This window comes from Mastacembelus armatus, chromosome 4 (assembly GCF_900324485.2).
Source record: "Mastacembelus armatus chromosome 4, fMasArm1.2, whole genome shotgun sequence".
Taxonomy (NCBI): Eukaryota; Metazoa; Chordata; class Actinopteri; order Synbranchiformes; family Mastacembelidae; genus Mastacembelus; species Mastacembelus armatus.
This window is the reverse complement of record NC_046636.1, coordinates 18,683,421-18,806,929: the sequence shown is the minus strand read 5'-3', so window position 1 is coordinate 18,806,929 and position 123,509 is coordinate 18,683,421. Positions and strand designations below refer to the sequence as shown.

The 123,509-nt window shown below is 39.3% G+C and overlaps 7 protein-coding genes and 1 long non-coding RNA gene across 14 annotated transcripts; 4 read left to right on the top strand and 4 right to left on the bottom strand.

Moving 5' to 3' along the window:
• The first annotated feature begins 5,896 nt into the window (after window positions 1-5,896).
• Window positions 5,897-10,311, top strand: LOC113129133 (allantoinase, mitochondrial). Of its 2 annotated transcripts, none has more exons than XM_026304939.2 (11): window positions 5,897-6,088; window positions 6,520-6,671; window positions 6,908-7,022; window positions 7,121-7,267; window positions 7,356-7,398; window positions 7,871-7,964; window positions 8,053-8,239; window positions 8,336-8,474; window positions 9,459-9,631; window positions 9,706-9,738; window positions 9,827-10,311. In XM_026304939.2, the coding sequence occupies exons 1-11, from the start codon at window positions 5,942-5,944 to the stop codon at window positions 9,974-9,976; spliced, it is 1,380 nt and encodes a 459-aa protein (XP_026160724.1). In that variant the 5' UTR covers window positions 5,897-5,941; the 3' UTR covers window positions 9,977-10,311. The 2 variants fall into 2 exon arrangements, with proteins under 2 accessions (XP_026160724.1, XP_026160723.1); XM_026304938.2 differs by having other exon boundaries at window positions 5,899-6,088; window positions 7,356-7,401.
• Window positions 10,312-10,949: 638 nt separating this feature from the next.
• Window positions 10,950-14,062, top strand: agxta (alanine--glyoxylate and serine--pyruvate aminotransferase a). 2 transcript variants are annotated; one of them, XM_026304942.1, is made up of 11 exons: window positions 10,950-11,390; window positions 11,955-12,117; window positions 12,351-12,415; window positions 12,500-12,600; window positions 12,683-12,753; window positions 12,893-12,977; window positions 13,068-13,166; window positions 13,253-13,322; window positions 13,414-13,509; window positions 13,625-13,753; window positions 13,861-14,062. In XM_026304942.1, exons 1-11 carry the CDS (start codon window positions 11,232-11,234, stop codon window positions 13,966-13,968), a joined length of 1,146 nt encoding a protein of 381 aa, XP_026160727.1. In that variant the 5' UTR covers window positions 10,950-11,231; the 3' UTR covers window positions 13,969-14,062. The 2 variants fall into 2 exon arrangements, with proteins under 2 accessions (XP_026160727.1, XP_026160726.1); XM_026304941.1 differs by having other exon boundaries at window positions 10,957-11,390; window positions 11,925-12,117.
• On the bottom strand, window positions 12,117-15,099 carry LOC113129138 (uncharacterized). The gene is made up of 3 exons (XR_003295580.2): window positions 14,964-15,099; window positions 13,787-13,983; window positions 12,117-12,631 (listed from the first exon to the last, which is right to left on the bottom strand). It is a non-coding gene; the product is annotated as an uncharacterized LOC113129138 (long non-coding RNA).
• dtymk (deoxythymidylate kinase (thymidylate kinase)) lies at window positions 14,903-16,869 on the top strand. Of its 2 annotated transcripts, none has more exons than XM_026304943.2 (6): window positions 14,903-15,109; window positions 15,186-15,294; window positions 15,718-15,808; window positions 15,897-16,094; window positions 16,177-16,293; window positions 16,736-16,869. In XM_026304943.2, exons 1-5 carry the CDS (start codon window positions 14,980-14,982, stop codon window positions 16,291-16,293), a joined length of 645 nt encoding a protein of 214 aa, XP_026160728.1. In that variant the 5' UTR covers window positions 14,903-14,979; the 3' UTR covers window positions 16,736-16,869. The 2 variants fall into 2 exon arrangements, with proteins under 2 accessions (XP_026160728.1, XP_026160730.1); XM_026304945.2 differs by lacking the exon at window positions 16,736-16,869 and adding an exon at window positions 16,513-16,635.
• Window positions 16,333-24,011, bottom strand: atg4b (autophagy related 4B, cysteine peptidase). Its single transcript, XM_026304940.1, has 13 exons — window positions 23,952-24,011; window positions 22,059-22,160; window positions 21,856-21,927; window positions 21,657-21,755; window positions 21,415-21,516; window positions 21,225-21,297; window positions 20,478-20,557; window positions 19,911-20,107; window positions 17,808-17,886; window positions 17,530-17,675; window positions 17,328-17,384; window positions 17,125-17,218; window positions 16,333-17,012 (listed from the first exon to the last, which is right to left on the bottom strand). Exons 1-13 carry the CDS (start codon window positions 23,959-23,961, stop codon window positions 16,939-16,941), a joined length of 1,185 nt encoding a protein of 394 aa, XP_026160725.1. The 5' UTR covers window positions 23,962-24,011; the 3' UTR covers window positions 16,333-16,938.
• A 403-nt stretch (window positions 24,012-24,414) lies between these two features.
• On the bottom strand, window positions 24,415-30,837 carry boka (BCL2 family apoptosis regulator BOK a). 2 transcript variants are annotated; one of them, XM_026305203.1, is made up of 5 exons: window positions 30,680-30,837; window positions 30,213-30,555; window positions 28,814-28,942; window positions 26,874-27,037; window positions 24,415-25,664 (listed from the first exon to the last, which is right to left on the bottom strand). In XM_026305203.1, exons 2-5 carry the CDS (start codon window positions 30,424-30,426, stop codon window positions 25,539-25,541), a joined length of 633 nt encoding a protein of 210 aa, XP_026160988.1. In that variant the 5' UTR covers window positions 30,427-30,555; window positions 30,680-30,837; the 3' UTR covers window positions 24,415-25,538. The 2 variants fall into 2 exon arrangements, with proteins under 2 accessions (XP_026160988.1, XP_026160987.1); XM_026305202.1 differs by having other exon boundaries at window positions 30,213-30,503.
• Window positions 30,838-32,716: 1,879 nt separating this feature from the next.
• On the bottom strand, window positions 32,717-61,698 carry farp2 (FERM, RhoGEF and pleckstrin domain protein 2). 2 transcript variants are annotated; one of them, XM_026304965.1, is made up of 27 exons: window positions 61,453-61,698; window positions 60,504-60,740; window positions 54,291-54,395; window positions 52,492-52,534; window positions 52,332-52,410; window positions 51,790-51,887; window positions 51,508-51,622; window positions 46,546-46,693; window positions 46,363-46,458; window positions 46,094-46,257; window positions 45,891-45,959; window positions 45,696-45,753; window positions 45,251-45,527; window positions 39,994-40,178; window positions 39,695-39,784; window positions 39,009-39,142; window positions 38,833-38,914; window positions 38,505-38,742; window positions 37,394-37,524; window positions 37,234-37,302; window positions 37,059-37,148; window positions 36,318-36,400; window positions 35,990-36,108; window positions 35,632-35,795; window positions 34,645-34,752; window positions 34,398-34,549; window positions 32,717-34,304 (listed from the first exon to the last, which is right to left on the bottom strand). In XM_026304965.1, the coding sequence occupies exons 2-27, from the start codon at window positions 60,702-60,704 to the stop codon at window positions 34,211-34,213; spliced, it is 3,192 nt and encodes a 1,063-aa protein (XP_026160750.1). In that variant the 5' UTR covers window positions 60,705-60,740; window positions 61,453-61,698; the 3' UTR covers window positions 32,717-34,210. The 2 variants fall into 2 exon arrangements, with proteins under 2 accessions (XP_026160750.1, XP_026160751.1); XM_026304966.1 differs by having other exon boundaries at window positions 40,042-40,178.
• Window positions 61,699-65,300: 3,602 nt separating this feature from the next.
• On the top strand, window positions 65,301-80,093 carry hdlbpa (high density lipoprotein binding protein a). 2 transcript variants are annotated; one of them, XM_026304993.1, is made up of 28 exons: window positions 65,301-65,395; window positions 67,476-67,547; window positions 69,664-69,778; window positions 69,872-70,038; window positions 71,315-71,530; window positions 71,639-71,845; window positions 71,929-72,144; window positions 72,250-72,456; window positions 72,544-72,651; window positions 72,757-72,861; window positions 72,998-73,076; window positions 73,180-73,319; window positions 73,393-73,497; window positions 73,574-73,687; window positions 73,774-73,860; window positions 73,940-74,071; window positions 74,163-74,381; window positions 74,557-74,778; window positions 74,880-75,098; window positions 75,221-75,359; window positions 75,441-75,589; window positions 75,660-75,764; window positions 75,847-75,981; window positions 76,190-76,333; window positions 76,843-77,022; window positions 78,239-78,355; window positions 78,451-78,591; window positions 78,672-80,093. In XM_026304993.1, the coding sequence occupies exons 3-28, from the start codon at window positions 69,703-69,705 to the stop codon at window positions 78,759-78,761; spliced, it is 3,819 nt and encodes a 1,272-aa protein (XP_026160778.1). In that variant the 5' UTR covers window positions 65,301-65,395; window positions 67,476-67,547; window positions 69,664-69,702; the 3' UTR covers window positions 78,762-80,093. The 2 variants fall into 2 exon arrangements, with proteins under 2 accessions (XP_026160778.1, XP_026160777.1); XM_026304992.1 differs by having other exon boundaries at window positions 75,438-75,589.
• Window positions 80,094-123,509: the final 43,416 nt, after the last annotated feature.

The window sequence follows — 123,509 nt, the reverse complement described above, 5'->3', positions numbered from 1 at the left end:
AAACATTGTCCCCACTGTATGAAGAAGCAATCAGATGTGAGGGGGAGTCTAACACATACACTTACACACACACCTACACTTACACTCACACATATACTTACACATACATTTATATACACACAAGTAGTTTAGGAGAATGACTAACTGAGAAAATACTATGCAATGCTATAGAATGCATGAAAATTAATGTAAACGACTTGATGCTGGGTTAACCATTTAACTTTGTAACCACTAACATATGTGTTGTGCAGGAAAGGTCACAGGGAGAGAAAGGTCACAAGAGTAGTTTCTACAGTGTGTAGGCATGATACTACAGATAAGATCAGCCTGCAGAAAGAGCAGGCCCCATATGATACACTGTTACTAAGGGGAGGCGAGGTGAAGTTTCCAGGCTGAGAGAGGCCCTGTATGATACATTGTTGCTGAGGGAGAGGCAAGGTGAAGCTAGGGATGAGAGAATTACAGACTTCAAGGATGAGTTACCATATAAGGAGTTGTTGTGTAGAAGGATTCAGAGGTACTAGGTACTGTGTCACTGAGTGTGTTTTAGGATGGGGAGCAACTCTACACATGAAGATAAGAAGAGGAGGATGGTAAAGTGCCGAGGGGTTGGGACCAACCCAGGGCACCAACAAGGGAAGGTTAAAGTCTAAACCAAAGCCCTCCCCACCTGTAGTCAACCAATAAGATGTGATTTTTGGCAACCTTATAATGTCATGTATGTCCTTTGTTCATCATCTCTCTTCAATTCAATTCAATTCAATTTTATTTGTATAGCGCCAAATCACAATACAAATCATCTCAAGGCACTTTACAAAAACTAAAACTAAAAACCCAACAATTCCCTTATGAGCAAGCACTTGGCGACAGTGGAGAGGAAAAAACTCCCTTTAACGGAAGAAAAAAACCTCCAGCAGAACCGGGCTCAGTTTGGGCAGCCATCTGCCTCGACCGGTTGGGGTGAGTGGATAGAGCAGAGAGAAAAGAACAGCAACAATAAACAACAAATAGACACTGCAAGTTGGTGGGGCCAGTAACTGCACATCAGCGATAAACAGCTCCAGGACCAGGGACACCTGCAGAAGGTACAGAGAGAGAGAGAGAGAGAGGGAGGGAGAGAGCACAAACTAGGGGAGAGAGAGAGCACAAGGTTAGTAACATTCAATGGTGGAATATACATGAGGTGGGAGAGAAGGGGGGGGGGTGGTAGGGTAGGGGAGCTCAGTGCACCGATGGTCCTTGGGCAGTCTAGGCCTATAGCAGCATAACTAACTAAGGGATGGTTCAGGGTTGCCTGAAGCCAGCCCTATCTATATGCTTTGTCAAAGAGGAAGGTTTTAAGTCTAGCCTTAAAAGTACAGAGAGTGTCTGCCTCCTGAACCCAGGCTGAGAGCTGGTTCCACAGGAGAGGAGCTTGATAGCTAAAGGCTCTGCCTCCCATTCTGCTTTTGAGAACTCTGGGAACCACAAGTAGGCCTGAAGTGAGAGCCACCGAGCGAAGTGGTCTATTGGGATAATATGGTACTATGAGGTCTTTAAGGTATGAAGGAGCTTGATTATGAAGGGATTTGTATGTGAGAAGAAGGATTTTAAATTCTATTCTATATTTTACAGGGAGCCAATGAAGAGAAGCCAATATAGGAGAAATATGATCTCTCTTGCTAGTTCCTGTCAGGACTCTGGCTGCGGCATTCTGGATTAATTGGAGGCTTTTTATTAAGATATTAGGACATCCAGATAGTAATGAGTTACAGTAATCTAGCCTTGAGGAAACAAACGCATGGACTAGTTTTTCTGCATCATTTTGAGACAGGATGTTCCTAATTTTGGAAATGTTGCGCAGGTGAAAGAATGCAGTTCTAGAAATTTGTTTTATGTGTGAGTTAAAGGACATGTCCTGGTCAAAAATAACTCCAAGGTTTTTTACAGTAGTGCTGGAGGCCAGGGCTATGCCATCTAGAGTAGCTATAATTTTAGAAAAGTTATTTCTGAGATTTTTAGGCCCAAATATAATGACTTCTGTTTTCTCCGAGTTTAAAAGTAAAAAGTTACTGGTCATCCAAGCCTTTATGTCAGTTAGACAGGCTTGAAGTCTGGTTAACTGGTTTGTGTTAACAGGTTTAATAGATAGATATAACTGAGTGTCATCCGCATAGCAGTGGTAATTAATAGAGTGCTTCCTAATGATATATCCTAAAGGAAGCATGTACAGGGTGAACAGAATCGGTCCTAGCACAGAACCTTGTGGAACTCCATAACTAACTTTTGTTCTTGTGGAAGGTTCATCATGGACATGACAAAACTGGAATCTGTCCGATAAATAGGATTGGAACCACTTTAACGCTGTTCCTCTGATACCAATCACATGCTCCAGTCTCTGTAATAAGATGTTGTGGTCAATGGTGTCGAATGCTGCACTAAGGTCTAGGAGGACAAGTATCGAAACAAGTCCATTATCTGAGGCTAAGAGAAGATCGTTGGTAACTTTCAACAGTGCTGTTTCTGTACTATGATGTGCTCTAAATCCTGATTGGAAATCTTCAAATAGTTCATTCCTATGTAAGTGGTCTGATAGCTGCTTAGCAACAGCTTTTTCAAGGATTTTAGAAATAAATGGCAGGTTGGATATTGGTCTATAATTAGCCAAGACACCTGGATCAAGACTAGGCTTTTTGAGTAAAGGTTTGATTACTGCAGTCTTAAAGGCCTGTGGTACGTAGCCTGATACTAGAGATAAATTTACCAAGTCCAATAAAGATGAGTTCATTAATGGCAGGATGCCTTTAAGCAGTCTAGTCGGGATGGGGTCCAAGAGACACGTTGATGATTTCGATGAAGCAACTACTGATGTAAATTCAGAGAGATCTATAGGAGAGAAGCAGTCTAAACATAACTGAGGTCCTACAGATGATTCAAGAGCTACTGTAGTAAAAGATTCATTTATTGCAGGTATAGGAAGCATCTGCTGAATTTTATCTCTAATAGTTGTGATTTTATTTGTAAAGAAACTCATAAATTCATCACTGCTGAGAGCTAAGGGAACACTGGGCTCAACGGAGCTGTGACTTTTTGTCAGCCTGGCTACAGTGCTGAAAAGAAACCTGGGATTGTTCTTATTTTCCTCTATTAGTGATGAATAGTATGCAGTTCTGGCTTTACGGAGAGCTTTTTTATATGTTAGTAGACTGTTTTTCCAGGCTAGAAAAATTTCCTCTAAGTTTGTGGAACGCCACTTCCTTTCCAGCCTTCGTGATGCCTGCTTTAAGGTACGAACATGTAAATTATACCATGGGGCTAGTCTTCTCTGAATCACTAACTTCTTTTTCAGAGGGGCTACAGAATCAAGCGTTTCACGCAGTGAGGTTACAGCGCTGTCAACAACATGATCAATTTGGTAGGGAGTAGGATTAAGGCAGCTGCCCTCCACTATGTTTATACTTGGCATAGATGCAAATAGAGATGGAATCATTTTCTTAAATTTATTAACAGCGTTGTCGGATAAACATCTGCTGTAGTGGAATTTTCTTCCAGACGCTGCATGATCCATCATTTTAAATTCGAAAGTTATTAAAGAATGATCTGACAAAACAGGATTTGGGGGGAAAATTATTAGATGTTCAATTTCGATGCCATAGGTCAGAACAAGATCAAGGGTGTGATTAAAACAGTGGGTGGGTTTATTAACGTTTTGAATGAAACCAATTGAATCTAATATAGAATTAAATGCAATGCTGAGGCTGTTATTTTCAACATCTACATGAATGTTAAAATCTCCCACTATATTGACTTTATCTGATCTAAGCACTAAATCAGACAGGAAGTCAGGGAATTCAGTTAAAAACTCTGAGTAAGGAACAGGTGGACGGTACAAAATGACAAGTAGAACTGGTTTTTGTGTTTTCCAGTTTGTATGTGAGAGACTAAGAGTGAGGCTCTCAAATGAGTTATAACTGTTCTGAGGATGAAAGTTTAATAATAAGTTTGACTGGAAGATTGCAGCTACTCCTCCACCTCGACCTGTGCTTCGAGGAACATGATAATTTTTATGACTGAGGGGGGTTGATTCATTCAGCATATTCATCCTGCTGTAACCAGGTTTCAGTAAGATAAAGTAGGTCAATTTGGTGATCAGTTATCAAATCATTTACTAACAGAGATTTAGAAGAAAGGGACCTAATATTTAATAATCCACATTTGACAGTTCTGTTTTTCTGTTCAATAAGAGGAGTGGTCTTAATTTTTATTAAGTTTTTATGAATAACTCCTCTTCTGTTAACTTCTGATTTGTTTGATTTATATGTTCGAGGGGCAGACACAGTCTCTATGTGGTTTGAAGGGGGCGGCGGCTCTAAGGAAACTGCAGAGAAGCGTTTTAGACTGAGTCTCTGCATCCCGGTCCCCACCCTGGATTGTCAGGCTTTAGGTCGGCTAAGAAACTCGGCCAAATTCCTAGAGATGAGAGCTGCACCATTCAAAGTGGGATGGATGCCATCTCTCGCTATCAGACCGGGTTTTCCCCAGAAAGTGGCCCAATTGTCTATGAAGCCCACATCGTTTGCTGGACACCACCTAGACAGCCAGCGACGGAACGACGACATGCGGCTAAACATGTCATCGCTGGTCAGATTGGGGAGGGGTCCAGAGAAAACTACGGAGTCCGACATTAATTTAGCAAAGTTACACACTGACTCAACATTAATTTTAGTGACCTCCGATTGGCGTAATCGGGTGTCATTGCTGCCGACGTGAATAACAATTTTCCCATATTTCCGATTAGCCTTAGCCAGCAGCTTCAGATTTGACTCGATGTCGCCCGCTCTGGCCCCAGGAATACATTTGACTATGGTCGCTGGTGTCTCTATTTTCACGTTCCTGACTATGGAATCGCCAATTACCAGAGTCGGTTTCTCAGCGGGTGTGTCGCTGAGCGGGGAAAATCTATTAGAAACGTGAACAGGCAGGTGATGAGCCGTGGGCTTCTGCTTAGGAGTATATTTCCTTCGGACCGTCACCCAGGCTAATTCTCCGGGCTGCTCCGGAGCTGCCCTTGGACCGCTAACAGACCCTGAGCTCGGTGGCTCCACACCAGCTAACGGGGCTAGGCTAGCTGGCTTTTGTTCGAAGGTGCGGAGCCGCGCTTCCAAATCAGTGATCCTCGCCTCCAAGGCTAACAGAACCTTACACTTAATACAGGTATCATTATCGCTAAAGGAGGCAGAGGAATAACTAAACATGTGGCACACCGAGCAAGAAAGAGAGGGAGAGGCCATGTTAGCAAGCTAACTAGCTAGCTAAGCTAACCGGTAGGCCAACGAGCGCTAAGTCAGGAAATAGCAACAAACACCGGTCAAAACAGAAAGGTACCCGACCAGCACCGGAATGCAGCAGCCAGTGAACCGTTCAAAGTCTAGCCGGTTCCCAGGTGTGCCAAACCACAGCTAGTCTGCCGCCAGTCTGCAGACGAACCACACAACACACACAACACGACACGCCTGCAAGACAAAAGTGATTCGCTTACCCGGATGTTCAGCTCTTCCTGTGAAGTTGGTTATAGCTAACTGCTTGCAGACTGTGACCAGGAAGTGGGTCCTTGTACAAGCTTTGGAATTTCAATTAAATACTTTTGAGACCAACCAAACTCTCCTCTACTAATTCCAATAAACGAACATGCTGACAAATGCGAATTAATTTTTCTGTCATTTGGTGGATTTCAGCTCTGCCTGTAGGTTATTTAATGTTTGGTAGTTTTAATTTAGAACTTGGGGTAAGATAAACAATATAAAAAATTTTTAAGCTATATGTAGTAGATGTGCTGAACTAAACTTCAGCATGTCACACAGATAAGAAAAGTCAACAAATGCTTATCCTTTGCACTATTTAGTAGGAGGTGGTGCCTAAGTAGTAGTCCAACTAGTGTGGAGAGTCCATTGTACTCATTAACATGGAGCTGGGCACAACAGTTTGTGCTGTGAGGAGTAAGAGGGTACTGATTGGCAACGAGGTCTGTCCTGCTGTCATCATAATAAAGGATGAGAAAATCCACCAAATACTCTCAGACAGCAAGTCCTCTGGGGATGTTGGCTGTGAGGTAAGCTGGCTCAGCTGTAGAGAGGTTGGTGTGTCGCCAGGTGCTGTGTGTGTTTCAGGTATCGCCCCCTCGTTGCCAGTGACGTCTGCGTGAGCACCTGTTACCCATCTACCACCAGAAGGAGGCTATAAATACCTGGAGAAGGGAGTCAGTAGTGGTAGGGGTTGGTGGTTCGGTGTCTCTTAGATTGTCCGTGTCTTCTACCTAGTGTGGTAACCACACTGTCTTACCATAACCCCTTCCTGGTTACCCATGTGTGACGTAACAACCGCAGTCTGTGGACATGCAGTCTGTGGACATCACGTTTTAGTATCAGCTCAGCTCGGAACCTCGGCTGATGGCAATGTTTTAACTCTCCTATTATTATATTTGGACTTAAATGCACCATAGACCGTGTCATTGTGAGTGACATGACCCACCTGTGATTGCAGGTGTTGGATGTGGGTGAAAGTGTGGTGATGCCAGGCATCGTCGATTCTCATGTTCATGTGAATGAACCAGGCCGCAGCTCCTGGGAGGGATTCTGGACTGCCACCAGGGCCGCTGCAGCTGGAGGGGTGACGACGATCGTAGACATGCCACTGTAAGTTGAACGTTAGTTAACATGTTATTTGAGCAGCTCATACAAGTAAGAGGATGTGAGGCTTCCATTACATTTTGTTCTGACAACATTTTCTGTCTTATGTATTATGTATAGAAATTCATTTTATATCTGTGTAAATTTAGTTTCATCACTGTAAAAACAAATTACTACAGAATTGCTCCAGAAGGCAATAACATTTTGAGAACTGTTGATGGTATTTTCTTTCCCCCCCACAGAAATAGCATCCCTCCAACAACTACACTTGATCATTTTCGTGAGAAGCAGCAGGAGGCAACAGGAAAGTGTTTCGTGGACACAGCCTTCTGGGGAGGGGTGATTCCTGGCAATCAGGTCCAGTGGAACAGCTTAAGACAACATGAACACATTTATAGCAAGACTGTACTGAAATAGGTCTAATGCAGACACGACCAACGGATGTCTCCCTACAGCATGAACTTCAGCCCATGATCCAGGCTGGAGTGGCTGGGTTCAAGTGTTTCCTCATCCACAGCGGAGTGGAGGAGTTCCCCCATGTGACCGACTGTGATCTCCACACAGCCATGAAGCATCTGCGTGGCACAGGAAGTGTCCTGCTGGTAACTTACAAACTGCAGCATCCATAACATTGAGCACAAATAAAATACAGTAATGTAACTGAAACACCTTTTGCTTCGCCTCTTCCAGTTTCATGCAGAGGTGGATGTTCAGCATACAACACACGATCCTGGTGGTAACAAGAATTTTACACTACAGCATAATTAATCAGTGTTTATGGCACATTGTGTGGTTGTAGTCACTTATAAGTCTTAATAATGTTTATTATAAGCCTTAACATTTTTTATGTTAATTCATCAAATCACAAAAACAATACTTTTACTTACCCCTAGTAGTATTTATTTTCCACTGTTTTCATTTTTCACAATAAAAGATGTTTGGAAATGTGCGTTTTGTAATTTGGGCAACCCTTTAAAGAAAATTAACCACAAATTTGTCACGTATCCTCTTTGTATTTTACTTTGCTAGGATATCCTAAAAATTTAGAAAATTAAGCCATTTTACCTTTAAGATCATTAACTAGCAAAATTATTTCTATCTACTAATATTATCCACAATCAAGGTTTATAATAACAATAATTGGTTTTTAGTAATAAATGCTGATACCAATAACTACTGATGTTCCAAATGTCTGTCCATGTTAGACCCTTGCCAGTACTTCACTTTTCTGGAGTCCAGGCCAGATGTCATGGAGGTAGAGGCTATTCGCACTGTTGCAGAGTTGTGCCTGCAGTACCAGTAAGAACATCAGTATAGTAACAACTAGAATATGATTCTGGGTAGGTGTGCTTCAGAGTAGCACTGATGCCAAATGTCACTACTTCAGGGTGCGGTGTCATATAGTTCACTTGTCCTCTGCAAAGCCACTAAAACTGATCCAGAAAGCACGACAGGCTGGAGCTCCCTTAACGGTGGAGACCACTCATCACTACCTCAGCCTGTGTGCAGAGAACATACCTGCAGGTGCCACACAGTTCAAGTGCTGCCCCCCGATCAGAGGATCTATTAATCAGGTAAACGGAATAAAACGCAACACAGATGAAATCTTGACTTTCTTTAACAAACATAAAACCAGGCTGCACTTAAGAGAGTTGATTGTGCCCCACCAGGAGCAGCTTTGGGCAGCACTGAAAGATGGACAGATTGACATGGTAGTGTCTGATCATTCACCCTGTACCCCTGATCTGAAGAAACTGGACAGTGGAGATTTTACTCAGGCCTGGGGAGGAATTTCTTCACTACAGTTTGGTAACTATATAGATTTTTTTTTTTTTTTTTGTATTTTTTTGTATGTTGTATTCCAATGATCTTTGACAGTACATTTTTACATTCCTGCACAAAAGGTTCCACACACCCAAATCAATGGATACATCAACTACACAATTTCCCTAAATACTCTGCTGTGGATTACCTGCAGAGAATCCAACTGCAATTGAAATCAATGCTATACATGTTCAGTATTAGGGCCTGCAGACAAAGTCAATATTTAACTGGCGAGAGACAGAGACAAATATTTCCCATAGAAACTAATGCACACGAAAAGAAAGCTAAGAAAAAAAATTAAAATTGGTTGTATATTTGCAGGTGCCTGTCAAACATAAACCCATATACATGTTGGTTAATGTCTGATGGATCAAGTGTGAAAAAGCAAACTGTTGCTAATATGCAAACTATATTAATTCAGTAAGGTAATAATATGTCAAAGCTGCAGCTAGAACTTTAACAATGCATGCTAATTGGCTACATTATGTCATGCTTAATCACAGACAAAAGTACTATACTATATATGTAGTATCTGAATTGAGTAGATTGAGTGTCACTGCACATCCATTTGTTTACCTAAATCAAACATAGCCATGAATTTATTATTTTGTCTCTATGTGACAAATCCTTTGCTTTTTAGCTAAAGGAGACGGGAGTATATGTTAATTTTATTTGAGGTTTGATTAGTTTCCCGCTTCCCTCCTCCACCTCATAATCCTTTCACACACTGGGCAAAGGTTCCGGGGAGGTAAACAAGTTTTGAGGACAGAGCAATCATTTACCGTTCTGGCACTATGGTCAAAGTCTGACACCAGAAAGAAAATGATCCACAGTGTTTGAGTAGAAGTTTTTTACTGTATCATTGTGAAAAACTGGGGAAAAACTCCATAGAGCTTTTCATATTTGATTTGGTTCCCACTCAAATAACTATTTGTATTTTTTTTATTTTTTTTTTTTTACAATTTGCAGGTTTGCCTCTGTTCTGGAGCTCAGCTAGTAAGAGAGGCTTTCAGCTGCTTGATGTGGTACGGCTTCTCAGCCGGAAACCGGCCCAGCTGTGTAGTCTTGACAACAAGAAGGGCCGCCTTGCCCCCGGCTATGATGCTGACTTGGTCATATGGGATCCAGAGAGAGAATTTAAGGTTAATATAAGGACTTCATCCCATTAATAATCCTTAAGCACTGAATCCACTTGATTTCATCTTCTATTTCACAGATTGAAGAGGGAAGCATACACCATAAGAACAAGGTAGTTAAAATCCTTAAGAAATACTTGATGAAACAGTGGTATGATGGCCTCAGCCCAGAATTTTGACTTCATGATTGTGTTTGTGCAGCTAACGCCTTACCTCGGCATCACACTGCAAGGAGTGGTGTGTGCCACCATCCTCAGGGGCCGGCTGATATACAGAGAAGGTTCCTTCTGCCCTGAGCCTCTGGGGAAACATCTCCTCATCCCTCAGAGGAAAAAAGAAGGCCAGCTGTGAAGCATAACAACACACTGTAATCATAAACCTCAACACGTCTGACTTCTAGTCTTAGCTGATTCTGCTGATAAGAGTGAACCATGTTGTTTTCCTCATTTCTCTCACACCTACTAAATGGTTCTCATTATATTTTATGAACTAATCAATATTATATTACAATTTCCATTTATGGGAGACAGCATGTACCTTTTCATAAAGTCCCAAACATATCTAGAAATGAACATAAAGGCCAATTAACGAACAAAATATCGGAACTAATAGCTCATAAAAAAGCCTTTTTCAGTTGAATACAGCTATTTAAAGTGTTTATGGACACAATAAATGAATGCTTTTAATTACTGTGTCATACATAACTATGCCCAGCACGCATGCAAATGAATATACCCAAGATCTGGAATGTTGCCTTTACACTTTTGAACAATATTCCAATTCATCCAATTACACAGCTCACTCATTCTGGTTTCTGAACATATTTGAATCTGCCAATTATCTCAATATCCTGAGGAACAATATGATTCCATCTGAAGCAAGTTGTTATATATTATTCTGGGTCATACCTTTATTTATTATACACATATGTATTTATTCCAGTAAATATAAAACATCCTCTTATGTAAAGAGTAAAGCTCTTCAGAGACCTGAGAGTGAATGTGCAACATTTAAAAAGATCAGTTCTACATATTATGGAGAAACTACACATTTGCCTCTTATTACATACAGTGTCAGAAGTAATAGACCACTGTTTAGTGTGACAGAAGAACCAAAACCATTAGACTTTCCCACCCCTTCTGACACTGTTTGAACTTTTAAATATTTAAGTGAAACCTGCTGTATCAATATAATGGGTTCCTACCGATCAGAATCTACAGTTAATAGACTTACAATACAGTAAAGTTCATTTACACTTGTATGTTGCAGTAAACACCTGTTAAAATTCAGCCGTAGATCATTGGGGCAGTGCCACAGTTAAGGCTGAGACTCTGGAGAGACAGCAGTCAATGATTAACATTTAAGGGCATGTTATGTCACTTCCTTATCTTTAAAAAATCGGAATGCATCAAGCTACTCAAGCTCATTTGAACTCAAAAAGCAAAGGAGTGTTGAAAGACCAGACGACCAGAAAGAGATAAAAAAAAATGTGACGCACTCCTGATCTAAGGACCTCACTGGTCAGACAGAGTGGAGAGTTCAGCTGAAGCTTTACTTCACCTCATTCTTGTTGTGGTTTTACTGCAATTGCCACTCTGCTGGAAACATGCCATCTCTCTCTGTACTGCCACCAAAATGCCTGCAGAAACCTCTGCTGGTTCCACATCGTCACATGTTTGGACCAGGACCTTCCAACGTTCCTTCTCGCATCTTGGAGGCCGGGGCCAATCCTGTCATTGGACACATGCATCCAGAGATATTTGAGGTAAAACACAAATTACGTATTTCCAGGATGAGGAAATTTGACAGATTTTTTTTTTTTTGCTGACAGTTATTTTACAGATTAAGATTTTATGACCAAAACATTTTACAGAGGAAGCTACACAACAAGATATACTGTGCAATAAATAAAGTTAGCACTTTTACAAATACATTTTGAAAGTAGGACTTTCACTTAAAACAGAGGATTTTTACAGAGGTAAAGGAGGCAGAGCTCACCACTGGAACTGACTAAACTGCAACTGCCGCATGTCATTTTTGAAAAAAAAAAAAAGACTTTCTTCAACTTTATTCACCATCCTTGAACCTGTGTCCCTGTAGCATGTTTGGGTTTATGCAAGAGTGATCGAACTGAAGCTCAGGTTTACATATTTAAATGCACTGTTCCTCACAACCAACAAATCAGTGGTGTGATTCCAAGCTTGGTTGCATAGATTTAGAAGTTTGCAGCCCTTTGCTTACTGAATAACACAGCGTAGCACAGTAAAAAAAAAAAAAAAGTATTCATTTTACGTTTTAGATAATGAATGACATTAAGAGTGGAGTCCAGTATATGTTCCAGACTCAGAACAACATGACGTTAGCTGTGAGCGGCACTGGCCACACTGCTATGGAGTGTGCCATCTTCAACACAGTGGAGTCTGGGGACAGCGTGCTGACTGCTGTAAATGGCATCTGGGGAGAGCGAGCAGCAGAAATGGCTGAGAGGATAGGTAAAGTGGGGTGGTATTGTCAACAAACTGTATGAAAGCCTTTTGGTTAATGAGCTCCTCAATAATTTCTGACTTCCCATCTGTAGCTCTACGACCATTTACTCATTCTGAGGGTGTAAAAGTTCACACACAGACCATACTTATTAGATAGGACTTGTTGACAGTAATAAAATAGATGAAATAACAATTTTCAGCTGATCCACACACACAATAATTTCACATCTTTGCAACAGGTGCCAGAGTAAACACCATTGTGGCACCTCCCGGTGGCTTCTTCACTAATGCAGAAATAGAGCAGGTACTGTATCCTAACACTTCAGTTATCAATTACTAATTTCTGTGTAAGTTACAGTTGGATTTATAATACTGTTATCTCATCTAGGCCTTATCAAAATACAGGCCCGTCCTGTTCTTCCTTGCGCATGGGGAGTCTTCAACAGGAGTTCTGCATCCTTTAGATGGCATCGGACAGCTGTGTCAGAGGTAAAACTCAAGACATCTGGCACGATCACATCTGTAATAAAGGACAAGCAGGCGATAGCTGTGTTATGATTTGTGCCTTTAGGTATAACTGCCTGTTTCTTGTCGACGCTGTGGCTTCAATAGGAGGAGCACCTCTACACATGGACCAGCAAGGTTTGTGTTAAATCCTGACAAGTGTTTCCAGTCTACCTGGTCCAGCCGATAGAAACATTCATTGTGCCTGTGCTGTGTTACGTGATCTGTTTTGATTACACCAAACATAGATGTCTTTTGTGAATATCTGCATTGACAGGGATTGACATCCTGTACACAGGCTCTCAAAAGGTTCTGAATGCTCCTCCAGGTACAGCGCCCATATCCTTCAGTGAGCGAGCATGGTGAGAAAAAAATGTATATATAGGCCCTATAGGTATGTATATTTAGCTTTTCATAACGTACATGTGTGTAAAGAAAAACTATGTCCACAGCCAGAAAATATTCAGCCGAAAGTCAAAGCCTGTGTCATTCTTCTTGGATTTGAATTGGCTTGCGAACTACTGGGGTTGTGATGGCAAGCCATCCAGAGTGTAAGGCACTGTTTCACATTTCAAACTGCTGTCTCATTTTTAGCCACACCTGCACATTTGCTGTATCACCCACTTGCTCTCTGTAGATACCACCACACAGGTCCAGTCACTGCCTTTTTCTCTCTGAGGGAGAGTCTGGCTGTCCTTGTTGAAGAGGTGGGATATTCGTTCTGTATAGATAGCCATTAAGCCAATAGTATGGTGACAGAATATAGGCTGGCATTGTGCTTGCTCTTGTTCAATGCAGGGTCTGGAGAATTCATGGGAAAGACATCAAAAAGTGGCAGAGTATTTCCATACTGGCCTGGAGAGTATGGGACTCAAGCTTTTTGTTAAGGAAAAAGTGAGTTTCAGGTTTTACTACAATCATGTCATTTTTATAATAACCTGTAGAACATTTAAAAATAAAACATAAATAAGGCAAACATACTAATTCTGATTTAAACTGTCTTTAACAGAAAGCAAGACTGCCTACTGTTACCACTATTGTTGCTCCTCATGGATATGACTGGAAAGAGATCACATCCTACATCATGAAAACACATAATATAGAGATTTCTGGGGGGCTTGGACCATCGGTTGGATTGGTAAGAGAATATCTGTTTATATTAGTTATTTACCAGTAGCATATGCCCATCAAGAAGTTGTTTAAGGTGTGCATAGACTAAATCCCAGATGTTTGTGGTCTGTCCAGGTACTGCGTGTGGGACTGATGGGATGTAACAGCAGCAAGGCCAACGTTGACATGGTGCTGGGAGCACTGAAAGATGCTCTGAAGCATTGTCACAAGAGCAAAGTGTGACGTTGCTGCTGCATGCTGTAAAGACAAAGCTGAATCAATGTTGCTGACCTAAGGGAGAGACCATGTGTAACAAATAAATGATTATTTTCACTAATGGGTTTGTCCGGCTGAGTCAGTACCTGAATCTTTATAATGCTGCTGTTTCTTTTGTCAACAGCAGGTGCCAGTCTGTGACCAAAACCTTTACGAACTAGTTTGGCTCTTAATAATCAGTCAAATATAAACTGACATGATAGTATTTCACTCCTAACAGCATATTTCACATGTTCATCAAAGAGCCCCCTTTCCCAGCTCCTTACAATTTTAAATCAGTAAGATTCCTTCCTTTTTTGTCAGTCATATTAAGAATAAGATAATAAGGTATAGCTAACTGACCATTTAAAAAAGAAGCGTAAATTCAGCACTGTGCATTTATTTATGTGTACTCCTTTAATTTAGTTTATCTACTTTTTAAAAAACATTTTCTTTATTCATCCACATAAGTTAAAATTTGGCAAATTCCAAATATTTTCAAACATGAAATGAAATGTAATTGTGTTTTTTTTTTAGGCTTGTCCTTGAAATCTTACCAATCCCATGAATAAAATTAGTTTCATTTTATCTTTATAGTGTTCATTACATTTGATTTTCATAATCATTCTGATGTCCTTCATTCCCAATGACTGCATCCTGGGATAAAACAGCTGGACAGAAAATGTATGATTAGCAGGTGTGAGGTTTATGTTGTAAACAAAAGCAGAGCATGTATTTATGGATTGTCTTTTTAGAGAGATGAACACTGAAAGAAAAGCTGGACAAGGAAAAGTTAATTTTAATGAAAATAATAGAAATGAAATAGAAATGAAAGTCGTGTTAAGGTCTGGGCTATACTCCACTTCAGATGGTGGCGCTAATGCACCATAAATTGTTTATCTACGACAATAAATCAGAAAAAGAAGAGCCAAACAGGAACTATTGCTGTCTGAGTTAAGTAAAAGGCGGGTAAAAGAAGTTACCTACTGGTCGCCAATAATGGCGTGTAGAAGAGGGGCGCTCATTGTGCTGGAGGGAGTGGACAGGGCCGGGAAAACGACGCAGTGCAAGAAACTGGTCCAGGCGCTGCAGCAGAGCGGCCGAGCCGCGGAGCTGATGACATTCCCCGGTGAGACCCCAAACTCTGACACTAGTCCGGCTGCAGCGTTAACGTTAATATAACCGGCTCTGCTGTGTTGGTGCAGATAGGACCACAACAATTGGACAGCTGATCAGCGCTTACCTGGAGAAGAAAAGTGATTTGGAGGACCACACCGTGCATCTGTTGTTCTCTGCAAACCGATGGGAAATGGTGTAAGACTTAGCGTCACTGTTATTAAAGCATGGGTTAAAAAAGTCTGGCCTTCCTTTTTAATTTCATGGAGACCTTAGAAGTACTTTGGTTTCTACGTATTATATATTTTCTTATTGCCATAAGCAGGAAAAGACCAAAATGAACTGATTTATCGTAGTAACAAACAAGTTATAGCCAACGCCTGATACATTCCACATCTGTGCCTCAGACCTCCTTTTCTGTAGAGAAACACAAGCCCCACCCAGCCACACACTGTTGACTAAAGCAGCAAAACTGTTTGAGTAACACTTGTCAAAACTAGTGCTCATTTGTTCAAGGAATTTAGTCAAATGGACACAACTTTGAGTAATAAACTTATTGTAAACATCTGTCAGTAACAGCCTGTGCCTGTATTTTATAATGAAAGTAGTCTTGACTCACAGACCTTTGATGAAGAAGAAGCTGGAGCAAGGTACCACACTGGTTGTGGACAGATACGCCTTCTCTGGAGCTGCTTTCACCAGCGCCAAGCCAGTAAGTTTTTTTTTTTCTTAGCCTTTGAAATGCTCCATCCATGGGACAGAGGAGCAGCAGATAACTTGACATGTCCTGTTTTCACCAGGGTTTCTCTCTGGACTGGTGCATGAAACCTGATGTGGGACTGCCAAAGCCAGACCTTGTTTTGTTTCTGCAGCTCAGCCCCACGGAGGCTGCCCTTAGAGGTCAGTTTGGTGAAGAAAGGTATGAGACCAGTGCTTTCCAAAAGGCAGTTCAGCAGAAATTTGAGCAGCTGATTAAGGATCCTTCAGTCAACTGGCAGGTATGAGCCGGGTCTGGAATGTAGATTTATTCCCATAAATCAATTATATGCAAAGTGTCATGATCTAAATGGTCTGTTCTAGGTAATTGATGCTTCACAGAACGTTGAGGATGTGCACAGGGACATCACAACCCACAGCCTTAATACCGTCAACAAAGCTCAGAATCTTCCAATTGGAGAGCTATGGAAGGAAACTTAAAAGAAATGTGGGTGAAAGCTGTTAATAAATTGTCACCTCTTGAAACATCTGATTTTATTTAGTTTTAGTCCTCTTACATGTCTTTTTTTCACCTATATATTGTTGATTAAATAAATAATCTTCAAATTAACTAGTTTATATGTTTAAACTTGGCAAGGATACTTTGCATGAACAATTAATACAACTTGTCTGTAGATTTGACTGAATTTGGTTTCATTGCAGGCTGTTACAGACTTCAGTTAGTGACAAACTGCTTAAGCCATGGGCATCATGAACCATTGTTTCTATACAACATAAAATTGTTATGGCAATTTTACTCATGGAATCAGGGAAAGGCACCATATCACTTCAGAATAAACATTTAAAGTGTTAAGACTCAAATGGAAACGTATGTGAAGATGTGCATACAGAATTTATCCTGAGCTCCTGCTACGATTTCCACCAGGCAGTCTCAATGTTGGATACAGAGCAATCAGAGGCTGTTGAGAAGAACGCTGTGTGACACACACTGACTACACCATTGGAGCTGGACTGGCTCAAGAGGTCTCCAAATAATGTTGATCCCCTCAGGGTTCCCTTCTGATACAGAGAAGAGACAGCGAATTGCCTACTGTTGAGAACAGTAAATCATTGTTCGTAAGTTCCTCACAGGGATAGAATCTCAAACTCTTCGTCTTCTGAATCAAAGAAGCGCTCCAACCGATCAGAGTCTGAGAAATCTGTGACAGGATTGTCAACACATGAAAGATAAAACAAAAAATAGAAAATAAAAAATGTATTAAACAAACTTTTTGAATGGGATTTTGAAAACAAAACATGCAGTCTGTTTACCAGGAGTAAGGTTAAGGGCATCCACGCTGACAAAGTGAGAGGGCTGACTGTCGACGAGTTCAAACATGGGCAGGCCCCCTCTGTTGCAGGATAGCTAGAAGAGAAATGCCATCACTTCATTATCCAGCAATTTCTCTAAGGTGATGCTTTATTTAACTCGAATAAACAGGGAAGCAACAAAACAGTACTGCTGAGAGACCTACCCTTCTTATACGCATACACCAGTCATCAAACTCATCCTCTGTTCTGCAGAAGAATCCCTGGCAGACACCAGAAAAAAAAAAATCAGCTATGGACCATCTGAGCTGGCGTAAAGGTTTTCAGCCTGCTCACATACAGGTGTCGCAGCAGGCCTTTGTATAAGAAGCAAAGCTGAGTGCTATAATCCCTCTCTGCCATTCCTACCACTGCAATGGATGGGTCCAGTTCACAGATGTGCATGCGACAGGGTGGGTGCAGACAATGGTATGTTTCATCATTAACTTGGCCGTCTTCACACGGCTCCACTGCAGGCTGTGTGGTGTGTGGATCTAAATAGATGAGTTCCTCTCCTGAGAGAAAAAAAAGAAGAGAAAAACATCTTCAGAAACAGGACTGGTAAAAATAAAAATAATATGGTAAACATGAATTTGCTTGGAATGACAGTTGGGTGTTTATTTCACAAACACAGAGACTAGACATACCAACATAACCAATGAAGTAATGGGCACTGTTGGGTTTGCCCCCAATAACGCCCAGGGATTGAGGCAGCATGAAGCATTGCTGTGAAGAGAGACAAGAGGGTTTATCTCACCCCGGCTGCAGCGGCATTTGTCTCAGTGTTCTTTAAGTATAAATTTTATCCAACGTACTACAAACTAAATATACCTGACATTACTGCCAAGCAACAGATTTTCAGTGTATGTTTGATTTTCTTTAACTTGCAGTAAGACTTCGTGAACACACTGTGATTACCATAGTTACCACATATCATGTCAATAAGGGTGAACTTATTAGCGGTTTCTGAACTGAACATCCAGCAGACACATTGCAATATTAGCATTTACCTGGAGTCACATTTCTGGCCAACTGATAAATGCACAGCAAGTCCAATATTACTGAACTTTGGTGGGGACCCCTGAAGAAAACATTTGGCTATTTAGTTGCTAAATGTTGACTTCGTAATGATGAATTTTGTTTGGTCCTGACCAGGTAGTGTAGTGGGTTTTTACAGAATTTTTGACTCAACACATCTCAGCAGATTTTTATTTGAGTAAGAAAAATTGAATACTATACAAATATTTCATCCATTTTAGAAGCTCACAGATTGTTAGCGCTAATGCTGTCTTTACCAAATCGTTGCATGTACAGCACGTAGTGTCTTGTGCCAGACTCACGTGTGTCTATACTGGGCATGCGCTCACTCACGCACTGGAAGTGCTTTGTTTACAAAAAGCAGACAGAGGAGGCCACAGGAACACCTGGGACATGGCGTAAAAACTATGGCGTAAAAATCACACAGAACATGCCTTGTTCGTGCCTTATGGCATGTAACCCATGGATGAAGGGATGGGTGTTAAGTAGGACTTTCAAATGAGTGAAAACACAACAGCTTTCTGCCCTATGCAGAATTGCATCATAAAATCCATGGTAAAACACACTTTAAAAGAACTGTAAGGTCAGTTGGATTAATATAACAAATGACAGGTTGCATTTTAACGGTATTTACTTGATGTATTTCTCTATTGGTGGAATTCTGTAGAATATTGTGTTCCAAGATAATATAACAGCTGCATTGATGCTAAAAACGTGTAGGTCTGGTGTATTTTTTCTTCAAACACAGAAAACTGATCAAGAATTGATAAAGAATTCAAGTGATAAGCAGAATCGATAATAGTATCAATAAAATCTTATCAATTCCCATCCCTACATATACACTATCAGGTCGGCATTATCACAATATATCCAGCATATATTTAGATTTTTTTAACCTATAATAGAAAAGAAGTGAAATTGTCATATAGTGGGAAGAAGATAAAGCTGTCCATTCAGTATCCACATGGTTGTTTATGTAAATATCAAGATAACATACTGTACTTTGCCTAAGGATTTAGCTTCCCCCTTTAAAGGTGCTTAAAGTTTTAAAGTTTTCTGTATAAGAAATAGTTGTCAGTCCATCCTTCTGCAGCCACACAATAATTTGCAAAGGGAGGCAAATGGTCTGGTAAGACTGGTAAGACTTAAAGCAAGTGTGTGAAACTTTGGGGACAACTTGCATTTGGGTAAATATTTTCCTACTGATTTGCGGTGCAAGCAGAAGTTATGTCTGTACTAGTTTCAACTTTAGGCCATGAGCTTTGTTTCATACACTGTTTAATGTGCTAGTTTTTCTTTTACCTTCAGTTTTTTCCAAAAATGTCCAAGAAGGCTAGATATAATTGGCACCTTCCTCCTGCTTCCTCAAAATACAATCAAAGATCTGCTTTTAAAGACGGACATGCTGCTAAAATCTTCAACATTTCACTCATTCACTCACGCTGCTTGTGGTGTGAAAAGACAAAGACACATTTTACGAGAAGGACTGGCCCCATCTACTGCATTGGCCGGATATTGATATTAGGGGCTAGAATATCAATATTGTATTGTTTTAAAAAATACTGTTATATATCCAAATATCATTTTCTTGCACAGCCCTAGTTGATTTACTTTCAATTTTTGTGAATGTCAAAGTTGAGTAGTTTATTAGTGTGACATTTGCCATCATCCCTAAAAACTATTAAACTAAGTACAAGAATATACACACTGACCTTGAGCGTTTCAATGTAGGCCTCATTTATATCGCTCAGGCCCAACCTTAGGGGGATGAGAAGTACCAGAGGTTTCCAGAGAGCCATCTCCTCCTCAGCCAGGGCACATGCTCCTTCCAGGCAGCCATTGAGCTCCCCGACACCCTCTGGTTCTGCACAGGCTCCTGCAGCATCTAGCCATGGCATACAGAGACGCTCTGCAGTAAAAAAAAAACAAAACAAAATTACAAAAGTACTGTAGTCTCTATAATAGTGAAACATGTATTAGGTTCAATTTGCTTTTTATGTTAAGAAAAACTACACTATACCAGATAAACATTCAGTGGGGAGTAGACAGAACTGACTGAGAGGCATGTTTTGACAGACATGCACTCAGCTACTTGCTGTTTTAGTCAGACAGACCCAACAATCTATCTGATGGAAGTTTTGCACTTAGAAAAAGTTGCAATTTTTGTATGGTCCATACTTTAACCCAGTGTGCTGGAGTGACATTTGAACTTGTTATGCTTTTGAATGACAACAGGAGAAAAACACTCAAATACAAAGTTGCAACACAGCCGCACTCACTGATTTCCTCAATAACCACAGTGTTGTCCATCGCCACATGTACAACCAATCGGCTCCATGTATCAAACACTGCCAGCTTCCTGCAATAAAGACAGCACATTGAACCAGACATTTCCTTCTTCCTCTGAATATAGAATGTTATCTTTGCTTTAACTGTTTAGAGACAATTACAAGAAAAAGACAGGACAGTATTTTATGAACTGAACTGAAGGCCTCATATTGTCTTGATCACACTGACTAAATGACTGTTGTAGAAAACTTTTACTAATTTGGCAGACTCTATTGTGCAAAGCTTTTACCCGGCAGATTCTTGTTTATAGTGCAAAATCAACACATTCAGCATTCCTATTTATAACAACTGCTGCAATATTTGTGCAAAAATCAAAATAGAACCAAAGATATAAAATTACATAAACCAGCACTGAGGTGATCGGTCAACTGGTTGACAGAAATTCTGTACTTCTGGTGTTGTTTGTATCATGATCAAGCACAAGGATGTACATGAAAGTGTTTTTGTTTGCAGGAAATCTCTCCAGGGTACCTTTAATGTAGACTAGGTTATAAGGGAAAATGCTAATATTCACAGATTCCATCTGTACAAATGTAAACATTCACTACTTATGGCAAATACAGGTTTTTAAATTACCTCAAAAAATCATCACTACAGTTAATTAATAATAATACTAATCACTATATGAAGTCTGAAAATATGAAATCTGGAACCAAACAGAACTTCAACTTTCTTACTTTAGAACCTGGGCAACTGTGTTTGGTCCATACCACTGGCCAATAGGCTTTCCCTCTCCAACTCCCATCTGGGCTGCAGCATTTAGGAACAATTAATATAAAAAAATAAAAATGATTTTATTCATACAGTTTCAGGAGTGACCTAATTAGTCCATGATATAACTGTAAGGGTTTGAGGGTCACTACTTACCAATTTGATGTATGGAATAATAGCTGTCTTTTTTGTCAATGAAAGCGTTGAGAATACTGACGTACTCTTCTCTTTGTTTCTGGCCTCTGACCCATCTCCAGTCTGAGAACAAAAAAACAGTTATATAGCCTGCATAAAACAAACTCTGTTTTGTTGTATTCTACTCACAAGAGAAGATCTGTTAGTGTCAAAATAGACATCTAGATATTTGTGTTTTCTATGTATTTTTAAAGTGATCTTACCTCTGCCTAAATGTCTACACATCAAGGCCTCTCCCAGGATCATCTGGCCACATCGTAGCATACACCCCCATCCTGTATCAGATGTTGGTCCTGTACCACCTGTAACATGATCAGGAAATATCTTTGAGATGGCATTGTAACTACAAGTGAAAACCCAAGTGACTCAAATCTCATCAATTCATATTCGGTCTCCACTTACCAATCGGTGGGAAGTTTTTTCTGTATGTGAACCACAGTCGTGAAGTGACATCTGATAAAATCTCATCCTTCTCTATATTAAGAAGAGAAACCCAATATAACAATCTGTCCAAGCAGTAAAATGTTTAATTGCTGACACCGTACTTTGTATCAGAATTTTCATTTCTCTCTGTCTCGCATACACTATTGATTCCAATGTCCTACCTGTGAGTGCATTGTATTCTTTCCCCAAGATCCACACAGGCTCTGAGGTCTCAGGAAAATCTTCAAACTCTCCGAAACGAAGTGTGTCGTATGTCAAGGTAGCTGCAAAAGAAGTCATGAGTAAGCTGCTGGGCAAACTGCTCATAATCATCATGTTATTGATCACTAGCCATTTGTTGCACTTGATGAAAGCGAAGCACTATGTACAGAGAGTAAAGATGGTGTATCCATTAGATGCCTGAGAAGAATGTGAGCCACAGCCAGATGTGCATGTTGCATATTATGCCAGCTTTAAAAAGCACCTGGTACAGCTGGTAAACCCATGCCTGTATAGATGAACCTAGAACTCATTTATTTTGGAAGGAATCAGATCTAGAAGTGATTTTCCTGTGGGATAATTGAAGTACCAAGTTTGAATTTTGAAAATAAGCCTGACAAAGTTAAGAAAGAAAGTGAGACTTGTGAGAGACAGATTATAAAAACAGTGATTAAATTTGTTGAAGCAGAGACAAAGATGGGTATAGCTTAAAAAAAAAAGGCCAAATCCTACATTTCCCAAAATATTGCTAGATAGTGTCATTTCCTGAACCCTGGCCTTTCCTGTCATATAAATCCTCACATATTTCCAACTTCACAACCCCTTTGTTGTAATTCAGACTCTTGTTATAAATTTGTAGTCTTCAAGCCCAAATCAAGATTATCCAGGTGACATTGCTGTGAGATCTATAGGGTTATTTTCCCCAGGCTTCAATAATCACACCCAGACAAACAGCAGACATTTTAAAGCAGTTTTCACCAGCTGAGTAGCACTTTCCCCAACAATGTGAACTTTATGTGTAATATCAGTGGAGCACACCTTTAATAACGAAGGACACACACATGACAACACACAGCCAAACTCAAACAAACTTACAGCTGTCTGAATCTGAAAAACAAAAAAACTTCCTTGAGCAATGAGCTGCTGGTAATAAATAAATAAATAAGCATGAGCTTTTAGGAAAGAGTGATGGTACAAGCCAACCACACACACTAATAGTCTGCATATGCTACTAAGGTAGGAAGTACTGGGCTGAAAGCCAGGTATAAATTTGGGCATAACAGTAATGGACACCATTAGATTGCACAGTTCCTCTTGAGAAAAAAAAAGTAGTTTTAAGGTTAGACAGCTGCGCCTTTTATTAACACAGGAAAGTGTGTTTTAAGCTCATATACGGATCTTCCGAGGTTTATGGCAACATATATGACCACGACTTACATTGTTAGCTGCACTCAGAAAAAAGTTGACGAGCTAACGACAGTCAGTTACTCAGCTTGACAAAGAGAAGTGTTATTACAGTTATTGTTAAATAACGAGGGGGCACATTTTCCGTGGAAAGATAATCAAACACGATATTATTAGTGCTATTACTTATTAGTACGTGATTCTTGCCTCATAACTGACAGGTAAAACCTGTTAGCATCCCCGGTGCGACAGATGTGATGGTGACAGTGCATTGGCTGGGCGTAACATAACGTTAGCATAAACAGGCGAACCAAGGGTAGAAGGCGAATTATTGAGAGTGAATTTTAATAGTAACACACGACTGTAAGACAGACGACACCTGCACGCCGTCTCTGAAGTCTTACGGCCCTACAGCGAGCTGTCACATTTAGCGACAACAGCAAGCTAACGTTAGTTAGCAGTTAGCTTTAGTCATCACTTTAGCAAGCTAACGTCACCGAAGCTACAAAAGCGATACGGTCTGAGTTTGGTTTCTGGGACTGGCAATCCTGTCAGGACACAGCAGGAGATGTCTTGCCAGGTACGAACAGTGATGTTATGATCATTCTATAGCTACTTTAGCTTGATGAGGGGAAGGAAGAAATGTTATTTTACTCTAAAATCTCGTTTACCTGCATCCATCCCGACGGTGGTCAGCCTATGTTGTTTGTTGTTCTCTGCACTCCGATCTGCTGGACCAATAGGAAGAGAGTCCTGCTGAGGAATTCGCAAAGGGGCGGGACTTTTAAAACAATATCCAATGAGATCTGGAAGAGGGGGCGCTTTATTCCCTCATCTGGCCAAGCACTTACAATAAACGTTTTTTGGGGTTTTTTTGCAAAACAAGTACACAAGGAAAACATAAAATAGAAGTCATAACAATTCTCAAATCACGATCTTCATTTATTATATTATCCAAATATTCAATACCGCACAGTGCTCTTCTTAAAGGTAGGCCTACTGAGTATTATCTTCACCTTTACTATCCAAATACTTTACCAATTTTGTTGACTACTGTACATTTATCAGTGCAGAACAGCTCAACACCTCTGTGAGGTATACACAATATACAAAAACACCCAGAGCACATAACAATTTGGTATGAAAACACCAGGTTTTAATTTGTGCATAAATGTGCCATATGGTACCAACAAGGTGCCATATGAAGAAGGTAATATTAATTCTATTAATCCTTTAATTCATCAGGAAAATCCCTGCAGTGGACTGTTGGACCACTTACTTTCTGATGAACCACACCACTGCAAAGCCAAATCGCCATGAATTCTTGCAAGAAACATTTATTGTTCATATTTACAGTTGCAGTCAACTCACAAATGTTTACTTAAATTCTAGGTCACCTAGTACTACATGGCATATACCCGTGAAATTATTCATGGAATAAATTCTACCTCTAAACTCAAATGTTATCAAAGTGCTCTAACTCAGAGAAAAATATACTGTAACTTGCATTTCTGTAATTACAGTACAGCAATACAATACACTGGCTCACAGTGAATGAGGAATACAGAAAGAGACTAGTCCATTGGCTGTATAGTGTAGTAGTATACGTGGTATAGTATGGTTGTAGACTCATTTCTTATGATTCATTAGGTAGGTGGTGGGGTTGAATTTTATATTTGTCTTTTTAAAAAAGAAAGCATATTTCAAATGTGTTATTTCATATTTTGAGTTACCAGTATACACGATGGAATGTGGGTGAGCACTGGACACTTTCTATTTAGTTTCAAAGAGGCCCAGAGGGGGGATTATAACATCATTCTGTCATACATTTTCTTAAATATAAATCTGAAGTGAAAAAATCTAAGCCCCCTCCTCACAAAAAAACAAAAAACAAAAAAATCTAAATAGCTTACAGGCCAATATACTGCAGTTGCCATATTTGATCACTAGGTGAAGCCAAACATCTGCCAAAAAAGCAGCAAGATGGGCAGTTCTGCAGTTAGAGGAAAAAAGTAGAGCTAAAAGGATAAAAGGAACACTGGGTGATTTTACACATCACATCAAAATTGTGGAACCATACTATAGAACCATTAACAGCAAACAGTGGACATAGAAGAAGCAAAGAAAGTCCATAGGTGTTCATCGGTGAAGGCTCAGTGCAAGAGTGTAAACATAATCCAAAGCAGTGGATCCTCCATTGGAGTGGTGTTGATGGTGTACAGTGCTGATCAGTCTGTGACAGTGTGTCACTTTGTCTTTCACTTCTCCCTGAGGAGGTATAACATGATGGCCTTCACATAGTGTCCAAAGGCACAGGCAGCAGACACCAGCCAATGAGAGTGAAAGCTGGGATCAGTGTTCACCACGCATTTGGTTAAATCCACCTGTAACAGCAGAGGACACAGAGTCATGCATGTGCCATGTTGCTCACTAATTGCTGAAGCAAACATGGCCATTACACAGTGATAAAAATCCATTTTGATTTGTCAGTAACCTGAGAATCTCCAGTGAGAAGTTACATGTGCTACCTGCACATGTAATTTCATAGCCATTGCCCACACTGTCAGCCTCCATAAACCAACTTGTAAAACAAGAAAACGTTCACACTCATTTAGCTATCACAAACAGTACAGTGTAGAGGCAGTCCTGATACTACAGATCCATCTGATCCTTCACACCACAAAATATTATTTATTAAGGCTTCATGCTGACAGCATTTCCCAGGGTCGAAAGCTTACAATTTGAATTCAGACTGCAGCTGTGAAAAATAGGCCATTCATTTGTGAGTATGAGGTCAGTTATACAATGAATTGCTCTTTATTTTGTCACACTCTACTTATTTTCAAAACAAACGCTCACTTGGGTGCCGCGTTTCTGAGTACGTGGTCGTTAATTCGTTCACTTGTACTTTTTCCAGCAGAGCAGAACACAGATGGAGCCACTTAGCCAGGCCCTGTTACTAATTATGCTAAGTTTCTCAGACAGCCGTTTTTACATTAACAGGGCTCCAGAGTGGACATATCTCTATAGACTCCTGTATCCCATGCACTGGCTTCAGTTTATGTGTAGTAGTTCTTTTTTGTAAAACAAGAGATTTGGGTAGCTCAGGAGGTCTGGGTATTCATCCATTATCTATACCCACTTATTCCTAATTAGGGTCAGAGGGATATGCTGGAGCCTACTCCTTCAGGTAAAAGGCTGGGGTACACCCTGGACAGGTCGGGTCTGGGTATCTCACTTCACTACACAGCAAAATTAGTTCTAAGACAGCTTTAAAAAATCTGTGCATTGGCTCACTTTATCAGTTCAAGCCTTGTAATACTGTTGTACTATCAATGCTGGGTCTTACAACAGATGTAATAGGGTTTAATGATTTTACAATGAGCTTAACATACTTCACCACACCCACTACAGAAGCTTATGCCAACACAAACAAGAGCACACACACTGCCACAGCGTTGTCAAATGTCATTACCACCAGTTCACCTCTGCGAAAGTAAAGGCTTTGGAGTTGTAGCATTACCAGTAGTCACAAGCACTCAAGCATCTACACAAACAAATAATTGGGTTAGAAAATAGACTGTTTCCCTTACCCAGCCCCCTCTCCGTTTTAGCCAGGATGTCAGACCCTTGCGGACAAACTCTCCCATGCAGTCGACAATGGTATGGACCATAGCTGGATGACCATGGCGGACACAGTCGACTGCCAAGGCCCCTGCGACCGCGTACAAAGAAACAACTTTTCCCCATGTCACACCTGTCGAGGTCACACAAGTAACAAAGCTGTAAAATATATCTAATGTTATTTTAATACGAAAAATCTAGAAAACATTGCTTTAAGAGAGACTGCTTTTTAAAAAATTGCTGAAATAGCACACCAGATGTCTCTGTCAGTAGTTTTCAGTATTTTTATTTAATGATGGCTGGACATATCATATCTCAGCAGCCAGGAATTAGGCCTGCATGCTTGTCTGTTCCACACAGAAGAAAACCCAAACACAAGACTTGCAGCTGCACAGAAGCAATACGCCTCACTAGATCATTTTTCCAACTTCATTCACCAGTTGAATACAGCTTTCTGCCACCATACCATCTACAGCCTCAGACTGTTTTTGTGCTGTTTATGTGACCAACACACACAAACTGAGACTCACCTCCATCCATCTCTGTAACTGTTTGATTGAGTCCTATGAACAGAAATAGTGTTTCTCTTTAATGGCTGAAGAATTTTGTGCACTTCTTTCCCCTTAGTCTCACATTCCAAGCTGACAAAACACTTCTGATGCCATCAGAGTACTTTTGCATACTTGTCAAATGTCATTTAAAGTCCCATGATGTCACAGATCATCAGCAAACTGTTTTCACAAGTTCCATGACAAGTAAACTGACTTTTATGTGCAAAACCAATGTAATACCCCTGTAGGGTATTATGCTGTACCCAGACTAACATGGCCCACTTTGTCCTTTTGGTCACACCATGCAGCAGTGTCCCCTATGGTAGGATACCTCTTGAGTAAAAGGAGTACTCCCAGTGGCTTAATATTTTTACTTATAGTTGGTACTCCACATTTGTGAGATCAAGGAACTGAAACAGTAAAGTTGCTGGTTCTAAAACCAAAAGAACGTGCTAAAAGATCATAAAATAGAGCTGAGGGGAACTGGGAGTTGGGTGAAAGTTCTCTTTCTCATTACACACAGTACTTTTATCCATAAAGAATATTAAAATAGGCATCTTTAAAAAAATGCTGCTGATGATATAAATAAGGAAGATTATTTTTAAGCTCTAATTTCTCTGTGCATCATAAGGACAATGACATGTGTGACTGAGCTCATATGTTAAACAAGTCTGTGGTTGTAATCTACTTCTGCCCATGACTTCCTCTTCGTACAGTGACAATTCCAGTCTGTCAGCTTTACTGTATGTCCAGTGTTACACTGTAATCAAACCAGGCAGTTACTAAAACCTGTAAACTTGTACCTAAAACTACAATTCTTTTTGTTCAGATCAGTATGGACATTAATAAAATGTTTGAAGTAATCAGTGATTTTTTTTTTTAAGTAACTCCTGCTCCTATTGAAAACCACACTAACCTGATTTTCTGCTGCTGCTTTGTCAAATTCCCTGAGGAATAGGCCAGCTGAGATTCATGACTGAACTAACAGGGTGGGGTCCAAACTCTCTGCAATAATCACTCACTCTAGCACAATGTTAACCTAATATGGACTGAGTGTAAAGACAGCAGCAAAATGTTTCTGACTGTCTGGAGTATCCTGTGGTCAGCGTGTTGGGGGATTAGGAGGTACTTAGAAGGCAATTCTGTGAAAGAAAAAACATTAATAGAATATCATTACTGTATTTGCCTCATGCTCTGAAGTTCCTACTTGCCAAACTACACTTCCCCAAAAGGAACGTCTTTCGTTATTTTCATATTCTAGTTTGTGTATGTCAGAACTTGATAACAAACCACAATAGCTGTTTCCTATGAGCAAACTAAATTTACAATACCAGAAGATTTTGAAGGGGGGGGCCCACCTGTGGAGAAAACGTCTGCAGCCACAGCCAGGAAGGCATCAGACACCACGCTCTCTGATGCCACTGTGATGTTGAGCTGCCGCGCTACATTACGGTAAACGTTAGGTCGAAGATACTCCAACTCATCACCTGGCCAGAACAAAAGAAAAGAAACTGAGTGTCAGTTTAAAATTCACTCCCTGTATGTAGGGCCACTGACTTGCATTTAGCCCATAACCACAGTTAAGGAGAAACCACAGTACCTTCTTAAAGAGACAAAACCACATTCTTAATGCTATGAATAACTGACTTCATTAGACAAAACAAAGTAAAGAAATCACACATTTCTCAGTTCATGACTCATTGCTTGTGATCAATACTGGCTAATGTTACCAAACACTGGGTGAATATTTCTGTAGGCCTATAATAGACAAAACAGAGCCTGTTACCTGCCTTTTTTTTGTCTCCTCCTCTCCTGCTACTGTAACAACAGCTCAGCATTTAACCTGAAGGCTAAACCCAAACAAGAGTACAGCATTTATCCCATAATTGCCATTTGTTATTGTTGCAGTGGCTGCTTTTCAGCTTCAGAGACATAGTCTTAAACTGTGTCTCCTACACCTGATGTGTTTTATTTGAAGATATGAATAGGCGAACTTGAAGAATACAGTGATGGCATTGTTAACACACTTTAGAACAGAGTTATAGTCACCTATGTTAACACTATTACACTATTAACATCTTAAAATACTAGCACTCTGTTTTGACACACATTTTAGAATGACTTCTCACTGCCAAGCCAATTTTCTTTTAGACCTTAGATTCCAGTGAATTGTATAATTCAACAGGAGGTGGGATAACAACCACTAACAAACTTTTCATACTGGAAGGGTTGGCTGTGTTTTTCATAGAAGACAAACATCCCAGCAGGGAAATGGGACTGAAATGAAACTATGTCCTTTATTTTTGTGGGGATTCCCTGGAATGGCTCCAAGATCCTCCAGTGAAAATCAAAGGTAATCCCACTTCCTCTTATATCTAATGTCATATCCATAGGATATTTAGAAACACAAAGTCATGAATCCAAACAGCCCTGAAGGCCAATCTGAAGAGACCTGTGAAATTCTTTAAAAGTGTATGTAAGTATGGATATTTTCCCATGTTTAGATGATTCATTAATGTTTTTATTCATTAAAAAAATGAGAGTTTGAAAGTTGCTTCTTAAGGCTTCTGCAAAAGCTTCTATAATTTAAGGGCCTAGGTTATAAGTGTTTTTTTAAGAACTTAAACCACCTTTGCGCCCTCACTATAGCAAAATTATAAACTCAGTCTAACTGTCTGTGGGAACATCACTAAAAACCTTTAGATTCTGTAATCTTGGAATCATTAAACTCACTTTTGCAGCGCCTCGAAAACTTACCCAGCCACAGCAGAACCGACGATATTTCTCCCAGCGCCCCACCTGATGCGGCCAGTCCGTGTTCGGGCTTAGACCAGCCCATCCCGGCACGGTTCAGCCTGGAGTGGATGTAGTCCCTGCACAGAGCTTTGCCCTGGGACACAAGCTCCTTATCGGTGGGAGAGCGGTCAAACACTTCGGCCGCAAACACAGAGGAGCGGCGCAACATCTCCATGCCCGGCTCATGCGCCTCAGAGTGCGCTGCTCAGCTCCTAAGCGGCCCTCCTCTACAACATAGGAACACCTCTTATCCTACGATAGAAAAGACGCTGATCGGTCATCACAGCCTGGATAAAGCTGCCCCCTACATAACGCAATCAAAAAAACACACATGGGCTATATAAACCAAGGCTGAAGGGAATGTATTAACTGTCAGTGCGCTCAAACTCGCTTACAGTGAAAGAGAGGACAGTTAAATTACACCTTACCCCGAATCAAAAAGTTAGTAAGTCCATAGAGGAGGCCTGTCACCCTACAACGGGCTGCATCTGGTCACTGGGCAGAAAGGTGGCGTTGATCACTGGCTATGATGTGAAGATTTACTGCCACTGCAGACACACAAGCGCTTCTCTCCAGTCTGCTGTCTGACAGGCTTTCCTTCTAAGGGCACTTATTGTCCAAAGGCGGAGATAAGCAGAGCCACTCAAGCACCGCCCCTCTCGCCCCCCATCCCAACAATCTCACACGCACACACACACACAGCTGTAACGCAATACCTGGATTTATTAAAGGTTGGTTGCACAATAAAATCATCCAACTCAGGTTTGTTATTTTATGTTCAACTGTAAACACAAAGCGAAAGCTTGTCTGACTAAGTCTATTAGGTTCTTTCTGTCTAAGTAAAGTATGAACTCTAATATGATCAAGTGCAGACTGTAAAACAAAATCTAAGGCTTTCTATTAGTCTATTAGTATTTTATCCTTTTACAGTGTATTATTATGTCAGTATTGTGCAGTTACATTGGGTTATTCTTCTGAGTGTTGGGGGAGAGCTACAATGGAAGACACAGAAAGCATGCTCTAAATCTACAATTCTACCATCTAAAAATATTATTTTATGTTATATTTTATATGCTGGTTACAGTATTTTGTTATAATCTATATACTCAAGTTGGACTAAATATACTGACCAAAATATAAATCCACTTTCGTGAATTGATTAGGGTACATTTAGGTCCACAGAAACAGAAATGAATTCCTCACCAGTTTCAAAAACAGTATTTAGATGTTGGGAGATTAAATACAATACAATTAAAGGTGCATTTGTAAAAATATATGTATTTGGCTTTGATGAAAAAGACTCTGCCGTAAATATACTGTAAACCCAGTTAGCTGCACTTTTCAAAAAGACTAGAAAGAGGGAAACAGCCCAGTTGAAACAGCTGAGATAATGAATTAATAGTGAGTATTATATTTGATATGTATACTAAATGTAGTTATCTTGGACAGAGCCAACCTGTTTCCTCTTCTTTTTAGTCTATAAGTTAAGCTAGGCTGCTAGCCGTGATGTCTAACTTTAGGAATAAATAAGAAGAGAACCTTAATTTAAAAAAAAAAAAGTATTCTCATTCTCTCATTTCTCATTCTGTGAATGTAAAACTGTAATCTGCGAACTAAGACCCATTAGATGCAGATGCATCAGAACAAATTTGCCACATTTCTATCAGTGTTGTTTTGAAAAGAAAACACCTTGACAGCAGACAACAATGAGATACACACCTTTCTCACACACCCACGAAATAACTGTTAAAAGATTTCCTTGGCAGATGAGCGATAACGGCATTTCAGGGGAAGCCACCCCACCCAGTGTTCACGCTGTTTGGACATGCCTGAGGAATGCCCCGCTTTCTTTGTGACTGTTCGATAGATTTGCAGATCTCACACTACAGGCAAGGAGACTCTCTCTAAACTGTAACTGACAATTACTAAAAAGGCTTACTAAAAAAAAAATAGTAATAGTATAACAGACATTGAGCACATTATTTCAGTGATAATTTTATTTTTAAATGCAAACGATTCAAATAGGTAATTGATTATCAGAATATTTTGGTGCCGATATTTGATATGGAGATTTCATTTCATACTTTGTGTGATTTTGATGCAAAAAAACTATTACTAAAAAACTATACTAAAAATTATTTTGTGTTTTGAGTTGTAAATTATAGTAAATGACCTAAAGACTTCCAATCAGCAGCAGAGCCTGAAACATTTTTTGTTTGATCACTTGTCACTTGATGTACTAAGTCTAAGATAAAATGTCTTTAGATATCACTTTCTGACAATAAATTAGTAGAAAATGTCTCTAGAGACTTGATGGATTAGAGACTGCTGTTGAGTGTGCCTAGAGGTAAATATCTAAAATGTTAAGGTCTCCCACTAAACACTGAGCAGGTACTTTCAGATACATTTGATAAATCTGCAACACAAAGTTGTCAAACAGCTGTAAATTACCAGCAGACATCAGCTGATTGAAATGATCTTTTATTTGTTAAGTTTTTCAATGGAATAACATGAAGACTACATGAGGGCAGTCAGGAGCAGGGCCCTGATGACATGCTAAACAATAAATAGGGGTAACATGCTGAATGTTAACTGTGCAACAGTCAGTCTTGTATACACACAGGCGCGTACGCATACACACACACATGCACGCATGCAGACGCCCTCACACACACACACACACACACACACACAATGTCAGGAGGTCTGGGGACAACCTCTATCATCACCTGCAGCTACAGCTCCAGAGGAAGTCAGACACACAGAGTATAGATTCCAGTCTTCATAAAAATATATATACCAAATAATCGCAGTTTCATGATGTGCTCTACATAGTTAAACTGACAATAGCGTCACTGATGTCTCCCAAGGCAGCTCCCATTTGTCTAAAACGGTCTGTCACACAACAAGACGACATCACACAGTATAGCTACTTCAAAGTTTGTTCTTTAAAGAAAAATCTGGAACTTTTACTCAGAGTAAAAAACCAGAGTAACCACTGCACAGCATTTCCTCAAGTTGTTATCCCTAAGCAAAAAGTAATGGGATAAAAGATTACATTTGAAATTAGAGAGACATGTAGCACCAAACTGGCTGTAATGCTGCCTAACTAACCCAGAGTATTTACAAAAGCTCTCCTTTAAGCATTTGAAACAAACCATTGCATCCTTTCTTTACCAGGCAAATAAAGTCTCAGAAATAAATACAGCTTATGCTAACAGTTCCTACCGGTAAATGCATTAAATGTGAGCTTTACCAGATGCCTGCAGCCAAATCAGTGGTGTTTCTTTGTCTTAAAAGCATAGTAAATCCCTCAAAACTTGCCATGCATCTCCCAAAATTAAATGACTTCTCTTCAGCTCGTTTCAACTTTCAAGGAACCTTCTTCTGCGCCTAAATCTCACACACACACACACGCACCTTTAGCTCTTTCAAAGTACAATGATGAGAGCACATACTATTTTGCACCTTCATTCTACATGCTGTAAATCCTCTGTGTCCTAGTCATAGTCCATAGCTGTACTCGGCAAAGTTTCAGATGTCCTGCACTAAAGAGAAAAGTTCCTTAAAAAGCCTGAATTTAAGCCCTTTGCATTGGATTTGGTCCCTATAGAACAGTATTTCCTGTAGTATCAGTACGTACCAACAACCACTCTGAATGCTACACGTAAAAAAAAAACCAAAAAAACACAAAAAACAAACAAAAGAAAATCATAATGTACATGTCTCCTTTTCATTATATCCAGTATACTAGAACAAATGTTATCATTTACATCATTAATCAAGAAAAATACACAGAACATTACAATTAAGCTGAAAAATGTTAACACTTAAACTGGCAGTATCTTCCAGTCATCAGGTGTTCTTGTCCAAATCTTCCAATTTGCTGAAGAAATGACAAGACTGAAAAAGAGTCCTAACATCACTGAGGCCCAGCCTCTAGATATACAATGTTTGATTTAGTTTCCATTTATCTCCATGGGCCCTCCTTTAGGTATGAGCAGGCTCATCCGGCCTGTAGTGCTGGCTGCACTCTTGATCACCTCCATCCATCTGTGAAGAGAAGACAGGCAGACGCGGTTTTAAAACTATTATGACAGGATCTCAAAGGGGCCCACAATGCTCTGGAAGTTGTTGTGCTTGTACCTTTCAAAGGTGTACTCGCTCTCTGCTCTGAAAAAGTAAACATGGGACTTGAACTGCAGCTTGAAGACGTACTCCTTGTGAATGCTGTCCGACTCCTCAGGAGTGCTGACTGTGTAGCCGAGCAGGGGGAGACTGGCCAGTGGGAAGTCATCCTGCAAACAACAGCGGCCCCGCTGGCATCAGTTACAAGGTTTTACTGGGCTTTTACTCTGGCAGAATAAATCACTCACAGCATGTGAAAGCTAACCTGATGAGTCTTGTAGAAGAACAAGCAGAAGTTGGTGAAAACAACCCAGAGTTTCTGCCACCCGTTACTGTTCTTGAACTTCCTGAGGAGGTAACCTGACAGCTGATTCTGCAGAAGTGGACAGAACAGAAAATATAAAGGTTAGACAGTGATAAAGAAATGACTAGCTGGTGTGTAAACATTCAAAACAGCAGCCAGTCATGTGTAACAGTGTGCGAGTGACCGGTTGTGATATATCTCACCCATTAGATGGAAGGTATGTTGTGTTTAATTGGGGCTTTTTAACTTTAGAATTAACAAAGAAATATTGCATATCTATAACAAAAATAAGGGTTAAATAAATATGTTTTTCAGTATATCATTAAGTACGTGATGACCCAGGTTATCTACTGTGGCTCATGGCTCTGGTACCTGGTTCATGCGCAGGTAATCAGTAAGAGAGAGGTTCTGGTTTCGGTACCAGCAAACATGTGTGATGGTGTTCGGTCTTTGACCCTGACCAAGGAGGTAGCGAGGAGGAAGCTCTGGTGAGACGGCTGGAGAGCCAAAGACTGAGAGGGCGAAAACACAAAAAGAAAGAACAGGGGCAAAGGAAGTGTTAGAATGTTAGCTTTGAGAAAAAGAGCAGGGAGAGAAGACATAGGAAATCCTCCAGGTCTGTGGAGTGAAAATGTTAGTGTCAGACAAATTATGATAGAACCTTTCCTGCATGCACAAAATGAAAATGCCTTCACGGAACACAGTTTAGTAAAACAGAAGAAACAGAAGAAACACAGGATATTAATGGTCACCAGGGAAAAAAAGACATTGGAAGAAACTGAGGGTTTAAAAAGAGAAGATGAACTCTGAAGTGATGATGGCCCTTTGGCTCAAATCCACCAGTGCAATGATGAATGGTACATGTGGTACATGTGGTCATGTGGTCTGCGAGTGTGTGACTGTGTAAACTGGTGTATAGATGTGTGACTGTGGGCAAAGGAGGAGTACCTCCACAGCCAGGCTGTGATCAGACATAGACACACTGGTGTTGCGGTGCCAGCACACATGCATGGTTGTGTTGGCACGGTGATGTGTCTGCTTTTCCAGTGAAGTACGGGAGGAGTTCATGTCATCCTCTGACTCCTGCTCCAGAGAAACCTCGTCAGACGATCCTGAGGGGGGGTGGGGGGTGGGACAGGAATTTGTGTGGAGGAAATGGAATAACTGTACATTGGATGGATAACACTCAAACACTCAAATATGATGAAAATACAAAAACAGCCACATGAAGCACACATTGCACTCAACAGGTGGTTCGGTTATTGTGCATCTAAAACATCCTGCTGAGGTCAACAGAAGCACTTACTGTTGGAGTGATCACCAAGTTCAGCATCAAGGAAGATGCTGGATTTCTCCTGAGACTTCTTGGCCAGGTCAATAGCCATGTTCAGGTCCTCAATCCACTTCCCCATTTCTACCTTAGAGCTGAAAAAAACCAAAATAGGACGCACCATAAGTGTAGTGAATTACATGTTGATACAAACTAATGCAAGCATTTATAAAAAAGTTAGCGTTGAATTAAAAACGCCTCATGTTTCTTCACTCTTCTAACCAAATAGTCTGTGCACAACTACAGTAATCAAAGAAGACTCCTAGACCAACACAGAACTTTTACTTTTCTGTCCACCTCTCACCTTGCAGCCACTACAATGGTTCTCTGAGCAGAGTAGATGGTGAAGCAGTGTGGGACTGACCACTCATTTTCGCTTTCCTCAATCTGCAAACAAAATAGAAAATCAGTGAGATTCAACCAGGCCAAACAACAATTGCAGCCTTATAAAAGCAGTGGGGGAAATGGGGAAAAAAAACCCCGCAGAAAATCTGAATGAAGCCGGAGAGAGATGTGGAGGTAAAACATGTGCAATGTTCTTCTTTTCATTAATCCTCCTGTTGTTATTTACGTCAAAACACACCTATCAGTTTTGAAAAGAAAACTGTGTCCTGTCTGTATTAACCACTTTAGTGGCATTTCATGAATGCCCATTGTTTATTTGGGCCTGTTAAGTAGTATAACCATAGACAGTTGTAACATTGAATATTGTGCAGTCTGCTAGGTGTGCTTTTTTGGTGATTTCTCTACACAAGCATGGGAGAAGAAGGATTTGGTTTGGGTGTCCAAGCTGGCAGAGCTGAAATGACTTACCGGTGCATCCAGCACTATGAGCTGCAGCCAGGAGTAAAGCAGAAACATGCAATGTTAGGAGACCCAGGCCCTCCCTTCAACACACTGCCACACTGATGAGTTCACACTGAAAACCCAAGGTGTTAACATCCCGACCTACAGATTCCTCTCATAGTGAACCTCAAGTCCTAGTGGGAACTTTCCAGGACGCATGCAGAGGTGAAAAGAAGTGAACTAGAGTCTGTATACTCACTATCATGCCATAAAGGGGCAGCTGTCCATGCACTTTGAACTGATTCGTTGCTGTAACGCCTTTGCTTGTGTAGAGGAGCATGTCAGAGAACTGAAAAGACAAGACAAACATCAAACGTTGACCATCTGAAGCTTTAATTAGAGTGTAAGAGACAGGAATGTCAAGCTGTACTAACCAGGAAAAACATTCTTTGCTGCAGGCCTTTCTTGGTGAGCTTGAACAGACACCCCTCTCGAATGAACTCCTAAAGAAACAAGACACTTATCACCCACTGCATGGTCAATGTTTTTCCCCTGCTCACCAGCACCCCCTACCCTCCGCTCCATGGCACTCACCCTACCAGGTGCTGTCAAGTTCTCTATACCAATCAGGTCTCTCTGAAGCTCTGTTAACTTTTGGAAATTTTCCAGCCGGATAAGACTGCTCTGCAGCTGAGTGGCTATCTCTGCCACCTCTTTCAGAGCCTCTGTATGGAAACAAAAATGATCAGAATCCAAAATCTCTGAGTCTTATTATCATCTGGCTAGACAGGCAGACACAGCTAAAAAAAGAGTCACTCTGTTCAATTTGGCAATTTGGATAATCTGTGAGAATAACCACCTGAAGAAAGTGGTGCAGTACTTTCACAATACCTGCAATAACAGTAAATATGCATAGGAAGGCAGCCAAAACTCTTAAATATTTTATAAGTAGCCTGTTAATTTTATACCAGATACACTTACACAATGGTAACTTCTATGATGCAGAAGCATGGCAAAGAGTGAGGCAAACACTGTCTTATTTGATTTCACTGAATCTGTAACCCTTTGATTATCACCCCTGGTGGGTGCAATGTCATGCTCTGAACACAGATTTGTGCTGCATACACACTCATTTTCACCTTCCTGCATTCCATTCTTATCAATCACTTATTAATTAAATCATTATTCATTGAAAATTAGTTGTAAACAAGTGAAATAAAAAAAAAATCATGACATCTGCATGCTGAAGCTGTAGATAAATGTGGAGTTTGTCATGTATCTCACTATTATTACCAAATCTGACACACTGAACTCAGAAGACAAAAACAATGGTCACCACAGCATTAACTAAATAATTAGTTAACCATGTCATTTCAATACTTTGTTTGCTATGTAAACGTAAATATTTTCTATTTGATTTAATATAAAGCAAGTTTGTTTTAGTTGTCATTCAATGCATTACAGTGTAACATAATACAGGTGTGAGGGAGATATGTACATTTTTTCTCTAACATGCCTTTATCTACTTCCACCATCCTCCCCTTCACTCTTTATTGCTCACAAGATAAAGTGAATTTTAGAAAACTTAAAGATCGTGTCAGAATATAAAGTCTATAAGTGCCAAATGCTTAGTTTGATTTTGACAAAAAGGAAGTTTGCGTCTTATTCGCCAATGTCGTCAGCAGAAATGACTGAGAAACCTCACCCTTGCAGTCGTCGTGGTCACGGTGTGCAGGGGAATAATGCTTGCACAGTCTCTCCAGGATGAGTTTGTAGTGCATGAGGCGCTGGATGGGCTTGAGCAGGAATGTGTTGAGTGGCAGGTAACAGACCTTCTGCAGCTCAAACTCTTTGTACACAGTCTCCAGCTTCTTCAGCCTCTTGGTGGCTTTCTCCAGCTCCGTCAGCACTTCATCGTGTTTCTGTAGGTAGCTGGTGAACTCCTGAGGACAGCAAACATAAAATACAGGACATCGTGTTTAAAGACATAAAGGGAGGTGATGTTAATTCAAGACCTAGCAAAGGATTTTCACCTTAAGAGCGCACATGTTCCTCAGCATCACATCACCAATCCTCTGATAGTCCCCTTTGACATGAGCATTAGAGCGTCCCTCCCTGCGGAAAACAAATTTGTTCTTTTTTTAAGCTGCTGTCTTATTTGAGTCTTCCCTAGATCTCTTCACACACAAAACCCTGAAAGAGCGCCTACCAGAGAGCCAGCCTCTGGTCTAATTCCTTGAGGAATCCTCGGTGGAATTCATAGATGGGGTCGATGTTGGAGAAGAGGAGGGTCATCAGGCCTTCAGGCATGGCGTTGTCTTTGATGACAGCACTGCGGAACCACTTGAAGCACAAAGGGAGATGACATACACATTTTTCTCAATAAACACAAATATTATGTTTTCTTTACCCCAATATTAAAGAGAAGCTTTTATAAAGGTAGTAAGTTGCAAACTCAAATGATAAAACCATCTCAAAACGTTATAGATGTCTTCATTCATTGTTTATAAAACCCAACTGGGAAAGGAAGCACAAATAAAGCACACTATAGAGCGACCAGCTGAACGTCATGTTTTCCCTGTCGAGAAAATGTCAATTGTGGTGAAGACGTTCTTATATCTCTCTTTTTTCCTCTCTCTGTTAATATCTGTGTCCTTGTTCGCTTTTGTATGTTTTTTATTATTACCCTTCAAAAGCGAAAACGGCTGCATTTATATAGCACATAGATCTTTACAATTTGCCTATCATTCGCCGACACACGCACACGCGCGCACACACACGCACACACACACGCACACACGCACACACCTACCATGCAAGGTGTTGGCCTGACCATCTACAGAAATGTAGCTTTTTGTTGTGATAATTTTACATTAAAAGAAATGTACAACTCACCACAGTGATGACCTCTAGGTCTTTAAGGTACGTTCGCTCTGTGGTCAGAATCTCTTTGGCAATGAAGTAGGCCTTGTCGGTGGGAAACCGCTGAAAAAGAAGATTAATTAATTTTCAAAATGAAATCAGAGATCGCTAGCACTGCTACTCCAAGATAACATAAATATTCCTGTGGGAAAGCCACTTTTCCCTGCATTATAGTAACAGAAAGTTTGAAAAGTCCATCTCGTTCTAAATTACACAGCAGGTGAAAAGGGTTGTGAGGCGGGGGGTAGAAGGGTGGCATGTAAGCAGTGTACCTTCCTCCTGCCCTCCTCCTCCTCCTCTAGCCTGGCATTGCTGCCCACCTCACTCAGGATGGGGCTTTGCAGAGGTGATGGGGTCTGGCCCGGCAGGCTGAGGGTCGACATCTGGAAGGAGGGCGAGAGGCAGAGGGGACCCTTGGAGTTAAAGGGTGAGAGCTGAGGGCTGTCCACGACTGAATCTGTGGAGGAGAGATTACAAACTGTCCGTTATTAGTGTTTCAGGTCAAATACATTATCTTATAAGATGAGACGGTAAAAATTGGGAAATCACAAGGGTTAAAGAACTACCCAAACAGGCCAGACTTCTAAAATGGGTGGAGTTTAAGTCAACAACCATGCGCTCTAAACAAATTGGAACTTAGCAAAGTAGCATATTTGTAACAGTGCTATAGTATGCTGTATACAATAAAATTCCTTATCACGTAAACTGTTTATCCACGATTATCTTATATTCTCAGAGAAAACACAAAGGCCTCCACATTTCAACAAAAAACAAGTGGAACGGTTCATCACACACATTGACCACAAATAAAAGGGGAGACAACAGAGCAGACCAAGTAATGGTTCCCACATTTTCCCCCCTGCCATTGTTTTCAGAGCCTTCATCAAGAAGGACAAATGATTCACTGCCAACTTATACAAGCCTGATTCCATTTCAGACCACTGGCCCTGCCGCTTTTGTTCTGCCCGTGAGCTTTGCTACACAACAAATCGAGAGACAAAACATGCATATGAAACACTTGTCCATCCTCTTCACTGAGTCACAGGTCACCACAGCTGTTCTTCTACTTCTATTAGAGCGAATAAAAAGGAGTGGGGGAAGGCTGAGGCGGAGTAGTTTCTGCTCGACCCGGAAATAATTGCTCATGCAAGGACTTATCAGGAATGTGGTTTGTCTGGGGGGCAAATAGTTGTTTATAGTTCATCTGAAGTGCTCTGCAGGGAATGACAGGAGAGGGGAAAAGAGTGGTCATCAAGACTCCACAGCAGGAGGACTGATGGGGGTTTGCTGTGGAATGACTTGGCACGGTGCCTGTCCAAACAGGGAGCACACACACACACACACACTCAGTTGGAATTAGGGTGAGGAATCTTTGCACAAGTTTCACCCAACCCCCAACAGCATATCAGCCTGTTGCTTCAAATATAAAGGAAAACAACTGTGTGCTGATGTTTTGCAAGACTACAGAGGCTCCTTCTTCTAACCTTACTAAAGAGCACTCACTAGTAACAGGTTAATTGACTTCTCCAGATGGACATGTGATGCGCTCGTTCACAAAATAAGATGAATTGCTATAGTATGGGGTACTAAGGAGATCATTTGATTGAAAAGCATCTTAAGTTGGCCCTGGAGAGTTTCATTTCATTTTCAGAATATGAGGACAGAGCAACACACTACACACACTATTTTCAGTCTGGTATCTTAGTATGACCAACACAATCTCAGTAGATTCTTTCCTTACCTACACAGCTATAAGATTTTGGTCCAAGGACAGAGGGGGCACTAAAGTTTGTCTACATTAAAATAATATCCAACACCACTGAGCTTTCTGCTGAAGCAGTTTAAAAAAAGATTACATCACCATAGAGCCTTTGATTTCAGTCTGTGTCTCAAAAAAGAATGTTAAGTCTGACATTCATGGTACCCAAAAGTGATTACTTTATTCTTGAGAGTAAAACATACAAACATTAAGTACAGGCTGTTTATAATTAGTAAATATACAAGTTCAGGATTAAGTGATGATTACTTGAAGCCTAAGTGCAGTTAGCTTAGCTGGTTATAACTGTAAGCCCCTCATTAGTTAAATCTCAAGTTGAGATGTGGGAAGTATCATACGGCAAGAAAAGAATTAAGGTAAGCAATAAGAAAAAGAAAAGCCATCAATACAAACCCTTGATCAGATCAATCAACTCGACATGGTGTACTAAGTAACTGGTGGCATCTGAAACAAATAATCTTCCTCTCCTGGGTGACACAGAAACTGTCCACACTTGTGACTGTAGAGAGCTTTTCTTTGAGTGTTTTTATAAGGGAAAAAGGATATTTGCCATCCTTTGAAATGACAATGAGAACAGCTGTGAGTGTTCTGATTCACTAAAGAGGAAAATTCTTAATTTAAATTCCCCTTTCCCATGTAAATGGACGGGAAATGCCACTAGGCCACTGAAAAGTAAACAGGAACTTACACCTGAGATACTGACAGGATATTGCATTAAACCAGTAAAAGTAAGTGCTTTAAGGCACCACAGTGCAAGTGCTGCAAACAATAGAAAATTATGTTAACACATACAGAGAAGGCAAGCTTTGCAAAAGCTGAGTTAAATCTGCATTTGACCAGATCAAAGTCCAAGTAAAGTCAGACTCAAGTCAAAACTGTTTTAAGGGGGGGGGGGGACACACCAGTGAAGTAACAAAATACTACTGATTTGCATGATGTCAACATAGTATTAGTTTTTTTGTGTTGTATGGCACAAGTAAAAATAATTTCAAGCCTACCCCAGACTTGACAAGACCAGACACAATGAGGAACATATCTCTGATGCCTGGAGGTTGGGAAAAGATGATTTAAAAAAAAAAAAGCTTTGTACATGCAACTGATCACATGGCCACAAACTACTGTTCATTTTTCAATGTCAAATAACATCAAAAAAAGAAGAAAAAAAAGACTCCAGCTAATATGTAATAAGTACAGAAAAGTTAGTGTGCAAAAGACCCATGTTTCCTTCCAATAAAAAGAATACCACTGTTTTGGTATCATGAAAATAGCTGAAAGGCCACATGGCAGAAAAGAGACAAACCACAAAACAACAGCCTTTGCCATATACTGCTAACACAATAAAAGCCATCTACACCTACTCTGCCAAATGAGTCTCCTGAAGTCCCAATCACTGATGGTTTCACATGTTGAAAGGTGCTACATTGAGATGGTCTGCATTCTAACTTTTAATCATTAAGTACTACTGTATCAAAACACTGTTAAACTAAAGTCTTACATACTTGTAAGATCATACATTCATTTTGTGGAAAGTGGTGTTAAGAGTGTACTTAATGGCTCATTAGTACACTGCTAGTACATTCTTCAACTAAACATTAAGCAAAAATGATTTTTTTTTAAAAAATCCTTCAGACATCATGAACCTATGAGAATTTTAAGTACATGATGCCTAATTTTAAGTACATGATGCCTAATACACACTGGACTAGACTGATGTGAAGACTGATGATAACTGTGTCACCCCAGCAGATGTCACTGAGGCACACAAGTGCAAAAGGAAAAGCGGCTCCATGTAATTTAAAAAAAAAAAAAAAAAAAAAAAAGAGTCCTCTAAGGATCACTGAACCTGGACAATTGTTGGCTTCATTTTTACCCTGAGATTAGAGACGAATTAATGATTATCATCTACTGGTGAAATTATAATAATTTTGACAAAGTTTTCTTGTTCAGGAGGAACAGTAAAATACAAAGTAGTGTGGCATTATTATTGATAGTAGTTAGGTATGTGTTAAATAGTCTAAATTAGGTCATCAGATGTTTGCAGCTTTGATGAGAGATATAGTTCAAATATGGAAACAATCATCAAAACTCTACATACAAATGTCCTATAATTAGCTATATTTGAGCTTCATTAAAATGAAACTATTACGTTAGACAATCCAATTAAAAGATCTATGCAGAACATTGTCTTTCTGACATTCTGAGTTAAATTACGAACTCAGAAAGTGGCTAGGAGTGGCTAACTAGACATTCCTATGCTACCGTGTACATTAGTGTTCTAAAGAATGTAGAACCGATAATTAAAATAATAAGCCTCCAAAATAAAAGCTTTAAATGTCTTGCATTTTCTGAAATGTGGGATATACCCCAAAGGCATAGTTGCTTTCTCTAAATAGACAAAGATGAGAGAACTTAAAAAAGTCCAAGAAAAACTATCCCATCCAAGAAGTAAACTCCAAACTTACATAAAAGACAGGACTGATTAAACAATAAAGCACCACAACCTGACAATGGCATATATGGAACGGGAGATACTTTCCTCCACTTCTCAATAGAGAATTAAACATTACAAGCTACATACTACACTTCAACAGTGACTGGAATGAAGGCTGTTTGAAACTATCTGGCGAGCTATGAGCGTTACAATTTCAACACCGTGCAACCATGTTTGTTACTAGCTGTTTTTTGAAGGTTAAACAGCTTTATTAAAGTCAAAAGTGGTTAAACTGTATTATTACTATGCTGTTGTTGCTGTTAATTAAACAATGACAAGTGGTTTAACTACAATTTAGACAACCCTGGACTAAGTCTTCAAGTGCTGTAAGGATATGTGCTTTACATTTTAATATGAGGGGATCCAGGGGGGTCTGATAGTGCCAGGGCTTGCAGGTTGTGGCACTGAAGGAGGAATCCCTCGATTCCACTGTTCCCTGTCAGTGGATTACTGTAAAACAGGTTCTGCTCAGGGGGGAGGACGCTGTCAGAGCCCCAGTCAGAGTCTGAATCAGAGCTGCCGTTCCCAGAGCCCTCAGTGGCTGTGGGCGGGTAGCTGAGTTGCTCGAGCTGCTCTACCAGGTCACTGAACTGCACAGCAGAGCTGCTCTCAGAGCGCACGGAGTATGCTGGGAAGTTGACCATTGAGCTAGCCTCGGACTGGATGTCAGAGCCTGGCAGGCGAAGTGAGGAAGAGTCAGGGCCTCCATAGCCCACTGACATGGACTCACCTGCAGAGCTGAGCCCCAGGTTGTCCAAGGAACTACACTCAGAGCGGTTATTAACCAATGAGCTGGTCTCAGAATGACCAACAATGCTATCAGAGAAGGGATGGTCATTCCCATTCAGGTCTTCAATACCCACACTAAAGATCCTATTTTTTCTGAGATTAGACTTCTCCACATAATCAAACTGATCTACTTTATCATCAAGCCCATAGGAGTAGGCCTCAGCACCTCCGCCATAAAAGGAAATCTCAGTGGGATCATCATCTATGAACTCTTCGCTGACATGCAACGGTGAGCTAGACATTGAGAACATGGGATTTTGTTTTGTGCGCAAAATCTCCACCTCAAAGGCCTCAGGTGTAAGAACCCCCTTTCTCTTCCCTCCACCCCCTCCCACTGAACACCCAGTTCCCCTTCTCCCACCAAGCTCATTATCCTCATTGCCATTTTTGGACGGCTGTGATTGGGAAGTGCCACTCTCTACACACACAAACAAGGGGCTGCAGTGTCCTGCTGCCTGATTACTAGGGGCACCTTGAAAAGTGTAGTGAGGTGGGGAGGCAGCCTTGACAGGTTCTTCCTTCGGAGGACTCGAGGGCCTGGGAGCTTGCATTGGGGACTGATGCTGCTGCTGCTGGTGGTTCTGGTGCTGCTGGGGAGGCACAGGAGACTGGCTGATTGTTGAGAAAAGCTGGGGCTGAGGTTGGATTTCTGTTCGTGGGAGGATGCCAGAGATGTGTGCTGGGTGGGAGGACACAACAGTGGATGAAGGGCAGCCTGGGGCCCTGAGACTGTCATTGAATGACAAGCTCTAAAATGATTCAGAGACATAACAAGAAAAAGGAAAAAGAGAAAAAAGGAAGCAGAAAGTAATAAAAAAATCAGAAGAATTGTGTAAGTTTATCCATTAGAGTACAATATATGGAACATTTTTGTTTCATTTACTACACAAATCTATCAACACTGTAGTTTCACTGACCTGTTTTGGCACATCTGTTGCTAGGGATCGAGTAGACATTCGTATTTTACTGTTCCTCCTGAACAAGAGAACTTTATGTCAGGATTACTATAATAAATACAGTGTGGAAACATTTCAGTCAAGCCTTAAGAATTAGAAAGGCAAACAACTAGTCTTTCTGATAAAGAGTATATACGAGTGTATGGAAACACAAACCTCTGGTAAGGTGTTCTCTTTGCACCATTCTCCCTCACATACTCCACAAGTTGTTTCTGCGTTCTTCCACTGACAGAAAGAGCTTTGAATTACTAAACACTGAATATGAAACAATGAAACATGTTTTATTGTTCAACAGCACAAGAAACCTGAGGTTTCCTATAAGCAGGCCTTAAAGATGATTGGTGTGTTTGCTTTTATACCTGTATCTGAAGGAAGAGCCTCTAGTGAAGAGAATAGCTTTGGATTTGGGTTGAGGTTGGTCAAACAAACGGAAAAACGAGTGGTACTCCACACAGATCTTCCAAAAGATTTTACACTCATCTCGACTGGCCATCATAAACTCTAAAGTATCTTGATGGGGGCCCTTAAACAAAATAAAAAAGACAGAAAATGAAAACACGGTGAGCTTGGACACTTAATTTCTGATGCACAGATATTTTTGGACAATAATCTCTTTATTAATACATACATGAACCTCTGGGTGGAGTTTGATCAGGAACCGCTTTCTCTTGAAGCTAAGTTTCCGAATCTTGGACCAGTTAAAGGTATTTATTTTTGTGTGGCCCTGTTATCAAGAGAAAGAATCAATCTTCAGCAAAACTGTTAGAAAGGGTCACTTTCAGAAAGACAGCAGGTATGACAGCACCATCACCTGAAAAACCTGAAGGCCCATATGAGCGACAGCCAGATTGATCTTGGTGCCCTCTCTATCAGCAGCTGGGTGGAAGCGGACGCCATACATCTCCAATTTACGTGCAATCTCCAGGATTTGAAAATCTGATTCAGCAGGAGTCTGGCCCCTGGAGAAGACAGTTTAGCAAAAAGATAAACAGTTGTAAGTAACATGTCATCTTTACTCTGTTCTTGAAATACAAAGGAAGCTTTCACAATAAAACTAAAACTACCTGCTGGTTTGCAAAGTCTTATCCTTTATTCCACATTTAGCCCAGCTGATAAAATATGCTCTAGAAATATTCCTGTCTGTGAAAAACACACTCATCTGATATCTTAATGCATTTTTGGTGTATGCAATTTTACTATATTGCTTGCAACAAGAAAAAAAACTTTGCACTTTATGCTTTAGAATAACTACCTGCCAAAAACTAACAATTAGGTTATTTAATTAACTGGCAATAAAGAGTCAGAGCCTTCACTCTTCTAAGAGTACAATTTGATAATGTACTTGGCTGTAGACACCAGTGGGCTGCACATCAAACTGAATAATCAGCAATACTGAAAAGTTAATTTTGAGTCTGATTCTTCTCTATATACAGTACCAAAAAAAAAAAAAAAAGTGTTCCTCAAGCCAAAAGATCCACTAATCCGTTCTCCAAACTTTATTTTTGTTTTGCCACATACAGTGCAAACAATGACTGTATCACATCTCATATACTGAGTGGTATGACCCTAAATCCCTTATAACTTCGAGGATTTCACAGGTATTATCTAAAACCATGTGATTACAAACAAACAGCATGTTAGGAAGACATATCCATCCAATCGTCACCACATTCTAATTTTGTTCATCCCTTAAGCAGTGAAATCTCCTTAGGGCCCTCCCTGCCCCACTGGCCTTATGGCTAATAGATCACCCAGAGCAGGGGATTAGGGGGGGAACTCACTGCATGTGCTTCCACGGCAACAGTCTTTAAAGCCACCTAATACATGGTGTTAAAAAGAAACCCTGTTGGTCATAGGATAGACCTGTGCTAACAAGCAGCCTGGTGGTGGGAAAAGTGCAGTAGGTTTTGTGAGAGTCTGGGCTCTGATAAGGGTAAACCCCCTCATTATGGCTGTTTAGTAAGATTACACAGTAATCAGTTCAACTACATCATCACAGTGAACACTAAACATTTGTAAACTGTTTCTAAACTTCAAAAATTATTATTTATAGCTTTTATGGGATTTAATTTTGAATTTGAGGTGGTCCATAACTTTTAGAAGTGACAATGTGTAAACTCAGAATTAAAGGTTTGATTAAAATGTTGATGAAAAAGTTCAGCAAAGAGAAGAGTCACAATTAATACAGTCCAGACCTTCAAACCACACACAGACACTGAGTGAAACAAAATATTTGAGTTTACTAAATGGGTTGTTGCTTTCATTTAGGTATCAGAGAGTAACAACAAACAAACCAGGTGAAAATGTATGTGTGTATTTAACAAAATGGAGTGATTACTTGAAACAAAATAGTCTCTCAAATTTGGTAAAAGTGTAAGTCAACATGATGTATGTCAGTGGTGAGTTAGTGTATTATTTCTCATTGACGTTATTCTTCCTTAGTGTTATTGCAATTATGGCATCATCATTTGTATTTCCACTATATCTGCACACTGTGACAGTCCCTATCTTCAAACAAGCTGTAACAATGCCCATTAACTGGCTTCACATGCGGTCACTAGCAGAAAGTAATGAATCGCAGTCTTAATACACCAAAGTGGGTTACTGTATACTCAATCTTTTAAAATAATTTTAAAAAATGTGTAATATACTTCTACTGCTTTTGAATTAAGTATTTTAACTTCAAACAGTTAAAGTATAATACTATATTATACAACCACATGGGGGCACAATCCAGTGTCTTCATGTGCTGGTCCCAAGTCTGGGTAAATGCAGAGGGTTGTGTCAAGAGGGGCATGCGATGTAAAATTTAAGCCAAATCAAACATGTGAATCACAAATATGACTTCCATACCGGATCGGTCGCGGCCCAAGTTAACGACCACCACTGGTGCTGCTGACTTATAGAGTGCAAGTGGAAATTGGACTACTCTTGGTCGAAGAAGGAGAGGAGGAAGGCGTGTTCGTGGGCAAAGACAGAAGAGGAAGGGCAGGAGTGTAGGACTTAAAGTAGGGACTTTAAATGTAGGGACTTTGTCAGCAAAAACTGGCTGTTGGCTGATATGGAGAGAAGAAAGGTGGATATCTTGTGTGTTCAGGAGACCAGGTGGAAAAGTAACAAGGCCTATAGATTAGGAGCAGGGTTCAAGCTGTTTTATCATGGTGTGGATGGAAAGAGGAATGGTGTAGGAGTTATCCTGAAGGACGATTTTGCTAGCAATGTTCTGGAGGTGAAGAGAGTGTCAGATAGGGTGATGAGTCTGAAGCTGCAAGTTGAAGGTGTGATGTTGAATGTTGTCAGTGGTTATGCCCCACAGGCAGGATGAGAGTTAGAAGAGAAGGAGAAATTCTGGAGGGAGATGGATGAGGTGATCCAGGGTATCCCTAGTGGTGAGAGAGTGGTGACTGGGGCAGACTTCAACAGACATGTTGGTGAGGGAAACAGAGGTGACGAGGAAGTGATGGGTAAGTTTGGTATGCAGGACAGAAATGCAGAAGGACAGATGGTGGTAGACTTCGCAAAAAGGATGGAAATGGCTGTAGTTAACACATTTTTCCAGAAAAGGGAGGAGCATAGGGCGACATATAAGAAGAGTGTACACAAATCATGTGCATAGGATGGTGGTGTGTAGGGTGACTCTGGTGGTGAGGAAGATTAGGAGGACAAGGGCAGAGCAGAAGACCAAGTGGTGGAAGTTGAAAAAGGAAGAGTGTTGTGTGGCTTTCAGGGAGGAGGTGAAACAGGCTCTGGGAGGTCAGGAGGTTCTTCCAGATGACTGGACAGCTACAGCTAAAGTGATCAGGGAGACAGGTAGGAGGGTACTTGGTGTGTCATCTGGAAAGGGGAAAGCAAATAAGGAGACTTGGTGGTGGAATGAGGAAGTTCAGGCGTGTGTTAAGAGGAAAAGGTTAGCTAAGAAGAAGTGGGATACAGAGGACAGACGAGAACAGACAGGAGGTCAGGGAGATGCAGCGTAAATTGAAGATAGAGGTGGCAAAGGCCAAACAAAGGGTGTATGAGGATTTATATGATAGGTTGGACACTAAGGAGGGAGAGGTGGATTTGTACAGGTTGACAAGGCAGAGAGACAGAGATGGGAAGGATGCATAGCAGGTTAGGGTGATTAAGGACAGGGATGGAAATGTGTTGACAGGTGCCTCAAGTGTGATGGAAAGATGGAAGGAATACTTTGAAGAGTTGATGAATGAGGAAAATGTTAGAGAGCACAGAGTAGAAGAGGTGACTGCTGTGGAGCAGGAAGTAGCAAACATCAGTAAGGATGAAGTGAGGAAGGCGTTGAAGAGGATGAAGAGTGGAAAGGCAGTTGGTCCTGACGACATACCTGTGGAGGTATGGAAGTGTTTAGGGGAGGTGGCAGTAGAGTTTTTGACTGGGCTACTCAACAAGATCTTGGAGAGTGAGAGGATGCCTGAGGAATGGAGGAGAAGTGTACTGGTGCCCATCTTTAAGAACAAGGGAGACGTGCAGAGTTGTGGAAACTACAGAGGAATAAAGCTAATGAGTCACACAATGAAGTTATGGGAAAGAGTAGTAAAGTGAGTGAGTAAGTGAGCATTTGTGAGCAGCAGTATGGTTTCATGCCAAGAAAGAGAACCACAGATGCAATATTTGCTTTAAGAATGCTGATGGAGAAGTACAGAGAAGGCCAGAAGGAGCTGCATTGTGTCTTTGTAGATTTGGAAAAAGCATATGACAGGGTGCCGAGAGAGGAGCTGTGGTTTTGTATGAGGAAGTCTGGAGTGGCAGAGAGGTATGTTCGACTGGTCCAGGACATGTATGAGAGCTGTAAGACAGTGATGAGGTGTGCTGTAGGGGTGACAGAGTAGTTCAAGGTGGAGGTGGGACTGCACCAAGGATCGGCTTTGAGCCCCCTTCTTGTTTGCTGTGGTGATGGACAGGCTGACAGATGAGGTTAGACAGGAATCTCTGTGGACCATGATGTTTGCAGATGACATTGTCATCTGTAGTGAGAGCAGGGAGCAGGTGGAGGAAAATCTAGAGAGGTGGAGGTTTGCTCTGGAAAGGAGATGAATGAAGCCTAGCCACAGAAAAACAGAGTACATGTGTGTAAATGAGAGGGACTCAAGTAGAACGGTGAGGTTACAGGGAGTAGAGGTGAAGAAGGTGGAGGATTTTAAGTACCTAGGGTCAACAGTCCAGAGAAACGGAGAGTGTGGAAAAGAAGTGAAGAGAGTACATCAGAGGGACAGCTCATGTTAGATGTTTTGGAGAAAAGGCCAGGGAAGCCAGATTGAGATGGTTTGGACATGTTCAGAGGAGGGACAGTGAATACATTGGTAAAAGGATGCTGAGGTTAGAGCTGCCAGGAATGAGGCCTAGAAGAAGACTATGAGGAGGTTCTTGGATGTAGTGAAGGAGGACATGAGGATAGTTGGTGTGGGTGTGGAGGATACAGAGGATAAGATTAAATTGAGGCAGATGATTCGCTGTGGCGACCCCTGAAGGGAGCAGCCGAAAGGAAAAGAAGACTATATTATGCAAAATTACTATATTTAAAGCAGTATCTGCTCAAGAGTAAAATAAACAATGAAAAAATTGTAACTAATAACAGAGTTAGCTCTGACTTTGTTAGTGAGATAACAGAAAGCCTGCTAACTATCTGACATTCTTCAGATGTGACTTCTTTCAGCAGGTTTATAACAGCAAGTAATATGCAAATATCCTAAACCAGAATGTAACCATAATGTAAACATAAAATGAGGTGTAGGACGGACCAAAAGAAGTGACTTACAGATGCCTCCGGTGGAGCTCCATGATCCTCTCTTGCACCTTCTCTTGGTAAGGCAACAGCTTGTTCATCCTCAAGAAGTCCCTGTCTGCAATGTCATCATAGTCACCAATCTCCGCTGTGGTTTATGGAGGAAGAGAAAAAACATCAGTTTTGACCTGCTAAAAGATAAGCCTCTGTATGTTCTGGATAGATGGTATAATATGTGTACAGTGTATTGCCACATTCAAATAAACACCAAATACATACAATTTAATTAAGCAAATATTGCATCTTAAAACATACACTGGACAAGGTGAGAGGCCAGCAATGCTCCAGTATTTTCTGTACAGATCAACCTGCCCTCCATCAGATCCCTTTTCATCTGCAGTGAGAATAAGTACCTATAGAAAATACAAGCACAGAGGCTTAGTGTCCATCTGTTTAGTTTCACAAGAGGTAAATAAACACAAACTGTACTTATCACAGATTAATTTACTGGAAGTGTCTTTAGGACAGTTAAATGTCATATAACAGAACAGAAAACTGGCTCAGAGATTCACATATGATTGTTTAAACATAAGAATACACAAGGCCAGATTTTACCATAATGAAAACCTGGCATTGTAATTTGGGTGTTGTTAAACTAAAACAAACAAGCATTGAGGTGTTATACCTTACTGACTGGAGCAAAGAATTTCAAAAACATTTTGCAAAGACAAATACTACAATGCCATGAAAACCATCTGTGGGCTACTGAAAGAAAATAAAATCTGTTTAGTTTCTAACGCCCCTCTACACAGGCATGAGATAAATGTTATATCCAGTAGGAAATTACAGTCGCTGACCTTGTGTACTCCTCCTGCAGCTGACCAGGGTCTGGAGGAAAGAATTTCACTGACAGTCTAAACAGCGTATTTGCTGGTCCTGAAAAACATGTAAATACATTATCAACACAACACACATTTTCATTTAGTGGAATTTGAGTTCATATTTGAGCAAACTTACTTCTGACTTGTTTCATAATGGGTTTTGTGGGTTCTAGCCAAACCTAAAGGAAAAGTAGAAGTTAAATAGCATCATCTTCAGAATGTTATGAGCTTTTTTTTACAAAAATTAACAGGTGGTGACAGCTCTATCTCAAAGACCTTCCTTACTACTCTGTTTTTACACTGTGTCAGTGTCTAAACATAGCAGAGCAATGTCACAATTTTGTTTCAACACAGTGTTGTGGGCAAAAACTGACTCACTATAAGAGCCTGCTTGCCTTATTACATCTGGGCTTGATTGGGAGAGGAATGTGCTAGATCGAGACAGATATACTGAGAAATTGGTATCAGCTGATATTTGCCTAAATTCTTTTCTCAGCGTGTAGTTTCATATATGCAGGGCAGCAAAACAAATTGAGTTAAATTAAAGACACTCGACCTGATAATTATAGCAACAACAATAAGGTGATTAAACAGTCAATCGCCAGAAAATTATCTGAGTACTGATTAATTAATGAAACAAATTCACTGCATTTGATGGTTCATGATTCTCCAATGTGATTATTTGTTGCTTTTCCTAGTTTTACTTTACTTAACGCTGAACTTCTTTGGAGGTCAAACCGATGCCACACTGGGTAAAGCGCTTCAAATAGCTTTTGTCTGACCAACATTTTCAAAGCCAACAATCTTTAATTTACTATCACTTTCAAGAAAAATCCTCACAATTGATGACTGAAATAAAGAGCATTTTCACTGGAGAAATGACTCTAAACAGTTGATCAACTTTTCCAGGGGAGGGCAATCCATGTTCCTCAAGGGCCACTGCCCTGCTTGTTTTCCAACTATCCTTGCCCTACCCACTGCTGATTACCTGGATCAGGTTTGTGGAGCCAATTAGAACCTGGAAGATACCATCTCAGATGAGAGAGGAGTGTGGGATAGTTGGAAAACAAGCAGGGCAGTGGCCCTCAGTGCCCATACGTGGCCTATACTAATTGTTTCAGTTGAAATATGTTGTCAATTGTAATTTTTTGTTGAACTATAACCAAACAGCAAAATAATTCTATTCATTTCATTAGTATGTCATGTAGTCCTCTAAAATGACATTAGCATCCAAACCCTAAGGACTAGTCAGGACAAGCAAGAATCTCTTAAATATCAGTTTATATTAGGTCACCAGCAGTTCAGGGTTAAAACGTACTTAGACTGCTTTCAGATACTCAAGAGTACCTAACATTGCATAACAATAGTCAGTAATCTCCTTTAAAAGCCAAATGCAGAGCAACAACAGTGCTACATATGCAGTATGGTTTTCACTGCTCAGGCAGCTGAACATATATACGAGCTAAAAGGCCACAGGGTCTTAAGAAACTAACACTGGCTCCATTCTCTTTGAAGAAGAATTGTGTTTCATAACTCTATTTTACAAAAAGCTTCAAGGTGGTCTTAAATTCCACTTATGCTTCTGGAAGAATAAAACAATGGAAAATCTGACATTTGTATATGGGCACTTGTGCCAGACCAGTTAAAAATATTCCTTGATTATATACTGCTGAAATCCAGTAAAAACAATACTACCTCCTTGTTTGCAGTGTTGTAGAAAACTAAAGAGCGACCAAGTAGCTGAGAAATGACAGACAGAGATCTTGTTCCCTGACTCAAGTCTTGTTATCATCAAACTGTGACATTTGACCTTTAGCATGCTGCTGTCCTTTGCTCGTCTGTACTTAACTGACACTTATAATTAATGTGTATGTCAGTTCCTGGATATTCAATGGGCTGTTTCAAACAGGAAAGAGCAGTTGCTGATGTACATACCCAGTTCATCTGCATGTTCTGAAACTCGAGGCCAAAGTAATCACTCTCTATGAGGTTGCCTCTGTGGAAAACCTCAGTGAGGAGAGGCTGTCCAAGAGCTTTAGGCTGAAAGAAAAAAAAAAAAAAAAAAAAAAAAAAAAAAAAAAAAAAAAAACAGAATAATGGATCCTTATTTTCATCACTGTGTCAACACCAAGATCGTAGTCCACCAATAACATAATGTCAGTGGTATAACAAATTGTATTGTTTTGACTTTAGAGCTAACAATATTACTTGTACAACAGCATAAATGACTACCAGAAAGGAATATGGAAACATTAATTTTTGCTTAGGCTGACGCGAGGAAGGACATGCTGGTGTTTCAAGTGTCTGTCTATGTGATGCAGAAAATATTTAGCATCTGTAAATGATCCACTTCACTGTGTGTTTTATGACCACATATGTTCCATCTGTCAATTCAGATAATCTCTTGTATTACAATGAGCAAGTAAACTGCAAAAATGTGTCCTACAGAGTGTTTACCTCTGTCTGTCCAGGAACACAGCACAGAAAAGTCACAAGCAAGAAATCTGCCGAAGTGTGTATTCCCAACGTTCTGGGAATTGTATTCACTAAACGAAGAACTAATTACTATGTACTAAGAACATACTGTACTTGAGGTTTGGAATCCAAGCCTGTGACTTTTTGAGAAAATTACAGCCTGAAACATCTGGTTGTAATGTAAAATTGTATTTTTAAAAGCCTTATAAAAATAACTTCTTTGCATTCGCTGAACTAAAGTGTTACAATTTGAAGAGTGTGAGGAGATTTACTCTAGTCTTTCTATTAATTTAATACAATCAGATGCTCTGTGTACACAAAAATATGTACATTGTAGGTGAAACCTACAGACGCAACATCCATAAATTCAGGAATTTGGTGTAAAATCCCCTTTTTTCCGGACATTTACAGTGTCTGATTACAGCCAGTCTCAACCAGGGAACATAAACTGGTGTGTTAAAATACTTAGTCTGGGTTGTCTTTGAGTGCAGGCCAAACATACTATTCAGACAGCATCAGTAAGTATTCAACATGCATCAGCGGCCAAATGTAAGGAACATTTTGAGGTAGTTTGACTCGTTCAGCGTGAATGCCAGTCAATGAAATCATATAGTGAGCAGACGTAACCAGTGTCTGAAGTGCTTTGACAAAGCAGTTATTTGAGAAAAACCTAATCTTCTCTGTGGATAAAACATTTCTATACAAGAACCGTATTTTTGTTTTTATGTTTGCCCTTTAAGGATTTCAACATAAGCCACTTTCAGTTGTAATTCAGTATAAAACAAGGGTAAATTCAGACTAACGTTTGTATAAACTGCATTAATTTTACTGAAAACAAAATCCAATGGCAGATTAGAATACACTAAGAATAAGTACAGTTTTTTGCCCTTAGTGTAGTAGTCATGAGCAAACTACAATGTTGACTTTCAGAGGCCCCTCCTTTGTTATTCATTAACCCTCTGCAGGAATGTCAAACTGCATTCATGGCACTCTAGTCTAGAGGGAGAGTAAAATCCTCAACTTAACCTTCCACAGTCTGACAAAGCATGATAACATCTTCACACAGATCTAATGGTCCCAGAAAGCTATCCAAAAGAACGAGTTACACAAAACGCATCCAGCATCATTTTTACATGATATTTCATCACAATACAGACCTGTTCAACTAACATCCACTTATTGCTGACTATACTGGGCTATTACACCACATAGTGATCATACCAATCAAAGGATACTACAAACAGATATAACAATGCTTGGAATTTCTGCATTTAAGAATAGTAAAGCGTGAGGATGGAGAAATAATGCCATGTGACAAAGGGCACACAAAATTGTCAAGAAAACACTGTGACATGCATCTTATCCAGGTTGATGACATTTTCTTCCTGATCTTAAAGTTTAATAGTTCTGCCAAAATTCAATTTCCATTAACAGACTGATATTAACCAACAATTGGTTTAATTGTTTAAAATATTTATCTGACAAACATGCCAGATATGTCCTGGTTTCAGATGATAATTTTCTGCCTTTCTCTGCTTCATATTATAACAAATAAACATTTTGGACAACTACACAACCAACATAACTGTTTGAAGCAGCCCTACACATTGCATTAGTGAGTTCTGACAAAGTAATGAATCATCACATCTCAATTTAGATGACAAATAATTATTTCCCATTTTGGGGGTTGTAAATATCTTCCAAAAGCACAAATTTCTATTCCAAAATACTCCTGTGAAATTAGTAAAAATTCAGGTATTTTATTTACATCCAACAATGTCTTCAACCATAATTTGCTACCTCAAGGTCTATATAACATTTTAACTTCAAGCACATCTGTGACAGCCAGATCATGTTCAGTTTGTTCACACCCAACGAGTGGAATGAACCACAGTCTCCACCATTAAGGCAGGTCAGTGGGTCACCCAATCAAGCTCTGAAAGCAGCAAGGATTATGACAAACAGATGTTTCTCTGGGGCACAAATCTCCCTGTGTGTGTGTGTGTTTTCTATGATTTGGTGGACAAATTAAAGGCAATGGGTAGAATTAGGTTTAGGCAGAAGTTACGTTAAGGGGTAGGGTGTAGTTGTGACGGTTATGGTTGGACTTAGGGGTTAGGGAATGTATTACGTCTAAGTGTAATCACATATACTGAAAGTGCGTGTGAGTGTGCATGCACAGAATAGAAGTGAAAACAGACAAAACAAAGGTCTAACCCAAATATTATCCAGCCTGATTCAAATCAAGGTGTTGGGTGTACCTTGCATGACAGGTTAAGCACAGTTTACAAACAGTAGCTGATACTCTCCTGCTACCACTGGCTGGCAGTGAGCTCTCACTGAACTGCCTACCAACAGCAGGGTTGTGTTGGGGCTTGTATTTGGCACAGTGGGATGTACATTGTTTAGGCTTTTCCACCAGGAGATTTCCCGCTGACAGAGTACATTTTAAAGCTCTGCACAACAGTGACCAATTTCGCAAGTCTATGAGAAGACATTTCAAAGTTCAATGGCTTCTTCACTGCCTTAATGGCAACTTGGCACTGTGGCTTAATTTTACTACCTGGCTTCAGAACACACCTGTGGACAGCTGGCCAGGTCTTTTGTTGGCAGATAAGCACTACATGGTGGTAATCGAGATCACGTGTTTTGGCGTGCCTTCTGTCACCTGTGGAAACCAAATTGTTTCCCTGCTCAGACCTGAGATAAATCTGCAATAGGCGTGATTTCCTTGAGTCGCAGCCAATTACTCCCAGCCATTAAAAATGAGTCAAACTACACTATTCTAATATCACTTAAGCTCAAAATGGCATTTAAAAGACTATTAAATGTTGCGTTTGGATTGTCAAACTGTTTACATCTCAGCTACATCCATTTTTGTAACAAAAGATAACAGAACAGCAATCATAACATATTGTCACTGAGTTACACATGTTTTGTCATCTGGTTTTGACAAAATCAAAATGTGATTTCTGCCACCTTTCAAATTTCTAGGCCAAACTTTGAGCATAGCTTCACTCCTGAGTGTGTCCCCTCCCCCAACAACCCGGCTCAAACTTTGCACTGGCCATGACTGCTCCCTCTGAACTGCTCTTTTAACACTAGAGGCTGTCCCTCTGTCTCCCCCAACCCACTTGGTTGTCAACCTTGCTATTTATGTGCTTGTTTGCGAAGACTAAAGCAAAGCCTGCCTGGATTCCCTCCCACCAGTGCCCCGACTGTACTGCATTTTCACACAGCTAGGTTCCACATCCCACCCTCAGTCTTTTTTGCAAGTTTTGAGTTGGAAGTTAAGGCCAGCAAAGAGGCTGGCTGAGCTGGATAAAAGAAGCCTGTGTTTCCCTGCCCTCCCGGCCCTGCCTCCCTGTCCAGAAACCACAAGGCTAAGCTTTCTCCTGTGCTGGCTGTGGGAGGGGCCTATGGACGAGAGCCATGCAAACAAATGTCTGCTGATGATGACCATGCTGGGTACCTGCAGCAGATAAAGGCCAACAGATCAAAGCACATGCACTATGATCTGATTTGCCTGTTATAGTTTCAGGCTAAATGCATTATATGTCCATAAATCCATATAAATTATCACCCCATATGTTTAGACAGTGCACCATTTCCTCAACAGTTTTAACCTACAGTGTTTCACAAATCACAAAAGCAAAATGCATGAGAAAGACAAACCTAAATATGCCTTACATGGCTATAAGAGAGCAGGACTGTATTTATACCTCACTATGCAACCTCTGTTATGAGTGGCGGGAAGTGTCAGGTGATAAAGACTGTGCACAAATGTATAAGATATTTGGACAGCTGAGCAACCATACTACCACAATGAGAAGAGACTGTTGCTTGAAGGCCACAACCATTTCAAACATCCAACACTGCAATTTTGTATCTATTTTTGCTTACAGTATGCATGGGGGGAAACTACAGTCCCAACGTAAGAAACATTATGCTTCTTCATTCATTATTATTTTAAGTTATTGAGATCAAAGATACTGATGCTATATCACATGGGCAGTTATTCTCAAGTGGAAATGAAATATAAGTCGTCTAGCAGATGCATATCTCTGTAGGCATTCTGTGCACACACATAAACACTAATCGCCCAGCAGCCCACGGCTCCTCAGACTGAATGAACAGAAATATTAAGCAATGTAGGCCAGTGGTGAAGAACCCAGTCTCAGAGAGGCCATCTTGTTCTTGGCAAATTGCAGTCTGCTTGATATCAGGATTCCCCTCTTGCAGCATTGCATTTCTGCCTGCCACCTCCTTTCAACAGCATGTCCTGGACTTACTTTGAACTATGCAGGCTAACTTCAGTTGTCTTTCAATACAAGACGCTCAATAAAACTGACAAAAATGACAAAACAGCAGCCAGACTGGCTACCAGACAAATTAAACTTGTGTCTGTCACATTCTATTATCTTAAGACGTTGAAACAACATATGGTGCATAAGATTATGAAATGTCCATCTCAGCAGTGGCCCCAAACTCCATCTGCCAGAACCAGTAATGTTGCGGCTATAAAAGGATTTAGGACCAAGTAGTTACACAAGTTAAACACACTAAACTATACTAACAGAAATAGCTTCCAAGTCCAGTGATATTATACGAAAATTGAAATCCCTGTAATATTTGGTCATTGACATGGTTGTTTATTAATTGAAAGGGCTTTTATTTGATACCCCCCCCCATCCACACACACACCCACAACAGGAAACTTGCTCTGATATAGTGGCTTCCTTATTGCTTCCTATTTGTGTCCTGAATGACTCCTGCAGCACGTTGGCAAGTTAACGTAGGAAAGCAGTGTAATTGTGGATCTAAACATTTGTTCAAACCAACTGCCAGTCTTAAATGGGATTAACTCCTCTGTACAGTAATTACAATGAAAAGAAAAAAAAAAAAACAAGAGCCAACAATCCTGGCTTACAGATTTACTCCTGTTAAACTATAACTGTGTTAGTAATTCAGCACTGTATGCAAATCTGTTGCTTCAAAACAGGGATAAAAAAAACAAAACAAAACATGAAGTTTCGTGTGATCGGCAGAGCTCAATGTCAGTATACTTCATCTGTATGCCTTTACTTGCTTTAGCTGTTGTGGGGACCATGATATTGGCAATTAGAAAGAGGAAATTTTGTTAATCCTGTGCTGTCTGCCAAATAAAGACAAATATTGCCAAAGAGAGGCTGGAAAGCATAAATCCTGGTGTTGTGTATTAAAAAGCCAAGTCTGTCAAATAAGCATAGCTCTTTTCTAATTTGCCTCAGTGTAATATAAATGCACTCAGGAATACACAGGTTGATAACTCAACAACATATGAGGACACAGACTTGAAAACCACTTCAGGTAATCAAAGAGGGAAATGTAAACACATTCAAGCTTGAATGATCCAGCCTTAGGACCAGGAAAGAAAACTACTACTACAGAGGCCTTGAGCAGAAATCACAGCTGAGAAACTGTAAGTGCCTTGTAGGGCTACACTATGTTGGCCTAAACAGAAGCCTTAAGGGGGAAGAGATTTCAGCACCAAATCCGTGCGGCATCTGTCACCAACTCTGCTACATGCAAGCCTGTGGCTATAAGGCATGATACCTCCAGGTGTGTAACAAACTGCAGACTTAGCGCGGTGTAAATACACAAGGGTGAAGGAATCGATAGTGTGCAACTTACGTCGATATCAAAGAACTCCTGGGAGTCGTCCAGCCCCTGCACACGGATTTGTAGTCCTCGCCCATGGCTTTTGCTCCCGCTGACCATGTTTCCACTGAGGCTCTGGCCTGGCTCCAAAGTGCTGATACCAGCATTGAACTGGGCCCCCAGCCTTGTGCCAGGGGTCTGCAGGACCCGGTATGAACCCTCTATCTCCCCCATTACTGCTCAAAGCGGCTTCCCTCTAACACCCCACTCCTGGGGAAAAAAAACAAAACAAAAGAAAAAAAACACAGGGGAGGACAAGAGAAATCACTATCAAAGTTATGAAAACTTGCAAAACATGAGACATTTGTGACTAAAAATTATCACACCGTGTTAGTCGCTAAACAGACGTCTGTGTGGTGGAGTAACACTGAAGTTTTGAGTCCAGGTGATGACTGGTTTGGCCAGTTTTTTTTGTGTGTGTTTTACTTCAAAATGAGTCCGAGGCCGTTTACGGACACGTGAGTCATTCAAAATACGTGTTAATATTAACATTCACACCAAACTTCACGGACGGTACTGCCATTCAACAGCAGCAAAGATGAAAGCCTTACCGAGGAGACGAGCTATAAATACGAAAAGAAACCACCACCGTACCGACTTGCGGTTATTAACGTAACGTTATGTTGCATGTGGGCCTAACTGGGTCAGCAAGACTTGAATGTTGCGAGATTTTAAATCGAGAGAAAAAAAAAACATGAAAAAAACTATCTGGAACCACATGTGCGAACCACACGAAAGTCATCAAATTGTTTACGGTGAAGTTTATTTTGTTTCTGAGAAAGGACCTCGGCAGACACTGGTTCACCGACGAGTAGCGAGCCAAAGTATTAATACGCTTATCCGTGTCTTCTCTTCCGAAAAAAGTCGTCACGCTAGACTCTCTAAACATGATAGCATGACCATAGAGAAGCTTTAAACTTACCGTTTTGGCCGTAGGGAGACTAAACGCTAAAAGTTTGTAACATAGAAAAAGACACCACTCCAGTCCATGGTCGTCGTCGCCCAAAGGAGAGCGCACACTCAGACTTTGTCATTGGCTACAGCAGTCCTTTCGTCCTGCCATTGGTTCAAATGTGGCTGAGGATTGTGGGCTCAGGAGCGAGCGTTTACCTTCCCTTTACTCTAAATAGCTTTCGAGCATGGAGAACAAATGCAATGCAATTATAGGCCTGCGTGGTTTGGATGTGGTTTTTTTAAATAAGTTCCCGTTGGAATTTTTTTTTTTTTTTAAAGTCGTCGGTCTACGCGTGTTTTCCACACCCAGAGGAAGTAAACAGTTTATTCTGATTTGAATGGTACTTATTTGACTTGAGGCCTTTATTTTGACACGTTTAAGCTGTGAAACAAATGTGGATTTTCATTGCAAAACTCCACATAACATACATTTAGTACCACACTTTGCCCTGAACAGTAGGTGGTAGACTGTGCGTCCCGGCTGTTTGTCTTTCAGTGCGTCAGAGCTTGATTACATCAGTCCTGATGAAACTGACGGAGAGTTTGCACACACGTCCATTGTTTATTGGCAGCACTTGAATGATAAGAGTCTGATTGAACAATATCATGAAGGACGGACACAGTTACTTCTGCCATTGTAATGGAGCGCCCCCTGCTGTCCTTTAATTGAAGAACAAAGTTGCGTTAGACTTCAAAAATGCTTCCACCTATCCCATAAGGAAAATATGCTAGCCTACATTTACATTCTGTAAATCAAACATCGTAAATATCAATTCTATTTATTAACATGTTAATCTATTTATCTATCTATCTATCTATCTATCTATCTATCTATCTATCTATCTATCTATCTATCTATCTATCTATCTATCTATCTATCTATCTATCTATCTATCTATCTATCTATCTGTCTGTCTGTCTGTCTGTCTGTCTGAATGTCTGCATACAATAACATCTGAATGTCTATCTATATCTATCTATCTATCTATCTATCTATCTATCTATCTATCTATCTATCTATCTATCTATCATAAGAAATATGTAATAAAGTTTGTCATGCTGTAATAGCAATGCTGTGTTACTTCATATGTGTGTACAATATAAAGTATAAGCAGCCCAAAAGCTGTTTTAGTTAGCTTTATAAATGTCTGGATTCATTAATTTGCTTAAATATTTTATTATTGTTAATTGTATGTTTATATTGCTGAGAGGTAAAAAAAAAAAAAAAGAAAAGAAAACATGTTTTCAGGAAGGAATTTTTTTGTCAATCAACTTCTTTATTTGAACCAAAATACAGCCATTATATTATGGGTTTTATTCCAAGCAAATATTTGAAAACTTCTTATTGTTGGATATCTGTGTTCTCTCCGTCACTGATCTGAAAACCCTCATTAATTTTGTCATTCCACCCAGCTTGTCTTCTTCCTTAATAGATGGCCATATTATACACATAACCTGGGTCTTTCTTAAATTTTTATCAGGTTTATTATTCTCATATCATGGTGTTATATCTCTGTTTTGCTGATTTATGGGTTACAGGAGAAATGTAAAAGTGGTCTCTAAATACCCAGTCCGGAGTCTGGATTGTCTTCTACTGCATGTTGTCTTTTGATCTGTGTTTATTATTTTCAAAGAGGCCTGGGCTTGCTTGCAGTGCCCAGAAGCAATGCAATTATTCTGACAGATGTCTATGTCAGTAGTGATATCAGTGTTTTGGGATAAACACAATAACAACAACACAATACATTACAATAGTATTTGACAGTAGCTTTTTCTGCTGAAACTATGTCTAGTGATAGGCTTAGAAGTTATTGTATGCAGTGTATTGTAATGGCCACAGAATAAATAGTCTATCTCTTTAACTCAAGTGATGATGATACATTTGGCAAAAGCCAAATGATGTTTGTTCAGCCTCATCACTCCAGGTTGTACTGTAGCTCCTTAAGCTTATTGTACCTTTCCTGGGCTCCTGCTGATCTCCGTGAGTCAGACACCAGATTCCTGCTGTCAGTAGTGAAGGAGACAAGAGAAACACGTTAAAATATTTGAGATGATAGTCAGTAGGCTGCTGGCAGCTTTGCAGAACTAGGAGGCTTTGAGATACTCTGCTTAAGATTCAGTAGAAATATGCAAAGTACAATATAACAGGTTTCACTGGGAATTCCAAAGCCAACAACACTACATGCTTCACTGGACACTGCCATTTTCCATCACAATTATTTAAAACCCTAAGTACTTGTGAGCCACACATAATCACCAACAGAACAGCCTATTTTGTATAAGGATAGGCCAAACATCCTTATTTCTAGGGCTGTACCAGCTTGGGGTATTTTTAAGTCACTGTGTGATTCACAATACTCGAGAGAGGCCAATAATCTGAAATCAGTATTGATACTGGGAGAGAAAGTGTGGGAACTTTGCATTTCCATTTATTTATGTTTGCAGAATTAGCTGAGTCATAATCAGTGGCTTCATCCTGATTGATGGGTTTTCAAGCTGACTCCTGCTCAAAGACAGCTCATGGAAATTTTGGTCAAATCTGGAGCAATACATTTACTGTGTGTAGTTCTTTTTGTGCTGGTGTAAGTGAGATGCATAAGCAGTTATCAGGGCTAACTACAAAGGCCAAAGTAAGCCTCCAGCAATCTCGAGATCTGGTGGTTCCATTTTCACAAACAGACCATGTTGCAAGCTATCCAATACAGAGCTTTCCCAGCCAGGGACCTGCTAAGTTTATTTGCAAGTAAATTAACATAAAAAATGTATGATTCTCACCCAGCAGTCCATTTTTATTGCTTTGTTTGAACATCTTAGGTGTGCTGATCTACACATATATATTTCAGATTGTTGTTGTGATTGGTGGTTGAACTACTGTTGTTTTTATTTCATGCCTGTTACTGTTGTAGCTGGGTAGCTACACAGGAAGACTACTGACCACTATGTGGAAGCTACAAGAAGTGGAAATAAATGAATACAAATGTAAAGAAATCATTTCGTAACATTTGCAGTGATCTTCTACGATTTAGTGACATGCTTATATTACTGACACAGGTTCCTTCACAATTTACTCATCAATGGCCTTTCAAACTATCATGAGATGTTACTGTAAGTAACATTGTCACTGTAAGTGAAGGAAGTCAGTGTGTGCTAACAAGAATCACTGTTTTACATTGTAAGCAGCTGAACTATTGAGTCATACATTCATAGACACATTTCCTTGGATAATATTTACTTTTATTACTATTTTTTTTAGCAGTCCAGTCACAGAAAACTGAGCACTCCTTGACCTTGTGTTGTGTATTCATTAACAAACAGCTGGGGGATGACTAAGACTGGGGATTGTAACCTGTCTGAGGTCATTTGAGAGAAAACATTTCTGTACATGTTTATGATGGAGGCACTTCTATTTATTGCTCTTTCCCTGATCCACAACAACAACAACAACAACAACATTGTGTTCCTGGACTCTGTTCATAACCTTGAAATGGACTGCTGGCAGGGCTCATCATTTATTTGCTCTTATACTGACACTGATGGATTATCCTATAATAAATATTAATAAAAGTTATTGATAGGTTAAAACTTGGCACCTCAATCAGGTATTTTGTGTAAGAAGAGCTTTTCTCTACTTGATCAGCACATTATTAAGTTCCCCAATGTTTAATGAGTACTTCAGCGTTAAACATATTCTGTGCTGTGTGATTTTTATAAGCAAAATAACTAAAATTCAGAAAGCTTGACACTGTTGGAAATGAAAACAAGTTCTTTGTAATCGGACTCTGTCGTGACGTTGGAGGATGTGATTGGTGGGCGGCCCCGGTATATATCCGTCAGGCTTCAATCCCACCTTCTCGCCAGTGGAGTTTCATCTCAGCTTCTGCACCTTCAGGGCAGACGAGAACATAAAACAAGTAAGTACTTCACAGTTTTCTGCTCAACGTGGCTGTGCTCCCACAACAGACGACTCCTGGGCCCGTTGTAATGACAGGGTGGTACTTATTGTGCAGACAGTTTGTTGGTCAGAAGCTTTTTAAGGTTGCACACTGTCTGGCCTGGCTCCGTGTCATTGCTCCCCCGCTCAGCTGTGTGCCTACGTGGACTTAGCGAGCTAACGTTACTGGAGCAAACTGATGGAAGCTAACATTAGCTAACTTGTACTTTTTACGACTTAGTCACATTATATAAAATGTCACGGCCGCAGTTTGTGCGTGCGGCAGAATAATTTAATAGTTTTAGTGTTTAGGACACTGCTAGCTTTCTATCACCAGCTAGTTATGGTACGGTTTTAAGTCCTGTGTGTGAGAGCCAAGCTAATAGTTACCTATTAGCTGACGCTACGTGTCACAGTCGGACATAGCACAGTCAAAGTTTTTAGCAAGTTTGCTAACTAGCTAGGGGTTTGACACTAGTATAGTGATTTTTGCTACTGAACATCCCACTTCTGCTAACAGGGAAACGTGTATACCAAACACCCGACGTAGCCTTACTCTCGTAGACAGTTAAAATAGTAAGTTTGCCTCGGTTTCAGTACATTTTTATGGCTGACCAACGTTAGCCAACACGACGGCAGCTAGCACTAACTGTCGTGTTTCTTTGGCAACTGTCAGCTAACGTTAGTTGATCGTAACTTCATATCGTGTTAACGTTCACACTAACCAGCCCCTCAACACCCATCATCTGGGATTTGGGTATCTAAGGTTATACAGCTGCGCTCGAAGGTTGTAATTCAGCAAGTTTAGCGAGCTGAGGAGCCCGTCAGCGCTAACTTGTTAATGAAGGCTCTCAGGCTGGGTGACACGCTAACACTTGGTCAAGTTGGCTCAACGCAACAATGTGTGTCTGGGCTCGTCACTAGCTAATGTAGTTCTTGGTTTTAAACTCACCACTGCACCCATGACGGGGTATCCTTAACTGACTGTTTTCAGTTCATACTCTGGGTTTTAATGTGCTGAGATGTTTTTAAACTGACTCTTGACACTAGTTGCTTTTATAATAACGTCAATGGAAACGGGTCCATGTGTTGATGTCTGTGCTAACACTACTAGTGAGAGGTGGCAAGTTAGGTCTTATTTAGTGCCTCATTTTTCTTCACTGTATATGCATAAACAAACATATTATATGGCCAATACAAAAGGGGTTCAACATTATAAAAACAGGATGAGCAGCAGTGCACACAGCTTTAATGGAAACTTTGACTCATGAATACCGTCCGAGTTAGAAGATATTGGTAACGCCAAAGGCAAATTAGTGACATAAATCCAAATGTTCCGATGACATGCACAAACTGTCACACCGTGTCAAACTATGCAAACTTTAATATCACACCCTTTTAATAGCAAACATTCACTGTATAATTTTGTTGGCTCTTGCCTAACTGGTACACCCAAATCTGCTTCATAAATTACCAGGTCTGTTGTGTATGACAAGGCAGTGACCAATTATAGAAACCAGATGTTTGTCAAGGACATGACGTTCCAGTGGAACGTATGCTTTACAAGTTCTGTAACATGTTTCTTGGCATCTGCATTATCTGAGTTCTTCTGGGTTGTTTGTCACTTCTACATGGCACTACAGCACTATTTTTCTACTGATCTTGCACGAACCAGGAGTATCAAAAATATATTTGTTAGGCCTCAGTAAAGTCTGCTTCTGTTTAACATTCAGAATGAAGTTTGACTTTCTAGTTGTATTGTGATGTCTTTGCTGTTTTTAGTAATGTCATTAAGCATTTATTAGTTTTATGTTCATGGGGCATGTTCAGTATTAATACACATGTAAAATGGAAGTGATTAGGATCATAAATGGAAATTGTACAGCTAAGATGTGGTATTTTGGGGAATATGGTTTTCTTTATGTGCATACAACACTGTAGCATCTAATTTGTGCAAAGTGTTTAAATTAAGGGCCCTTACCCACCTTAGATATTTCTTTGAAACTGCAGCACCATACTTTAGTTTTTTCTAAATGATCTTTTTATTTTCTGGTCTTCAGGCAAAAGCTGGCAGGCTGACGGGAACTTGCATCTTTACAGGACGGATTATCTGGTAACTGACCATTTAGCTGGTAAGCTGATGAATCTTAAGCATTTAGCAGCATTTTGTTTATTGGACAACACCTAACCCCAACTGCAGTAGATTTCTAAAAATGTTTTTCCTTTGTGACATTTGGCACCAGTCACTCCTGTGTTTATGTATATTTTGAGTAGTCTCTTTCTACGTACTTCATTTTTTTGCTTTATAGTTGTAACGGGAAGAACTACAAAAAATTTGAGAAACATAGCCCAGATATGATGTGACATAAGAGAACTTTTCTCCTACAGGATTTTTAAAAAAAGAAAACTAGCTAAATGTTCTGGACAGTTTCATAGTCCCTACGTCTCACACATTATTTATGCAAGCTAAAACAGGCAGTGAAAAAGGACATTGTTTTAAGCCTCAGACAAGACTGCAACTGGTTTATTTAATGTGCACTGTAAAGTGTTAAGGTCTTGAAATAAACACATGTAACCTGATATGTTTAACTTGGGAGTGGCTTTGTTTTGTTTTTTTTCTCCATCATTGATGACTTTGACATGTTATGTACCTTTTCTTGCCACAAAAATGTCAGTTATAAGACACACCTCAAATTATTTTACTGTTACAAAGTTGTCCATATGTTAAACTTAGTACCATGGACAAAAATGAATTGTTGTTATGGCACATGGGTTGTGCTTCTGTAAATCTCTTTGTAAAGATGCTTGTTTATACCAGTGTTTTAAGTGAAGGTAGTTTGCGGACTGGAGTTGTCAATAAGGTCAGTAAACGGTAATGGGCATAGCAGCTTTAGGTTTATGAAGCCTGGTGAGGAAGACAGAAATGTATATGTGGGCAAATAGCCTGCTAAACTGATGCTGACAATGTTAAAACCTGGAGTCCTTAAAATGCCTTTGTGAGGGGGGGAAAAAAAAAAAAAAACTGTCAGCAAGTTCTCTGACATCTGGTAGTTCTCTCTGCTTTCAGATGAATTTCAGGCATGCTTTAGAGCAACACAATTCAAATTCCTTTGCTCCTGTTGGCCAGAAATTTGAAGTCTCTCTGCCAGCCAGAAAACAGAGCAGTGCCTCCTGATCATATATCGAGTTTCATCGATAGTGAAGTGGAATTCAACTTAAAGCAGAACACTTTCCAAATTCAAATCAAAATAGCTCCAGGGTGTGTTTTATAAATGTCAGGTTTTGTTTTTTCCCCCCCCTCCTTGTAAGGCATTGTTCAGTTCGACAGGGTAACACCCCCCCCCCCGTTCAGTGTTAACATACAAATGGATCAGTGTGGTGACAGTTCTTATGATAGCACTGGCCAAACACCTTCAAACAGAAGATAGTGTGGTTTCTCCAAGAAAGGTGACATGTACTGTAGATGTATCACAGCTCACACCAGTATTTTCTTTGTGGTGCAAAGTAATGGTCTTTTTACTCACCACCATAACATATGTTATCGCAATACTGACAGTAATGTGACAAGAAGTGAAATTGTTCTGTCAGACATTGCTTCTTTTGATGAACATTGATTAGATATTGGTGGAAAAATCCAAAGTCCACCCATGATAAGCCTATATTGTCATGCTGAATGTGTGCATGTGACACTTCAGAGGATAGTCTTTTTTTTTTTTTTTTTTTCTCTCAGCCATTCAAACATGGGCCTGGGTTATCTAGTTTTAGCTATCACAACAAATGTGTTTATACAAAACGGTGTTCTGTAGTTTAAATAAGGAACCTTTCATATCCATATTCAGCTGATAGGACTAATGTGCAAAGCAACACAGGGCAGTAACTGGTTAAATCTGAGAAGCAGCTTTAATGTGTCGTTGGCCTAGCTCAGATGTGCAGTAACACCATGAGTGGTGATGAAATCCTTTGTGATAATCAGATGTAAAGTTGCAGTTTCAGGTGGACTGATGTTAGATTTAGGATCCTGTAATCTCAATTTCTCTCTCTCTCTCTCTGAAAAATGCTGTTTGAAATATTATCTATTTCCCTATAATATTATACTAAGAAAACAGCAATAGCTGAGTGTGTTAGCTTTTGTTAACAAACCCAGAAACCTCGCTCCTCATCGTAAGATGCTGACTTACACAAGAAGGCCTTCTAATTATGCTATGTTTGTCTTTTTGCTGCTTTGAAAATGTCAAATTTTGGTTTCAGTGGCACACTCGGACTCTGTGTTAACGTGGGATCTCAACCATGAGCTCAGTCGCTGTACTTACGCAGGAAAGCTTCAATGAACACCGCAGTGGGCTCTTGCCAGAGCAGAATAGTGGTGAGCATTTGGATTTTTCAGGATGTTTTATTTGTGAAAAGCAAATAAATGTGCTCATGTTTTGTGTTGTTCCACCCCCACCTCTTTCCCTAGCTGCTGTGGCAGAACCCAGTGCTGGAGAGGATGAGGATGCCTTTCCTACCTACAAGGAAGCCTTCCCACCTCTGCCCGAGAAGACAGCCTCACCTGACGGGACTCAGGAAACTGCCACCGCTTGGACATCAAAGATCCGTCCTCTCAAGTCTTCTATTATCACCCAGGTATAAGTTATTCTTGTAAAGTAAAATCTGCATATTAAATAAAGAGATTGTCAGTTGTTGTGAAATTTTTGTTTTTTTTGTGTGAGCTGTCGTGCCTGCACAGTCCTGAAAAGTTGGAACTAATACAACTACACAAGTCTCTAATGTAATTAATTAGACCTGTACTTTGTGTACCCTACATTTTTGTTTTACAGTAGTTATACTGTAACATGTTGCTTGGTCAATTTTCAGGTTTTGCAATATAAATTTGAGGTCATGAAATGATTAGAGGCTTATGTTTAAATGATTCTTTGACGTATTAATTTTGGATAGGTTTATTTTTTTAAAGTTTCTAAACATTAAAAAAAAAAAAAAAAAAAAGGTTCAATTGTCTTTTAAAAACTATAGCCGCATAATCTCCAATAGTGTCACCAGCTTAAAAGGATAAGATCCAGCAGTATAATTGGCCTAGTGTGCCAGACCCACTCCTTTCTTAGCAAAAGAATGTGGGTCTGCAAACTCTGACAGTCTTTTCCACCGGCCTCAAAAGAGCTGGGCCAATCACAGCTGTTTATCTGCAATGGGGCAGGCTTCACGCTCCAGCAGTCCAATCAGATTTAAACAAGCCTTGCACATATGCCCTAACTTGTTTGTAACTTTTTTTTCAATGCCAGTCTCAAGTCCTCCAATCTTTCTACATCTGGCTTTTGGTGTCATTCACTAGCATCTCTACTCCACAGCACACATCATGTTCTTCATTTCTGATTGGTTTATACTGAATCCATTGGCACGCCCCCTAGAAATTGAAAAATAGTCAATATAGTACAGTATAATGTCCTTGACATCTTTTAAAACAGTTGCATTTTTTTGTGTGTTGTGTGCTTAGCAAGGAAGGCGAATTTGTCTGGACATTGCGCCAGTGTTCATTTAAATGCTTAAGTGGTCAAAAATTAATTATTGCTTAGTGTTTTTTGCATTAGGCCTGACTTTCCTGTTTTGGTGATACTAGCAAATTACTGAATTTCCCCCCCCCCCTTCTCCTGGTTTGCCCCTTTCAGTTTTCACACTGCTCTCTGTGAACTCATGGGGCTTTCTGTGGTTTACAGAAAACTCATTTGCATTGCCATTTCGTTATGCACAACAGTTTTTAGTTGTGTACATATGCAAGATAAATTCCATTTATTAGTGTAAACATTTATACAATTACTCTGTGGTAAAGCACACTTCATTCCATAATTACTATCTTTTAGTTTACAGGGCCAGTGTCAGCACTTCTAATTGTCTCTTTATGGTTTAGGTTTTCCATGTGCCGCTAGAGGAGCGTAAGTACAAGGACATCAATCAGTTTGGGGAAGGAGACCAAGCAAAGGTCTGTGTGGACATCATGCATAAGACTGGAGCCCACCTGGAACTCTCCTTGGCAAAAGATCAGGGTCTCTCCATCATGGTCTCTGGAAAGCTGGATGCTGTGATGAAGGCCCGTAAGGAGATTGTGTCCCGACTGCAGACTCAGGTCAAAAGCAAAGAAAAATTTTTTTTTTTTTTTTTTTTTTTTGATGTTTCTACATAGACATGGTTAGTTAAAGATAACAATGCCAACTGTACATTTTAACGCTAACAGGCTTCAGCTACTGTTGCCATCCCCAAGGAACACCATCGTTTTGTCATTGGCAAAAATGGGGAAAAGCTTCAGGAGCTCGAGCTCAAGACCGCCACCAAAATCCAGATCCCACGACCTGACGACCCCAGCAACCAGATCAAGATTTCAGGTACCAAGGAGGGCCTGGAGAAGGCAAAGCATGAGATCCTGTTGATCTCTGCTGAGCAGGTAACATGGCTCCTCATACATGCAACTATTTCATTTTGAAGACTGCCTGTATAACTATTTCCCTTTTGGTTTCTGTTCTTCAGGACAAGCGTGCTGTGGAGAGGATTAACATTGACAAGGTGTATCATCCATTCATCACTGGTGCCTACAATAAGTTGGTAGGAGAGATGATGCAGGAGACTGGTGCCCGCATCAATGTTCCCCCTCCAAGTGTCAATAAGACAGAGATTGTCATCACTGGGGAAAAGGAGCAGGTGGCCCTAGCTTTGGCTATGATCAAGAAGGTTTATGAGGACAAGGTATGCTAGAATTATTACAGAGGTTTGTGTTAATACAGATTGCACTGAGAAATCTTTTCTGAGATTAAATGCTATATGACTCATAAATTATTCTTTTGTGTGTAGAAGAAGAATGCCACCACCATTGCAGTGGAAGTGAAGAAATCTCAGCACAAGTATGTGATTGGCCCTAAGGGAAACACCTTGCAGGAAATCTTGGATAGAACTGGTGTCTCAGTTGAGATCCCACCTTCTGACAGCAGCTCAGAAACTGTCATCCTTCGTGGGGAGCCTGACCGCCTGGGTCAGGCCCTCACTGAAGTTTATGCCAAGGTAAAAAAAAAAATAAAAAAAAATAATAGTAATTAGTTTAAAAACTGAGGAGAATCAGGAGCAACCTAAAGATGTTTTCTTTCACAGGCAAACAGCTACACTGTTTCCTCGGTCTCAGCTCCTTCTTGGCTTCATCGCTTCATTATTGGCAAGAAGGGGCAGAATTTGGCCAAGATTACTCAACAAATGCCTAAGGTATGTTGAGTGGAAGCTGATATTCCTACCTCTAACACTTTAAATAAGTGCTACAACCACAAGGTTTAATGTTGTACTCCCCCCCCCCAAATGTACTGAACACAGGTGCACATTGAGTTCACCGAGGGAGAAGATAAGATCACCCTGGAGGGTCCCACCAAAGATGTGCAGATGGTGCAGAGCCAGATTGAAGCAATTGTTAAAGATCTGGTGAATATTGATTTTTACCTGTTCAGTTATGTCTTGGGCCCACAACTAATGGGTTCTTCTAGGTTCCTATAGTTGGTGTGCTTATAATGGTTATCAAAAGGAGGAATAGAAAATATTTTCCTGTATTCTCTAATAGGTAAGCCGTATGGACTATGCAGAAATCAGCGTGGATCCCAAATTCCACCGACACCTGATTGGAAAAGGTGGTGTTAACAGTAAGTACACTGTTACTGTCAAAAGGCACGTGTCCTGAGCGGTGTGACAAAAATGGTGTCTGCATTGTTTTCAAACCATATATATTTTTTGACTTATTTATAGTTAACCGCATCAAAGAGCTACACAAGGTAGCAGTCCGCATCCCCCCTGATAATGAGAAAAGCAACCTGATTCGTATTGAGGGGGATCCCCAGGGTGTACAGGAAGCCAAAAAGGAGCTGCTGGAGCTGGCGTCACGCATGGTTGGTAGAAACTCAGCAAGATGCTACCAATTAGATCCAGATGTGCCATTACTAAATGTACTATCTCTCACAGGAGAACGAGCGTACAAAGGACCTGATCATTGAACAGCGTTTTCACAGAGCCATCATCGGCCAAAAAGGGGAGAAGATTAAAGAAGTGCGCGACAAATTCCCAGAGGTGAGTCTGTTGTTACTGGTTGGTATATATTGTTTGATTGTCTGTACTGAACATGTACTTAATTTATGTGTTTCAGGTCATCATCAATTTCCCCGACCCCGCACAGAAGAGTGACATCGTTCAACTTAGGGGCCCACGAACTGAGGTGGAAAAATGCTCCAAGTTCATGCAGAAGATAGTGGCTGAAATGGTATGCCATGTCAGAACATTTTAATTCACCTGGTACAGATGCCAAAGTGTAGTTGAATGTTAACCTTCATTAATTCCTTGGGTCAGGTGGAGAACAGCTATTCTGTCTCAGTCCCCATCTTCAAGCAGTTCCACAGAAACATAATTGGAAAAGGAGGCTCAAACATCAAGAAGGTATTCAGATATTCTGTACAGCTGAATAAAGGTAACCTATCAAAGTTTGATTTAACAATTGGCTTCTTTTGCTTTCTAGATTCGGGAGGAAACCAACACAAAAGTTGACCTGCCTGCTGAGAATAGTAACTCAGAGATGATCGTCATCACTGGGAAGAAGGCAAACTGTGAGGCCGCACGGAATCGCATCTTGGCCATTCAGAAGGAGTTGGTAAGAAAGCCCAGCACACAGAGCTGCAAGTATTTCAGCAGGTGTTTCCAAATCTAGTACAGATGCCTAATTGTTGTCTTACTGTGTTTAGGCAAACATTACAGAGATGGAGGTATCCATTCCTTCCAAACTGCACAACTCCCTGATTGGGTCAAAGGGCCGCTTGGTGCGCTCAATCATGGAGGAGTGTGGTGGGGTGCACATACACTTCCCCACTGAGGGCTCAGGGATTGATAAAGTCACCATCCGAGGCCCAGTAGAGGAGGTGGAGAAAGCTAAGCAGCAACTGCTTGGCTTGGCAGAGGAGAAGGTTTGTAGGAATGTCTCCAATAAAAAGTTGAACTGGTGTTCACCATTAGGCAGGGGCAGGTGATGGAGGGGATGGGGGAGGCATTTCTGTGCTTAATTGGTTGTACATTACCATGTGCTGAGAACTTCTTTGTGCTCTTATTTGTCAGCCTAACACCTTAAATGTTTTTCTTCAGCAAACAAAGAGTCACACTGCTGAGCTGCGTGCAAAGCCAGAATACCACAAGTTCCTTATTGGAAAAGGTGGCGGAAACATTCGTAAGGTTCGTGACAGCACCGGGGCCAGGATCATCTTCCCCACCGCAGAGGACAAGGACCAGGAGCTCATTACAGTGGTTGGCACTGAAGAGGCAGTGCGAGAGGCTCAGAAAGAGTTGGAGGAACTTATCAAGAGCTTGGTGAGATTCAAAATGAGTCCTGAAGGTATCAGGACACCTAAACCAAAGCTGTGGTTTGCCCACTGTGCCTACATTTTTAACTATGTATTCTTGGGTTACAGGACAATGTTGTTGAGGATACTATGACGGTTGATATCAAGCACCATCGCTACTTTGTGTCTCGCCGTGGCCAAGTCCTTAGAGACCTCGCTGATGAGTATGGTGGTGTGATGGTGAGCTTCCCTCGCACAGGTTCTCAAAGTGAAAAGGTCACCCTCAAAGGAGCCAAAGAGTGTGTGGAAGGAGCCAAAAAGCGCATGCAGGAGATTGTTGATGACTTGGTTCGTAGCTGCATTTGTTTTTTTAATTTTTTGTATTTTAACCACACCCTCTTCCTTTCTTACTTTGAATATAACCAGTTTGTCTTCTTTTTGTCTTCCATTTATACACTTTTCATTTCCAGGATGCTCAAGTGACCATTGAGTGTGTGATTCCTCAGAAGTTCCACCGTTCTATCATGGGTCCCAAGGGCTCAAGGATCCAGCAGATCACAAGAGATCACAGTGTACAGATTAAATTTCCAGAGCGTGAGGACCCACAAGGTAAAATCTTGAGCAGTGTACTAATAGAATTGAAGGATGAGGGACATTTTCATCAAACCTTGTGTGATTCACTTTTAGCAGCACCTCCTGCAGAGCCTCCTATTCAGGAGAATGGAGAGACTAATGGAGAAGTGAAAGAACCTGTAGATCCAAACGCACCCAAAAAGTGTGACGTGATTGTCATTTCTGGTCGCAAAGAGCGATGCGAGGCTGCTGCTGAAGCACTGAAGGTTGGTATTAAGAACAAAAATTTGTTTCAAATTCTTGGAATTTTGTTAATTGATCTGTCTTTTTGCTTAGGCCTTGGTTCCTGTCACTATTGAGGTGGAAGTGCCTTTTGAGCTTCACCGATACATCATTGGGCAGAAAGGAAGTGGAATTCGCAAAATGATGGATGAATTTGAGGTGTGTTGTAGATTTTGTCAACATAGGAATCCACAGGATTTTAATTATGCTTATAATTCTTGAGCTATTTGTCTGCTTCCAGGTTAACATTCAAGTGCCTGCTCCTGAGCTCCAGTCTGATAAGATCTCCATTACCGGCTTGGCCAGTCACCTTGACCGTGCCAAAGAGGGTCTCTTGGATCGTGTCAAAGAGCTGCAGGCCGAACAGGAGGATCGGGTTGGTATTGTCTTTCAGATTTACATTGTATATTAATGAGCTTCTATGGTGCTGATTGACATACCTGCATACACCAGTTATCTCCAAGTTTAACTCAAAGGTCAACCCTATAACACTGAAGAAGAAAGAGCCTAATCATCTTTAGCAGTAAAAGTAAGGTGTCAGGCTCGTTTAAGTTCAGGCATTGTTTCCATCATCTACTTTTCAGGCACTCAGGAGCTTCAAGCTGACCATCACTGTGGACCCCAAGCATCACCCCAAAATCATTGGCCGCAAGGGTGCCATTATTACAAACATCCGTACTGAGTATGATGTTAACATCCAGTTCCCAGAGAAGAATGATGAAAACCAGGTGCAGCATTTTTCCTTTTTCCTGACAGATGCCTTTTGCTTTTATTCTAAATCAAAAATAAGAGGCAGAAAAAGTGAGCACTATGTACTACATGAGCACAGCAGGTGGTGCTAAATTACCAGTTCCTACTGTCAAAACTACTCAGTAGAAAAAGAATCAGATTTATTGCCAAGTATGTTGGGCACACAAGGAATTTGACTCTTAAGTGATCCTCAGTGTATTTGTCATAATTACTTAAGAATTAAATACCAGTAGGAGAAATGTCGATAGTACTAAGTATAGAAGAGCTGTGTACATTTAGTTTAGGATTTCACTGTTATTGCACAAATTTATTAGCTTTTACCGGGGGGTTATTTCCTGTATTCTGTTGTACATAAATGTATTAAGTTGGTTACTATTTTGCCAAAGAGGTCATTGTCAATAAATTGAATGACAGAATCTGATATTAGTTGTTTTTGCCACTGGAATAGTGTTGGTGTTAATGTTAAATTTACTGCCATTTTCCACAGGATCAGATTACCATTACAGGGTATGAGCACAAAGCCATAGCTGCACGAGATGCCATCCAGGCTATTGTGGATGAACTGGAAGAGATGATCTCTGAGGAAGTCACCCTCGACAGCAGAGTCCATGCCCGCATTATTGGAGCACGTGGCAAGGGCATTCGCAAGATCATGGAGGAGTTTAAGGTAAGGTGAATGAGGCTGTAAGTTTCCTCATCAGTAAGTGAAAACAGAAGTAGCTCACTTGGAGTGAAAGCTCCACATACCTTATAAGCACATTCTTATCTGATGTATTATTTCACTACTTGGTAGCATAAAAGGATCTCCATTGGCTTGTAACATATGAGGAATTAACCCAGACGTAATGAAATATAGAACTAGAATAGACATATGATGCTTGTAGAGAGTGAAGGCATATGAGGCCAATCATAGAACAGGTGGTTTATTGTAGGCCTTGTTCATTATTGCAATGATAGTGTATTTTAGCTACACAGTTCCTATGTCTTTCTGCTTTGATAGATACACAACTACTGTTTAGAATACAATAATAGTCAGCAACAAATATATTTATCGATTAGTTTAGAGCTAGTGATGCAGCACACAGTGAGCCGCTGCAGAGATTCTGAGGATTGACACAGGTCGCTATGAATTAAATGTTTGTCACATAAACTCTCATTAATTTCATGAGAACCACATCTAGAGATAGTCTGGAGTTGTCATTTTAACACATGCAGCCATAGCAGGAGAAGCAACAGAGCTCACACAAGTGGCAGACTGAAACATTGATTTCAGGCCGTTGATTCAGAATGCGACTCCATCCCAGGCAACTTTGTAAATGTAAATGATATTGGTGGACAAGCAGGATGGTTTCTATGTACCACGGTTGTGTGTGGCCCTCTTTTTTTTAAAAAAAAAAAAAGTATTCATAATGTATTTTTATAATAAAGACTTTTCTATTCTTTTGTAAAAATCTGATTAATCCATTAATCAAACATAATGGATTGGTTATTAAAAGTTGTTTGTTGCACATGTTCATATTTCAATGATGAGAAATGGGAATTTTTTTTTTTTTTTTTTTTTTTTGGTCAGCACTAGTTTAATCCCCCACAAAAATGCATCCAGTCACACACATGGTCACACTCACAAAGGAAGATGATGATTGGGCCAGGGTGGTCTTGATTGTCCCTTTTAGTGAAGGTGGAGTATTAGAACTCTTGTAATCCCATTAAATCAATGAAGCAATAGGGGTCCTTCTTACAGGTGAAGATTTAAAAATTGAAAGCAAAGTTAGACCTATGGTGCCTCGGTGAGGGCCCACCTCAGAAAGCAAGAAAACTGTATCTCTTAGTACTTTGGAAAAAAAATCCAGTTTTGACATACCTTTGTATACACCTTATTTTAGGTTGATCTCAGGTTTCCCCAGAGTGGAGCAGCAGACCCCAACCTTGTGACAGTCATAGGGCGCCCTGAGCTTGTTGATGAAGCCATCGACCATCTCCTTAACCTGGAAGAGGAATATGTAAGCTTTTCATGGCTTCTGATTTATTTATTTTTTGAAGTGTAAGAAGTGACTAATATGATTTCCTGACACACTTTGTTGTGCTTTTGTTTTAGATGGCAGATGTTGTGGAGAATGAGGCAAAGATGGCTTACATGAGACCTCCAGGGGGTAGCGCTGCTGCCCTGGATGAACAACGTGGTCCATCTAAAGGCTTTGTGGTGAGGGAGGCTCCCTGGACCACTGGCAATGAGAAGGTAAGCATTTTCTCACAAGTCTGATACTGTTCAAAATGACAGTTTCTCCCTTTCTAAATCTGTTTTTGTCCGACTCTTAGGCTCCTGATATGAGTAGCTCTGAAGATTTCCCCAGCTTTGGAGCCCCAGTGGCAACCAAGACGTCCCCCTGGGGACCAAAGCGCTTCTAAGCCGTGCTGCGTCAGATGGGCCTGAATTTCACAATCTTCCCCATCACTGTTCTCCTCTTGACCTGGACTGACCGCTGACCCTAAATGTCTTCAGTTCTGAGAATGTCATCCTTCTCTTGTCTTTCCTGGTCTACCCTTGCAGATTCATCAGTCTAAAAGTGCTTTTCAGATATGGTAATTGACATGTGAGCCATCTGCATTAAACAATACTGTCTTGTGCTTTAAAAAAAAAAAAAAAGAAAATGTGATGGATGTTGTGGTTGAGACTACATAGTCTGTAAAAGACTGACATTTAAATGTTGATTGGACCTGACGTTTCATTGTGGTTTGTTATACCAAATTTAACAACGGCAAGACTTTTTTTTTTTTTTTTTTTTTCTTTTGTCCCCCCTTATATGAGCTGCTCTTCTTACTTTCCTTCACAGGGTGGGGTAATGAAGTTGAATTACTTCTGGTGTGTTCACATGCCTGACCAATCAGGGTCCAGCTACTTCAGTATCCCACCCCTCCTGCTTTTACTCATGTAGCCTAGTGAAACTTGTCAGATGTTAGCCCTTAAGCACAGCGTATTGGTTGTCCTCCATCACATTTCCAATTGCTTGTAACTGTGCTTCTGTGAATATGGTCAAGTAGTGGCACGTACCTTGTAGCCTTATGAATTGGTAAACTCTATGGGTGGGGGGTGGGGAGGGTCGATTTCAGCCACTGCAGAATGGCACCAACTCAAACTGCCAGATGCTTGGAGATCATGCCAGGACTAAACTTCTTACAACACTAGGCCTAGAGCTCCAATGTGTCAAACCTCACACTAACTGTTGAATGAACTTTTTTGACATTCTAAAGTAAATTACTCTACAAAAGAAAATGTGTTTGAGCAAAATAGCAGACCATGTCGTGCCAACTATCTGTCTAGTGATGTCTTGTTACTCATCCTCTATATTGGGTCAGTGTCCAGTCCCTTTGTCTTCCAGTTGCTATGCAGATTGTTCTGTTGAATAGCAATTGTCCTTTTTATCAGCCTTACAACTAGAAAGATACAAACCAGGTAGACACAATGTCAAGGTGTGTCTTTATTGGACAACTGGAAGGTATGTTTATTGTTCCTTTGTGAAAGCTCTTGGAACACTTTCTGTTATTGTAAGTAGTTCAATCTTGCCTGAGGAATGCAGAGTTAGCTTGCTAGCTGCTACTTTAACATCTAGCATTGGCCTACCTGGGTTTATATCCTCCTAGCATTGAATGAAAGATTATGCAAATACCATTGAAGTGAACGGTTACAGATGACACTGGAAAAGAAATTCTCCAAAAAGTCAATAAAAATTGAAAATCTTTCTTGTGAATTTGTGGGTCTGTTCTGAACAGTGAAGTTGATCATATATTCATAGACTATAATTCCCACCAAAAAAAATCACTCTTGGCACATTCTAAATTCATGCATTTATGCATTATAAGTATTTTCTGGCCTCTAATTGTTTAGAGACAAGTGAATAATTGTGAGCTAAAGTACAAAGAGCCCCAACCTTTCAATACACACAAGATGTTTTTTTTTTTGTTTTGTATATACTGTACTATAGATTAAATAATTTTAAGTTTGGATGATTGAAGTCAAATAATTAAACTATTAAGATTTTGCAATTACATTTATGTTGTACTAAAAAATGTATATCACTAACTAAAACTATTCAAATACTTATCTACATTTAGCCTGATAGTGATAGTAAAGGAGTCAATTGATTGACTCAATTGAGTTTCATCTGTTTATTACTTTTGGGGTATGCTGGACTAAGGGATCACCACTGGATCATTCTCTGAGGACCATGAATGTCTGTGCTAAAATGGGGTCGATGGACATTATGCTTTCAAAGGTCTAAGCAACAGCTAAAATTAAATTCAGGACCCACTGAGCCCTGAAAATACAGTGATACTGTCTGTGGAAACAGGGCCATAACTGTCCTATTACTCACAATAGTAAGCACAGTATTTACGGCCCAAGCACCCTAAATACAATTATTAGTCTCCTGCTACTGAAAGGGGCCACTTCTGAACTGGTTCCCATGGGCAAAAACTCATGAAATTTAGTTAAGCCCAGGGACTCCATGGCGCCCCTTCTGTCAGTGAGTCTTGTGGTTGGCATGTAACCTACTTTCAGCTACACACACCAAACCTGGTAGGTGTATGGAACTCCCCAGTACGAACATTTGATTTGCATATGTTGCTATAGCCACGCCCAACAGGAAGTGAAGTATTTGGGATTTTGTGTGTTTTCACACACACTGGAATTTAACATACTTCTCTTACACCTTTCATGAGTTTTGTATCAAATTTAGTGTACGTGATGTCAACATGTTGCGGATGTCAAATTGGGAGCATTTGTTTAAATATGACGAAACAACGTTACGATGAATTTACACATCTCGCCAAATAAACAGGAAACGCGTCATAAATTTCTAATGCATTTCTTGACAAACACCAAACTTCAGTGGTTACTGAGAAAAATGATTATAGTAATATACATATGTGCAACACGGCGCACTGACATAGTCACTGTGTAGAAAACAAGTAATTAACTAGTGCTTCCTATGTCTAAAGGTGTCTCATTAGTTCTGTACATATTTTTGGATAACCCATGTTGAGATGACGACATGTCAGGGCCTGCGACACCGGAGGGCCCATCATTGTTTTTAATTTTGTTTCTGGAGTTCAAACAAAGAGACCAGCGTAGCAAACAAGTGCAGCGGGACATTAGTGGACACGGATACTTCGCCTTCCTGAGAGAACGAAGAGTTGACTTCCAACAAAAAAAAAAAATATATATAGGTACCAGCTGTTCTTTGTCTTTGGTTCCTGCTTTCTTGCTGGTTTGGGGTTTTCTTATGTTGTTGTTGCTGTTGATGCTTAAGGGTATGGGTGGATTACGTCACAATGGGCCCCTGGGCACAGACATATAAATGCCCATGACCTTTTCACTCATGAGAGAGTCTCTTTTTCAAGATTTTTTGCATCTTGCATTTGTGGTGTTCTGGCATCTAAATATGGTGCAAAAGCATTTTATTGTAATACTTCGAATCTCCTTGGGTTTATTTAGTGTCTGTTTGCTAATAATTTGCTTCACTTATTTTGCATCTCTTTGTAGATGTTTTTGTATCTCTCTGGTTGCTTTGTGTATCATTTCAGTCATTTTGTCTCTTTCTTTGAGCTCCAGGGACCAACATACACATTGGGCCTTTGCCCTGTTGACCTGTTCAGTAATCCATCCATTAATATGATATAATATAATATATACTACGCTTTGGGTACCTACACCATCTCTATGACTGTCTATGGCCTGGGCACTAAAAGTGTTGTTTTCTAGACTTTTCTCACAGCAGACACTTGGATTTGTCCCAAGAAGAGAAGCACAGGCGTTACTAATAACTGAAGCTGTGCTCTGTCCGGGTGTGCCATTAATGTGAGCCATTTTACAAAATAAAAGAACACAAAGTAAGGTGGATATTCTCTTGCTGCATTGACTTGTTGATTGTCTGTAGCTTGGTTGATTGTTGCCCATTCAAAGGTTATGCTAGTTTCTTCAAAGAATTATTGAATTTGTATTTTGTTTTTAAGATAAACTGTGTAATGAATAACAAGCTTTTATACAGAACTACCATGCAACAGGCCTCGTTGGCTATTTCTTTTGCAGGCTACCAAGCATAAACAGTAGATGAGGCTCTGAATGTATTTGATACATGCAGTGATTTAAAGGACTAAAGTTTTTAATGGAATATCTTTAATGCTCAGTTTCTTTTAGTATTTGGTACCGATCTGAAAAAACCAAATCCTAAATATGTGGATTTTGTTTTTTAAAAAACAGAACAAATTTGCAATATCTAAAACTTTTGTAAATGTCATTTAGTTTGATGTATCAGATCATAATGAAAGAGCAGTTATTCAGAGAGGTAATGATCACTTTTATCTTTATTAATTCTTGGATTATTTGTTCAATTTAATTGTTTAGAGACATAAACATCAGAAAATAGCCATTAATATTTCCCAGAGCCCAAAATTATGCCTGGAAATGACTAAAATGACTCATTTGGCATGACTAACTGTTCAACACCCACAGATATTGAGTTATAATAAAAAACAGCTCGAGCCACAAATTCTGAATATTTGAGACGCTTGAAGCAGCATTTTTAAAATAAATTACTGAACGTACCATGTTGATGGATTGTTGGATTGTTTTTAGTTATATCTGACTTTATTGGTAATATGACACACACACACACACACACACACACACACACACACACACACACACACACACACACACACATTGGCCTGTCTGACTTGGTCTCTGAGCCACATCACCAGTAAACTAAGTGTTGAGGTTAAGATTCAATTTATCTGGCCCTTGTGACAGAAAATCCAGTCCCATTCTGGTCACCTGTGATTTGAATGGCTGCTGACTCTAGCATAACATACGTTGCTGTGTGTAACCAGAACAAAGCATCATAAACCCCTTCTTAGATAGAACCAGGCTACAACTCCTCATCCCATCTAAACACTTACCTAACTTTTATATCCATTAAAGCTACATAAAGGACTATTCATAATTTAGTAGCAGTCTTTTTTTCTTTGTTGATCTCTTTCACTATCAGGAATTTTAGAATTCTCCCTCCTTTGTGGATTATGTGAGTGTGTTTGTGAAATCCAGACAGAAAAGAGTGGAGATGAATTTATTTCCCTCTCATCCCCTCTCCTCTTGAGAGCTGATAGAAGCACACTCTCGACACTCATGAAGCGCTCCTGTGTTTGAAAGGAGCAATGTAAAGCTCTCACCAGAGCTTTGAGGCATAATCATGACACAATTAAGATAATTTCCCAATGACTGCTGGTGGCGAGAAAAGCAATTTTTACGCCTTGTAATCGAGTCTGGCTGTCAGATTAAGATAGCAGGTGATTTGAGGGAAATTGTCTTGGCTAACTCTTTGGAGTGGGATCCAGGTGGCCTCAGGTATCTCTTTGCCTGTTGAGGTTGCCTAGAAGGTAATGCAGTTTTGATTTTGAAATTGAAAGAAACATTTGAGTGTGGATTTGTGTCTCTGGGCGTTTGTCATCTTATTACTTGCTTCTGCTGCCATCTACTTCTGCATCTTGTGACTTAAAAGAGCCAAGTAGCCTGTTATCTCTGTCTCACTTTCTTTCTCTGGCTCCTGTTTCTGTCTCTGCCATCCAATGAGTAACTCGATATTCAGCAGATTGTCATGTCAATATGTCAGCCATTGTTTGAGTGAATTTCCCAAGGTTTCAGTAATAACAGAGATGTCCTTTTTAATGAAATACAGGCACTGTAAAGTTCAAGGTGTGTATATATATCAAGCTTCCAACAAAACATAAAACTCATCAAGATCAGGTTCAAGTGAGCCAAAAGGTAGTAAAACAGATTATTCAGGAGAATAAAAATGACAATACAGCCACTTTTAATTGTATATAATGCAGTAAAAGGATTAAACCTCATTTTAAAGAACGGAGCTCCTCAGGTTTCGATAAAATGATTCTATACCTTTTATGGCACATACTTGCATACACATGAATTCAACCACGAAAAGTAATTAATATTGCCATCTGGAAATGCAATGGCTTAGAATGTATTCAGACCTCTTCTCTTTTTAGACATTTGAAAACACCAGGTGTCTGTCTTGCTAAACTCGTAACATCTTCCAAGTCCACACATAATGACCAATTCAGAGCAGATTTGCAGTATTTCTTGTGTGTTCACACTGCAAACACGAGACAGTGAACTATAAAGAACTCAGACGATGTACATGCTAATTGTCATGGACAGTTAAATACATATAATGGGTTTCAACTCGCCTGTATAACATAAAATGTGTTAGAATAGTTTTCAGTCATTCTTCTGATTGCTCTGCGACATATCCTATAGTTTCCAGCAATGACAATTACAGTACTATTATTACTATGGCATTATATGTTGTATAGAGTCAGGTCCAGACTCTTATAGTTATGGAGAGTGAAAAGGCAAAGTGAGCTACAGTTTAACTACCTCTCTCCACTAGATGGCATTGATAGACTTGAATTTGAGAACCAGCCTCCACACTCCTTTTCCTCATTGTGGACAAACCTCCTTGTTTATCTTGTACATACGAAAATCTGAACATATCATGTGCCTATTTCAAGTCCAGTTTTCTGATTTTAATTATTCTTTAAGTTGTAGCTTTATCAGAAATATAAACCAGATATTTCAATTCAAATAAAAAAAAAAAACATACAATTTTAATATCATTTCTCACCTCAGAGAATACACTGATGGATCTACAGTGGTTCCTGCTTGAGGAATTAATTTTACATTCTACATTCCTATTTCATCAAAATAATCAAGCAGATGAATTATGAGACAGCACCATTCAGTAGTATTGAGGGTGATAGCTAACATTCTGACTGTTAGAAATTTTCTGTGAGGAGATGGACATTATGGCTCTGGTGTCCATCATAAACTTTCCTGCAGTTTTGAAACAGAAAAAAAAGCATCAAGTGTCTTCTGGCTTGAATCTCTAATTTTCATATTTTATTTGCTAAAAAAAAAAAGACCCTATATATGTGTGTCTATCTAGGTCAATTTGGATTTTAGGTCCCTGGCAGTAAATGGCACAGGCATACTGTGGAATCCCCCTGTGATTGAGACTGGCAGGGCTCAATCAAATGATGAGAGGCGACACATTCACATGCCAGTGAATACAATGGCCCCTGCCACCCCCAACCCAGGGCCCCGGAAAAGGCTAGCCTATATGAAATATTGCTGAAGTTAAAGACTTCCATAAAAAACATCTAATTTGCCTTCTGATTTGTCCTGCATCGGGGCCTGGCTTGGTCACGTTGAAAATCAGCAGCCGTATTTCACTGCATTCTCAAATCTGTTGACAGGACATGCGTACCGTATCCTAAGATTTTAGCTAGAGAATGGGCAGTCCACACACACTCCCAAGTATGGATGTGACTGTGTCAGCACTTGTGTATTTAAAAAGAAGAGAGGGGAAAGGAAGGAGATATGTGAACAGGCAGGCTTTAATGGTGGGACTAAGCTGACCAGTAGAGGTCACATGCGGTTAGGAAATTCACTGCTGAGTTGAACCCAGTGTGCATTTCAGGTTAAGGTTTATTGACATTTCCACACATATGCTTGACAATACATAAAGGGAAATGAACTGTAGACTAAAACTAATTGTAAATTACAAGTGAACATGTACAAGTAGCACACAGTCTTAATGTTACGCTTGAGCATGCTTATATTAGCAACAACAACCTGGATGTAAACAAGCTCCAGTGTATTTTCTTTTCTTTTCTTTTAGCAAACTTACTACAACACTTAAAAATTATATTGTGATCTGGGAACTTGCTGTTGGGACTTTGGCAAAACAGTCACTAGCAATAAGGCCTGTGTCAGAGTGTGCTGTTGCAAACTGTCCAGCTTTCACAGTGCTTCCTTCAGGTACACTTGGACAATATTAATAGCTGTGAACTCCCACGGCAGATGGGCAATCATCTCTTTGTCTTTTCTATTTGTATATTTCGTACATTCAATATTTATTGGATTGCTGTCAAGTGGCGGTCTTAATATGCACAGTAACGCTATATAATGAACAACAACAAAAATAAAACTTCTCCAATTGTTTGTTTCCCAATTAAAAAGGGTTCAGTTCATGTTTTTAGAAGTTCTTAAAAGCATATTTACTTCTTCTACCTCACAGAAAAATCCCAAATGTATAATTATGCAAATATCTTTCATTTTACTGCTAGATGCTTCAAACTTCACCTAGGTCTATACTATGTGTCCATTGGAATTTTATATTAGACCATGATTTGCTGGAACAATTTGCTGTGATTGCCACAAAATCATCTTGTATGTAGATTTTCTTAATTTTTTAAGTTTAAAGTCAGCGTCCTTGTGTCATTTACGGCTATGTTATTCTGCACAGTGAAGGTCAATGTGATCAGCTGCAAACCCACAAAATGCTCATCTTTCATCCTGACTCTGTTCTGCGCATGTGACTATTCTTCCAATTTATCTCCAGTCCAAAATTACTGAATTTAACTCAAAGCAGTACCAAAATTTTGTCATCCTATCTTAGAGGAACATTTTACAGCTTTTTGTTTGAAATTAACACAACAGAAACTTGGTTTAAAGATTATCGTTCTAGATAGCTCATAACACTTAGACTTAAGTTTGGTTATGTGCATATTTTCTTTTTATTCCTGTTTATTGTATAGTAGATCATCCAAATAAAGCATACATTTTATAATAGTAACCTGTTATAGTAAGTTATAGCTGTAACAGGCTCCAAATCAGGGGTCTGTACCCAAACACATTCTTGTGCTGGTCACCCAACTATTTTTAAGTTGTTTTGTTACCAGAACAAAATGTAAAGGAAGGGGGGTGAACCTTAAGGTGAGTTCCTATCTAAGAGGTGTTAGATATCACGTCTCGTGTTCCTGCAAGCTCCAGCCTGCAGCCGCTGCTATCTCTCATTGCTCAGCCTTGTTTTTAAGACCAACCTTAGCACAACAACCAGACAAGATATAACACACGTGGTGCTGTTTGTTCTTGACAATTTAGTTCACAACTTAGACTAAATGTCATGTTCACATTGAAAGCAGCAGCTTGAATGCAATTACCATAACTGTATTTTGATGCTTTTTAATAAATTGTTTGCTTAAAAATGTGTTAATGGATTCTTCAACCTGTTTGACCTGTTTAATCTTTTACACTGAAAGGTACTTTAATATATGTCACTTAAAATGTTGTTGGGTGAGGGTATGGTTTATGTTTTGAAAAAGTCCGCACTGTATTTACCTCACAAATATTATATAGCTTTTAGTTAACGAGGTAAAAAAAACCAGTGCACACTAACTTTGATTACAATTCAAGCAAGTTTTAGCAGTTTGTTCTATCTTGTATCTTCTCACACTAGACAGAGAGGAATGGTTGGTAATGGATGCCACAATGTCTAAAACACAGCAGAATGCAAAAAGGATGGTTATGATGGAAACTAATTTGTACTTGGATGGACCCTTAAAATTAAAGATGCCCTTTGGAGTTTTTGTCTGCTAGTGGAGTATGGAATACCAGTGTGTTGTGTTCATGCACTAAGACGCACAACTACGTGTCTCACCCAATACACAATCCTGGTGCTAAGTTTATGCTGTTCTGCTGGTCAGAGTTTTTGGCAGTAATGAGGAGAAAACCAAAGAAGAAGACTGCAAGCTAGGAGAGTTAGGAAGTTAAATTAGACCGTTTCCCTTAATTTCTAACTCCTATGGTGGAAAAAGTTCACTTGTCAAAAAATAAATCTGACTCTCTTGACTTGGCAAATGTTATCTGTCCTATTCAGTAATCGCTAACCTGTCTCTCTTTAAATTATTTATGCACTGTTATTTTATTATCTACATTATATAAGTCGGCATGTCTGTCAGGCGAGGTGCTTTGCCAAGTTGGAACTGTTGGCTCTGTTGGTTTGTGTAGATTTGAAACATGTTTTACCATGTGCAGTGTAAATAATGCTATATTGCTATATTTCACTGTGTGTGTCTGCTTTGTTTACAGGCAGTAGATGGGCGGGAAAAGCACTTGTAGATTCAGCCAGGCCTTTTTTTTTTTTTTTTTTACCACGAGAGCTGCCTGCAGCTTACAGAGAGAAATATGAAAATTAAAACTGTTGACAGCTCACTGTGTGCTGCACATACACACGACACGCAACATAACTTGGAATATACTGCTCTTATTAAAATTGTCTTTTGAGTATCAGTACCTATACCATTCTAATATCAGTGCACTGTGCAACAAATAAATAAAGCACAATTTCAAATATTACGACAATAACAATGCATCTAAATGAATTTAAACAAAACTTTAACAATAAAACTCAATGGGGCACCCTTTAAATAACTGGGATATACAAGATCAGATTACCTCAGCACTCTGATGCATATCATAGCAATTAACACAGCTGAAACGGATGTCTGCCTTCCCATCCAGTCCCGCAAAGGTTCATGGTAGAAGGTGATGAAAAAATGACTGGAGGAAAGGGGATTTGGTGAAGCGCTTTCACACAATGACATTGTCTGAACTACAGCCTCCTCGGTGTGCCGTGCCTCAGCGACAGCCCTTTAGTATTTCCTGTCAAACAGAGCATTGTTGCTTTTAGTTCACCTTAAGTGTCTAGACAGTGGTTTTCCTGCTCCGTTGGTTCTCTTGGATTGAGGCCAAATCTTCACTCTTGGAGGTGATAAGAGTCTTATCTTGCTGTTAGAGGGGCTAGAGACTGGAGCAGAGCTCAAGTGAGTGTCACTCAGGTGGGAGTGTGGGCACCTTTAAGAGCAGCAGGGATAGTCAGACGACTTACCGCACTGACAATGAAACACATAAACATCAGACCTGCATATTGACTGTTGACTCATTCTTAAAACATTTATTTGAAATCAGAAGCTGAAAGTTTTATGGCCTCCCCTTGTGTGGCTGGCTTTCATTTTTTCCTCAGCTCCACAGGGAATGCAGGTATGATTTATTTCATGCTCAGTATTGTTTTGACTTATTCTGTATTAGTGACATGGGTATGTGAAGGTGCCAAGTATACAAATATGCAAGAAAACTTCCAAAGTTATAAACTACACCAAATAGCTTGTGAACAATGCAGAACAACAGTTTCCAAAGGCAGCTTTTGACTTTCCAGCACCACAATGATAAATTATGAGATTGAGGTCATCTGTTGACGTACAATCAACTGCCTACATGCTTCCTGACAAAGGGCAAGAGGGTAATACAACGACTATTCAAACGCTTCCCTTTATGCTTGTCTTTGGTGGAAAATGTTTGTTGTGAAAAGTCCAAGGTCCCACAAGTAAAATCAATCTGTGGATTGTGTGCTGGTCCTTGTTTGAAGTCCATTGTGGCTATATTCCCCAGCCAGGTAACACAAGAATGCTGCTTTTATTCTCAGCATAGTTGATCCACAATATTGGCAAATGGTCCTTAATTCCTCTCTATGCAAGGTAGCTCTCCAGCTTGAAGTAATTCAGACTCTTTTCTTTTCAGTCTGAATGGTGGGCTTGTGTTGTGAAATGAAAAGGATTCAATAGATGTGGATGATTTATTCAAGAAAAAAAGCATTAACACTTTGGAATGAGAAGCATGACAGTATTCTTTTGCGAAGGACACGTTATTTTCTACAATACACGGCAAAATCTATGGCTGCTCAATTCATTCTGCTCTCACAAAAGAAAGTGAATTGATAAAAGCGAAAGATGGCAGTAAAAAAGTTTGTCTAAAATCAAAGATAGGCCTTATATTGGGCTGGTTATGCAAATTTCAGAGTTGACTGCCATTCGGTCCATTTTGGGCCTTTGGACACAGAACCTTGCATGTACAATTTGACCCAGATTTTAAAATTCATTTAAAATCCATTTAATGAAAATTCAAGGATTTCTTTTCTTTTTAACTTTGTTCCCGAATACAGAATGAAAATAAACTGCATAAATTGCACTAATGATGAATATTCACCTCCATTTCTGGTTGTCCACGTCCATATTTTCAAACAAAGTGGTAACATAGAAATAATTCAGACTTCCCCTTATGTCCATAAATTCTGACTCTTGTTTATTTCTGCTGAATGTTGTGCTGTTTTTATTTTTACTGTTTTGATGCTTCAGTCGCTCTGACATTTGATGGTGCAGGCTGTCAGGTCTTGTCTTGGATTAAGGGCAGCATCAAGCAGACATATGTCCTTTCTGCTTTTGTATTGGTTGTTTTTTTTTTTTTTATCTGGGCAAAATATAATTTTTATCTCACTTCATTCAGAATGACAGTTCCTCAAAATCGCTCCACACCAAGGGATATTCATTACTTTTTGTAGACCTGCCTGGGTAGCCCGTCAACTTTTCATCTTCCTTCATCTCTCATCTATTTCACTCTCTCAGAAAACCTGATTTTTTTTTTTTTTTCCCCTGGCAATTTTCCTGCTTTACTTTGCTATGACCTTCCTGCTTAAATTGCTTGGCTTGTGTTATTCACAGTTTGAGATTTACAGAGAATAATATTGCAACATAGGATTTCCTACACACTTAGGTGCCCAGTAACTTGTGACAGAATTTCTGTGACCTGGTTGTCTGTATTTTCTCAGCTTAGGTCGAGGTGATGGGGGCTGTAGTTCTCATCTAGCTTCGCTGAACAGAATGCTCAACCTGCCATGCGGAGCTGCAACCGCACCCATCGTTCACAGGAGCTGATTCATTCAAGGAACTGCAATGAAAAATAGAACTAATAAATCATATTTTTCAGTGTCTCTGAGTAAATTGGGTGGCAGCAACTGTGTGACCAGGTTTGCATGTGTTTGTTTGTGTTGCACTGCACATATTGCAGGGGAGCAGAGGAATAAGGGGTCAACATAACTAGCTTTGCTGGAGTCTCAGCACTTGTGAAGGTGGAGAATAATCACAGCCGAAATGAATGACGTGAAAGCCTCTTTACCCTTTTTACTTCATTTAAGACAGTTAGTGCTTATCTCTTGTCTTGTCACCACACAACATAAAGTGTATAAAAAATGATGTACACAAGTAGACCTTATTCAAGTTTCTTTGCCTCTATCTTGCAAAGAGGCTTTCACAATGTCACTCCCTCATTTGTGGCCCATAATAGTGTCTGGAACTCTCTGTGGTCCATTGTCAACTACAGGACTGGTTGTCCATTTGGAACACCTAAAATACTGGGAGAGCTTTAATCTTTCTTCATTATTTTCCAATTTTGGATAAATGTGCTCATAATACCTCCCTCCTCTTATAAATGAAACTCTTTGACTCTCTCCCTATCCCTCATTTCATCCTCGCCACACTTTCCACCTGCTTTCATCTTTTACACAGGACAAATAAGTACTCCAAGTGTACAGTCCAAATGTGGAGATAGAAGGATAATTGAGTTGATTAAATATTAGGGTCAGGGTAAGATCATTGTTAGGGCTTCTTCAGGAGGTGCTTAATGCAATATCCGTATGCATATTACTATATCTTTTTTTATTTAGATTTGCTGTAACAGTAAGAATTGACCCAGGGAGGGCTACTTTACAAAAATAGGACTGTGTGGATAGTTAACAGGACATTTTGGGTCACACTGTCACACAGCTATACTGTTTTCTGCATAGAGCTAAATCTTATCCACACCTAACAACCACTGGGCGATTTATTTTGATATCTGAGGTGAAAAATGTAAGAAATATGTCCGTTTTAATTCTGTTGCAGACTACATTACTAATGTGAAATTGGGATCATTTGCGACATGCTCGATAGAAATAGGGCACATGAAATATCAAGTGTGCCTCAATCTGACCTAGGAGAATGTTGCAACTGTGACAGATGTGATTGGTTACAACTGTGCACATCAGCATGAATACTCGGAGCTTTGCTGTTGGTCACAAGCACAAAGCTGTTGGTTAGAACAGCAGATACCAAGCCTTTAGTGACAGTGCTAACAGAGCTGTGGTACCTTGGTTTCACAAAATTATGGGTTAAAAAGTGAAAAAAACAAATGATTAAGTTTATAAGCTCTATGATGAGGTACATGCTTATTTATATGAATGCTTGAAGGATTTTTGATGAGTTATTACAGTCCAAATGAAAAATCAGCTACAAGATAATGATATTCTACTTCTTGGCAGGCTACAGACGAACATGTATTAATGAAGTGTTGCATTTGGTGGCCAAGTCAGCCATGTTGATTTTATGTTATCATCACGCTGAGTTTGACTCTTATGTAGCATTAGCAAATAACATACTGTGTACTGTTTGTACATGATGAAACTTGGTTTTCTAACATCCCCAAACACGTGTTTGCTAAATATAATCAAGATTTATATCTGAAATTGACATTCATAGACACTTCTTGAGTGCAAAAATGGACTAAATCAGACTGGAAAAATCGGACTTAGCTTTGAAAATTGACTTTTATTTTTGTATAAACGAGTAGTTAAAAATATATTTATTTTAATGCTGTATTGGTAATTCAGTTAAAGATTTTCATACATATGATACTTTGTGTGTTATGTGTTGTGCACTGTATGACAGATTCTATGTTAAGGAAACTTATAAGTAATAGCTGATACTGTTTAAGAAGCAGAAAAACTGAAAAGGGTTGTTGTGTTTTGTAACAATATCACTGGACATTATGTTGATTAATTAAAATGATTTTGCAGCAGTGACTTAATGTACATGTATTTTAAAGTACATTTTCTGTTTACTACAGTAACCTTATACTATAGATAGATACGGTTGTGCAGATAAATTTACATACCCCTGGCACAGTGTGAGAAATATTGAAAAGCTTTCTGTGTCATTATATCTTTTAAAAATGGCCAATATTTCTCTAGATAGATAGATGGATGGATGATAGATAGATACATGGATGGATATATAGATAGATAGCTAGATTAGATTGGATTAGATTACAGATTCTTACTGGCTAATAACTGACAACAGTAGTGTGTGGTAGCTAATGCTAATGTGGTAGCAGACTTGACTTGTGCTCCTGTCACGCTATGCTTTAGCATTTACTATTATTCTGTAATTGTCACAAATTTGAGCAGCATAGGTTTAAATGTCTCACTTTAAAAATGTTGTTTTTTAGCTCACTGGCCATAAACATTTTTTTTTTATACCAGAGCTAATTATTTACAATGTGGTGTAATTTACAACCCAGTCAGAAATGATACACAGTACATTTTAAATGTCCAAGCATTAAAAAAGAATATAGTATAGCTCAACCATACTTCAACTCTCTGAGCCCAGTCGAGGTCCAGTCTTTACATTTTTTTTGCCATGCTGGCGAGGTGTAAATCCAGGGTCATAAACAAACCATTTTAAAGCTTTCAATACTTTAAATAGGGAGGTCCATCTCACTGGGCTAAGCAATTACTTTTTCACATAGAGCCAGGTAGGTTTGGACAGCTTTTTTCCCTTAATAAATGAAATCATCATTTAAAAACTGCATTTTGTATTTACTTAGGTTATCTTTATGTAATATTATAATCTGTTAGATGCTCTGAATTGTTTGTGTGACAAATATGCAAAAAATAAGGAAGGGTGGAAAATACTTTTTCACAGCACTGTATTTATAGTGTTGTCCACTATTGTCTAAGTTTGAATGAATTCTTTGTGATCTAAATTATCTGAGGCACAACTTAGCAACACTGTTCTAGCCCACTTAAGACACTACCTTAAGGAAGACATACCTCTTTTCTTTTAACTATCACATAGATCATTTTTTTAAATATGATGATTACTTACTGTTTTCTCTAGATGTTCAGAAAATTGGAGGCAGATATTACTTAATTAGATAGAGTACAGTTCAGTCAGTAAATGATCTAATACTTTTTCCTCTGCTGTACTTAGTTTGTTCATAGGAATCATCATGTGGACTGATAACATGAAAACTGGCACAACCATAGGCACTGTTATTATTTTTTGTGCTAGATTTCACTTTTAGACCATGCTATACATTCTGATGGCCTGTAGAAATTCCATTAATTTATTTCAGCCTACACAATCCATGTTTGGATCATCTGCCAGCCTTACCATGTATTCTAATCCTCATGAGAAACGCTGACTAAAAGAAATTAAAACATGTTTTCACAGTAAAGATCGGTAACATACTCAGTCTTCCCATATGTACTGATAGTAAATATACTACATCATCTTTTACACAAATATTGTATACATAATGTGACATTTATTTTGATATGCATGCTCTCGAAACAGTTGAAAATTCAACCCAAACAGGTGGGTGGAGAGCCATGAAGTGTCTGTATCTCCACTTGGGGGCTGTATGGGCTGGAAAGTCAGCTTGGAAAACCACAAATCTCTGGTTTTTGCAAAGCAGTTATCAAGTCATTGGTATCGATCAATAATCCTTCCAATCCATCACAGATATATTCTGAGCTCTGCGGCAGTAAATCTGACTCATTGCCCCTTAAAGCCCCACAAAGGGATAGTGTTGGGAAAATACATTTTCAAGGCAATAACTCCCTTTTATTTCTTAAAATATTTAGATTTTCAGTGAATTCCTAAAGAACACAAACATTTGCAAGCTAAACACCCTAAATAATTACTTTATTTGAGTTTCTAACAGTGCCCTGATTCACATTCATGCCTTTAAACACAGACACATCTGACCTTATTACATGACTACCAGCTGCATGGAACCAGTCAGGAGCCGTGTTCAAAACAGCCCCAACTAAATAAAGATGAGCTGCTATGTATTACATTTCCCTGCCCTACTTTTCCCATTTGGAGAGTAAAAATATTCAGAGTAAAAACTCTGGTCCCCTTAATTAGATGTCAGTGTCCATAGAGTGTGTGCATGATGTACGTCCTTCTCTAGAAGATCTTAGTTTGGGTAATAAGGAAGAATTAATATAGTTGTTCAGATCAGTATTTATTGTAATATGTTGGATCTCTTAAAAAAAAAAAAAGGGTAGAAAATAGACTCATATTTCCAGTGGTGCATGTTGCATGTCTGTCAGGAACATTTGTACCTAAAAATGTCACAATGACAGAGAAGCGTATAAAGCTGTCATGAGACATGACAGACAAGGTAGAAATCTTCAATAATATATGAAGTTAAAGATGAATAAAATGAAAGCTGCTGTGAGGCAAGGAGAAGGAATCGAGGGAAAAAACAGTTTTGAATTAAGCATTCATTGAAAAAAAAAAAAAGAAAAAGAAAAATCTGAATTCCTGGGTCCTAATCTTTTACTCCAAGCACTGCACTGCTAAGCTCTGGTTTGGGATGACAGGTCCCCCACCTGGACAAGCTTGGACAATGTCTCTGCTATGTCTCATTTCTGTGGGAACAGTGCTGCACAGACGGCTAATCACGTCCGGAACCAAAGGCACCTGCCCTATCTGCCTCTACATTTGGTCGGGAATCTTTAAAGAGGCTAAACCTCACTTTCATGCTTGTCTTTTATTCATGGTAAGTGCTTATCGAAACCGAGCTGTTGCCACTGCCCCATCTTCCCTCCCACAAGCTCTGAGAATGCTTGACGTAAGTACAGCCAATCTGGGTAAATACGAATCTCTCCTTACTGTCACTGCTGGCATATTATGCCCCTGAGGGAACATTCTTTTCATAATATCATAAGCTGCTTAGCGGTGTGCTTCTATTTAAGGCATACATATTAATAGCTATAAGGAAATCATATTTGAACTGTTCCCTGCAATCAATGTCTTTGGGTTTGCTGTTATACTTTGTATAAGAAGGTGCTAATAACTTGAAGGCACTTACACTGGGCAATCTAATCCCTTTGTATGATAAAGACTTGTCTTGGCAAGAGAGTGTGCCAGATCGTAGGACAAGGTGCTGCAGAGGTTTTAGTCCCTCAAATCACAACCCTGCTTTTTCTTTCCCTCCTTTTTTTCCACTGGGAAATATTAGCAATATGAGACCCAAGCAGCCAAAGTTGTTGCACTAATACAAAAAGTTGTGTGATGTACTTGACAACAGCGAGTTTAACCCTTCCCTACTGTATGTATGCTATGTTTGTGTACAGTATACATGTAGGCAGTGCTGTGGCCTTTTCCTGTTTTACGCCTTTAGTAAATGAGATCATAATAAATGCATGTGAGAAATGTAGATTTTTTTAGGATCAGAGAGGATTTGAAATAGGCATACAACTAACAGTAATTTTCATTATTGATTAATCTGTAAATTATTTTCTCAAGTAACTATTGTTTAGCCTGTGATTTGGTTTGTAGGAGCCACATATCTTAAAGTGAGGAATCTTTTGTTGTAATTTAAATGGGCAATTGTTGTTTCAGAGAAAATAAAACCTGATGAAAAAGTTAAAATTATTCTTTAATATCTGACATACTTCAATACTGAACACATAAAATTACTCCATATACACGTAATATTCACTTTTATACTGAATACAACAGTATTCTTTTCTAGTGGCAAATGTTTCTCTCTTGGTCACAATAGTGAGGATGACTGATCAGCAATTATAGCAATAACTCCAACAAGTTATTATACTGTGAGTGAAGTCAGAACATTGTAATTTTTTTTTTCTTTTCAGAATAATTTACTTTAGTTTTTAACGATAGAATATGCTGCATAATTGATTACAAACCGAGGGTGAACTCTGAACACATTCAGGGGCCTTAAATTTAAATAACATTGTTTCTTTGTGTGTGTGGATTTACTCCAAATAACTGTTTTTAGGTGACTCTCATCGTCCTGTTGGAATGACTGGTATTCATCCTGTATCACTGTAATGTGTTAGCACTGGAATCATTCTAACATGGATGGCGGGGCCAAAGGTGGATGTTTTTCTATTGTAATCATAGTCAGTGGGCTCTGGCTCATATGGAGCTGACTCTGATGCAGTATTGGAGCAGGTTCAGTCTGACACAAAATAGTTCAGTAAAGGCTCATGTTTGGAGTTGTGAACAATGTAAGGCATACAAGGCAAAAAATGAAATCTAGAATTGACACATATCCATCACCTGCAAGAAAACTCTTCAATGAGAGGCTTTGGAGGGCATATTTGATAACATTTCTATGCTGTTTTAAAATGGTGATGTTTGAAGGTGAAGTTAACCATGCAGATGGAAACCTCTTGAACAGCAGTTGCTGAGGACGCGGGCAGTGCGTCCCTGGTCCAGCAGGGGGTGCTGGCTCACAGGGCTTAGATTCAACAAGCAGGGGGAAGAATTTGGCTCGGTTGCTGGGGCACAGCTCTCTGAGCCCAGATGAGTGCTTCAATTGTAGGGATATTTTCCTCTAAGCCTGTGGTTGACAGCAACACAGTGCACTTATTTAAAGCAATTTCAAACATGTCTTGTCTGACAAGTTTTAAATCCTACTTAACACCCCGTAACAGCCACGAGTTTACTGTCAGAATTAAAGAAGAGAATTCTCAAAGGAGAGAAATTATCACTTTCATTTTGTTCAGTGCTGTTGTTTATAAAGGACATGGCAGGGATGTTTACCTAGGGATGAATATATTATTACCATTTTGCCACACAGTGTTTTTCATGCTGGAGAAAAGACCATTTAAAAGTTTACCTTATATATTTTTTAATTGCTGCCATTACAGCTAAAGGAATAAAAGCAAGCTTCAGTGGCTTTCAGACTAAAAGCTCACATAACATTTTATGGAAATAAAAGCTCTCTAATGCTTTACATGAGATAGCTTGTGTAATAAGTAAAGATGCATGCGCTACTAAATACATTTCCCTTCCCCAAATGCAACATACGATCAAACATTATTTTTGAATTCCAGTCTATTTTAAATGCATTATCTAATTTTCAACCTTTCTTTGTGTTGTATCTGCTCCAGGTTGGTGTTTATTTCAGTTACCAGCCAACAAAGCATTTTTTTACATTAAGACATAAGGGAACAAATCTAGGCCTGCCTCAGCAGTGGCTCGTGTCGTGCCTGCAGAGATGGGCTTTTCCTGCTCAGATTCCAAATTCTTTATCAGTCCCCAAAAGCAAAAAAAAAAAAAAAAAAAAAAAAACAAATCACCAAATGTAACAATCTTCCCCCTGTCCTCCTTGTGATTGCATGTTAGGCACTGAGGTGATAAGCACACTGGTACGTGTTGTTGCTGTGTGAAAGACACCCTTTATCAGCTCATACCTCTGACTTGTGCTTAGTCTAGTCAGCCGGAGAAATATGACGGAAATCTGATAGGGGAATGGTCCCATCTCAACATCAGCGCAAGTGCACGCCTAGCAAGCCAATGTTTATGCTTCCTGGGCCTTGTGTTCTCGAGGGAAAAATGTCAATAGAGTGTCACAGGGAGCATCTTGCCAATCAGAGGGTGTCTTCCGGTCCAAACTGCAAATATATCGGAGTGTATAGCAACATAAATTCATTACTTTGACATTATTATTTGAGCAGTAGAATAAAGGAAATTGTCTGCACTTCTCTGTATAACCAAATTTGTTCATCTCTTGGTTTTTTTTATTATATAAACTATGCATACAAAGGACAGAATCTGATCCGTTGGTGGCTAGTTAACGTGCAAGTCTGTACATGTGGATACAAAGGAGTGTTTTGTTAAACGATAGGACAACAGCCGTATGGGACGCTCAGGATGGAGCATCTCTAATTGCTGCTGCAAGAGGTCATCAGCAGGAATGTCACACCTCATGAGTCTTGCTCACAAATCAAGTATTTTGTCACAATGAGACTGGTTTGATTTTGTAGATCTAAATTTCACAGCCAGCTGTCATGTATTCAGGAGTTTGTACCTGAAGCTTTAGACTTTTTGTTTTGAGCAGATCCAAATTTAGTGTCTTAGTTTTCCATAGGGGTCTATATCAAATCAGTTTTTAAAAGCTCAGTGCTTTTTTTTTTTTTTTTTTTTTGCAACCTATTTATTTATTTTTTTTCCTCTGATAACTTCTCAAAGCTCTGTCTTCTTGATCTGGGCACCTCATTGGCTGGTGGTCTTTGCACAGCTTCCCACTCCGATTTTGTATCGTCTTATTTGAGCACCTTTTGATTCCCTTGCTCTTTCGAAGTCTGTCAAAAACGACTGGGGGGGTCTCAGAGAAAGACTGAACAAAGGCATTTGTTTCTGGCTATATTGCAACCATCAATGGCAACATCTTGCTTGTTAGCTGTGCAGAGCAAATGGGAATGTGGATAGGGGTATTTGGAGGTGGAAGAAAGAAGATGCTATCCATGCTAAATGAGGGAAGATTCACACAGTATAATGAAGGCTGGACCCATGGCTTCACAGCTGATGTCTATCTAAAAAGGCCTGGTAAATACTGTTTCGGAACAGAAGGCTTTATCTGCAGATATACATATCCCCTGCAACCACTGCCCCCCACATGAGGGCCAGAGCTATCTCTTGGATCACTTTTATTCTTGTTTTTTTTCTGAAAGGGTGAAAAAATGTGAGACATCAGTTTAACTCTTTGAGAGTTTGTGTGAAATTCTGGTTGATTCAACAAACTGGAAATTTTAGTACAAGTCAATAGAGAAACAACATTGTAAAAGTGGAGAATCATCTCTGAACATTTGTGTTTTTGACTTAGAATCTACACTTTTTATAACTAACAGTTATTTGGAATAAATCCACACAGATAACTAAGATACCTTAGGTTATACCTCCTTACGTATTCACCAACATTATGGTAAAAAGACTTTAATAAAACAGACGCACATGGACAGATTAAAAAAAAAAAATGTAATGTTTCAAATTCAAATGTTATAAACTCTCACTTCTCTGGTGTCAAAAATCAAAGAATTTTTAGTAATGTCCCCTGACTATTTCTGCCATCAGCTAAATCAGTTACATCCCTGGTTTTTCTACCTACTTTATTTGAAACAAATACAGATAAAATATACAGAATATGCAGGAATTTTTTTAACACCCTCTCCAGTCCCTTCTATGTTTAGCAAGATTCAGTCTATGAATGAGCAGGTAGAGAATGTGCTTCTACTGAATTACTCTGATTTAAGTCATTTACATGTGTAGAGATTTCTGGCTCATTTAGATGAATAGGAATTTTATTCAGTGGGAGACTGACTTTTACATTAAAAGTGTATGAAGTGGCAATTGGTACGGGTTAAATCAGGTATGTAGGTCATGTGGTGTCCTTGTACTCTCTCTTCATGGCAACTTTATCTTCCGTAACCTGTAAAGTTATACTATATGTTAATAATATTTACAGGGTAATGGTCTGGATGAGTAGATAGATGCTTCTAGTTAAAGCTTTTTTAACTTCTTCACTGTGATATGCAAACCTCGGAGCCCCGGTCATGCAGAGGGTGCTGCCATTAACACACGCTGGATTGGGGAAATAGCCCAAAATTCAATTTTTAAGAGATATTTCTGGAGCCGTTATAGACTCTATGCACAGCTTACTGTCAGGTGAAAAGATGTGCCTCGCAACTCTGTGTGTATTGGGGGAAGAGCACACTACCTCCATTGGAATTAATGGTGGCAGAGATTACAATATGTAATTTTGTATTGGGAGAAAGGGTTATGGTTAAATGATTAAGTCATGTATTGTTTTTAGTCAAAATTAGCTATAAGGCCTTTTAGGTACAGGTAGAAAAGTTGGAAATATGCTCCTTTTTAATGTGTTACTGCTTTACATTTGGGACTATTGAGACCTGGTTGGTTAGTTTATAGTTTTATTAGAGTTTATACTTCACATTCCTGTGGTTGGAAATGGCAACATCTAATAAAAAAAAACTCTTTGCTCAGTGTTTGCACGGCCACAGTTCACAAAGTAACAGATAACTTTTTTTTTTTTTTTTTTGTCTTAATGTGAAGTGTTTAATGAAACTCTCTCTGCTGTTCATCTTTAAAAGAGAGCTGTACTGAACAGATCATTTTCACACCAGATAGGTGGGTCTGTGCTATACCTACAGTACTGTAGATCATAATAATATAGTCCTTCTTTACTGTTTAGGCAAAACAATTACAGCTATTTCCAAACTTTCCTTCCTGATGACCACGATGGGTGTAGCTAAATCTCAGTCGTTTTCTTGCATGGTTGATGTTTACGCTAAATGTGTATCTACTAAAATACTGTGCAGTCTGTTTCAAAATCTCAGTTATTTTCACTCCCCACTACATAGAATACATAGTGAGCAGGAATGTTTTGATTAAATTGTTGAGTATTTGTGCTCAAGATAGTGTGTCTGGTGAGTTATGACTGCCGTCTGCCAGAATATAAAAGCACCCTGTGTAATTTTCTTGTAAACAAACACATATATGTTCACATTCACTTCATACCAATTCATACCAAAATCTGCCTGGCATATCTTTGAGACTTGACAAATACATAGAAACCATGTTCTCTTTGATAGATATATACATACAATGCTATAAGTGCTCAAAAACTTCACAGGATATCTTTAGGAGTCTTCCATTTCCGTGCAGATTGCTAAATCTTAACAACTATTGGAAAGATTACATTAAAATATAGCACAGTAATAACTTTCATGACCCCACCGGCTTGAGCAGCATCTTTGGACATTCCCATCAGTCTTTGCTGTACATTTGGTTTAGTGTTAATTTTCAAATGAGAACACGTTGACATGATAAACTAAGAAGTTTACTAATCTATTCTATTCTGTTCTATTCAATTCTTATACCTGCTTAACATTAACTTTGTGAGCATGTTAACTTGCCATATACCCTACAAACTATGTTTATATGCAGCCTGTTCGGTGTTTGCATTTTATAATTATCAATAATAATGCCTATTATTCATTCATTCATTATCTATACCCGCTTATTCCTAATTTTAGGGTCACAGGGATCTGCTGGAGCCTATCCCAGCTCTCTTCAGGTGAAAGGCAGGTACAGGTCACCAGTCCATCACAGTAATGCCTTTAATAGTAACCTATTATTAACTAATGTTAGATTTTGCAAAGGTGTTAATTTTGCAAACTTGTGTAATCACCATGCATGTAGCAATGTAGAAGATAATGAAGTTAGCTGTGGATTTCATGGTGGAGGTAAAAACTACAAGTTGAAACGTTAACGTTAGCAGATACAGTTGTTGACTGTTCTGTCTGTGAACAGTGGGTTGTTATTAATGTGACTTACAAAGTGTGTGATCACAGTTCAATAGTGTGTATATTGCCAAACAACGTTAGCTGACTTTTCACGCTTGCCAAGTAACGAGCTACTGTAACTGATGCACTTTATTATTTTAATGTATGTGCTAAGAAATATTAATAATAGCATTTCAATTGTTCTTCATTAACAAATGAAAGAAAACTCCATATGTTAACTTTGGCTAATTTGCATATGTCAACATGATTAATTAACATTAGATTAATATATACAATTGTTTTGTCTCAGAGAAATCTACCAGGTTCAGGTGAGAAAGTGAGGTCAAAATGACATTACCTGACTGCGTTGTGCATGGCAACCCAATACTCAATTTGAATAATGACTAGATGAGTTTATACCTCTTATTAAATGATAGATTCTGTGAATGGATGTTAAGTTTGCTGTTTGGTTGACAGCACAGAGGAGAGAGGAGGATATTGAGGGAGAGAGGATGATGGAGTCAACAGAAAGTGTATAAGGTTCTGCATAAATGTCAAATTCTGCTTTGTCTAAGTCTGATCCTAGCATCGCCCCTGACTAAAATGTGAATACCCAGTAAAACAAAATCGACCCGACATATCAGGCAGAAATAATTATCATAAATTGGCCAGTAGCTGCCCTGATTTCTGATTAATTGACCACTACTTTTAAGCGCTTTTCCTTTGACCTTACGGACGCTTTAGTGGTTTCATGCCATCCATCCATCCATCTTCTATACCCGCTTTTCCTGGCTCAGGGTCACAGGGATCTGCTGGAGCCTATCCCAGCTCTCTCTCGGGTGGAAGGCAGGGGTACACCCTGGACAGGTCACCAGTCCATCACAGGGCCGTGGTTTCATGCCAATATTTATATTTTGTTATTTTAGGTTTTTAAAAATACAAAAGATAAGATTGGATATGGCTCACAGTGAAGTTTCATAGATTCATTCAAAAACATTGTCTTTTACAATTGGGTTTCCAAAAAAAAAAACTTTGGGCAAGACAATATTGCGTGTATTTAACCAAGGTTATGGTATAAAGATATCTAATGTTTGCGTACAGCTTTCAACTAGTCTTTGCAATATTTTTAACGTTGCCTATAAAGTTGTAATTTTATGTTGTACAACAGACAGATAAAATTGGGGATTTTCAGATGTTTTGCTACTTCGAGGCAAACATCCTGTGGCCAACTGTGTCTCTGAGACCTGATGGTCTGGAATCCCAGCTGTAGGCAACAAGATGCAAAGAGATGTGAAATTTGACAGACATAAATAATGAGTAAGCTCAGGTAATCCTTGTTAGGCTGGGGGAAATCATGGGTTGCAAGGAGCCAAGACCTTGCCATTCAGTGCCAAGGCCTTGGCTTAGATGGTGCAGGTTGTGTGTCCTCTACAGAGCAGATTGTTTCCTTTTCTCCTGTCACTGCAATTGAGCTATTGCGAAGGAGGAAAAAAGAGTAGGAAAAAGGTCAACTGGATGTGAAGCTCCTATTATCAGCAATCTTCCCCTGGCTTCCATAAGCAGCTTGTTTCTAAGCTGCAACCTAGCCAAGCATGAAGAGAATATAATTTCAGCCAATCTCCTGGTAGCATGGGTGCACAGAAAGCCATTGTAAGGCCAGCAAAATAGTCACAATAGAGTCACTGGCCTTCCTGATAAAGATCTGCATAGGTAATGCCAGTGCAGCAATGAAGGCAATTTTTTGCTCCCTCACATTTAACTCAACTCTCTCACTCTGACCACTGTTCCCTAGCAAAGAAAGATGGATTGCAGGTTTTGTTGTATATAATTACAAGCAGTACACCACAGTCAACTGCCAGTCTCTTCTTCATACTTTATCTGGCATCTTACTCCTGAGCTTCATTTGCTTCTTAAACTTACCCAATTCTTTTTTTTTTTTTTTAAATCTTGAAACAGCTTGGCAGACAAATGTCTAATTGTTTTTGTTCTGTAGCTACAAGAAATCAACTCATATATAAATGTATATGAAATTAAACTATAACTGTACATATTTTATGTTTATGCATCTCCAGACAGAGCAACATTTGCATTCTTTTAGAGTTTTGCTAACTGGTAATAAGCCATTGTTGACTTTTTCTTTAGCCCTGAATCTTCACCAGCTTGTCGCTAAGTTCATCTGTTTGCTGTTTTGGTGTTGGGCAGGTGGTGCAGCACAATTGGTTTATCAGCTAAAAGGAAAAGATGTTGATGAAAGCCGTGAGTCAGCTTTTTTTCTAGTAATCATTTCCGAGGGTAGATTATCTGATGCTCTGAAAGGGATGTCTCCAAGTTTCACTCTTCAGCACTAGCAGCAGTAGTTTACCGTAACATTTTCATTTCTCCCTCGTCCTACAGCACAGGCCAAAATGACAAGAAGTCATTATTCAGTATGCAGTGTGTTGATGCACCTTCGCGGTCAATCAAGGCCATGTTAAATTGCCATATATTTGAACAGAATTTAGTTTGACATTGTGCTCAGACAAGAGAATAGAAGCTATCTGTTCTGCTATGAGATAAGCAATCCTCATTGTTTCACAAGATGAATTGAGAGCTGCGGATTCTCTCTATACACCAGGACTGATCATACCTGGTATAATTGAAATAAAGGACCCCTGTACAAATGGATCAATATGAAGTTCTCTAACAGCATATATTCTGCTAACAGATTAGCTGTGTAAAAAGAGCTGTAATTAAAATTTGTCTAATGTTACCTTGGACCAATAACAATTATAGAAAATGCCCATAGAAAGCTGATCACTGCAATCATTGCATTGTTTTCAGTGTCAAGTCGTAGCTGATAAACAAGAACAGCTTCCTTTCTGATAACCAGAATCACAGGGAGGAAAACAAAGCATGCTGTGTGCTTGTTGAAGTTTGTTGCTTTCTGCATTTGTCACTGTGTGATCGAATGCAAGTGGCGGAAGCTCACGTCTGTTAAGTGCATGCATATATAGTGTATGTTGGATTTTTAATTGTTTGTAAAGTGAACACTACAAAAATTAACATCTTATCCTGTCAATTAGACCATTAGGAAATCCCCGAGTTGCATTTTTTCAAAAGAAATGTACAGTGAGGGAACAGAAATCCTCACTCAACCTGAGGCTTAGTTTCCACCTGCACCTCCTATGTGCTGCAGCTCTGTACCTACTTGGCAGCTCTGCCTGATGAAATAATTCACTGATCATGCTTGCATGCCATGTGAACACAAAGGGTGAGGCCATACCAACTTCATCTTCCAAGTATAGCCATGGTAGACTTCCACATTGTACCTTAAACAATGTACTGTATCTCATAATTGAGTCCAGCACTTTCATCCTTTTTTTAATTACACAGGCACAAGCGCTAACACCTCACCTGGGACCCTCCAGTTTTTAATGCTGTCTTCATGTAGCTGCAAAGCTTTACTTACTGTAGCCAATAGGATGGTGATACACTGTTGAAATATGGCTGGAATCTCGTCCTTCTTTCACTCCACAGTGAAATTACACACTACATAAAAGCTGCCATACTGTGTACTGTATACTATACTTATCAGGGTTATTATTTGAGTGTTTTGCAACATTGATAACCATTATAATGTAAAACTGCTAAATAATTTGTGATTAAGTAATATAATATCAGCCCCCTGTCCTAAACACAGAGCTTCTTCTAATGTTTAATCATAAAGTACATTCAAAAGCCCATCTAAGTTGTACAGTACCTGACCTACAATTAGTGCAGAGTTAATTTCTCTACTAAAACCATATTTGCTGGGTTACATGGAGGTTTTGACACAAACATCCCTGTGCTGTAGTCTTGGTTCTTTTGGTGTGCTATTAAGTGATCATTAGCATGGTGCATGAAAATTCTGTCCAAATGTAAACATGTATTGATGAATATCAGCATTCTGATGCAATGTTTTGAAATGAAATGAACCTTTAAAAAGATGGAAGCAGCAGATGATGAAATATGACAGATGGCACAATCACAAAGAGATGCTTGGCTGTTAACAACACTGACTTTCAGGGTTTTATTCCTCCTACTGTGTCTATCCGTGCTACCACTTTGTTAGACTCCAAATTGTTGCATGCTATTGCATAAATCATTGACTCAGACAGAAAAAAGCTCAGAACAGTTAAAGAAGACCAAACATATTATCAAATCATGTCCAATTTATTATTTTTTTTTTACAGTTGTTTATTACAGTTACAATCTCAAAAGGCTTCATATCACCCACATTTTGAAAGCAATACATAAAAATGACACAATTCAATAGTACAGTCTAATAAGAACCAGTCATAATTCCCTAAAAAACCCACCCTCATTCAGATAATTATGCTTGTACCTTTTTATCTGCCTTTACTTTTTATATCAACAGTCAAGTGTCAAATCTATTTCTGGAGGCATGTAAGCAAAGGTGGATGTGAATGATTTCAATGACACAGTTTTTAATTCAGTACATGAAAGAATTTAATATTATACTAAGCCATGCTTCATGCTATAGGTGTAACTAGATAGCTTTTCACAGACATCTTTAAGTTTCATGTCAGTTGTTTCTCTAAAGCCTGTTGCCAACATGCTATAACATTTTCTGTTGACTTTGTGATTTTTGTTTTAAGCCACATTAGTGATATAACAACTCCCCCCACCCCGGTTTTGCCAATCTAGCCCACTATCAGCTGGTCAATGTTGTGTTAATTCAGTGAAATATCTCATCATCTATTCAGTTGATTGACTTTTTGTACCAATATTCATGGTCCCCAGATGATGAACTTGGCTCTACCTCTAGCACAACGATGAGCTTGATACAATGTTGGTTCATAATCAAATCCCTGCAAAGCTAATGGCATTCCCATCCGCTGACTAGGAAATGTTAGCATGATAACAAAGATAGTGATAATGCTAAATAGAACTGGCTAAATGCCAACATATTAGCAATGTCATTGTGAAGTTGATAGCATGCTGGCATTAGGATTTCACCTAAAGCACTGCTGTGGCCTTGTATAGACCAGTGTCGAGTTTAAATAATGCCCTAAATAAATGACAACACGAATATTTTGTCCTATGTATTTGAACCTTTAACCCAATAATTAAGTTCATTCATTTGTTTTATTCAATCCTTAAAATACCATTCATCCATTGTGATCTTAATTTACATATAACTCAATAATTTACCAGTGTTGGTATTCATAATATATACTGTATGGGCAGCTTATCACAAGCCCAAGTTAGCTTTTGAAGATAACTCACAGACAAAACACTGAGAGGTTGTTGTGGAATTCCATCAGTGGGTATAGAGAAGATAAAATTCTCTAGATCTGTAAAGTATCACTTCCAGCTGTTGTAAAATCCATCAGAGCTGTCTACAGTTAAAATGCTGTATTGTCTGATGCAAAGGTGGTTATAATAGAAGGCCCTGATTGTAGCCACAATACAGATGCCATCATTTATCTAATCTACCACAAAATCTTAACAGTGCCAGGAAGGTGAAGTAGTAGGATGGAGAAGAATGTTGAGATTACATTTTTTTTTGTCAGTGATTGGCTGCTTTTAAAAACAACTGGCAAATTTATGTTTCACAGTTGAATTTGATTGCAGTGAATGTTTGCATATTCAGAGAAAATGTCTTACAGCTACAGAGCTACAGTAAAGTAGACGAACCTTGTCAGTACCAAAGCTGAAGATGTTGTTATTCATATGCTGTTCAGCTCACTGCAGGCCTTAACATCTGAAAGCAATGTTTATATTTTACAGTGTTTTGGGAATTTTGCAAGGACAAACCAAAGTGAAAACTAAACTAAAAAGTAATTATTTGAAATAAGCTTTATTATAATGGAGAATCTTGACCCTTTCTGCAAACAGTAATAAGAAAGGCATACAGTATCTGAATGTTTTAGAATTATTTCTGAAGCACTCAAACGATTTGTCCTTAACCATGCCAGACACAGAGGTGCTATCTCACTGCTTTTGTTTCCTTGGTTTTACTGAATAGTAGGGTTCACAGGGAGAGGTCACACTCTTGTATCAGCATTGTGGAAAAAAAAAATTTAAGAGATAAACCGTTTTTTCCCTTTAGCACAGAAAAAAAAAAAAAATCACACTCACATATCTTGTGCAGCATTAAAAAAAAAAAAAAGCAACATTTTCTCACATTGGCCTGTCTGAGGTAGAAGAATGCTGCTTTGCTTGGGGTAAGGAGAAGCAATGGCCATTTAATTAACCTTCCCTGCTTCAATCTGCTCACAACAATTTTGCCTGTGACTCCCTTTAATAGTTTAATGACCTTGCTGTCAGTAAGACTGAGAAGGACTGAGTCAAGGTATGATTTAATTAAAAGAGTCCATATGTTTAACACTGTACCTACGAAGATGCAGAAACACCGGGGTTCTGGGAGTGACAGAACTGACCTTGCTGTTGAGTTTTAAAATGACAGCGTACAGCGCGGTGTAAATAATTAGGTGGGGAAAAGCAAAAGAAAAGCTCCCTTTTAAATAATGTGGCTGTATGGCTGGCATTGGGTAGTTTTTGTAATCAGTGTCCAGTAGTGCTGACTTTATCCACAATATGGTGCTAGTGTCCCTTTCAGAAAAGACACTGCTTCATATGCAAACCAATTGTATTGAAGATGAACTATTCTTTACAACCTTGATGCTTGGTATGTTTGCACCAGGATTGTCTGGAGGAAGGAAAAACTGGTCTTTTATACGAGTTTCATAGGGGTCAGTGCTTCATCCAAGGTGCACAGTAAACAATACTGTGAAAGTTCACCTGCTATAAAACATTAAAACAAGAACGCATCTTGTCTAATAGCCCCCCCCCCCCGCTCAGAATGCAAAGGTAATGATACAGTTACATCACTGACAAACCCCAAATCACCAACTTCAACAAGCTAATCAAGCTCATTAGCAGACTCATGTTTAACGTTAACAGTGAGTCACACATATGTCTTTATAGATGACTTAAGATGCAGACATTATCTGCTTAGTAATACAGTACTTTAATATTTTTACAGGGTCATCATCTCAATGGTTTTTTTATGAGGAAATATTAAGACATTCCTGAATCTGTTTAAGGCCCCCCCCCCCCCCCCCCCCCCCCTCATTAGTAAGTCTTATTTCACAGCTAGGACAATCATTCTTAATATAATGACTAGTAAAGCAGAGAAATAAATTATTCCACTAGTTCATTTTCATATAACACCTCCAAACATTCAAAAAGTTGTGGCAGAAATTGTAGAAGTTTCTCATATACCATGTTTTAGACAGTGATGTCAGCTTTCTAGTCCTTTTTCATTATGTGGTTCAAATGAGATAGTGCCTCTCTATTCTCCTTCACAGCAGAGTTTGCCAGCTCAGAGAGTGATGGAAGACTGCCATGGTCACCTGTGACAGCTCAGCTGACTGTCATACACAGTACTGGTCCACTGATGAGAGTGAAATTACTTCATAATAGTAGGGGTGTTCCTGGGTTTATATAACGATATGATAATCCTCTTTTCACACAATGATGATAATGATCATTATTATGGCAGGGGAGTAGGGGGCGAGGAAACCGCTCGGAATGGAGACTTTGCAGCATAATCCTCCTGCCTTGAAAGGTTAAATACGGATTTGAATATTATGATCCCCCACTCTGAAAATGATAGTACCGTATTTGAAGCAAATGTGCCCATTGTGCACTTTACCTTGCGGAGCAGCATGAGTGGCACACTCCGCCAAAGAAGACATGCTAGCAGGGCTGTATTTGTACAACTGGAAGTACAAAAAAGCATTAAAGAAGAATGACTGACTTGAGAAATCCACTGTTAGAGGAGTTGTTGTTGTAGTTTAATTAGGTTATAGTAGCCTAAAGGTTAGCAAAGCAGGCTTTGGACCATTTGGATCACTAGAGCAGAAAAATGTGGGCAGGGAAGTGAATGTGTAATGCTTTCTGCTGGTTTAACATTTCCCTAGAGTACCATCATGTTTCCTCTAACCTCTCATTTAATCCCAGCTGCTGTAGTGAAATCAGCATTGCCAATTTGCAGATTTTCTTGCTAGATTTGGTGACTTTTAAAACCCCATTAACAACTAGCAGCAAATCGAGTGACCTTAACCGTTGCCCTTGAGAAGAGTTTCCGGTATTTTTTATTTAATGTGCTTTGCTTTAGAACCATTTGTGTTTATGAGGGAGAACAGCAGTTGACCAATCAGCAGCCAGAGAGAAGAGTGAATGACAAATCACTGATCCCCATTGTTTATCCATGTGGCTACTTTTCTGTTTTTGTTAAGGTTAACTTGACTTTAAAATTTAGGTGTAACTCAGTAATTAGGCTTGCTGGATTTTGGTAGTGTAGGTCCAGCAACTTCCTGCAGTTATTTAGTGGTTATAGAGGCATTGTTTTTCTTTATGGGAATTTGAGTTTAATCTCACTACTGAAACTCAAACCAGAAGTAGTTTCATTGTTTAATTACTGACTGACTGTTGAATCTGGCTAGATCTGTCTACATGAAGCCTTTGGATTTTGGTTTCATAATATGATGTATTTTTGGTAGCTAAATTGTAGATATGTCTAATAACCAGTAAGGCTGTAATCAATGTTAAAACTAATGTTTTTTTGCTGCCTACAACAGGAAGTTATGGACTTAAATATTTTCCAAAGTAAGTCTGGTTGCTCTGCTCAAGAAGAATTGAATGAACTTGGGGTGACATATTTTCATGCATGAATGAAGTGTATTTGCTGTATATTTTCTAGCAAAAACATCACATACCTATTGGATTACTTCCTCTGACTAAGTTTATGTATTTTTTTTTTTTGATGAAAATCACTGTTGGCTCTCACTCTCATCACTGTAACCAAGAAACAAGGAAAATGTTTTTTTTTTCTGCAGTAGAAGGTGCCAAATTGCCTTGAATCATTCAAAAGGAAAGGTTAGACTCCACTTCAGTCTAAAGGTTGAAAATTTATGAACTGCTTAGTAGCTGAGGTACAACAAGGCACATATGAGCAAAATTGAGCACAGCTGGCTTCTACATGGAAGATACACAATGTTTTAAAAGCTTAGCACGCTTCCTTAGGCAGCATCCTGTGGTGCCCCTGATAGTGATCCTGACATTCAGCCTCTACAATGTAAACATCTACCTGCTAGTGGCGAATATCCCTCCTCAATTTACTATCTCACTAGGATGGATATACTGAAGCTTTTGGTCTTCTAAAGAACAAAAACATACCTTAATTTTGTATTTATGTTGTATCTTATCTTACTTAGTGCAATAGTATAGAATCAGCAGTTATTAAAAGTGTGTGTGTAGTGTCTCTCAACAAGATCCCCATGGATCTAGATCAGCTTTACATGTGAACCCTGAACTCCTTATCTGCAAGGTACCATGTGAAGTACACACAGCAACGGAATAGTTAATCCCTAACATTTACTGTAGTTGACCAATACACTTCATTAACTGGAGCACCTCTATAATATATGGTGTACCATAGCCAGTGGTTAAGGATTACATGGGGAACAAGTAATATCATAAATGGAGGGATAACGAAAACAAGGGACAAGGTACTGTTTGTTTTGGAAACATTGTACCCATTGATTATGTGTCCCCCCATGAGACCTGATATTAGAGGCAATTACCACTGTCACTGGAAAAACATCATCCCGTTTGTTCAAGGTAAAACAAAACCTTTCAAAATATAATTACTATGTTATAGGAGCTGAATAATATTTTTTTCAAACTCAGATTCAGGTTAAAATAATTAAAGCTCACTTTTTTAAAAGCAATGTTTGAAATAAATGTAAAATTTCAAATGAGTGAACTGTCAGTGTTTTACAGAGTGTTGCAAAAGGTGATGATGATAATGATGATGATGAAGATCATACAGGCATAAAGCAGAGATGCTCACATTTTTTGGAAGTCCAAGTCAAATCTCCACTCTCTGGTCACAAGTCCAAGTCAAGTCTCAAGTCTCATGGTTGGAATGAGCAATGCTTGTTGCATGCTGTGCAGACTGCAAAACTCTACAAAGCTAGTAACAAGCTAACATTAGATAGCTCGTGTTGAGCTATAACAAGTATCACCACAGATTTTCAGAGTCTTTCACATTTGCTCAGTGTGAAGCTGCTCTCATTTGTGAAAACAGGGTGCCAGTGGTGAACCTTCCAGTACTGCTGTTCTCTGGCAAATAGTCCCCTTGGAAGTATAAGGTTCTATCTGTGTTTGGATCTGTTTTGAGATATTGAGATATAAGTTTTGGTCTTCTATATAGTAAAACTGATATGTAACTCTAACTAAATAACTGATACCTTTTTTAATGCATCAGAAGTAAACACATCTTAAATATATTCTAAATATACAATATCAAAATCTTTGAAAATTTGCAGATAGAATCTTCTTATACTAGGAATTCACACTCAGCCTTGGACTTCTAAGGTTCTATGTTACAAAACATAGATAGATAGATAGATAAATACTTTATTCATCCCCCATGGGGGAAATTCAGATGGAAACATGGAAGGAAGCAGTCTCTTTTTATGGAACACAAAAAGATACTCAATTCAATATAAAAGTTGTGCTGTAAAATTCTGCTTACATTATCAAAATGCATGGACCTTATAGGATTTTTTATTTTTATATTACAGTGTGTCGTATTTTCTTCAGAAAATATTGCATATTAATTGTGCACGGCAAAGCAGAATATTTAGTCCAGTGCAGAGGTCAACCTTAGATAGCTTTATTTTAAGTCTAATACATACAGCAAACAGTTCCTTAGACATTTTACCAGAAAGCATAGCAGGCCAATAACATTAGGTTTGTATGTAATATATATCTGCAACTTCCTGTTATTGTTCTTTTCCCACATTCACTGAATCTCATGGGGAATTCAACCTCAGAAAGAAGCACAACCTGATTGGTCCTCTTGCATGCACACCCAAGTTTTGATTGGCTAACGGTAGAACCTTATAAAACCAAAAAAGACTTTGACTTTGCAGATGGAATTTTTTTGTTTTAGAGATACAAACTATGAAAACTTTAACACCTTATGTAATGTTTCTACGTTACCGAAGAATAACAATACGTGAATAACCCAATATTGACAAAAATATCAAATAGAATAGAGATGAAATGCCATTCGAGCTGCACGGTGCTGGGCTATAAACACAAGTTTTACTAGGTTTGTCAGACTCATGCAGGGGCCTCATGCAACAGCCTGCTGGAGGTCATTTTACAGAGCTCTCACAGTGCTTCTCCTGTTCCTCCTTGCACAAAGGAGCAGATACTGATCCTGCTGCTGGGTTGTTGTCCTTCTACAGCCTTGTCCAGCTCTACTGGTTAGCGGCTCTTGCTGGTAGACACAGCAAAGCTTCTTGTGACTGCACGTATGGATGTGCCATGTTGGAGTAACTACCTGTGCAATGTGACTGGGCTGCAGGTCCTGCCTCATGTTACCAGTAGAGACAAGGACACTAACAAAAACGCAGAACTTGAGAAGAATCAGCCAGGATTGTCTTGCTTTTGCCTCTTAACACTGCACTTATTGTCACTTTTACGTGCACCAAAGCAGGCAAAACTAATTCACAATCACTTGTCCTTCCTAAATGGACAGATTGATTTCCCTGAAGTTGTGGTATACTGGGATAATTAAGTGTTCCCTTTATTTTTTAAAGCAGTTTAGAAATTAAAAGACGCTATTGTCCATATAGGGTTCAATTGCAAAATCACAACCTTATTCATATAAGATGATGGACAATATTTATTCTTTAGGGCACTTAACAACAGATCATTAGAGAACTGTTCCTCCTGCTGAGCTCCTGACTACAGTATGCATGCATGTTTGTATGATATATGTGCACATACTAAATGTGTATATAATGTGAGGCTACTACATGTATGTGCAATACAGTACAAGTGAGTGCACTTGGGGCTGTGCAGTTTGTGCCAAATTTCAAACATGATTTACATTCTCAATGTAATGTATTAAAACGTTGACAGGGCAAAAGGGATTCACAAGATGCTGCATTAGAAACTCAATTTCTGTGATGAATTGCCTGAAGCCACTGAATTACAAACTGCTCCCTACCACCTTCCTCGACTCACCCCCTCCCATGGCTCAGAAGTTTTTTGTGTGTGTCAAAATCTTCTTAAACCTCTCTCTTAATCTGATCTGCTGAATGTGAGAGGGTGAAAGGATTTTCAGACTAAAAAGCATTCATTTTTCGTCTTGTTGTGCATCGCCTTTTCCAAGTGCTGGGTCAGTAATATTCAAAACTTGCTGGTTTGCTCTTCCATCTCCCCGGCGCCACTCTGCTTGTCTCGGGCTTATGGATGTCCTTTCCACACCAGCTCCTTCGCCTTAATGTGTGACTAGTGAAAAGCTGCCACCATACTAAACTAAGTGTAAGCATTATTAACTAAGTAGTACAGACTGATGGTGACAACTCTCTATATAAGTACTACAATAGGTAATGTACAGCTGTGATATGTATACCCTTCATATACAGTGTGACTTTACTGGATTTCATACAACAAAATGATGATGAATGACACTGTATATCCTGTGGTGATAAAAAGTGTAAAAAACATTTTTTTTAATTAAGTGAAGGCTAACATATGGTATGTTTTGAAATGTACATTGTTTTGTAATCATCTGGGTAGGATTTGTGAAAGATAGCATGAGAGAGAGTAGTTCTGAAATTCCAGAAACCCAGCCAAAGTGGTACAAGTCATGAAAAGCATTTAGGCCGCAGAAGGACAGAGATCTGAAGCTGTTCACCTGTGTGTCAACATTACAAAGAAGAAAAGACTACATTATGACTGCACTGAATAGATGACTGTGTAGAGTCCATTATTTTCCAAATATTCCAAACCACAATTGCTGAAAGAAATTCTAGGGGAAACGCTGCATTTTGTCTTTCCACTTACTTATGCCTCTGTAAATGCAAAATAGGGCCCAGGACTTTGCTTTAGCATTTCTGCTATTAATAACAATTAAAATGATGATATAACCTGTGTATATGTAATATGAGGAAATGGATTATGCTAAACTGATGGTAGAAGCCTTGATAGTTTTTTTGGGTATGAAAGAAAAAAATAGTTGGTGCATTGATATAAACAATATGCAACAAAGCACAATGGAAACAGACACAGTGAATCAATCATGACGCGCATGAAGCAAGTGACCTAAACATTCACTAAAGCTTCCCCTCCACTGAAGAGCATGAGATACTGCTGACAGAAACATCAGATCTGTGTGGAGCAATGAGGACACTACTACTATTTTAAGACATGAAACAAACGTAAATACCACATTTCTGTCATGGTTGCTACATCGATTTTTGAGGTTTGACTGGCGCTCTTTTAATTACATCATCCTGTTGCACCCTCATGGCATGCATCTTCAGAATTACTGTAGCACCACAAGCATTTAAGATATTTTGTAAGGAACAGGTAATTGATCTACAGCAGTACATTGGGCTGGTTGTTACACGACATGACTATCACACTGTGACAATATTATGAAAGACTCATTTGAAGTCTTTGAAATGCAGCCAATATATGTAATGCTCACATTTCCTACTTAGCTTTGTTATGGTTTGTCCCACGTAGGCCAGTCTTACTGCATTTCTTACAAAGTGCCTGTTGTGTCCTTTGCTGACCTGTATTTTATGGTCATGTAGGGTGCCCACCCAAAGAAACTAAATGCCTGCCTTTGGATTTATTTTGGCTTTGAGTCTGGTGTGTCAGAAATAGGATAATAAAAATGTAAACACTCAATAGAGGGCTGGAAGATAAACACAATAAATAACTGGGGGAGGAAAGTACTTTTTCACATGGGTGTCTGATACATTGTTCTTTGGGTTCATGTTCTATGTGGATGATGGTGCCGGCCCGTGTGATTGTGCCTCTTCTCATTGTTCTTTTTGATTTACAGCACCAGTACAATAGTGTAATTTGAGTTTGGCTTTGCTGCTTGAGAACAGGTTTTTGAGTAATGCAAGAAGGGCCTTTTGTTTGTGGGCTTGATTGCGTGGAGTGGGGAAGCCTTGGAGCTGTCATCCCAATAAGGAAAGCTCCTCTGTACAGCATTAACACCAACATCCAATCAAAAGAGAGGGAAAAACAGATTTAGTTCACCGCTGTTTGCTTTTCACACAGTAGGGCCATGCATTAATGGAAATCCAAATATTCCAGCATTACCAGAGGATGATAATGTAAATTCAAGTTAATATTGGTACAATGTGTGTGTGTGACAGTTTGCCATAATGCGCTCTTCTTGGATTAGTCATTCATTAAACAGGTTTGCCATGCAAAGCCACTGTCAGATTTTTGTCAAGGAGGACAGGAAAAGAGAGAAAACAGTGCCAGCAGAAGCTCTTACAATTAAAATCTGCAGCCTGATTATGGTGACCAGTTTAATCTCAAGCATGTGAGTTCCTCTGTAGATTTGCAACAACAATTCTTTGCAATAATAGAACAGAAAGACAGGTAAGACAAAAGATTGTATTAAAGCAATCTGCAAAGCATTGTGGGGAAATTATGTTGTTTCACATTAGATGGTTTAGAATAACATCTATTTATACTTCTTTTTTTATTTCTTCAGTGTTGTGGCTATTTACTTTGCAATGTTTTATAATATGACACATGAGGAAAGGATCAATTACTGCTGTGTTTTGTGTGCAGAGATATCACAGATTTATAGCTTTTGTCTAGAATATTTCTTTATTATGTTTGAATATTTAAGTCTGTGCATTTTTAAAATTGAGTCCTGCTAACACTGATCGAACTGACTCTCCTCATATGGTCACATATGTGCACCATTTCCTACTAAAAATATAATATAAATGTTTAATTTTAAATCATTGACTGGCTGAAACAGTTTTTTGGGGGTAATTTTGGCAATTTTTTCCATTTTGTTTTGGTAATTTGTCTTGTTGGAGACAATGATACATCTGGTTACAGTGCACTGATAACATGATACAAATATTTCTCAGAGAGCAACATAGACTATTAATTCCCCAGTTCTTCCCCTTTTTCTTAGAAAATTCAGTTTATTTTGTTGTGCACTGTATATTCTTTCTTTTTAGTCTTTCCTTCTGGGCTTTATTTCTTATTACCATGGAAATTTGAATGCACACCTTGTCTAAATGTTTAGTGACTGCACTAAATATAGATAATATAGATAAAAATATAGATAATATAGATAGACCTGTGTTATATTTATTCTTAATTCATGATAATACCTATTTCAAAATCTAATATTACAGAAATGTGTTTGTTAAAGGTGCAATGTGTAAAAGTTTGAGATTGCAGAATACAACCTTCTGAGCACCTCATACCTCACCCACCATTTCTTAGTGTGAAGGAGAGTACGGTGGTCATCACCTTTTAAAACAGTGATTCCCTATCTAGAGCCAGTGTTTGGTTTGACCATTCTGGGCTCCTGTAGAAACATAGCAGCAAAACATGATAGCTTCTTAAAAGGATACCCGCTCCATATGTAGATTTAAAAGGCTGATTCTAAGATTAAGAAAATTTTGCAGTGATTACACACTAATGACAACATTTTTATGAATACTATATTCCATTTCTGCTAATAGATCACTAAATATTACATAAAGCCTTTAAGAATTAAAACACACAAAATAATTACTTCTTCTACTCAAGTCACACCAAAATCTAGCGCAGCAGTTTTCCATATGTCCAAACGGTATAAAAATATAACTTATTTACACAAAGTAAGTAAATGTGCATTTAGCTCCCTCTAGTCGTGCCTTAATTTCTTACACAAAACAAGATTAAACTGACACACCACTGTGATTACAAAACAGTTCACACACAGCATGACACATTTGAATGCACTATTTTTCGTCTAACTAAAATGCAGGTCTGATTGCAGGCTCTTTATCTGACTACTGTACCCATAACAGCTTGTCAGGCACACACACATTCACAGATTCTTGAAGGATACAAATCACTGATGGGAAATGAAGATCAACACAGCTGCCTTACACTATTATGATACAAAATGCAGTTTGGGGCTATCACAGTTATAACATATGATACTCACAAACATTTTGCAACTTTAAATATGAAAAAATGGGCCGTAATATCAATTGTTGTAACAAGCGCTCTAAGAATGTGTGCTATAGCTGAAATTTAACTTTACTTTGTAACTGACAGATTTTTAAATTGTATGTCTGTAGCCAGTGGTAATTCGAGACAATTTTTTCACATTCAAGAAAAGACTTTTGTAAATTTGTTTAACTTGGTAGCATCTGCTTCTCCACTGAAAAAATGTAGAACGCAGCAAATACTGGATTTTTGAAAAAAGGCTATTAGCAGGTTGCTCTCTGCTGCAGGCAACCCTCTTACTGCTTTCAGGACACTTCAGGGACTGTGGAAAAAGTCAGTTCACCAAGTTGCACTTAGGATTCTACATGCTCTGGCTACTTTCTACACGTCACAAACATGGGCTTGTCAGGTATGTTGCTGCTAAGCTGGATGACATTTTCATTTACTTGTGGCATCTGACTCACCTGAAAAAACTACAGAAGATCAAGGAAGCTTGTTTGACAATCAGCCTTGCAAACTGGTGAAGCATGAAATATAGCACCTAGGGTATATTCTGCAGGGCAGAGTCATCAAGCCACCACAGGATAAGGTGGAGGGATTCTGGGTGCAGGAGAGCTGGTAGAGCTGTACCATTGCTTCATCAGAATTTCTTTGCCTTAAATGCCATCTTACTGAATCTTACCAGTACAGCTTAGACAAATATTAGGAAAAGGAAAAGTTAGGAGAAGAACAAAGAAAAGGGCTTTCCAACAACTCAAGGAGGCCTCTTTCTCCCAAATTTAAAACTGCTCTTTGTCAGAATTTGTTGTTGAATTTCCTTCTTCAAGGAGAGAAAGAGGAAAGAAAATGTCAGTTTGTGTGAGAGGGACTCAAACATCGAAGCTGTGTGTTTGAATGAAAATTTGAAACAGAATAGTTTGGTGAACTATATATAGTGAGAGGTCTCAGGACTTTGTTTTGCTTGACTGTGGCCTGGAGACACCCTCTGTCTATGCTGTAACATCCATACTGTTGCAACCACTAAGTCTGCTTGCTACAGTATGTGCCATGTGCCTTGATTCCATTGTATCAGCTAAAGGGTCTTCAGTAAAGACAGACTTACAAAAACATGATTGAAGTGATCCTGCTCACATTTCACCACTTTGCACACCTTGGAACTGCTGATTGTCATTCTGTTAAAGGGTTATTCCATCAAAAACCCCACAGATGTGCTTCTTATGAAGGAAACCAAAGCATACTGCAGGTTGTTACAGTGCCTAGCCAAAATACCACTTTTCATAATACTTCAGTTCGTATCTGAATCATGCAGTTATTTTTCTGCAATCCCATTTGTTCAAGGATTTTCTATAGGGTACAGCTAGTACCTCATTCTTTTTCGAAAGAAATAACCACACACAATGTTTGACAAATAAATAAATAAATAAATAAATAAAATACGGCAGATACTAGCATAAGTTTGCTTGACTGCTTTTGTCATTATCCCCTTCAGGACACACGCATCATAAATACTCCATACATCCTCTCATACAATTCTGGCTTTGGTTGTGCGCTGTTTGTCACGCTTTGAATTGATAAAAAAAAGATTGGTCTCTGGAGAATGTTTTGTTACTGTCATAAAGGGAAGGCCATGTCCACATTATTATTTTTGTCATTGCGGGTAACATTGTGTGGCTTTTCAGAGCACTTTAATCTGCTCTCCAGCTGGACACGTGGGACTTGGCCTTGCCCCCCTTGTCACCTCCAGCACACTCTCGGTGGTAAATATCAGATGGGCTCCTGCCGCCGCATGGAGGTGATACAATCAGCATTCAGAACAATCCCCAACATAATAGGGGTTTTTCAACTGGTGGTTATGGCCTGAAAGTGGGTTAAAGGACTATTCTGACACAGAAGTGAAAGAATTTTTAAAAATATGTGAAACAGACATGTATATCCTCAATAGCTACCACAATGTAAAACTAGCTCATCTGCAATTTTGTAAACTCTCACACAACTATCTTTTGGAGATCGAACGATTTATGATTTTAGTCTTTAACCTCTTATTTCTAGAATTCTCTTCTGTTTTTAATTTTTGTTATTTAGAAAGCAACTTGCAGGTTGGCACCCACAGTGAATAATTATCTAGGTAAATGATAGAAAAACAAGAATTTCAAAAACATAAACTGTATTTACATGAATGCTGCAATATTTGGTGAAGATTACCTTGTATTATTGGACAAAGATTATAAAGTACTGTATTTACATACCTGAAATAAATAATGGTAATGTAAGACTTATGTAAAACTGACTTTAGTAATTGCTTGTAAATACAGAGTAAATTGAAAACAATGGTATAGACATGCTAATTCAGAGCTTAGTAAAATCTTTAGGGCTAACCGTAATGTTAATCATAATAAACTGCAGTGCTATGGCCCTAAACAGGCTTGTAGTGACTGTGAGAGCTCTACCACATTATCTTTCCCTCCAGCTGAGAAAAGGAAAGTCTGACAGCTGTTTAGCCCTGACTCTGGGTTTATATTATGTTTTCCTCCTACATTATGTAAATGTTGTGGACATATTTTTGCATCCATGGCTAATGCTAAGAATAAATTTACAGTACATAATGAACAGTGGAAAGGTCTGAGGTCTCTGTGAGCCACATTCAAACACAGATGGTTGTTGGTTATTTAGGACAGAAGGCCTCTTGTTGTACATGTACAAGTACCGCAGCACTGACTGTAGATACATGAATATTAATCACATATATTACTTTATTGTATTAAGGTAATATATTTCTATTATTATATTAAGGAATATTGAGAATATTCATTAAGTATGGCACTACTATGTTGCATGTATCTATTTGGAATCAACCTCCATATAAGAAAACGTGTGAAAACCAAGAGCATATTTATATGGGGAAAAGGAAAAACACAAGTGCGGCTGGATAATTGTTTTCTTTTCATTCTGAATGACACTTATTGTTATTTTTATTTGAGCACCGTTTAGTTATTAATCAGTCAGGTCATGTGGTGAGCGCTGTCACTGCTGAAATAGCTTTAATATGGACTACCCCTCTGGGACAAACTTGGTCATTAACTCTAATGCCATTTTCTGCTACAGAAACCTTCCACCCTCCCTTTTCACCCCCTTCATTGATTCCAAAATCAAGAGGCGAATGACTCCCAAGACATTTAACCATGCTCAATTCCCCTCCTTGGAAACTAAAGAGGTGCCATTGAGTCTTTTGTCTGAACTCTGACCTGCTGTTCCTCCACATATATTCTCAGTCAGCTGGAGAACATCGGACTCACTTCACCTAGACTAACTGAAACTAAGTCTTAAACAATGTGTACCTTGTTAGGAATGTGCAGGCGCATCATTTACAGAAGGGGTCGGTGAAAGGCATTAAGAGAAAAAAAAAAAAAAAAAAAGCCAAAAAGCCTGTGATGAAGACGAGGGGTGGACAGCTCATGGCAAGCTGCATCTTTAACATAGCTGCTGTTGTGCTGTTGATTTTAAATTGTCCCCATGGGAGACACAAAATGTCATGTTGTGTGAGGACTTAGCATTTCTGTCTGTGTCTAAGGTGTGTGTGTGTGTGTGTGTTTGTGTGGTGGGGTGGGGTGCGCTGACTGAATCTGTCATGTATGCACAGCACACATTAGTTGTGATTTTATATGTAATGATAGGAACATGAGAGCAGGTTTATATGTGCTGCTGTTTGAATGACATTCAAGAGGTAACGTTATGCAGCTTGAATATGTGGTAACAACTGAGAATATAACCACTGATGATGAGTGCAATATTTTTTTTGGCAGCCAATGCAAATGGTTTGTAATATCGCTTTAATTCCAATGGCCACACAAACAGTTGGTGGCTGATGTTAGCTACTCCCTTACCCATCTGTGAAAACCTCTTACGTTATTCCATGACCTTGTCCTTTTTGGGATACGATGTACTATGCAGTGTAATGTACAGTACAGTGGACTGTGGCTTCAGGACTGCAGTGCCTGTTAATGTGAGTTTGGACCACTGGCGTGACCATCCATGGTGCACTGGGGCCTACCGCCAGAGACCTTTGTGGTGGTTTGAATCCATGGGAAACTATTAGATTAGCATTAGGTTAGCTTTGATTAAAATTGGTGCTTCGGCTGCTGTCCGTGGTGCTAACTTAGCAACACAACATTAACAGACATTCCATGTTAGGAATTGCATGGTGAGCCTCTACATAATAACAAAGAGGTTGTGGCACCGGAGCCAATCACAATTATGTTACGCAGCAGGTTCTGATAGTCTGGCCATGTCCCATACAGCATGCTCATCGGAGTCTATTAGCAAGCTAGGCTAACTAGCTTCCGCTTTATAATTGAAAACATGACGGGTCTTTCAAAATGCTGAATGTTGTAAAGGACAGATTGCTTTAACCACTTATCGTTGATTGTCATTGCTGGCTTGTAGGGGTTGGTCATGGTAGGGCTAAATTGCTTTTAATTTGGTTTTTATATACTGTTTCCACAAAAAAGTCCAACTTTATTTTCTCTCTTTGCAACTGTACGGACAGGTTGAACCTTGATTAATGTTATAACTGGTTTGAACTCTGCATATACATGTAATGAAGGTTTAGGAAAGGCTACATCATAATAGTATTCTATGTAGTGTACTTGAGATGATTTATCTCTCAACCAATTGTATCAATACAATACTTGTATGAACAGTATGCATGTATGAACAGTTCTTTCTGGCTATCATAATTCGATTTTAATCAGGCTGCCTTATGGACAACTTAGACCTGATTGTAACAGTGGAACATAGTTCATTGAAATACTGTATTGAGCCAAAGACAAACAGCATGTCAAAACGCTTGCCCTTAATTAACTACCAATTCACTATTGTGTATTGAAGAGGGCAGAGAGAAATGCCTGTACAAGTACCAACAATACATAGAGCGTAGCAAATAAAGCATGAAAACCCACTCCGAAAATAAAAAGGACGCCACTAATGTCGGTTGAAGTAAGCAATAAGTCATTGAGAATGATGCATTTAAGAGAAAAATATTACCATTTGAAATGGACTCAGCTGTTGTCTGTTAATTAGATGTCCTTGAGAGATAGTGGTTACCTTCAAA

What these genes read in the sequence shown, in the direction of transcription:
- LOC113129133 (XM_026304938.2), top strand. Translation starts at nt 5,942, where the DNA reads ATGGAGCTGGGCACAACAGTTTGTGCTGTGAGGAGTAAGAGGGTACTG. An exon ending in ACGATCGTAGACATGCCACT is followed by an intron (nt 6,672 to 6,907) that starts GTAAGTTGAACG and finishes TCCCCCCCACAG; the next exon opens with AAATAGCATCCCTCCAACAA. An exon ending in GCACAGGAAGTGTCCTGCTG is followed by an intron (nt 7,268 to 7,355) that starts GTAACTTACAAA and finishes CGCCTCTTCCAG; the next exon opens with TTTCATGCAGAGGTGGATGT.
- agxta (XM_026304941.1), top strand. Translation starts at nt 11,232, where the DNA reads ATGCCATCTCTCTCTGTACTGCCACCAAAATGCCTGCAGAAACCTCTG. An exon ending in TCTACACATGGACCAGCAAG is followed by an intron (nt 12,754 to 12,892) that starts GTTTGTGTTAAA and finishes CTGCATTGACAG; the next exon opens with GGATTGACATCCTGTACACA. An exon ending in TTGGACCATCGGTTGGATTG is followed by an intron (nt 13,754 to 13,860) that starts GTAAGAGAATAT and finishes TGGTCTGTCCAG; the next exon opens with GTACTGCGTGTGGGACTGAT.
- dtymk (XM_026304943.2), top strand. Translation starts at nt 14,980, where the DNA reads ATGGCGTGTAGAAGAGGGGCGCTCATTGTGCTGGAGGGAGTGGACAGG. An exon ending in GGAGCTGATGACATTCCCCG is followed by an intron (nt 15,110 to 15,185) that starts GTGAGACCCCAA and finishes GTGTTGGTGCAG; the next exon opens with ATAGGACCACAACAATTGGA. An exon ending in CTTTCACCAGCGCCAAGCCA is followed by an intron (nt 15,809 to 15,896) that starts GTAAGTTTTTTT and finishes TGTTTTCACCAG; the next exon opens with GGTTTCTCTCTGGACTGGTG.
- atg4b (XM_026304940.1), bottom strand. An exon ending in TTATTCCATACATCAAATTG is followed by an intron (nt 21,298 to 21,414) that starts GTAAGTAGTGAC and finishes TAAATGCTGCAG; the next exon opens with CCCAGATGGGAGTTGGAGAG. An exon ending in TTACTTCATTGGTTATGTTG is followed by an intron (nt 17,676 to 17,807) that starts GTATGTCTAGTC and finishes TTTTTCTCTCAG; the next exon opens with GAGAGGAACTCATCTATTTA.
- boka (XM_026305203.1), bottom strand. Translation starts at nt 30,426, where the DNA reads ATGGAGATGTTGCGCCGCTCCTCTGTGTTTGCGGCCGAAGTGTTTGAC. An exon ending in GTCGGTTCTGCTGTGGCTGG is followed by an intron (nt 28,943 to 30,212) that starts GTAAGTTTTCGA and finishes TGTTCTGGCCAG; the next exon opens with GTGATGAGTTGGAGTATCTT. An exon ending in TAAAACGGAGAGGGGGCTGG is followed by an intron (nt 25,665 to 26,873) that starts GTAAGGGAAACA and finishes CTGCTGTTACAG; the next exon opens with GTGGATTTAACCAAATGCGT.
- farp2 (XM_026304965.1), bottom strand. Translation starts at nt 60,704, where the DNA reads ATGGGGGAGATAGAGGGTTCATACCGGGTCCTGCAGACCCCTGGCACA. An exon ending in AGGAGTTCTTTGATATCGAC is followed by an intron (nt 54,396 to 60,503) that starts GTAAGTTGCACA and finishes TTTTTCTTTCAG; the next exon opens with CCTAAAGCTCTTGGACAGCC. An exon ending in GGCCTCTCACCTTGTCCAGT is followed by an intron (nt 51,623 to 51,789) that starts GTATGTTTTAAG and finishes CATAAACCACAG; the next exon opens with CGGAGATTGGTGACTATGAT.
- hdlbpa (XM_026304992.1), top strand. Translation starts at nt 69,703, where the DNA reads ATGAGCTCAGTCGCTGTACTTACGCAGGAAAGCTTCAATGAACACCGC. An exon ending in AAGCAATTGTTAAAGATCTG is followed by an intron (nt 72,862 to 72,997) that starts GTGAATATTGAT and finishes ATTCTCTAATAG; the next exon opens with GTAAGCCGTATGGACTATGC. An exon ending in TTGGCTTGGCAGAGGAGAAG is followed by an intron (nt 74,382 to 74,556) that starts GTTTGTAGGAAT and finishes GTTTTTCTTCAG; the next exon opens with CAAACAAAGAGTCACACTGC.